Source organism: Taudactylus pleione, unplaced genomic scaffold (genome assembly GCF_031769625.1).
Source record: "Taudactylus pleione unplaced genomic scaffold, aTauple2 ptg000810l, whole genome shotgun sequence".
NCBI lineage: Eukaryota > Metazoa > Chordata > Amphibia > Anura > Myobatrachidae > Taudactylus > Taudactylus pleione.
In genome coordinates, this window is record NW_028285212.1 from 831,544 (window position 1) to 975,722 (window position 144,179).

The 144,179-nt window shown below is 45.5% G+C and overlaps 1 protein-coding gene across 2 annotated transcripts; it reads right to left on the bottom strand.

Annotated features, from left to right (window-relative positions):
- Nucleotides 1-40,434: 40,434 nt before the first annotated feature.
- ANO9 (anoctamin 9) lies at nucleotides 40,435-117,897 on the bottom strand. Of its 2 annotated transcripts, XM_088458127.1 has the most exons (25): nucleotides 117,349-117,897; nucleotides 91,580-91,651; nucleotides 89,263-89,376; nucleotides 84,914-85,050; nucleotides 81,035-81,084; nucleotides 78,631-78,689; nucleotides 76,956-77,041; nucleotides 76,510-76,644; nucleotides 74,000-74,096; nucleotides 73,211-73,271; nucleotides 67,697-67,779; nucleotides 67,465-67,569; nucleotides 67,206-67,370; nucleotides 62,663-62,699; nucleotides 61,637-61,748; nucleotides 59,834-59,891; nucleotides 59,663-59,760; nucleotides 57,383-57,537; nucleotides 57,122-57,274; nucleotides 56,829-56,973; nucleotides 45,549-45,656; nucleotides 44,358-44,451; nucleotides 42,013-42,125; nucleotides 40,768-40,845; nucleotides 40,435-40,617 (listed from the first exon to the last, which is right to left on the bottom strand). In XM_088458127.1, exons 1-25 carry the CDS (start codon nucleotides 117,352-117,354, stop codon nucleotides 40,590-40,592), a joined length of 2,349 nt encoding a protein of 782 aa, XP_088314253.1. In that variant the 5' UTR covers nucleotides 117,355-117,897; the 3' UTR covers nucleotides 40,435-40,589. The 2 variants fall into 2 exon arrangements, with proteins under 2 accessions (XP_088314253.1, XP_088314254.1); XM_088458128.1 differs by lacking the exon at nucleotides 40,768-40,845.
- Nucleotides 117,898-144,179: the final 26,282 nt, after the last annotated feature.

Consider the following 144,179-nt stretch of genomic DNA (forward strand, 5'->3'; position numbering starts at 1 on the left):
CATTTAAGGAGCTGTGTGGAGGCAGGGACAGCCGGTGTTCCCGGAAACGAGGGCGTCTACCCACTTTTCCGTGAGTGGCAAGATCAGGGGCTGAGTCCACAGATGCAGTTTCTTGGCCTTGCAAGCCAGCCAGCATGATTAAGCAGAGGCTTACTCAGCTGGACGGTGGCCCGGTGCCGTCCACCATTGTGACCGATAGTTGCGATGGTTATCCCAACCTACGACTTCAGTCGCAGTGCTGGGATAGAAAATGCAGTAGGGGGTGTCATCCCGCTGCATTTGTATGTTTGCAAGGATGGCAATGTGAGCCTGCTTGTGTGCAGCTTTGCAATTCCGTCCAGTACTGAATCACCCCCAGGTAACGGTTTGGTTCATATCTGGTGGTTACAGGAAAAGCAGATGCCGGCATCTTGGCCTCACCCCTGTCACCCCTCCATGATTTCATTAACATCTTCTACTTTATTCTTATTTAAAACATATGTAATTTCTCATCTACAGGATCTGTAGTTATCTAAACATTTAAAACCTCAGATAAGAAAATTGCTTAAAAATTTTAGAAACTGACTTAAAAAAATGATACTGTCACTTCTGTAATCAGTGTTTCTGTCTCTATAAATTATCAGTATCCCATTGTCACCTATCCAGGAGGGTCACATTTATAAGGGGATTGTTCCACATATGTTATACTCAAACAGGAAATAGCAGCATGCTTCTAGTAGAACATAATACCCATAATAAAGTCATACAACTTACTACTCCATAGCTGCCCCGGCCTATCTCACGTATGATGGTAAATCTCTCGATAGACTGAGAGGTGTCCTCGGGGCAGGCTGGTGAGACGCTGCTTGGTCCTTGTAAAGTAAAAAAAAGATCAGATTATTAATTTATTGTCTAACAAAACTGTGTAATAAGGATATTGGTGATTACTGACCTGGGATAATTGGGAACACTAAGTAACATACATTGTACAGATGTGTCCTCATACATGTATCCTCAGTACACCACAGTGTGAGATGATTGATGTGAGTGAGCCGCCAGCTCCTGTGCAGCTCTAATAGAGTCAGTGTTTGTTTTTTTCTGCCTGAGAATGTGTCTTAGAGCCGGTTTCTATTAGAGGTGAAAAGTTGTGTTTGGCGAAAAGCATTCGCCACATTCCAGCATATCGCGCTATTCAATTCTAGGATGTTTTCACTTGTGCGAAGATTTCATAGGCAAAACCAGGTGATAAAGTTTCCCCACCCAGAGGCAGGAGAAAAGATGTGTAAAATCCCTATTTTGAACTAAAAATGTGGGGACTTGGGGCCTGATTCAGACCTGCTCGCGAGCGCTGAGCGCTCGCAAGCGGGTCGATGTTGCCCAAGTGCGCATGCGCACGACGGAGGCGGCTATGTCGTGTGCATGCGCGAGACCCGAAGAACGACGGCCAAGCCATCGTTATGGGTCTCGCACCAAAGGGGGCATGCTGTCGGTGTTGATTGACAGCACGCCCCTTTGGTGGGCGGGCCGGAGGCATGGCTGCCCAGACGCAGGCGTTCCCATGGGAACGCCTACCGTCTGGGGCCGGCCCCACTGACATCACTAGTGATGTCAGTGGGAGTGCTTTTGGCTCTGATAGAGCCAAAAGCACTCCAGGGCTTACGGCAGCGAGACCCTACCACAGGGTCTCGTTGCAAGCCCGATGGTCGCGATGATCTTGACCATCATTTTGGCCGCTCGCTATAGCTGTGGGTGGTCACCCACAGCTATGCAAGTGGCCAGGAGGCCGCTCCACAAGGTAGGAGGGACGGCCCTAATTTAGAGCGAGCGCTCTGTCAGAGCATCCGGCTCTGAATCAGGGTCTTGGTTCAGAACCCATTCGACACTTCCCCTAATGACTAATTAGGCAAAAAAAATATCTTAATTCCTCCCCCATTTTTGGGGTGAAAATGTAAAAAGTGTTTGAAAATGGGTATAAAGTACTGGGGGGCCTATTCATCAACACTAAATAAAGGACATTTTCCTTAATTAACGTTATTTTAGTATTCATGAAGCTACTTAGCACAGGAGATAACACTGATATCTCCTTGCTAAGTCCCCTTGCATTAATTTCCACACTCCCCATACATTAGTATGGGGATATGGAAATTATGGTATTCATCAAATTCTGAAAATTATGTATTTTCGGAATTTGATGTAGTTACTATTCGCCACTGTGAGGTGGCGAATAGCAGGTAACACTTACCTGCTTACAGCTGTGCAGGTCCCCCGATGTCTCCCTCCGGCGCTCTGGTGCGTCCTCCGGCTCCGTCTGCTATGTGGTCATGTGTTCTACCAGCAGAACACAATAAAGTTTAGAAAAACAAACAAACATTTTTTTTTTCTAAACAGTACTGTGTGCTGCTGGGAGACCACATGACCACATAGCAGACGGAGCCGGACTGGTAAGTGATGAACGGGGGGAGGTGAGCGGGGGGGGGACACAAACTTACCGCATCTGTAGGCAGTGCTGCGCATGCGCAGGTTTTACAGATGTAACAGCACATGCTCAGCACTGATTCCAGCTGCGGTAAGTTAGTGCAGAGAGGGATAACTATCTATTTCCCGAAAAGCTGTCATCGCAAAAATGACAGCTTTTCAGAATAGATAGTTATAGGGAGGAGGAATGATGAATTCCTCCGGTAATTAGGTAGAACTACATGCAAGTTCTAAACCTAATTACCTCCAGGGACAGTTTAGTTATGATGAATAGGCCCCTGGGTCTGGTAGTTTGGGGTGCTGTATAGATGGGACAGGTGTTTTAGGATTGCAGGTGGCTGCAGCAGGTGTTTTTTTTAAGTTTTTTTAAAATGTGCTTTAATGACACAAAAATATACAAGTACCAATTTTACTGTACATCCAAAATACATCCAATGAATCATTTTACCATAAACAATTTTTCCCACACTTATACATATAACAGCCATTGGACTAAATTTAAAAACACAAAATACTTTTATTAGGGCTATTAATACACTTCTATATTGATTTCCAGGGTCAGTTAGGTTTCCACAAAATATACCGTCCTTTTTGCTAATTTCGACATTCGCCCATCTATGTTTTCACCTGTTTTGCAATTGAATAGGCCTAAAAGCGCGAGTGCGCGTTGTGAAAGTACGTAAAAACTTTGCGTCCAAACATGCGAATGAGGCAAAAAGATTGCCGCAGCGAATGTATGTCTCCGGCAGCAACTTTTTGCCTCTAATTGACTCCGGCCCTTAGACACAATGTGGTGCAACTTGGACGCTCCAGGAGAATGCAATGAGTAATGTGATATGTGACACCTGTATATCTGTGTGCGTCTGAGTCTGTACATGGAAAAAAGCTGTGGCTGCTGCATCGTAGCACTTTGTATGCTGATCACAGACTCAGTCACACACAGATATACAAGTGTCACATATCAGATTAATCAGCACAGTCTCATGGTACATCCTGGTCACATTACATCACATCACATTCTCTGCAAATAAAGATGTAATAAATACGCCTGGTGCTAGCAGATCTCACAGGGACCTGGAGCAATGATGTGTGAGGAGACACCTGTATGTCCCTTATAAAGCTGATTACAGACCTATAGTTACTCAGAAACACCAGGTGTCATTGTATAGTAACCTCCATCACATGCATGTACTATTCATGTACACACTGTTTCCAACCATCTCTTTATACTCCATATTCTATACATGTAGAATTGTCTCATTTCCATTCATCATCCATCATTTCATTAACATAACAGCAGCAACCTCAGCGCTTACTATGCTGACAGTGTTGTAACACAGAGACAAAATAATGTCACCACTTATTGTTATGTAATGGAGACCAGCTCATTATACTGTCCAGGTGATTACTAAGTGTGGCTATAAAGTGTCTTGGTCTGGATCAGTCTGGGGTCATAGTAATCCCCTGTGGGCCCCGATGCACAAGATCTTATGGCATAAGAAGACAGAATGGTCCCCGCTGCTACCTTGCCCTTTCTTGCATTTTTATAATGAGGTTTGTGCTGGTGCTAGGGATGGCCATCGTCCATCGATTATACTAAATCATAGATGGTTTATGGCCGATTTTGAATATTTTTACCATTGATGACTAAGAGCCAATGGTTCTTAGCCATCGATGAACGAGTGGGAGATATTTTTTTTTCCCACATGGGATAGAGCTTAGGCCCGTCACCTGAGGCTGCTAAGCCACGCCCCTGTTTTTTTTATTGGCCCGCCATTCTCCCTCTCAGCGGTGGCCAACAAAGGGTGCAAACCATCCATGGTTCACCATAGATGGTTTGTGTGCCATCAATGGTAACCAACGATGGCCATCCCTAGCTAGTGGCCTATTTTTGGTGCATCTCTTATAGAGGGTCAGGGGTCAGCTAGTGCAAGATCATTTGCTGCCAGTCCCCTGACTCCACCTCCCCTCCTCCTGTGTGCTGCAATGTTGTCCTTCCCCTGCACATAGAGAGTAGAATATACTGGAATGCAGACAAGTGTGTCATATCGTCCTATATCTTTTCTGTCACTGTCATTTATTTGTGTCTTCTCGTCTTACCTTCTCTTCTGTCTGTGGCATTTTCTTTTTCTCCCCAGTGTATACCAGCATCTTTACCTATCCAATATGTGCCAGCCTCTGTGCCTACCCATTGTCTGTGCCAGTCTATTTGCCCACCCTTTTTCCACATCCTGAGTCTATGCCAGCCTCTGCCCATTCCATAAGTTTGCCAACCTTTCTACCCATTCCTTGCCTTGCCTGCACCAGGTTCTCTGCCCATACTCTGTATATGCTAGCCTCCCTGCCAATTCCCAGTCTTCACCAGTATCTCTGCCCTTCCTCTGTGTATGGTAGCCTCCCTGCCAATCCCCAGTCTCCACCAGTATCTCTGCCCATCCTCTGTGTATGCTAGCCTCCCTGCCAATCCCCAGTCTCCACCAGTAACTCTGCCCATCCTCTGTGTATGCTAGCCTCCCTGCCAAACCCCAGTCTCCACCAGTAACTCTGCCCATCCTCTGTGTATGCTAGCCTCCCTGCCAATCCCCAGCCTCCACCAGTATCTCTGCCCATCCTCTGTGTATGGTAAACTCCCTGCCAATCCCCAGTCTCCACCAGTAACTCTGCCCATCCTGAGTCTGCCAGCCTCTCATCCTGTTACACCAGCAGTAAATATATCTAACAGCAATGAGCAATGTAAGGCGACTCGCTTTGAACCAAATGCCAATTTGCCTATATATTTTGGCCTGGCATATTTTTACATTGCATTTCCAAACACATGTTCCAAACTACAATGTAGCATAATGCCCATTCCTGCATTTCTTACTGCTGGCAGAACACCGTTACTTTGTATTGTCAGTAAGGGGAAGATCCCATATCTTTATGATGCCAAAAATCAGTACAGGACAGATCACTTATCTTCAGGCTGATAATGTTCTAGAGAGTCTGACAATGTAAATAAGCAAGAAATTAAATTATGAAACGCAGCAGCAAGTGACCTTCATCAGAACAGCTCCTATGATACAGATGTTTAAAAAATAGGCAATATTTCATGTAATTACCTAATACATTACCATGTAACTGGCACTGTTGCATGGGATACAACCGCAGCCAGGTGTGCTACAGCTGACACGGTCACATCCCATGTGACCGTGCCATCCCCTGGGTTTTAAGGAGGAATCCGTTCTACACACATGCAGAACAGATTTTCTCCTGCTTGTCCGTCGCTCCTGCAGTGATACGGACATCACTGCCGGAATCGCGCTCCAGAATGCCGTCCCCCCTCTGAGCACTATTTGGCTGATATCCGCAAGTTCAGAGAGAGCTGTAGCAAGGGGGACTGATAATCAGTTGATCAATCTCCACTGATCCTCGCTCTGCAAGATCGTAACGGGGATCTATTACTACTGGGGTGGGGAATGCCAGTGGGGTTCTATTGCCACTGGGTAATCTGTTAACGCTTGAGGCTGGGTGGTACAATTACAGAGGGGGCCGATGGAGATGGGGATGTATGTGCACCCCCAGTAATATTTAAAAAAAATAGTAAAATTGAAATAATTAAAAAAAAAAAAAAAAAAACACATTCTTACTATACAATATACAAAAAAAATGCAAAAGAAATACAGTTTCTGGGCAGTTGTGGGCAAAACAATTAGCTAGTTAAGTGGTTAAGAAACATAATAAGCACAAGTGGTGCCTTTAGTACTGTGGGGTCTATGTACTAAGCGTTGGGAGAGATAAAGTACCAACCAATCAGCTCCTAACTTTAATTTTTCAAACACAGCCTGTAAAGTCACAGTTAGGAGCTGATTGGTTGGTACTTTATCTCCATTCACTTTATCTCTCTCCAAGGCTTAGTACATAGACCCCTCTGATATTTAAGAAAGTTAATAAAGAATATTAGTCCCTATAATACTTCAAGCAGACAGGTAGTCCCTATAATACTTACATACCAAGTATTGTTTTTATAGTAACATCTTAAAGATAAAACTTTGTTAATGTTAAATAATTACCTCAAGTTAACAGACATCCAATTACATTTTGTGTCTCTCTCGTACTGCTGGGATCTACACCTGCCCCATACTAAGAAACATTTTGCCTGATAAAAACCACCTTCCCCTCTCTACCTGGTCTTGGCGAGGCTCCTTCTGATTCTTCAGCCTCGCTCGCTGCTCTCCTCCTCCTCTTCTTTAGCAGGAAATCCTCTTGTCTCCATCTTCTTTTCCTGCTCCTCTTCTCTCTCCTCTTCCCATGACGGTCTTTAGGGCATGGGCTCTTCTTTTTTGCCTCAGATGGTCTCTTCTTTGTTGGCTCCATTATCTCCTTATTGCTCCTCTTCCTGCTCCTCTTCCTGCTCCTCTTCCCATGACGATCTTCAGGGCATGGGCTCTTCTTTTTTGGCTCAGCTGGTCTCTTCTTTGCTGGCTCTGGTGCTGTCTCCTTATTGCAGGTCTTCCTGCTCCTCTTTCTCCCGGCCATCTTCTCTGTCTTCTGCGCTGGCTGCTGCATCTCCGCACTAGGCTTCATCTTCTGCAGATATGACAGTTGGATCTTGCAACTGCCGCTCACAACTTTGAAAGTAAACAAGTCTGTTGCCATGACTACAGGCGCATGCTCTCCGGCCATGGAGTCATGTGATGTCACCTGCTTGCTGCTCTCTCATATACACTGTAATGTATATATTATCCATGAGGATCTGTGTTTGACGGTAGAGAAATTTGTGGATGGATAGTCCTTTTATATTTAGTATTTGAAGGAGTCATTGTAATTTACACATTATTTATATCTTATTGGAAGTGGATCCCTTGTTCATATATCTGCTTTATTTTTATATCTTTATAACTGCATTAATGGAATATAGGTCTAAATGTTCATATGTATATAGTACTAGTCATATACTGCATGGGAGCACAATTTACTTCACTTTACTACATTTCTGAATTTCTCAATAACAAACTTTTGCCTTAGGGGTGCCATGATAACAATGGTTCAGTAACGTTTAGGAACCAGTGCCATATAGTATAGTGGTCATCCGCCCCTCTGTCCCTGCATCCCCATTTCACTTTACACATCTAACATGCTGCAATGCTGACACCTCACCATGTCCTATATTACTGGCCAGGGTGCAGGTTTGGCAGCTAGATTAATGACTGAGATGATTATGGGATAGACATATGGGATATTCTTACAAAGAACTAAGGATCATATATGATTTGAGGTTACCATAAGGTTAAAAATTGGGCAGACTAGATGGGGCAAGTGTTTCTTATCTGCCATTAAATTCTATGTTTCTATGTTTATACTGTAATAACACAGCAGCTCCCCTAGCCAAACAGTAATAGAATACCAACAACGGAAGCTGTGCATAGTAACCTCTGAGTGCTAAGTTACACACTCACAGTGCAATTTAACAATTCAATGTTATGCTACTTTGTGAGAGTATTTAAGTATTTGATGGGTTAAGTTGTCCATTTACCAGCAGAAGACCTAGTGGCCTGTTCTCTGTCAGATTTGCCCATAAACGTGTGTTCCATCAAATGACACTACCTTTTGGATGACAGGGCAGCATTTGGAGTAGACACAAAGGGGTATATTTAATAAATATTGTTTTTAGAAGTGGCGATGTTGCCCATAGCAACCAATCAGATTCTACTCATCATTTATCTAGCATCGCTAGAAGATAATAGCTAGAATCTGATTGGTTGCTATGTAAACTGGGTGGGACATGTGACCACGCACCCAAAACGGTAACATCAAAGGAGCGTGACCTAGTGGGAATCAGGCCACACCCCTTTTTGGGAATACGCACATTCGGCACACACATGGGTCCAACTTTGAAGATCTTAAAAGTTGGGAGGTATGTAGGTTATATACTGTACTGTGCACCAGAAGCAGCAGCAACAGAGGAATCCCCCTGCCCCCCAAAGGCTTAATTCAGCCTTGAGTAGGAGCAGGCATTGATCTGCTTCCTGAAACCTGGACCCTCACCAGAGAGCAGTCACCTTAATCCATGTGACCTGGGCTGATTTGTTCCTCTCCATCCAGCTTCTCACTTCCCTCTATGTCACTGCCTGCTTACTGCCGCCACAGTGTGTGCACTGCATAGTGGAGAGGTGTGGGAGGTATTGCTGTAATGTGGAAGGATGGTCAGTATTGCTGTAATGTGGAAGGATGGTCAGTATTGCTGTAATGTGGAAGGATGGTCAGTATTGCTGTAATGTGGGATTATTGCTTGTAAATTCCAAACCTGCCCCTGTACAGATTTATATTATTATAGAGTTTGGTACATCCTCTAGTGTCAATTAATTTGGATAAGATGCATATACTCACAATGACTCTGTCTGCTTAGACCTAGAGACTCCTAAACCTTTAAGCTGGCTACATGCTACAGCGATTTTTTTTTTGATCGGGCCGATAAACAGACGATTTTTCTGGCAGTGGAAGGTACCGATATCGGCGGCACACACTATACAATGTAAATACAAACAGCTGCTGATTTTCAGGCTCATAGATAGATAATTTGTATATGTCTGCCCACAAGGAAGATGAGGGAATCAGGAAAATTTGTAGAAAATATGGACAGATTATTGAGAATGCCCAGATACTGCACGATATCGGGACCTTTAGGCCGACATCTTCTGACAAGCCTGACTGATTCAATAATCGAAGCCGAGCGTTTCTTGATGTTTTTGGACCTTTTATCTGTGATTGGCCAAAACGCTCATGAGTGAGCTCCAGCCCGGCTCCTGCAGTGGGCACAGCAGCCAATGAGAGTCTGTCTGACTCTCATTGGCTGCCAAAACAAACACTGCCGTCGGGTAGTATGAGTGTACTAGCCAGCAGCGGTGTTTGCTACTATGTAGTGCACCCGTGTACTGGACCGCGGACGCAAATCCCCCCCCCCTCCCATGCCAGGTCGATGGCACTCAGGGCACGAGCCCTGCTGGTTTCCCCCTAGTAACGCCACTGCAAGCTTTGCCTCGCACCCCATAGAGGTATGCAGAAAACTTGCTTATCCAGGCATCGCAGCAATGCCCAGTACAGGGGTGCATCTATAGTGGGCGCAGAGTGTGCCCTGCACCTATTCTATCTAAAACTCACCTCTCCGCGGTCCCGCATCGGGTGTCTCACTGCAGCCATTTGTTCGTCGTTTTGCGCATGCACAGTGAGGAAATCGCTGGGAAATTGACGGCCGCACCATTTCCCCGGCGATCGGCGCATGCGTAGTAGAGTCTACTGATGCTGCGGTGGCCAGCCAGCCGCTTCAGCCGGCTGCCGGGGAGAAATGAAGGGGTCCCGGACGGGGAATGCACACGGGCCCCCACTCTCTTAAGACGCTCCTGGCCCAGAGGCACATCTCCAGAAATTGTATCCCCCAATACATCTTCTACCAAATTGTTATTGCTTTCTCATGTAAGATTGTACAATTACCGGTGATGTAACAGTGCTCAACTGTGCCCTGTACCGGCCCCGCTGTGATGTCACATGAATTACATCATTACATCATACAGAGGAAGCGGAGCCGCCATCACAGTAAGTGCAGCACTTACCAGAGTGTCCTGAGGACGCTCCCATCAGCTGTATAGACTGTATGGTGCCTGTCTATAGCGTCTAAAAGACACTCAGGGCGGCACTGCAGCAGCGATCCTGGCACCCTGCTAGCTAGAAGAAGGGTCGCGGGGCAGTGACGGTGCCGCTCACAGAGCTCTGCATACTGTGCAACAGCACCGCTCGCATACCCCTAGTTACTGCCCTGCAATTTACATGGTACTTGTACACTTACAGCTGCTCACCTAGATCCTGCAATTGTTACATACTGTAGTACACAGATCTTGCTTCTCAATAATTCTAATTAGATGACCAAAATTCACATTGATAGACAGCAATGGCGCACCATGTTTCCTTTGGAGTAAGCTGAGAGGCGCTTTTCAAAGCTGCTACGTCTTTGGCGGTTTGATCTGCTGGATTAAAAGGGTCAATATTAAATACATAACACGCCTGGCATTATATTTTGAAAATCAAATTGCAAAGCTTTTAAAATTCTAGAACCAATTCTAACCTTGCGTAAGAAACCTCATTTGGTCCTTTAGGTCTGAAGAGGAACAATATCATGGACAAGCTGTTTGTATTGTATGGAGTGGAAATCCTGAAGAAGATCCCAGGCCGTGTTTCCACAGAGGTGGATGCCAGGTGCCGTGTACCATGCATATGTTACTTGTCTCTGGCATAGCTTAGCCAGGGTATATGCTGACACTGGTGTACCACAGGTACAAGCTACAGTGCTTACCGTAGTTTAGGCTTTAAGGCCCAGCTGGTTTTTCTTGCCAGGTGTATTTACCCCATACTTGCCTACATCCTGGCTGCTTCCTCCGAGAGGAAGCAGCCAGGTCGGTGTAGCAGGGGGGCGGGGCCTGTATAGAGGGGCGTGGCCGGGCACTTTACAAGTGTTTAGGGCGGGACTGGGGGCGGAGCCACGCGATAGCGTCATTTAGGCTCCGCCCCCACAACAAAATGCCGATATTTCCGGCATTGCTATGCGGGGGGTGGGGTTATGATGACGCGATTCAGCGCAAATTGCGTCATCAGCCCCTCCGCAGCGGGGGTTTAGCATTACATTGCCGGGGGGACTGGAAAAGTCGGGAGGCCTGCCTACTTTTCCGGGGGGCCGGGAGCGGCACCCGATTTTCGGGAGGCTCCCGGCCAAATCGGGAGAGTAGGCATGTATGATTTACCCTGCATTTTTGATAGTTAACAGTTCATCCTGTAAACGCCTAACTGCAGTGTAGTTACTGATATACAGTCACTGAGACATTTGCTATAAATTTACCTCATCTCTTGTGCATAATGAAGACATTATCCTGCTAGTACATGGGCTTGACCACCCATTAGTACTTGTGACATTTATAGTAGCATGTGAAAAATATATATAAAGCAAACTATAGCTGTAACACAGGACATGTAAGCCTATGTTTAATGGGATGAAGTCATAGGGGCATATTCAATTTAGGGGTGTGCACCGGCCACTTTTCGTGTTTTGTGTTTTGGTTTTGGATCTGGATCTTTCTTCGTGTTTTGGATCTGGATTGGTTTTGCCAAAACCACCCTTCCGTGTTTTGGGTTCTGGGTTTTGTGTTTTGGATCTGTATTTTTTTTTTAAAAAGCATAAAAACAGCTAAAATCACAGAATTTGTTGGTTTCTCTGCTCCTATGCTATTATTAACCTCAATAACCTTAATTTCCACTCATTTCCAGTCTATTCTGAACACCTCACACCCCACAATAGTGTTTTCATGTCCAAAAGGTTGCACCGAGGTAGCTGAATGACTATGCTAAGCGACACGAGTGGGCGGCACAAACACGTGACCCATCTAGGAGTGACACTGCAGTGGCAGACAGGATGGCAGTTAGAAAAACTAGGCCCCAAACTGTACATAATGCAAAGAAAAAAAAGAAGTGCAAGATGGAATTGTCCTTGGGCCCTCCCACCCACCCTTATGTTGTATAAACAGGACATGCACACTTTAACAAATCAATCATTTCAGCGCCAGGGTCTGCCACACAACTGTGGCTGAAATGATTGGTTCGTTTGGGCCCCCACAAAACAAGCTGGCAATTAATGTGTCCCTGCACAAACTGGCTCTACGGAGGCAAGATGTCATCCTCATCCTCCTCATCCACCGATTCCTCACCCTCTTCAGTGTGTACATCCTCATCCTCACAAAGTATTAACTCGTCCCCACTTGAATCCACCACCACAGGTCCCTCTGTACCTTCTGGAGGCTGGTCTCCCTGGAAGAGCTGATAATTCATTTTGATGAACATCATCTTCTCCACATTCTGTGGAAGCAACCTCCTACGCCTTTCGCTGACAAGGTTCCTGGCTGCACTAAACACTCTTTCGGAGTACACACTGGAGGGGGGGCAACTCAGGTAAAATAGAGCCAGCTTGTACATGGGCCTCCAAATTGCCTCTTTTTCCTGCCAGTACAGGTATGGACTGTCTGACATGCCTACTTGGATGCTGTCACCGATGTAATCCTCCACCATTCTGTCAATGGTGACAGTATCATATGCAGTGACAGTAGACATGTCAGAAATTGTTGCCAGGTCCTTCAGTCCGGACCAGATGTCCAAACTTGGTCCTGCCTGCCCTGCATCACCGCCAGCGGGTTGCTTAGGATACCTAAGTTTTTTCCTGGCAGCCCCAGTTGCGGGAGAAAATGAAGAAGGAGCCGTTGACGTGTCACGTTCCGCTTCAGCTGACAGTGTGTTCACCAGCAGGTCTTTGCACCTCTGCAGGCTTGTGTCGGCCGGAAAGAGAGACACCACATAGGCTTTAAACCTAGGATCAAGCACGGTGGCCAAAATGTAGTGGTCTGATTTCAACAGATTGACCACCCTGGAATCCTGGCAAAGCGAATGAAGGGCTTCATCCACAAGTCCCACATGCCGAGCGGAATCGCTCCGTCTTAGCTCCTCCTTCACTTTCTCCAGCTGCTTCTGCAAAAGCCTGATGAGGGGAATGACCTGACTCAAGCTGGCTGTGTCTGAACTGACTTCACGTGTGGCAAGTTCGAAGGGCTGGAGAACCTTGCACAACACGGAAATCATTCTCCACTGCGCTTGAGTCAGGTGCATACCCCCTCCTTTGCCTATGTCATAGGTGGATGTATAGGCTTGTATGGCCTTTTGCTGCTCCTCCATCCTCTGAAGCATATAGAGGGTTGAGTTCCACCGCGTCACAACCTCTTGCTTCAGGTGATGGCGGGGCAGGTTCAAGAGTGTTTGCTGGCGCTCCAGTCTTCGGCACGCAGTCACTGAATGGCGAAAGTGGCCAGAAATTTTTCGGGCCACCCAAAGCGTCTCCTGCACGCCCCTGTCGCTCTTCAGAAAATTCTGCACCACCAAGTTTATTGTGTGAGCAAAACATGGGACGTGCTGGAATTTGCCCAGATGTAATGCCCGCACAATATTGGTGGCGTTGTCAGATATCACAAATCCCCAGGAGAGTCTAAGTGGGGTAAGCCACTGGGCGATGATTTCCCTCAGTTTCTCTAAGAGGTTGTCGACGGTGTGCCTCTTACTGAAACCGGTGAGACACAGCGTAGCCTGCCTTGTAACGAGCTGGCGTTTCTGAGATGCTGCTACTGGTGACGCTGCTGCTGTTGCTGCGTAAGGTGATACATCTACCCAGTGGGCTGTCACAGTCATATAGTCCTTAGTCTGCCCTGTTCCACTTGTCCACATGTCCGTGGTTAAGTGGACATTGTGTACAACGGCATTTTTCAGGACACTGAGGACACTTTTTCTGACGTTTCTGTACAGTCTCGGTATCGCCTGCCTAGTGAAGTGGAATCTAGACGGGATTTGGAACCGGGGACACACTACCTCCATCAATTGTCTAAATCCCACTGCACTAATGGCGGATACCGGACGCATGTCTAACACCAACATAGCAGTCAAGGCCTCAGTTATACGTTTTGCTTCAGGATGACTGCTGTCGTACTTCATCCTCCTCGCTAAGGACTGTTGGAGGGTCAATTGTTTAGTAAAAGTAGTGGTGTTCCTACTTCCTCTCTGGGATGATGAACGACTCCCAGCAGCAGCAACAGCAGTAGGCGTAGCAATGCAGGATCCTCCAGAGGAATCCCGGATAGGAGAGTCAGTCATGCCAGTGACATGGCCTGCAGGACTACTTCCGATCCTGACTAAGGAGGAAATTGACGAGGAGGGAGTTGACGGTGTGGTTTGCAGGCGCTTGGATACAACAGGACAACAGGATTTAGGTGTCCCTGGACTGCTTACGGTCTTAGCCAAAGTTTCTGAACTTGACAGTAACTTTTTATGAACGCGCTGCAGGTGCCGTATAAGGGAGGATGTTCCTAGGTGGTTGACGTCCCTACCCCTACTTATTTCACCTTTACATATGGTACATATGGCAAGACAGTTGTTGTCCGGATTTGGATAGAAATATTGCCAGACCAAAGAGGTGGAATGTTTGGTCTTCTGCCCAGGCATGACCGTGATGGGCTTTTTCATCCCACGGACAACAACTGTCTCCCCCGGAGCCTGATTTAAACAAACCACATCACCATCAGAATCCTCCTCGCCAACTTCCTCCTCAGCGCCAGCTACACCAGTATCCTCATCCTGTTGTACTTCAACAGTGACATCTTCAATTTGCATATCAGCAAGTGGACTGTGGGTGCTCCTTTCAGCACTTGCAGGGGGCGTGCAAATGGTGGAAAGAGCCACCTCTTCCCGTCCAGTGCTGGGAAGGTCAGGCATCGCAACCACCACCACACTTGGACTCTCCTTGGGGATTTGTGATATCTTCTTAGAAAGCACAGTTCTTCGCTGTGCTTTTGCCAGCTTAACTCTTTTGATTTTTTTAGTGGGAGGAGGGCTTCCATTGTCATGTGAAGCTGAACCACTAGTCATGAACATACTAGGGATCGACCTTAGCCGTTCCTTGCCACTCCGTGTCGTAAATGGCATATTGGCAAGTTTACGTTTCTCTTCAGCTGATTTAAATGTCTTTTTCAAGGTCATTTTCCTGAACTTTGCCATTTGGGATTGTATGTGCCCTCTACTATGACATTGGGCATCGGCCTTGGCAGACGACGTTGATGGCATGTTATCGTCTATGTCATGACTAGTGGCAGCAGCTTCAGCACTAGGAGGAAGTGGTTCTTGATCTTTCTCTATTTTATTTTTATCGGAGAAAGTTTGGTCCTCCATTTATGTTATATCGATTTGATATATACGTGTGGCTAAACACAGAAAATAATTTTTTTTTTGGTTTGGACTGGAGTGTACTTTGGGGGTTACAGCACCCTTTAACGGTCAAGCCAGCCGGCCCTTTACTTATGACACAGGCGCACTCTTGGCACTACTTTGTTGATGCACGTGCGGCTACTGCGCACACAATTCACAAACACAGAAAATAATTTTTTTTTTGGTTTGGACTGGAGTGTACTTTGGGGGTTACAGCACCCTTTAATGGTCAAGCCAGCCGGCCCTTTACTTATGACACAGGCGCACGCTTGGCACTACTTTGTTGATGCACGTGCGGCTACTGCGCACACAATTCACAAACACAGAAAATATTTTTTTTTTAGGTTTGGACTGGAGTGTACTCTCGGGGGTTACAGCACCCTTAACGGTCAAGCCAGCCGGCCCTTTAGTTATGACACAGGCGCACGCTTGGCACTGCTTTGTTGATGCACGTGCGGCTACTGCGCACACAATTCACAAACACAGAAAATAATTTTTTTTTTGGTTTGGACTGGAGTGTACTCTCGGGGGTTACAGCACCCTTAACGGTCAAGCCAGCCGGCCCTTTACTTATGACACAGGCGCACGCTTGGCACTACTTTGTTGATGCACGTGCGGCTTCTGCGCACACAATTCACAAACACAGAAAATAATTTTTTTTTGATTTGGACTGGAGTGTACTTTCGGGGGTTACAGCACCCTTTAACGGTCAAGCCAGCCGGCCCTTTACTTATGACACAGGCGCACGCTTGGCACTACTTTGTTGATGCACGTGCGGCTACTGCGCACACAATTCACAAACACAGAAAATAATTTTTTTTTTGGTTTGGACTGGAGTGTACTTTGGGGGTTACAGCACCCTTTAACGGTCAAGCCAGCCGGCCCTTTACTTATGACACAGGCGCACGCTTGGCACTACTTTGTTGATGCACGTGCGGCTACTGCGCACACAATTCACAAACACAGAAAATAATTTTTTTTTGGTTTGGACTGGAGTGTACTTTCGGGGGTTACAGCACCCTTTAACGGTCAAGCCAGCCGGCCCTTTACTTATGACACAGGCGCACGCTTGGCACTACTTTGTTGATGCACGTGCGGCTACTGCGCACACAATTCACAAACACAGAAAATAATTTTTTTTTTGGTGTGGACTGGAGTGTACTCTCGGGGGTTACAGCACCCTTAACGGTCAAGCCAGCCGGCCCTTTACTTATGACACAGGCGCACGCTTGGCACTACTTTGTTGATGCACGTGCGGCTACTGCGCACACAATTCACAAACACAGAAATAATTTTTTTTTGGTTTGGACTGGAGTGTACTTTCGGGGGTTACAGCACCCTTTAACGGTCAAGCCAGCCGGCCCTTTACTTATGACACAGGCGCACGCTTGGCACTTCTTTGTTGATGCACGTGCGGCTACTGCGCACACAATTCACAAACACAGAAAATAATTTTTTTTTGGTTTGGACTGGAGTGTACTTTGGGGGTTACAGCACCCTTTAACGGTCAAGCCAGCCGGCCCTTTACTTATGACACAGGCGCACGCTTGGCACTACTTTGTTGATGCATGTGCGGCTACTGCGCACACAATTCACAAACACAGAAAATAATTTTTTTTTGGTTTGGACTGGAGTGTACTTTGGGGGTTACAGCACCCTTTAACGGTCAAGCCAGCCGGCCCTTTACTTATGACACAGGCGCACGCTTGGCACTACTTTGTTGATGCACGTGCGGCTACTGCGCACACAATTCACAAACACAGAAAATAATTTTTTTTTGGTTTGGACTGGAGTGTACTTTCGGGGGTTACAGCACCCTTAACGGTCAAGCCAGCCGGCCCTTTACTTATGACACAGGTGCACGCTTGGCACTACTTTGTTGATGTACGTGCGGCTACTGCGCACACAATTCACAAACACAGAAAATAATTTTTTTTTTGGTTTGGACTGGAGTGTACTTTCGGGGGTTACAGCACCCTTAATGGTCAAGCCAGCCGGCCCTTTACTTATGACACAGGCGCACGCTTGGCACTACTTTGTTGATGCACGTGCGGCTACTGCGCACACAATTCACAAACACAGAAAATAATTTTTTTTTGGTTTGGACTGGAGTGTACTTTCGGGGGTTACAGCACCCTTAACGGTCAAGCCAGCCGGCCCTTTACTTATGACACAGGTGCACGCTTGGCACTACTTTGTTGATGTACGTGCGGCTACTGCGCACACAATTCACAAACACAGAAAATAATTTTTTTTTTGGTTTGGACTGGAGTGTACTTTCGGGGGTTACAGCACCCTTAATGGTCAAGCCAGCCGGCCCTTTACTTATGACACAGGCGCACGCTTGGCACTACTTTGTTGATGCACGTGCGGCTACTGCGCACACAATTCACAAACACAGAAAATAATTTTTTTTTTGGTTTGGACTGGAGTGTACTTTCGGGGGTTACAGCACCCTTAACGGTCAAGCCAGCCGGCCCTTTACTTATGACACAGGCGCACGTTTGGCACTACTTTGTTGATGCACGTGCGGCTACTGCGCACACAATTCACAAACACAGAAAATAATTTTTTTTTTGGTTTGGACTGGAGTGTACTTTGGGGGTTACAGCACCCTTTAACGGTCAAGCCAGCCGGCCCTTTACTTATGACACAGGCGCACGCTTGGCACTACTTTGTTGATGCACGTGCGGCTACTGCGCACACAATTCACAAACACAGAAAATAATTTTTTTTTTGGTTTGGACTGGAGTGTACTCTCGGGGGTTACAGCACCCTTAACGGTCAAGCCAGCCGGCCCTTTACTTATGACACAGGCACACGCTTGGCACTACTTTGTTGATGCACGTGCGGCTACTGCGCACACAATTCACAAACACAGAAAATAATTTTTTTTTTGGTTTGGACTGGAGTGTACTTTCGGGGGTTACAGCACCCTTAACGGTCAAGCCAGCCGGCCCTTTACTTATGACACAGGCGCACGCTTGGCACTACTTTGTTGATGCACGTGCGGCTACTGCGCACACAATTCACAAACACAGAAAATAATTTTTTTTTTGGTTTGGACTGGAGTGTACTTTCGGGGGTTACAGCACCCTTAACGGTCAAGCCAGCCGGCCCTTTACTTATGACACAGGCGCACGCTTGGCACTACTTTGTTGATGCACGTGCGGCTACTGCGCACACAATTCACAAACACAGAAAATAATTTTTTTTTTGTTTGGACTGGAGTGTACTTTCGGGGGTTACAGCACCCTTTAACGGTCAAGCCAGCCGGCCCTTTACTTATGACACAGGCGCACGCTTGGCACTACTTTGTTGATGCACGTGCGGCTACTGCGCACACAATTCACAAACACAGAAAATATATTATTTTTTTAGCACTTGGGGGGAGCACCCCTGATGGACAGAGCACCCCCTGGACAACACTACAGCACTCCTTTAGGACTGGGACACTGCACAGGACTTTGGAGTGGACACAGCCCCTATGGAGAACTGACTGCACAACACAGTCCAGCCAGCCCCTATGGACTTTGAAGTAGTGGACACAGCCCCTATTAACAACAGCAGCACAGCACAACACAGCCAGCCCCTATGGACTTTGAAGTAGTGGACAACAGCAGCACTACACTACACTACACTACACAGCCCTAACTCCCAGCCTCCCTCTTCACTGTCCACAGCCGAGTGAGAAAATGGCGCCGACGCGGGTACCTTATATAGGATCCAAAACCCGCGAGACTCGGAAGGCGGGATGATGACGTTTTGCCTCGATTTCAGATCCGAGTCAGGCGGGAAAAGTCGAGCCTGACTCGGATCGGCCTCGGATCGGGGCGGCTCGGGGGGGTTCGGATTTCAGAAATCCGAACCCGCTCACCCCTAATTCAATTAGGTGCGAGAATAGCAATAATCCCGCACCTGCTTGGTTTTTCCTACAGGTGTGGGATTTTGCTATCAGTTAGGTACAGGGTTTTTGCTATATTCAGCGCCGGGAGGTTTTTTTGCGCTCCTCCAGAGAAAGTCTGATTTTTCTAAAATTATTCATTTTAGGAAAAATCAGCGGGACTTGCTCTGGCGGCACCCCCCCTGAGGACTAATTAAGCAATTGGAAGTTTCCAATTAGCTTAATTAGTCCTCAATTACTCACCTTCAGAAGCAGTGTCTTCTTCCTCCAGCATCATGACCCGGACTCCTGCAACAGGGTGAGTATGTCAGTGTGTGTGAGTGCTTGTGAGTGTGTATAAGTGAGTGTGTGTGAGTAACCCCCGGTGTGTGTGTCTCCTCCCTGTACTGGGAGAACTACATCTCCCAGCAGCCCTTGCTTTTACCACCATCCCTTGGAGCCTCCCTGCATCCTCCGGGACTCCCAGCAGCCCCCTCCCAGTGACAAGATGGAGGGGAGGACACCGGAAGCCTCGTAGACCACCGGAGACCCCCTGACACGTAAGTATAATTTATTTTTTTTTATTTTTTTTCAACAATAAATTTTTATTGAATTCTTTGAAAAACAATTAGATACAGAGAATATTAAAGAAGAGGTACAAGGAAAAAAAACACAAACATAGGTACACGTTATCAAGACATATTTAAAATATATCATTACAAAATGCTCACACAGCAATATATTGTACAATAAAGTATCTAGAAAATACATAACATTGCATTGAGGGATCACAAGAATACAGGAGGCACAAAAGCTAGACCCTAAATTTTGACTCCCAATATTCAGACCATCTAAGCCATCTAATAGGAGGGCTGGAGGCAGAGAAGGAGTACAATATTCCCGCTGTCTCGAACTCGCAATGTGATTGCACCTCTTTCTCAATAGCATCTAGGCTGGGAATATAAGGTGTACGCCACTGTCGTGCCAACAACAGTTTAGTGGCCAGGAGGACATGACCCATAATTTAGCGATCATTGTTGGTCAAGCCACCATGATATAGATGGAATAGAGCTATTAATGGATTAGGTGGGATAGAGACATTAAGTATTTTAAAGATTAGGTCAAACACCGATGCCCATAACACTTTGATACGAAGGCATGACCAAAATATATGGATCACAGAGCCCACATTTCCACAATCACGCCAACACAAGTTGGATTGTGAGGGCCAAAAAGTATGCATTAGCACCGGGGTGAGATATGTACGATGGAGCAGTTTATAGAACTGTTCGATGTGGGTAATACACTTAGAGAGATTAAAACAAGTTCGAAAAATGATATGCCAATCTTCCTCAGGAATTATACATGAAAGATCTACTTCCCATTTCAGTAGGGATTTAAATTTGGTGAATTCGTGGGGATTAGTTAAATATAGATACCACCAGGAAATTTCTCCTCTGCCTCCAATCCCACACAATCGATCAATGATAAATTTGGGTGGTCTCTGCACTATGTATGGAGAGGGAATAATACTACCGAGCCAATGTCTTCATTGTAGATATTTGAAAAAATCTCTGGAAGGGAGTGAAAATAGTGTTTGTAGCTGGATATATGATAACAAAGAATCAGGGGCAGTTACATCCTCTAAAGTTAAGATTCCTCGGGCCTTCCACGTGTCAAAAGATAGATTTGGAATTAAGGTAGCCAATCCCTCAAGGGAAAAATTAGCAGAGGGAAGGACAATGTCCGATGTTATCATGGCTAGTTCAAGCCATGCTTTACGGGAGTTGGAAACTGACACTGACCGTCCCAAAGCCCGATGAAGGGAGCCATAAACAGTCTGTAAGGGGGAATGGGGAAACCATATCACGCTCCAATAGAGCCCACGATTTTGGATTACCCTGAGTAAACCAAGCGTTAAATTGGGAGATCATTGTAGCTAGTTGATAACATCGTAAGTCTGGATAAGATAATCCCCCTTCCGATTTTGGATAAGACAAAGTCTTCCTAGCTAATCTAGGTTCCTTGCCCTTCCATATATACGTAATAAATACTGCATGAAACTTATTAAGAGTTGTTTTTGGGACTAATATAGGAATTGTCCGAAATAAATATAGAATTTTCGGTAGAATCACCATTTTTATGGCCGACATGCGACCTAACCAGGATATGTTTTGCATCATCCAGTCCGTTGTTAATAATGTTACGCTTCGCAACAGGGGTAAATAATTAACCGATATTAAATTAATAGTAGTGGGAGTTAAATGAATACCAAGATACTTGATACTATTCTCTTGCCAGGAATACGAGTATTCTGATTTTAGGGATTGTATCATTGTCGAAGAGAAATTAATAGGCAAAGCTACGGTTTTGGAACTGTTTAATTTGTAATAAGATGCTCTAGAGAAGGATTCTAGTATTGAATGTAAGTAAGGTAGGGAGGTAGTAGGGTTCATGAAGGTCAGAAGGACATCATCCGCGAACAAACTGATTTTATATGTCTGATTAAATAAAACTGGTCCTTGAATAAATTGGTGCAATCGTATGGTTTCGGCAAGGGGTTCAATTGCTAATGCGAACATTAGTGGGGAGAGAGGACATCCTTGCCGCGTACCATTAGTAATTGGAAATACTGATGATAAAATACCATTAATAAAAATTCTAGCTGAATGGTTGGAATATAATGCCGCTATCAATGAAAGTGCTAAGCCCTTGAAGCCAAATTTGCGAAGGACAGCATGAAGGTACCCCCAGTGCAACCTATCAAATGCCTTCTCGGCATCTAATGCTAACAACAAAAGGGGCTGGTCTATTTTGGAGAAGGCATCCACTATAACAATCACTCGTCTCGTATTGTCAGAAGACTGACGTCCTTGAACATATCCAACCTGGTCCTGATGGATAAGCGTAGGAAGTAAAGGATTGATCCAATTTGCAATTAATTTAGCGTAAATTTTGACATCTGTATTAAGGAGTGCAATTGGGCGATAATTTGGTAGTAAGGTCTGATTTTTCCCAGGTTTAGGAAATGCTACGATCCTCGCTTCAAGCATTTCTTTTGGGAAAGATCCTACCCTAGAAGCCTCATTAAACAATTGAGCTAGAAGTGGGGATAAGGTATTTATGAAATGTTTGTAAAATGAATTGGTGTATCCATCTGGACCAGGGGCCTTCTCCAAAGGAAGGGATTTAATAACAGACTCAATTTCCTCACTGGACCATGGTTGCTCAAGTAGGATAAGCGAGTCGGGATCCAGCGTAGGGAGGTTAAGTTTTCCCAGGAAGTCTGCTATATCAACCTTCGTTGGTTGGTAGACCTCAGAGTCAGCCTGTAAATTGTATAGGGCGGTATAGTACTCAGCAAAGGCATCTGCTATAGAGAAAAGGTCTGATATTTTCTTGCCTCCTAAAGTGGATATCAATCTAATGCGGTCCCTCGTTCGTTTGCCCCTTAATTTCCTTTCAAGCATACGTCCTGCCCTGTTACCCTGAACATAAAATTTTTGCTTTAATTTGAATAGGGATTTGTGAACCTGCTGCGGCTATTTAAATCCCCGACTTTCAATTAAAGGCTAAATCGGGGGTACCCATAGTGTTCCCCCATGTTTTTACAACTTTAGGGGGGTCTTACAATTATTTTAAGGAAAAATTCGTAAGTTTACGCAAATCCAACTTCGGAGTTTCCCGTTTTCGTTAATTTCATATTGAATACAGGGATAAGCGGGGACTTTAACGCAGGAAAAAACTCCGATATGAAACGTTAACTTCGACAGTGAAGTTAACGTTTCATATTGAATACCCCTCTTAGTGTTCAGTGAGAGAATCTTAACCATTAGGCAAAAGCAATGACATGCTGAAAACCATTGCACATATGAACACAATGCAAACACATATATTATTATTTATTATTATTTATTTATTACCAGTTATTTATATAGCGCACACATATTCCGCAGCGCTTTACAGAGAATATCTTACCATTCACATCTGTCCCTGCCCCAGTGGAGCTTACAATCTATATTCCCTACCACATGCTCACACACATGCACACTATGGTCAATTTTGTGGGGAGCCAATTAACCTACTAGTATATTTTTGGAATGTGGGAGGAAACCGGAGTACCCGGAGGAAACCCACGCAAGCACAGGGAGAATATACAAACTCCGCACAGTTAGGGCCGTAGTGGGAATCGAACCCATGACCTCAGTGCTGTGAGGCAGTAATGCTAACCATTACACCATCTGTGCTGTGCTGTGCTTTATCTATCAGTGTACCAGGAAAAAAAAGAAAGAGAGAAAAAAAAGAAAAAGGAGATTTTGAGCATAATAGATAGTGAGGACATACATAGAGACAAGAAAAATAGTACCAAAAGAACTACTAAAGACCGCCACCCGTGGCGGCACATTGGTGGGAAAGTGGCGGAGGATAGGAACCTCCATCATTCAGTCATCCATGCATATAGATAGAAAAATAGTACAAACTACATTGCAAAAGGAAAAGAAAACTTATCAGTTATCAATTTGCATGTCAATGTTAATATGAACCTCAATATTAATAGGGGGATATAAAATGGGGGTCTCCATACGACCAAAAAAAGATCTACTCTGAATATAGTAATGTGCTAGATAACACATTAAACCAGTAAGAGAAACCATAATATAACTATCTTCTGTGGTAGAGAAGAACCAAAAACATTTTTAAACCTCATAGGATCAAGTTTAGGACATTTTATAATTAACATTTCCACAGGAGTTACGGGGGTAAAAACAATTAAATTCTGATTACAGTGGCTGAGAGCATTGGAAATACCACGTAGGAAGTTAGTATCCTTAACAATGATCGCAACCGACTACAAGGCACGATCGTTCATGTAAAAACATTAAGTGACATAGAAACCCCTTCTCCCAAAAGCAGAACACAGATTTAGGATAACAAGATTGTAGTAAAGGTAAACAGAGGCGAATATGAAAGGATATCATGTCGATGAGGCTGCATGCGACCATTCCCTTTCGATCCGCGGACTGCCTGGTAACCTCAAAGATATGTCCTGTATATTCCAGGATACCAACTGCTGTATGCCTTCCTCAGGGGATGATATAACGGTAATGGAGCCATTTCGTCTTATTAGCAACTTGGTAGGAAATCCCCAATGATAAGGGATATCCGCTTTCTGAAGGGCTCTGGTGACCGGTAGGAAGGATCTTCGGAGGGCCAAAGTAGCCGCAGAGAGGTCCCCGAATATTTGGAGGTCACCTAGAATCGGAGTAGAGAAATCTGATGTCCTGGCTGCACGTAATATACAGTCAGGTGCATAAATATTGGGACATTGACAGAATTCTCATATTTTGGCCTCTATTCACCACCACAATGACTTTGAAATGAAACAAACAAGATGTGCTTTAACTGCAGACTTTCAGATTTAATTTGAGGGTAATTACATCCAAATCAGGAGAACGGTGTAGGAATTACAACGGTTTCTATATGTGCCTCCCGCTTTTTAAGCGGCCAAAAGTAATGGGACTATCAACTCAAAAGTTATTTCATGGACAGGTGTGGGCTATTCCCTCGTTATTTCATTATCAATTAAGTAGGTAAAAGGTCTGGAGTTGATTCTAGGTGTGACATTTGCATTTGGAATCAGTTGCTGTCAACTCTCAATATGAGATCCAAAGAGCTGTCACTATCAGTGAAGCAAGCCATCATTAGGCTGAAAAATCAAAACAAACCCATCAGAGAGATATCAAAAACATTAGGTGTGGCCAAATCAACTGTTTGGAACATTCTTAAAAAGAGAGAACGCACCGGAGAGCTCAGCAACACCAAAAGACCCGGAAGACCACGGAAAACAACTGTGGTGGATGACAGAAGAATTATTCCCTGGTGAAGAAAAACCCCTTTACAACAGTTGGCCAAATCAAGAACACTCTCCAGGAGGTAGGTGTAAATGTGTCAAAGTCAACAATCAAGAGAAGACTTCACAAGAGTATGTAAACCATTGGTGAGCCACAAAAACAGGAAGACCAGATTAGAGTTTGGCAAACAACATCTAAAAAAGCCATTACAGTTCTGGAACAACATCCTATGGACAGATGAGACAAAGATCAACTTGTACCAGAGTGATGGGAAGAGAAGAGTATGGAGAAGGAAAGGAACTCATGATCTAAAACATACCACTTCATCAGTGAAACATGGTGGTGGTAGTGTCAAGGTGTGGGCATGTATGGCAGCCAATGGAACTGGTTCCCTTGTATTTATTGATGATGTGACTGCTGACAAAAGCAGCAGAATGAATTCTGAAGTGTTTCGGGCAATATTATATGCTCATATTCAGTCAAATGCTTCAGAACTCAGTGGACGGCGCTTCACAGTGCAGATGGACAATGAACCAAAGCATACTGCAAAAGCAACCAAAGAGTTTTTTAAGGCTAAAGAGTGGAATGTTATGCAATGGCCAAGTCAATCCCCTGACCTGAATCCGATTGAGCATGCATTTCACTTGATGAAGACAAAACTGAAGGGAAAATGCCCAAGAACAAGCAGGAACTGAAGACATTTGCAGTAGAGGCCTGGCAGAGCATCACCAGGGATGAAACCCAGCGTCTGGTGATGTCTATGCATTCCAGACTTCAGGCTGTAATTGCCTGCAAAGGATTTGCAACAAAGTATTAAAAAATGAAAGTTAGATTTAGGATTGTTTAGTTTGTCCCATTACTTTTGGCCCCTTAAAAAGTGGGAGGCACATATGGAAACCGATGTAATTCCAACACCGTTCACCTGATTTGGATGTAATTACCCTCAAATTAAATCTGAAAGTCTGCAGTTAAAGCACATCTTGTTTGTTTCATTTCAAAGCCAGTGTGGTGGTGAATAGAGGCCAAAATATGAAAATTCTGTCAATGTCCCAATATTTATGCACCTAACTGTAGATTCTTTAATGTGAAAATAATGGAGACGCATTAAGGTGTCTCTAGAGGCTCCAGGTGGAGCGGTACGCTCCTTGGGTAGGCGGTGTATGCGGTCCAGGAGGAAGTCGGTAATCGAGGTGGTCGGAAGCAGCTTCATGAATAAATCTGTTACATACTGCTTCAGGTCTGTATTGGAGATTGATTCCGGAATGCCGCGGATTTTAATATTATTGCGTCTGGACCTGTCTTCGAGGTCCCCCACTTTGCTCTTGAGTGAAATTACTTCTGCCTGAAATTCCTCGTGTTGGTTGATCAATTCGTTATGGGACTTAACTACTTCCTCTAATTTATTTTCGAGGTGATCAGTGCGGGTTCCTAAATCATCAACCGATCTTTGGCACGTTTGTAGAGCAGATTTAAAGTCGGCAGAAATATCAGCTTTAAAAGATGCTAATAGCAGCTTCATGGACCCCATTGTAAGGGGGGCATCGTCCGCACTGAGAGCAGACAGTTGTTTAGAACTCTTATCTTGTGCTGGGCCTGTTTTAGGTGGTTGAGACGATGGTGACGGCTTAAAGAAGCTTACTGGAGGGACTGCTGAGGGAGGTTTCTGACGCTTAGGACCCATAATGATACAGGCAGTAATCCAATGGGATGATGAGAGCTAGTGAAATCCGCAAAACATATATCGGGATCAATGCAGATTGAGGTGTAGTTTGTACTTCAAAAAAATATCATCATATCATAACAAGAATGATGGTTATCGAGGTTATCAGCCTGTTTAACGCAGGAACATTTCCCTGATATCTAGCTCCGGGAAAATAGTAGTAATAGTGATAATAATAATATGGAGGGCTTGTAGACTTGCTGATAAATGAGACCTCACCCTGCACAACACTTTATTTGGTCAAGGTAGCCACTGCAGGTAAACTAGCAGATTATTTCTCTGATTGCCCTTGTACTGAAATACTGTAAAGGAAGTCCAATTCCTACAAAGGCTTATGTATTAAATGAAGAGATGAAAAGAAAAGCTGCCCCTGATTGAATTGGGGATGTTGTGGGAGAGTACCTGTTTGCAGGAGATTGAGATCCCCTGTATGTGCCCTCTGTGTGGTGATATTAGAGGAAAAAGGCCTTCTGATGAGACTGGGTGCTGGGCTCAGCTGAGCTGGTAAACCCCCTTATACACAGTGGGGGACCTGGGGACTTGATGCTTGGCCACTGGTCTGGCAGCAGGGGTCCACACTCCAGGCAGTGCAGCAGCCGCCACCGATAGCACAGCAGCCGCTGTCTCCCGTCGGAAGTCCCGCAGCTAGCCGCCGTTCACGTGCGGCGCCGCTAAAGGTGAAGGAAGGCACACATGCGGCTCCCAGGTCGCGTCGCAGGCAGGAAGGCTGGCCGCTTCTCCCCTCCAGGTATGAGACCCAGCGGTGGAGAGTCTCGTCGGCGATACCACGGCGGTGTGAGCCCGGGGCAGACGGCGGGTATCTCACACAGGAAGGCCACCGGGTCCGGCTGTCCAGGTCAGACACAAGGCTCAGAGTCCTCTGACCCGGTCAAATATATAGCCGGGTGTTTCAGAGAGGCAGCAGGGGTATAAATTGTAGGTTTGCTGTGGGATGTCAGCGGGTATTATCGGTTAACTAGGGCTGATTGTGCAGCTCAGAAAAAAGTGTCCACCATCTTGGACTACCAAGCCACGCCCCCCAATTTATTTATTTTTGAATGCGCCGCAGGGTTTTCAACTCTTTTTTTTTTAAATTGGATACTGCTGATATCGGGAGCACGCATACCCGTGGTAATCCAAAAAGCTTTTTTACCTTGCTAAACCTCTCGTCCAATTGAATATGACCCATAATGTCGAAATGGTTATAATGTTGACAGTAATGTCTACTCATTAAATGTCAACAATAGAATTGTTGGATTTAGGCCGAAAATTGTGTGTCAACATTATGAAGCAGTCGACATTATGGTTGACATTCTGAACATGTTGCCATTTTGTCTTTCGATATGTGTGTGTTGACATAATGGTGTCTATATAATGACTGTGGACATAGTGATTGTCAACAAAACATGCTGAACACGTTTAAGAAGATCTGAATAGACAGCAAGACCTATGTGCAGGTAACGGGTACAGTACAGCAAGATATCTGAGCAGGACCGGTCTGAGCTTAATTGTTTTGGTAGGCAGAAAAAGATTTTGGTGGAATAAAACCTCTTATTTATATATTCTTATAACATTTTATTGAAATTTGGACCTGAAACTGAACTCTTGGCATGTATAACTAATATAAATAGTTGTAGTTGTGTATTTTATAATAATCTAGTTCTAGGTGGAATAGCAATATAAATTTGGGTTCTCTTTTCAAAAGTTTACCAATATGCATCAGACCATACAGGATCCTTAGTAATAAAATGCAGAGGCCCCCAACAGGGAACACATCAGCTTTGCATGAAAAAAAACTAATACATTGGCCCCGATAGGTAAAAAAGCAAACAAATTGGCCCCCACAGGACTTTAAAAATAAAACATATAGGATTCAAATGAAAAAAAAAAAAAAAACATACATGCAAACAGGGTTACATATAGAGACATACACACATAGACAGAGTTACATATAGAGACACAGAATGGTTATACACACATACAGGAAGGGTTACATATAGAGACACACAGAAGGGTTACATATAGAAACATACACACATAGACGGTTACATATAGTGACACATACAGACAGGGTAACATATAGAAACACATACAGACAGGGTAACATAGAGACACACAGAATGGTTACATATAGAAATATTCACACATAAAGGCAGGGTTACATATAGAGATATATACATACATACAGGCAGGGTTACATATAGAGAAATACACACAGGCAGGGTTACATGCAGAGACATATACACATACATACAGGCAGGGTTACATATAGAGAAATACACACAGGCAGGGTTACATGCAGAGACATATACACACATACAGGCAGGGTGAGATATACACACATACAGGCAGGGTTACATATAGAGAAATACACACAGGCAGGGTTACATGCAGAGACATATACACACATACAGGCAGGGTGAGATATACACACATACAGGCAGGGTTACATATAGAGACATATACACACACAGGAAGGGTTACATATAGAGACGTTACACATACCAGCAGGCCTGAGGGGGACCGTGTACAGCGGACCCCCTTCTTTCAGCAGTGGCTCCCCCATCCCCGCATCTTATCTTGCTCAGAACTGGCAAGCTGATCTCTTCCTCCATGGTGCCATCTTCTCACTGATATTCGGGAAGAGGGAGAATGCGCACTAGAGAGCAAAGGCTCTGGCACAGTTCTAGAGTCTTTGCTTTCACTGCACAGCACCAGTACCCGAAGATGTCCCTGAGAAGATGGAGCGGAGGAGGAAGAGACCTGCATGCCGGGGCAAGAACAGTATATTTTGGCTGCAGGGTGTGCGGTGAGGGGTTCCCCTGGACCCAGTGACCCTGCACCCATTATACATATGAGAGAGGGTTACATATAGAGGGGTATTCAAATTCCGCGGCTAATTGCCACGCCAGAGCTATTCAATTAGCGGGGATTACCTCACGTGCGAGTCCCCGCAGTTGGGTTGTCCGCAGAAAAAACACCAAATCAAGCTCATGCGCAGAGAAAAAAATCATTGATTCCGCAGTTTATGCAGACTCAGTGTGTTTCCGCATGCGAGTACCGATTTTTCGGCGCAGGAAAAAGGCTATTTAATTGAATAGCCTTTCCCCGTGATTTTGGACGGCAATTAGTCATAGGGTAAACTCCGCGGCTAATTGAATATCCCCAATAGAGACATATACATACACATACAGACAGGGTTACATAGAGAGACATGTACACATATATACAGACGGGTACATATAGAGACACACAGAAGAAGGGTTACTTATAGAGATATAATCACTGACAGACAGGGTCACACACAGACAGAGTGAGGGACACAAACAATGTGTTCCCCTGTAGTCTCACCCCCTCTCACCTTAATGTGGATCTTCCAGCAGTTTCCTAATGGTATCGGATAGATCAACTTCATTAGATGTACCTTGACATCATCAGTTACTATCCACATGGACATAGAGTGGGAATAGTAATGGAGCCCAAAGAGTGGCGAGCGAAGTGGTGGCTTTTATGGACATGGAACCGCACTTCCGCCCTAACTCCACATCACTTCCAGGTACATCTACTGAAGGGGATCTATGCACTACCGTTCCCATATCCTCCATGCTGCCTAAACTGAGGAGTCACAAGTTGGTGTAGCCCCACCCCCTTGCTCGGGTCAGAGGAACATGTGTGTTGGGCTCCTCCAATCAGGGCTCAGCACACGTTCCTCTGACCCTGGGTGTCTCACCATAGAAAAGCAGCAGACATAAGCTGCTGGGAGTATGTCCTGTCATTGCTCCTTCCCTGATGAAGCCCTAGAGGTGGCAGACAGGCCCCCTAGGACCACTAGGCACCCTCCTCAGTTGGCACTCTATGCAGCCGTGTACCTGGACTAATAGTTGGGCCGGCCCTATATCTGAGTATACGTTTATCAAATACATTCTGAACAAAGTGTTACCCGTGTGGTGCTACAGCTATTCCTGATGTATACAGACTATAAAAATGTCTCAGTAAGTAGTGCCTTTGTGTCAGAGCGTACACATAGTAGGAGGAAACCTTACGTGTCGGTCAGTCAGGATCTATACTCCATAAACAGGTTATGTGTGACTTTGCTTTACAATGTGTGGTCATTTATTTATTACCAGTGATTTATATAGTGCACACACACTTGTGTTATCCGCATCGCTTTACAGAGAATTATACAAATGTAAAGTACTAATCTAGTGAGTAATTACTCTAAAGTAGTCATCCAAAGAGTGCTTAACGAGGATTCAATATTTTTTATTAAAAGAAAACAAAACATGCACAACAATACAATGACACATTGATTAAAATATCTCATACTGACAAGACTGTAATAGAACACATCACTCAATTAAATGGCAAGAATACTGTAGTATATCATACCTCCCAATATTTGAATATCTCAAGGAGGGACAGGTCGCGCACCTTAAGCGTGCAAGGCCAAAAAGGGGGTGTAGCTTATGCAAAAGGGTGTGGCGCCTATGGAAAACGGGACAGCTTCCCACGCTTTCGTCACTTTGGGGGCGTACCCAGCACTCTCCGAGATACTCAGGCTGAGAACATATGCAGTGCGCATGTTCTTCTCCTGCATAGCAGAGCAGCGGTTTGTGCTGCCCACAAATGCCAGGCGTTCCTAAGGGAACGCCTGCGTTTGTACAGCCACCCCCCTCCCCGCCTACAAAACGGGGCAAGCTGTCACTCACCATCGACAGCCGCCCCGTTTGTAGCGAGACCTGTAGCGACGGAGCTGCCGTCGCTGGACGGATCTTGAGCAAGCACACGCCGAAGGCGGCGCATGCGCAGTGGGGGACCATCGACCCGCTTGCGAGTGCTGTGTACTTGCGAGCGGGTCTGAATCAGGCCCTGAATTCGCAAGTTTCCACTCGCACCTCCCTTACTGCTCTGTGTTTCTGAATGCAGCAGCACAGTCAGCGTTGCTTCATACAGCGCAGAGCTGCTTCCGAGTCCCATCATCAGCGTCACATGACGTACGTGACGCTGATCACTGATGTGGGGGCCTCAGGAGCCACTCTGTGCTGTATGCAGCAGTACTGACTGTACAGAACACAGAGCCAGAATCACGGGACTCGAGGTGAGTAATCAGGGGGAGGGGAGGGGAGCGGAAGGGACGGCTATGCTCCATGTGGCTTGGTGGGGTGGGGGATAGACTCCGTGTGGCTTGGAGAGGGTCCCCACAACTTAGTTTCCCCAGGGCCCCCCCCACAAGCTTTATTCTGGTCCTGTTTGTAGGTATCCATCACAATGATTACGCTGGTCCATTTATTACACGGGAGCAATTATACTCTGTAAACCAGGGGTGTTCAGTTGTTGTGGAACTACACATCCCAGCAAGCCCTGCCACAGTTTTGCTATTAGGGAATGCTAAAACTATGGCAGGGCATGCGGAGATGTATAGTTCCACAACGGCTGGAGGGCCGCATGTTGAATCCCCCTGCTGAATGTGTTGGCACAGAGGGGTTTGATCATTGAATGCCTGAACTTTTCCAGCTATAAAGAACCAAAGTGCCTTCCTGGTACAATCCTAACTGCTGGTGGTTGCCATAACAATCTGCTACAATAAAGAATCTGTAAGCCTCAGATATCCTTGTACTAGTATTTAAGGTGTTGTGTTTAGGGACATACCATAAAGCATAGCGAGTGTCTCATGTCCCATGTTATACTTCAGCTGTGATAGCATAAAAATAATGTAATGTAGAGTTCATAAGTGGCTTCCTAGGAACAATAAAACAATACATCTTATTCCCCTTTTACACCAGAGCTAAAACCCGGGTTATTGCATGGTTAACCCAGGTAGCTCCTTGGTGTAAAAGGGGACAGGGTTGGATTCCTGGGTCGAGTGACCCAGGAATCGTTCAATCATTCAATTTATCTGCTATGGATAGGCCCTGAATGATGACAGATGCGCACTCCCACGGCCGATAAATTGAATCTTTCATCTCTCCAACATGTTGGTCAATTATCGCATATCGCTGCCAGTTATTAGAAATATCTGTCAGTTTATATGCGGTAAACGACGAAAGATATTAGCAGCAGCTACAGAGCGCTGCAGAGAAAAAAAAACAATAATCCCTGAATGATGTCATGCGATATCGTTCATCGTTCGCCAAAGTCTGTCATGCAGGGCCGTAGCTAGGGTAGTGCGGCTGGTGCCATCGCACAGGGCACCACAGGTCAGGGGGCACTGTTTGGGCCTGTCAAATTTCGGTTTATTATCATTCTTGCTTGTAGCTTCCTCTTATTTCTCCTGGCCTCTCCTATCTCTTCCCTGGCCCTTCCCCATGAGGCCATGGCCCTTTTTTGGGTGCATTATGTCCCTTTGAAAAATGAGGGGGGCGCCAATGCTCTTTCTGGCACAGGGCACCAAAAAGTCTAGTTATGGCTCTGCTGTCATGTACATGATAGATATCGTTCAGAACAGCCACCGGATTTTTCAAGGGATATCTTTTGTCTTTCATCGCTCAGAAAAACTTCTGATAATGGATAGGCCCCTTTACCCTTCTGCAGTCTCCAGAGTGCTGCGCAGTAGCGATGTTCCCAGGAATAAGGTGCAGGTGCCATTTTTCTGGAGACCTGCACATGTGTAGCACCAAGCCAGATTCTACTGCGCTGCCAGAGAAGAGGGGCCCGCACTGAGGGCCTGATTCAGCAGGCGCCAGACCTGTTCTGCGCATGTGCAGAACGGGCCTGCGAGTACGCTTGCAAACTGGCAGCAGACTGTCAGTGATTGACAGTCTGCTGCCGTTTGGGGGCGGGGAGGGGCGGCGACAGCCTCCGATACCCGAAACGGAGGCGTGTCGCCGCCGTTAGGGGGGAGGGAAGAGGCTAGGATCTCAGTCGGGTGACGGAGATTTCCTGGCCTCCTCCTCTAAACTGCGGTGGCCGGTTGCAGGACCCTATAGGTCACCGCAGCCGGCCTATGGTACGCAGATTAACCGGTGCTGCGCTGAACCACGCAGCTCGGTTAAGTAATGCACAGGGGGTGTGATGCCTCCTGCTGTATTACCATATCTGCAAAGGATCACAATTGCAAAGCTGCCTGAGTGCATACATCATATATCTATAGCCTGAGTGCAGCTTTGCAAATGTGATCCTTGCTGAATCAGGCCCTGAGCCAGCACACGTGCCCTCTGCTCTGTTAAATCGCCCCTGCATCTGTCTGTATGGTTAGATCTTCTGTGAGGTGCAGTTGGGACTGAGGGCCTGATTCAGAGCCGCTCGTAAGCGGCCGCTCGCTCGCTCCGAGCGATGTTCGCACATCTACGCCTGCGTATGGGTCGTAATGCGCATGCGCCAACCAGTCATTGCAGTCGGAAATCGTGCGCTCGCAAAACAGCGAGGGCCTGCTAATTTGAGTGACAGAATGAGGCGTTTGTGGGTGGTAACAGGGGAAGGTGCTTGACAACGGGGAGTAGAGATCCGAACGCAGGCGTGCCAAACGGTCAAAACGGGCGTTTAATGGGAGGGCATAATTAACAAAGCAGCGTCATCGACCATGTCACTTGGTTGTCTTTTAGCCTGAACTGCTCGCAGTGATTGCGGGAAGTAAAACCTACCACAAGCACTGCGAGCAGTTCAGACGCCTTTCGATGTACTCGATTAATCTAATAAATAGCGGAGATGACGTATGATGCGAACGGCCAGGGGGCGTCCTTACAAAATAGCGAGCGCATGTTTTGTTCGCTCGCTCAGACATAGAGGCGTCAACAGACCGCAAAGAGCGAGCGCTCAATTTAAATAGCCGGCCCCTTTTTCTGAACGACCGTTCGCAAATAGCCTCTCTGAATCAGGTCCTGAAGTCGGTACCGCTTCCAATTGTTTTCATTCCCACCTCTTTCTTGAACTGTACCTGAATGGTTCCATTTTCTAACCCCACAGAGGACCTGATTCAGAGCCGGACGCTATTTGAGAGTGATCGCTCTGAATCAGGGCGTCCCTTTTTTTTTTTTTAAAGATGGCCTCCTGGCCGCTCGCATAGCTGTGGGTGACCACCCACAGCTTATGCGAGCGGCCAGGTGATGGTCGCGATGGTCAAGACCATTGGGCTTGCGACAAGATCCTTGTGGTAGGGTCTCGTGGCCGCAAGCCCCAGTGGACTTCCTTCTCTAATAAAGCAGGAAGTCCACCTACTGACATCACGAGTGATGTCAGTAGGGCCGCCCACAAACGGCAGGAACGCCTCCGTTTGTCCAGCCACCCCCAATGCCTGCCCCCAAAACGGGGCAAGCTGTCAATCACCATCGACAGCTGCCCCGCTTTGGTGCGAGACCCGTAGCGACGGAGCGCCCGTCGCTGGCCGGAGCCAGCGTGTGCAGTGGGGGACCATCGACCCACTTGCGAGTGCTGTGCGCTCGCGAGCGGGTCTGAAGCGGGCCCAGAGTGCTGGAAGAGCTGTATGGCATACACTGCAACATATGACCCTGCTTTCCTCATTTGCTCAAGCTGTGGCCTGCATAGCAGAGGCTGGTCTTACACTCATATCCCCATTTGTGGGGAGGATTTTCGATTGGCCTATGGTAAACTCAGGCAAGAAGAGTTATGAGCCATCAGAGGACCCAGGTACAATGTGAACAAGATAAACTGGTCTAGTTCAATAAAGCAATGGCAAAGTCCAGCATAAATGTGCAAATATGTGAATAGCAGTTGGCACAATTGGGTAACAGCAGTGTTTGTAGCTTTGGAGCTCATTCAGACCCACTCGCTAGATGCTCATGCTCACTCCCAGCGTATGCAAATTCGGCTAAGTGACGGCATGGCAGGCGATCGCACGGCAAGGCATAAGCACAACCACTATGTCTTGGCGTGTGATCGCTTTGTGTATGTAGACGCCCACCAGCCACTCAGAAGACGCCCACTTGCGTATGTCATCTCCTGGAAGTGCTTGTAACCACATCAAGCACCATCCGATTTTGATCGCAGCGCTCAAGGTTGCCTTTACCCTGCCGCAAGCACCTGGATCACTTCAGAGGGAAATCCCAACAAGTGACTATGTGTACTATGACGCTGCCTTTTAATTATGCATGCCTCTGAAACGGCGTTGAGGCACTCAGGCACGCCTGCGTTCGCACCTCCACTCCCCCTGTTTCCATTGGTCAGCCCCTGTCACCACCCACAAACGGCCTCTCCTGTCAATCACTCTACTGGGCAGTCTGTACACAGCGAGCGAACGCATCCCGATCTCTCGCATTGTTTTGTGCACACGCATTGCGATGCATGCGCAGTTAGCGACTATCGGCCAGCTACGAGCGTTCGCATCATAGCGAACGGGTCTGAATCAGCCCCTTTGTACATAAAACATCCAGCCAGATTGAATTCCCTGACCTTTCAGTGACTTGATCATGAGACTTTGTGGCAAAATACATTTTCTATATGGAGTTGTGAGTAATGGGATGGGGAAGGTGTGTTTATGCAAACGCAGCTCGTGCTGACTGACCGCAGGAAACGTGTAGATGCCTGTTAGGAGGTGAATATATTGCACCTACTATAAAAGTAGGGGTAAATATACACTGACAGAAGCAGACAGAGATCTGCAATATGCATTGCAGCTATTGTGCGGTTACTATTTTCCCATTCACCCCTGTATTTATTTTCTATCTCTTAATATTTTATTTTTTTTTCGTTATTTTAATACTTTTATTTTAATGGAAATTATTTTATGCTTTAAGGTTGAAGTATATTCACCTTTGAATAAATAGTAATGTTTTTATATATTGATTGTGTATCCTTAAATTGGGGGACCATCCCTTAAGCTGGGTACACACTGACAGATACATTGGCCAATCAATTGATCTGCTACCCGTCGGCCAGTGTGTACCCACGATATGTCGGTAAACATCGGCATTCACCGACATATCGCATTGGCTGTTCTGCACAGCCGATGGACAGATAGGTATGTAGACAAATCTGTCAATTGGCAAGTGTGTACGGGCGGTCTGCAGACCGCCCGTACACACACAGTGACAGTCGTGAGGACGGGGGCGGCTGTAATCTCGGGTGTGTTTTGCCATTTTTTTTTCAACTCGCAAATTTACTAAAGACAAACTTGGGAGAGATTTCTCTATTTACACTGAAAAACTCGGGTGAGATTGCAAACACATCAGCCAAACTCGCAAGTACTTTTCATGGAAAAAATACAAATCAGGAATTTACCAAGAATCGTGATTATAATCATGGGTGTAATTGCAGCAAACTCGGTCCTACATAGAATTTTTAAATACTCTACCCCCTGAGCTGCGAGTTTGCCAGAAACATACACAGATCAGTGTGATCTGTATATGTTTCCGGCAGTAAATACTTTCTAAAGGGTTAAATGTAAAAAGTCTTTTATTTAGTTCTCACCGGGCTCTAAGATCTCTTTCCTCTCCTCATGGGTGGCAAGCCATCTACACTGCACAGCAGATCCTGGGCTGCTCTCCAAGTGAATGTGTCTCCTCCTCAAGAAAGCAGCAGCTGCTGGTGTTCTTGGGGGAGCTACGTCTGCTCTGTTGCATGCTATAATCACAGTCCTGCATCTCGACCAACACGGGGCTGCTAGGATCTGTAGTTTATGTTTACATCCCACACGTCACTGAGCATAGGCACCAAGGAGCCCCATTTGGGAGTGTACGTAAACCATTTGTTCTGCTGAGATCTGAGGGCCTGATTCAGACCCGCTCGCAAGCGGGTCGATGTTGCCCAAGTGCGCATGCGCACGACTGAGGCGGCTCCATCGTGCACATGCTCGAGACCCGAATAACGACGGTCAAGCCGTCATTATGGGTCTCGCACAAAATGGGGCGTGCTGTCGATGGTGATTGACAGCACGCCCCCTTTGGTGGGCGTGCCAGGGCGTGGCTGCCCAGACGGAGATGTTCCCATGGGAACGCTTACCGTCTGGGGCCGGCCCCACTGACATCACTAGTGATGTCAGTGGGAGTGCTTTTGGCTCTGATAGAGCCAAAAGCACTCCAGGGCTTGCGGCAGAGAGACCCTATCGCAAGGGTCTCGTCGCAAGCCCGATGGTCTTGACCATCGCGACCATCATTTTGGCCACTCGCTATAGCTGTGGGTGGTCATCCACAGCTATGCGAGCGGCCAGGAGGCCGCTCCAAAAAGTAAGAGGGACGGCCCTGAATCAGAGCGAGCATTCTGTCAGAGCGTCCGGCTCTGAATCAGGGCCTGAATTTGTTGTCTAGAATGAGTACTTGTAGTGCTACTTGCAGGTTAGGTAGGTCCTGCACACCCAATTTACAGACGGACATCCTAGACTGCAGGACTCCCCTATCAAATTCTTGCTAACTCTGGGTCTCTGTTATTTACTATTACCTGTTGAGTTAGTTTCATAAGAATGACATGCTCCATCTTAAAAGCAGTTGAGAGGGTGATTTTGGGCCACTACAAGGTAACAATGGTGGGGGAGGCCTTCTGTAGTCCTTGGGACTCTACCACCATAGTTAGATTCCAGAAGATTAACTTTTTTATTTTGCATAGGACATATCTCACCTCTGATTGTCTTTGAAAATTTGGAGGGAGTTCTAATTATAATTGCCCTAAACGTCTGGCTCCAGGGTGCACATTCTGGCATCTTCCATGGTCATGTCCCAGATTTGTCATTTTGGGGCTAATGTCATGAGAGTGTTCAAGGCTACCTGTGTCTCTCCCCTGTCTTGTTCCACGGGTCTGTATTCTTGGCATGTTGGATAAGAACATGATAGACAAGTGTAATAGGAAATATATATTAACACTTTAACATTAGTCAAGGTGCATATAGCATGGGCTAAGATGGTGCATTTGGGCCCTCGCTTTGCAGACTTGGTGACCCTGGGTAACATAACTGCAAGTCATGAGATGGTAGAGATACTATTCTTAAGTTTCACCGTATTGGAAAAGGTGTATGGAACCCCCCTATGCCAGAGGTTCCCAAACTCCGCCATTATAGTCCCGGTTTAACATGCTTGAGTACAGGTGACTTAATTAGTAACTCAGTCAATTCGATTTAAACATCTGGACTCCAGAATGGATATCCTTAAAACCAGGACTTTAATGGCAGAGTTTGGAGAATACTACCCTATGCTATAGGAACCCACAATGATGCTCAAGATAATGTTGACGGACCTCAGAAGCTCGGCCGACACTGTGATTGCATACTCCTGCTATACATAGGTTACATATGCTGTATGTGATCTGTAACTGTTGTGCGTTTATAATGTCATGCTTTATCCATGCAACTGATGTCATCTACAATGCTGTGACTGCGAATGGCGGATACTTTGCATATGTTTAGTTGCCTGTTGATGGTTTTTCTTGTGTATAAAATGTGAAGACTTTCAACACAAACTCAATTTAAAAAAAAGCAAAGGTCAGGTTACAGGTAAGTCTGGGTTTCCAGATTCAAAATCTTGTGACCCCTACATATGATTGTGAGAGATGAGATGCAGACATATCATGGGTGTCTTCTACATATTCTGCAACTGTTCAATAAACATTCTTCCTCATTGTGTGGTCAATTCATGCTGCCAGTTCCCAATGCCCTGTGATGCACCGGCCGGCTCATTGTTAGGCTATAATCCCAAGAGCTCCTACATGAAGGGATTTACCATCACTGAATGCATGCATCTATGCAACTGCACAGCCACTGTCCATCAGTCTGTGCAAATGTCCCTCATCATAAGCAGCAGCACTAGCACCAGCCCTATACCTGCTGTAGAGATCTGTCTGCGTCCATACAACCCTGCATAGCCCAGAATTCAGACTACACACCCTCATTGACCTTAGCCTATGTGCCAAAGCCCTGTCGCCGCAGGTGGAGCTGTGACTGAGATGTATAATACTCTGAATAGCTGGTAGGTGTGTCTGCACTCTGCTACGGAACATGCGCAATTGTTCTGCATCAGCCCTTTTATGTACAACTTGGGCCAGATCAGAGGTGGGCGCTAATACAGCAGCGACTGGTCTTTGTATGAATCCCGTCGGTTGCGGCATTAGCATAGACACCCTCCTGCTGTGGCGCTAATTGGCCGCTTTGCGTAATAAGATGCACCATCTAACAATACAGCAGCCCTAAGGAGGCGCAGAGTGTCCATGTGAACACGGGCGCAGAAATCAGTGCAAATGCAGATAAAGATGGTCGCTGACAAACCTCCATCTGGCTAGCCCCCCTGTTACCAACCAGGAACGCCCACTAAAATTGCGTCTCTACGCATCCGAATTCGTTCTGCGCCCCCTGCAGGCACGCTGAGAGCCAGGCCCTGGTAAAGGGGGAGTGGTCTAATCGCAGGAGGCGTAGCCACGACCCCCTTAGGATTTAAAAAAAAAAACGTTTTGCAGCGTGCAAGCTGGGGAGGGGGGTGCTCCCCCACCGCACACCCCCCCCCCACGGGAACAGGAGACTGCTGCGGCAGTCTCCCACTGCAGCCCAGCACGGAGCAGCGTGTGCTGGGCTGCTTTGAGTTAAGAAGGAGGGGGGGAGGCAGCACCTCCAGCAGGCCTGGGTAATTAGTACTCCCACCCCCCTCCTTTCTGTGCCCCTGGTCCCCCGGCAGTAACCATCGGGATGCATGTGCAGCGGGGCTCGGGCACACCAGCAGACTGAATAAATCGCCCACTTGCCTCTGACAGCGACACTGAATCACCCTCTGAATCAGTCCCATGTTTCACCACAACCAATAACACTGACTAATTTCTTCTCCTTAACAATAACAGGCATGACATTAAAGAAAAGTAATTTTATTAAAAAAAAAAACCACAATATTTACAATTAAGGACATTTGGTGGATGTTCTGCATAATATTGCTCCAGGTCAGCGTATGGTCCGTGCACCTCCTGGTCACACAGCATCGTCATTACCAAGGCGCTCTTGTGGAATCTAAACCTCCGTCGATCGCTCTATCAAACTAAAAAACAAAGAGTGAAACCCTGAATACCTCAGGAGCGCTGTCAGTCATGTCACTATCTTGAAGTGAATTAGGCAAATCAGAGGCATTTTGGGGACGTTGCTGTAATGGCTCTATGTAAGATAGGGCAGTTCTATGACAGACGGTTACCTGAGATCCGCTAGTAGGTTTCTGTAAGGGTGGGGGGAGCTGTCATGGGGTAACTCATCAGTTTCCTCTGGCATCTCTCTGTGGGATGGAGTAGGGGAGAGTTAGTGCCCCTGATTAAAGCTATACAATGACTTCTGTGCTGTGGAAAGAGTGAGGGGGATGAAAAGATGGCGGCTAAAACATATATGCTTGATAGGGACCCACATCGTTAAATAGGAATTCCATGGGACTAATGATTCATCCTCCTGTTAGTAACTATTTGAAGCTTTTATCTCAGGGTCTAATTTGAGCTCAGCAAACGGAGTGGCACAAGTTGCCAAAAGATGTTCACAGAAATCCTGCGGGTACACTGCCAACTGCAAAGCTGGATCTCCGGTCATAGGCCGGCTGGTGCCAATAGCTAAAAGGATGGTTCTGCATGCCCCTCCCTATCTGTTGTGGTTACTTATTAATGGGCTATATCACCTAATTAATATAGGTAAACTGATTATTGACTACTATAATTAGTACGTGGTTTTTAAGCTCGTCAACATCACTGTTTGAAATTGCTTGAGCTAAGCTTCAAAAGGTTGTTTTAACTTAATTTGTTAATATTTTAGCCATTAATAAATACCATGGGCAAGTATTTGCTCAGTAAATAGGTACTAATAAGTACAGATATGTTATTTTAGGGATGCAGTTATTACACCTACAGTCGGCATCCCGGCTGATGAAATCCTGGTGCCGGATTACAAACAGTAGTGGAGATGCCAACACCGGAATCCTGACAGCCGGGATGACGATAGGAAGTATAGCGGGGCTGGTTAGGTCTTAGCCGCGGGGGGGGGGGGGGGGGGGGGGTTGGATAGGTTTAGGCGTTGGGGGGTTGGATAGGTTTAGGCGTTGGGGGGTTAAGGTCCCCTGGGGGAGGGTTAGGCACTACTGGGGGTGCAGTTAGGGTCAGGCAACAAGGGGGGAAGGTTAGGTTTAGGCACTAACGGGGAGGATTGGGGAGGGTTCAGTGTTAAGATGCAGGAACAGAGGGTTAGGGGGAGAAAGGGGGAAGGTTACCATACTTAATGGGCCCTTGTTGGGATCCTGAGCATCGGGATGCCGCTGTTGGTATACTGACAGCAGGCATCCCGACTGCCGGGATTTCATACAGATTCCGTTATTTTAATATCAGACATTGTGGGATAAGCATGTATTTCAGGTGTGGGGCATGCTGGTGTAAATACGTGTGTGTGTGTTACAAGGAATAATTACCGTAGCTCATTGACTAGTTGTTCATACTTCTGTTGTAGACTTTTATTCTGTACAGATTGAGGGACATCTGGCACAAACCAGGCGGCAACAAACTTTATGCATACAGCCACGTGCTGACATAACGAGACAAACACACAAGAGCATAAGAGGACACACAACAGCAATGGGCCTTATTCTGAGTCACACGCTATGCAGATATTCACATAATGAGGTGGCCGATTACATCGAGTTGCACTGCGCATGTGTCCTGATTGTTACAGCACTGAGGTGCAGAACTAATTTGGGCGCAGGGAGTGTGATTTTCAGTGGGCTTTCCTGGGAGGTAGTGTGTGGGGGGGGGGGGGGACAGGGCTGACACGGGCATGTCGCTGTAATTGGTTGCATCTAAAGACGCATGGCCACACAAAGCCATAGGACCGGTTCTAGACAGACAGATGTGCACGGCCGCACAACACTGCAAGTGGACGTCTCAGTATTCACAAGATCGATTGAGGCACTAGTATAAAGACCGCATCTGCATGTGACTCGGAATCAGGCCCAATGTGTTACAATAATAGAATATAGAAAGAATATAGTATATAATAACGTGTAAGCTAATGTACTTGCACCTGATAAAATGTTTCCTCATCCTCACACTTCTTAGAGCCACTTCCAGCTCTCTTCAGCCTCATCTCATCTCCCCTTGTGTCTCTCCAGCCTCATTCTGTGTTTCTGAAGCTTCAGCCCCGAAGTGTCTCCCCCCCCCAAGTGCCTCTACAGCCAGCCTCCCATTAACTCGACAGCTCCAGCCAACCCCTTCTGTCTTTCCTGACATCCAGTGTCTCCTCAGCTCCAGCCAGACCCCCCATTGTCACTCCAGCCAACCTCCTTCTGTCTCTCCCTTGTGTCGCTCCAGCCAGTCCCCCAGTGTTTCTCCAGCACCAGCCACAGACACCTTCTTTTGTATCTTTGGATGCTCCTCTTCCTGCACTGGAGGCACACACAATTATCACCTCCTTTCACCAGAGGCACGCGTTTCTTCAGTCTTCTCCTGCTAGTCAGCAAGCTACACATTTGCTAGATCCTACGGCACTTGTAGCCAGTCCTTCCCCTAGCAGGGAGGGCCAGGCACAAAAGAGAGTTACTCTAAGTGGTTGAATAGGTAGACGTGTGGGGGGTGGGGAGTGATCAGTAAGAATGTGTTAGGAGAGGGGTTGGTAGAGTTTGATGAACAGATGAGTTTTTAGGCCACACTTGTAGCCTTGGATCCTATGGATAGTCTGATTCAGTGTGGGAGTGAGTTCCAAAGGTGGGGAGCAGCATGGGAGGTCTTGGAAAGAGAAGTAGTAGTCGGTGAGGAAACAAGACAGCAGTTGTTGCTAGAGTGCGTAAGAGTGAGGGAGTTTGGATGGAGAGGATGTTTTAGATGTAGGACAGGGAGTGGCTGAAGGCTGTATGGATGATAAGGCCCTCAGGCAGAGAGGGGAAGCAAAGGCAGCAACAAGAGTAGAAAATAAGACAGGATTGATTGAACTGGTAAGAAGTAGGTGAGAAGGAGGCCAGACAGGCGAGAGTATAGATGAGAGTTTTGGTAACATCTAAGGGTCTGATCCTGCAGATATTGTGAATGTGGAAATGGTAGGATTGGGAGAGGAATGTGTGGATTAAAGGACAATTTGTGGATGGCACCCAGTCCACAAATTTGAGTAATGGAGGAAAGGGCAATGTTGTCAATGGATAGGAAGTGGCTGGTGAATTACATAAAATGTCCACAGTGGAATTCATTGTAAGTTTGTGAGAGCACTGGCTCAGCTGATAAGAAATGTACACCTGGAGACATTATAAGGGAGGGAAGAGGGGAGGTAAATTTGGATATCTTAAGTGTAAAGGTAGTATTAGAGGATGAATGAGTTGATAAGATCACCCAGAGAGAGAAAAGAGAGGCTGAGAGCAAACCCTTTGGTGGATATAGACAGGTAGAGAAGAGCCGGATAGGTGGAATAAGGGTAGAGACAGGTAATGGTTGGTAAGGTAAGAGGTAAATCAGACAGGATGGTGTAGAGGGTTTGCAGTAGAAGAGGATGAATCATAGTGTCGAAAGCAGAAAAGGGTTCCAGAAGTATGAGTGAGGAGAAGTGACCCTTCATGGATAGAGTTACAGTTCACTTTCTCCAACACTCTTAGAGCCTGCCATCTTCTGGGCCCCATAAGCGCAAGAAGAGCTGCTATGCCTAAGGATAAACCATTACTTCCCAAACAAATTTAAATTTATTATACAACTAAGCATTTTAGTCCTTATGGTACTTTTAAAGACTAATATATAGAATAATATACATACAATGAAAACTGTGATATGTACCACTCACCTCAAATACAATGACAAATCCAAGCCTTACAGCAAATATATGCCAGAATTGCACAGAGTGACTGTAATCATCAGCTGTACGGTAGTCCCGATATCTACATAAAGGAGAACACAAGTGTGAATTGGCAGATCCAAGTATGCTGGAAGGAGTGTGCTGGGGGGAATAGAGTGGGTGTGAGAGATGTGTATGGGTAGGTAAGCACAGAGAAGAGGGACCATATTAGAGGAGATAATGCATAAGGAGTGTGTGCTACTAAGTAGCTAGAGTTAGGGAGAATATACACTAAAGTGCCAAAAGTCATGGGATAGATAGATGCCTAGTATGGTGTAGTATCTCCTCTGGCCCGGCGAAGTGCAGCAACTCAATGTGGCATCGATTCCACAAGTGGACAGAGGACCTCTGGAGAGATGTTGACCCATGCCATCTGGATAGCTTCCCACAGTTCCCCGATATTTGTAGATTCAGGATTTTGGGTGCGAATGGACCTCTCCACCACGTCTCATAAATGCTCAATTGGGTTAGTGTCAGGCGAACGTGGTGGCCACACCATGCATCTAAACTCTTCAGAATGCTCAAACCAATTCTGAACAACTTGGGATCAATGACACTGTAAATTATTCTGCTGGAATATTCCATCAATGTGGGGTACATGAAGTCCATGAAGGGCTGCAAATGGTTGCAACATAGCAGTTACCAGTCAATGACATGTTCAGGTGGACCAGAAAACCCAACACACATGTAGGTGTGTAATCTGGAGAGGGTGTTTGTTGGTAGGTGTATATATATTTTATATATATATATATATATATATATATATATGAGCAGGTGTGTAATCTGGAGAGGGTGTATTCTGGTAGATATGCACAGGGAGAATATGAGTAGGTGTGTAATCTGGAGAGGGTGTATAGGTATATACATGAGTAGGTGTGTAATCTGGAGGGGGTGTATTCTGGTAGGTATATACTGTATATATATGAGTAGGTGGGTAATCTGGAGGGGGTGTATTCTGGTAGGTATACACAGGGAGAATATGAGCAGGTGTATAATATGGAGATGGTGTATTCTGGTAGATGTGCACAGGCTGAGAGTAGGAAGTGTTGGTAAGATGACTGGCAATAAAAGGACAGTGAGAAGAAAGGACGTGGTATTAGAGTAATAACCAAGTGGGGTACAGCATGCTGGTGTAAGTACCTGCATTCTGTTGCGTTTGGATATATTGATTGTGAGACTTGTGTCAGCCTCTCAAAGTCCTGAGTGCGGAATATGGACAGACTCTGATTAATGTAACCTGTGAGACAGCTGGGAGAAAGAGAGACACTTTATAACTATTACCATTATAATTGGTGGTAATGATAATAATAATTCCTCCCTCTTGAATGTCCACATTGCTAGGATCCACTTCTATCTATCTAAGTGAATCATGCAGTCCAACCTTTATACTTTTTTTCACAAGCTATTTCCCTCCTGCTATTCCTGTACCTGCTCTTTTATTGTACTGACAGCCAAGGATTAGATTAGATTAGACAAAAGAACGGAGAACATTTCTGCTGCGATTATAGACGGTGAGCCCACCAAACCGCTGCATAGAGGAATCAACACTATTGTATTTGAAAAAATTCTTTAGAAATTCCAAGTAAGAAACATTTAGAACTTCTTCACCAAGCTTTACAAAAAATGTATATGGAGCGTTAAACACTCTAGAATCTAATTGTTTAAATTACAACAAATGCAATTAGATGATTAGATGCCAATGTATAGTGTCTAAGATTTAGACACTATACATTGGCATCTAAATTATAGGATAGCAATGGATTGGATTAGGGGCACTAATACATATACTACATATTCTGTGGAACAAGCTTTCGGTCCAAATTGTAATCTAATATCTCTTTTACATGCACATCCATTATCTTTCCCTTCCGAAATTAAACATAATATTTTAATATACAGTATACATCATGTTTAGCATGGCGTAAAATTAGAACCTATCTAAATTATCAATATTTTTGCCACTATGGGGGTAATCCTTTGTTTTCACCTGGCAGGTTTTGTATTGGTATTTATAGATGGCATACTAATGGTTTATGTTATGCTAGGGAGCAATTTCATCTGGCCAAAGCCCCCTGCATCTCATAACAATTGACGCCATGTCACCACAGTCCCCTGCATCTCACCAGTGTCACCACAACCCCCCACTGCTGCTGCCCTGCAGCTGGCTGGAGCTTGGCCCCTGGGAGATGCTGGGAAGGACAGGAGGGTCATGGATGAGAGATTTGTATTGCAGCTACTGTACCGTATCAGCAGCATGTCCCTAGAGCTGGGGCACCTGTGCATATTTCCGCAGCCTCCATGCACAGGCCTCCCCAGCTGCTGAACATGGCGATGAGCAATGCCCTCTTTGCACAATGTACCCTGTATTTCCTGGGCTTCCTGTTGAGCTTCCTTATTGTGGTGCCCCTGTCCGAGAACAGTACTGACTTCCATGGTAGGTGCCTCCTGATCAAAGAGGGTGTGTGACTGAACAGGAACATCACGATGTAGAGGAAGCACTTCACGGTGGGAGAGTGGTGGCTGGAGACCGTCTGCAGGTTCAACATAGGAATGGACATTGGAATCTGATGGTAACTAAACAATATTTTTGTTCCGATGGTAGTGTTTTTACCATTTGATGATGGCAGCCGATGTTTGCCACCATCAATGGTTGATTTTATTGTTTTTGCAATTATTGATAGCTATGGCTCCTCTGGCTCCTTCCTGGCTGTGTCTACATCAGGGCATCTTCATGGGTTTGTTGGAAGCTGTCTTTCACTCTCTTTGCCTCAGATGTGACCCTGCTCAGTCTCTGACTCCCTCCCCTCTCTAAGCAGTTGCTAAGCAACATTTTACATTGCTATCTCTGATTGGCTCTCACTGTCTCAGACAGGCAATCAGAGCGCAGCCCTGGGTCTTGCAACAGTCACTCAGCAAAACTATTTTTTTCGTGAACTTGATTCATTCCAAGCTTCAGTGTCAGATGCTGTCTTGCTGTTTCAGCACCATGGCCGACTCCTATACAGCAGCTTGGTGTGGCTAAAACAGTCACTGCTCAGCTCCCTTTTGTCACAAGTGAATGGATCCTACACCTAAACCTTCCTCGACCAATCCTGTATAGCAGGCCTGGCCAACCTGTGGCTCTCCAGCTGTTGTGAAACTACAAGTCCCAGCATGCCCTCCCCCTGAGCAGCTGGTAAAGCATTCTGGGACTTGTAGTTTCTCAACAGCTGGAGAGCCACAGGTTGGCCAGGCGTGCTGTATAGAATAGTGAAAACCCCATCAAAATCTGTCCAGTGGTTCAAGAGATTAGCCCGAATGAAGAGGTAGACCCCTAAACACGGGAACTTTATTTTATATATAGAGAGATTTATCAAATTTTGCAAGAGAGTAATTTACAACCACTCACAATATCTCAGTTACAGGAGAAATTTCCTTCAATATCTATTCCATTAGGTATGTAGTCAGCATCCCAGCAGACAGGATGCAGACGTTCTAAATACCGGCACCGGAATCCCGACAGCAGTACGGGTCCCGGCTCCAGAATCCCGACAGTAGTCCGGGTCCCGGCTCCAGAAACCCGACAGCAGTCCGGGTCCCGGCTCCAGAAACCCGACAGCAGTCCGGGTCCCGGCTCCAGAAACCCGACAGCAGTCCGGGTCCCGGCTCCAGAAACCCGACAGCAGTCCGGGTCCCGGCTCCAGAATCCCGACAGCAGTCCGGGTCCCGGCTCCAGAATCCCGACAGCAGTCCGGGTCCCGGCTCCAGAATCCCGACAGCAGTCCGGGTCCCGGCTCCAGAATCCCGACAGCAGTCCGGGTCCCGGCTCCAGAATCCCGACAGCAGTCCGGGTCCCGGCTCCAGAATCCCGACTGCCGGCATCCCAAAGGTAAGTATCGGGGGTTAGGTTCAGGGATAGGGGTTAGGCACTAGGGGGAGGGTTAGGGTAAGGCACTAAGAGGGAGGGTTAGGTTTACGGTGCTGGGAGGTTAGGTTTAGGTACTAGGGTGGAGGTTAGGGTCAGACACTGGGGAGGCAGGGTTAGCGTTAGGGATTTTAGTGTTAATAACGGGATTGTGACTGTCGGGATGCCACTGTCGGTATTCTCACAGCCGGCATCACGACATAGTATGTATGCAGGGTCTTTCAAAAGAGGATTTGAGTTGGGGGTCTAGATGGTACGTTACGTCGGGGAATACAGGGCTTTTTTCCACATCTTTTATATATTCCTATTCTTGTTTGATTATCAACTTGGAGACTTGTACGACTGGGTTAATAAAGTGGCGGGAAGATTTTCCAGAGTTATCAGTGGACAATATCACTAGGTTCTGTATTGAGATGAACAATTAGTCTCTATATCATATGCAGAGATGCATCTTAAAATATTACATGGAGAATCGCCACTGACGTAATAACTTGTGCTTTGTTGGCATTCCAGAGCAGGTTAAGGGGTCCACACTGTTTGATTACCTAGGTAAGACTCTGGTCTCTGCTCTTAATTTGCAAAACTAGCTGGGAGCTCCACAGATTGAAAGGGCACATAGACTGGGCCCAGAAAGGCAGGGACCTAGTGGAAGAGCATTTCCAGTGATAACTAAGACTACCGTGCTAAAGAAAAGATTTTGTCAACTTATTTTGCCAAAGAGAACTGATAATTGATGATCACCGGATTCTTATTTATCAGGCCTTTTCAGTAGCGGTGGCGCAGAAATGTAAGGAGTTTTCCCCAATCTGTAAATTTTTGGTCAACAAAGAACAAGAGATTATATCCAGCCAAACTGAAAGTCACTGAGAATGGGCAAACTCTTGTCTTTGATAATCCAGAGGTAGCACGTAAATCACTTTTTTTTATTTTTTTCATTTTTACAAACAGTCCCTCTAGAGGTTCATCGCACCGCACACGTTCAAGTCCCTCGCCTAAGTCATGAGCCAATCAGGCTATGTTAATCTAAACTATCTACTCTTCTGGTTCCAATGGTTCACTATTTTGAAATGTTCCAATACAGACATAGAAGGTTTCAAGATATCTTTGTGTTTTTACTGCTTCTTTTTCTGTTATGTGATTTCATGATTCTGCCAATTTCTGGGAAATATACCCAGACTTGGTACTATGTTTTTTGGATGGGAAAATATTTGAAAATTCATTCAAGCATGCTTTGTTCTTGTTATATTACGTAGGCACATCAATATTATGTGGGGCGAGCCCGGGTCCCTATATATTGGGATGGGGGGAGTCTTGTTTTTTACAGAAATTGTATCTTTACAACATTTTTGTTAATTAAGATGGGAGGACAGCACTTATATCGATGCCACATCAACCCATTACGCAGATGCCCTATATTATTAACATTACCTCCTGGAATGTTGGGGGCCTGAATACTCCAATTAAACGTAAGCGAGTTCTCTCATCCCTTTACTAATTAAAACCAGACATAGATTACATACAAGAAACCCATTGGAAGGCGGGAGAGAACTCCACTTTGCGCAAATGTTTTTCTGCATCTTACCATTCCAAGTCTCGTAGGGTTGCAATTGTGTTCGCAATTGTGTTCGCTAGCCAGAGAGTCGCTATATTTTATTGGATGTCCAAATTTATGATGCTAAATATACGTTACTTAATATATATGCACCTAATAATGAGCTACAAGCTTTTTGCCAGTCTATATCCCAACTTTTACATAGTAGAGTTAATTACAATTTAATATTGGGTGGAGATTTCAATACGGTCGCAGACCCTTATGTAGATAAGTTCCCAGTGCCTGCTAATCCCTCAGCTCCCCAGTGGAACCATATCTCACAGTTATTGGCCGATCACTCTTTAGCGGACCCCTGGAGGCTTTTTAACATTACTGACAGGTCATATACATTTCATTTGGCTGTCCATGGGTCTCTTTCGTGTATTGATTATGTTCTCCTCGCCACAACACTCCTCTCAGAAACTGTATCAACGTCCCTAGGCGATATAGTGGTATCCAATCATGCCCCAGTATCAGTGACCCTCAGCATACTCATGCCCCTCTTTTTGGCGCTTTCCTTCATATCTTTACCATTCCGAACAATTTAGGAAATTCCTCAAATTAAAATGGGAGGAGTTTATGGATGACAATTTAGAGCATTGGGACAACCCTGTCTTGTTTTGGGAAACATACAAAGTGGTTATGAGGGGGATTATTCTATCATATGTTGCTAAAAGAAATAAAGATATTAGGACTCAATATACTGAATTACAACAAGCTATGCAATCCAGTCTGGGGGATTACAGTCTGAACCCTAATGATGATACTCATGCCAAATATATGGACTCAAAAAAATAGCTGGACAGTTTTTTATTAGCCCAGGCTGAGTTAAAATTGGATTACACCAAACAAAACTATTTTCGATGGGGTAACAAAACAGGTACCTTACTTGCAAATATGACAAGAAGTTTTAAAGAAACAACACCACATAGTTGCCCTGTAAGACACTCACTCAAACTCTGCTGACCAAAACCTCAGACTTAGCTCAGAAATTTCAGGAATATTTTATACAGCTTTATACGGCTGCTTCACACGACCCTATCTTAATGTCCAAATTACTAGACAAAGCAGCACTTCCATGTCTTACCCCATTACAACAGGAAGCATTAGAAAATACCATACCATACTGAAGAAGAAATTGCTAATGATATAGTCTCTATTAATCTTAACAAATCACCGGGGCCCGATGGCTACTCAGCAGAATATAACAACATTTTGCAACATGAAATGATACCGACACTCTGTGCTCTCTTCTGTAAAATACAAACAGACACTCCTCACTTTCCTAGCATTACCCAAGCACTCCCCTCCCTAATTCCAAAACCAAACAAAGATCCGACTCTTCCTTCTTCGTATCGCCCAAATACCCTGCTAAATGTTGATTTTAAAATATTGGCGAAGATATTAGCAGATAGTCTACAGATTTTCTTTGCCTCCTTGCTTACGAGCCATCATTTGGCCTTTGCTAAAGGTAGGCAGTCAGTGAAAGGCATCCGCACAGCCATTGCGGCTGGAATGGCGGCTAATCTTCACCCTGATTTTTCAAATATGCTATTAAGTCTGGACGCCACCAAAGCATTTGACATGGTTTCAGGGCCTTATCGTTATGAGATACTAGATAGACAGGCATTTGGACCGATCTTTCGATCCTTGATTACATTTTTTTTTATACCCTTCCAACTACTTCATTATTGGTCAATGGGACTGTGGGAGAGGGCCTTACACTAGCCAGGGGGACAAGACAGGGTTGTCCACTCTCCCCTTTGCTCTTCAATCTGGCTCTAGACCCCATGCTTAGAATTCTGCAAAATTGGTCACAATTTGGGGGAATCGGGGTTGGCCCGGAGATTGTAAAGATATCTACCTTTGCAGACAATGCTTTCTTTTTTATTTTGGACATGAGGAGAACCCTTGGACCGCTGTTTTCACGTATCAAAGAAATAGGATCGGCATTAGGTTTTGATGTTAGCTTTGAAAAATCGGCGGCACTTTACTTGAAAAGAGGTTTTGCACGGCCGCTTGCTTTAGGGAGACTCCCATTGAGTGGACGACTAAATCAATTTCGTATCTAGGGATACAACTACCAAAAAATCTAAATAATCTATATACCCTCAATATGAACAGGATTTTGTGCAGTATTAAAGATGATGCAGAAAGATGGCGACACCTTAATCTTCCATATTTAGGTCGAGCAAACCTGTTTAAAATTATTTTATTCCCAATACTTCTCTATACTCTCCAATCTCTTCCTATTTTATTGTCTAAACGTGACACAATGGAGGTTGAGAGGATAATACGCACGTTCATTTGGAATTGCAGGAGGGCAAGAATTGGCCTTGTAAAGCTCCAGCAGAGTAGATCTAATGGTGGCATTATGTGGTAGATCTAATGGTAGCCAACATTAGTGCTTACAATCACGCTGCCCACCTACGCTATTTGAGGGACTGGATACACCGCAAAAATATATATGCTAACACTGCTTTCCTAGATAGCATTGGTCTAATTCCCTTCTTGCACTTACATGATGATGAGATACCTTTGTCAATTTGAGCTAATCCATTATTAATGTCCACTTGAAAAACATGGCATATATTACATCATAAACAATCCTTGAACCCATATGTGTCCCTAGATCTCCCACTAAAACTCAACCTGAATTTTGAACGGGGCTGCAGGTCAACCTTTTACTGCATGGCATAGGCAAGGAATCACTAGGATCCGACAACTTAAAAATTGGGAATCAAGAAAACCACAGACGTCTGTACAGGCAGTGGAACAATATCAAATACTTGGCTCCTCGCCTTTAGCTTACTTACAAGCCCAACACTATGTAGCCAATCTTTCCAGGGTGCTGTCGCCAGATGATCAAAATAACCAACTAGATGACTTATTGATGAGAGAAAATCCCCCTTATAAGGCCATATCGGTACATTACTCATTCATACATACCCCTATACAATATGATACACTAGTCTGGCACAGTGGGGGGGGGGGACTATTTTCCATCTTTAAATACAAAAAGATTATTACGAATATTTGAATTATCTGTTAAACTGGTACCTGCAGCATCCTATACAGAACTATTCCTGAACATAGTACACAGGACATATTTATCTCCCCACCGCAGGCGTATTATAAGGATGTTAGTGGATCCCTCGTGCCTTAGATGTGGAGCACATAGGGCTGAATTAATGCACTGCCTATGGGGATGCCCAATAATACGGAGGTTTTTGGACCCTGATAGGGAACATAGTTAACCGAAATTTGGTAAATTGCCTGCCCTTAACGCCTGAATGGGCAATATTTGGCATAACACCTGAAGGTACTAGAATGGCACAGGGGGTTCAGAAATTGTTAATAATTTTATCATCTATAGCCAAAAAATTTATCCTTCAAGTGTGGATACAACCTACAGCTCCCACACTTTCCCTTTTCTTAGGAAAACTTTTCAATGTATTTCGAATGGAATGGTTTGAAGCCTCGCTACAAAAAGAAAGATTTACACAGAGATTTTTCGAGACATGGGAAAGCTACATATACACATTGTCTCAGTCACTCAAAGAGCAGATTTGGAAATGTTTCCGAAATACGCTGTGGTACGAAACACGAGTTTGTGAGCAAGACCCCCGATATCCCTTAGCACTGCCTAGCTTATGGTTGGGAGATGATAGTTGCAGACCCGCGCTCACACCACTGTATTTGTATTCTCTCTTGGATACACCATTGTGAAACATGCTGTTAACTTATTTTATTTGTATACTGATCAATTGTTAAATGAGGTGTATTCTACTATACCCACAAATGAGTGTGCTTGTTTCAATTTTTTTTTTTTGTATACCAGTCATGCTTCAATAAAGAAAACTTTGTTGAAAAAAAATATATACAGTGTATTACATGGAGCATATTATACTCAGTGCTCGAAGTGGGAATTTAGAGGTGGGGGTATGGAGATTGAATCCCCCCCCCCCCCGGCCCCTGCTTCCATATCACCCCACTGTACTTCTCACCCCCACTGTACTTCTCCCTGCCTGCTCCCCTCTCTCACACCCTGCCCTTCTCACTAAATGATTCCCTTGCTCTTACAACCCCTACAATACTAACTACCTGCTTCCCTCTGTCTGCCCCCTATGCCCTCTTTCAACCATCCTCTCTCTCTAATTGCTACTGACCTGCATTGCTGGAAAGGAGCCACCGGGAGCATCGGGTTCTTGGTTGCTGTAGTTTAATCCAGCGACACTTCTTAGCCAATGAGAAGCTGCCACTTGGCTGCTTCTCATTGGCTAGCCACCAGCGAGCCCCCCGATAGGCTGGCCACCAGTGAGCCCCCCGATTGGCTGGCCGCCAGCGAGCCCCGCAATTGGCTGGCGGCCAGTAAGCCCTGCTATTGGCTAGCCACCAGCGAGCCGGCCGATGCGTGCTGCGCCTGTTACTTTACAATGCAGCCGGGACCTAATGCTCTGTCCCGGCTGCTACATGCCAGCGCCTCCGTTGATCGAGATGTGTCCCCTGCGGGACACATCTCTACACATTGCCGCCGCTGTTCCAGCGCTGGGATCCCATTCTGGATCCCAGCGCTGGTACATTCTCTTCTGTGGCTAAAATGAAGTGGGGCTGGGAAGTGGCGGTATGTCATACCGCCGTATACCGCCCCACTTCGACCACTGATTATACTTCTAAATTAAAATATATTATTGGTGATAACAATCAATTCAAATTGCTAGAAGTGTAAAGTCCTGGAGGCAGACATCCTTTATTGGTTATTGGAGTGTCCACAGAATCAGGCTTTTTTGGGGGGAATTAAATTGTTATATAAGAGATGTTTAAAAAAAAAAATCTCAATTACTAAAGAATGGGCTTTTTGAAACAAATATTTGGATATTTCCACTTCAAGATTAACGAAGGGAATCAGACTACTACTTACTAAATTGGCCGCAGTTGTAAAAAAAAAGATTTTATGTTATTTACATATATTTATGATGGATTGGACGGAGGCATCCATAAATAAACGCAGACATAACAAATTGTGTTTAGTATCTGGTTACCTTATGTTCATACATTATCTTTAACAGTTAAAAATACTCTTAGAAGTATCTCATGGTATAACTTGGAGACGGAGAGGGGTACTCCATTTTGAATTTCTAATCATGGTAAATTTTTCATATTCTACTTTTATGCACTTGACGATCATTATAGGTTGGATATTCAATAGTTAAAGATCTTTTTTTGTAGATATTGTAATTTCTTAGTGTTAATTTCAAGTAGATACTATAATAACAATAAAAGTTATTAGATTATCATTGAAATTATGTCACCCAATTGTATTGTATTTTAATAAACTTACTAATAAAAATATTAATAATAAAAAAAAAAAGAAGAAATGACAGTAACGAATGACTTGATCTCAAATTTACTAAACTATGGTGGAATATACACAATATTTAGCATTACAATACCAACATACATTCAGGATTTCCTTTCTTGTGAACCAGACTGTGCTCTGTGCAGCAACAACTGATTTTATCTTACAGCATGATTGCTCAGCAATGCTTCTGTTATAGCAAAGGATTACTAAAAAGTAACAACAGAACATTAATTCATTTACAGCTGGGAGCAATCCCTGCTACAGGATGCACCTTGGTACCGTGACAAATACATGTTACTGTACAGGGGCAGCAAATGAAAAAACCTGTCTTTATCTTTATCACATGTACTGTAATTCAGAGATGAGCTAGGATGTGCCGTCACTCCCCCATCCCAGACCAAATATAACATTTGCCCCGCACCCCATGTGAGGCATTTCAGAGAGAGTGAAGGAAGCCTCCTTACAAAAATAAAATAAAAAAAGTTGGTGATCAAAAACATCTGACTATGGGCACGCCCCAATCTTGAAACAATGCAACAGCAAATGTAATACATTAGTGACTAATGTGCTGGAGAGGATCCTTGTATGCTGTCAGGTACAAGTAAGGAGATACTGGGGGGTGACTTAGAGGTGAACATTATTGTAGTAGAGGCGGAGTCTTCTGTATCCGCCTCTACTGAGTTTTTATACTAATACCGTGGCCGATGGGCGTCCTATTGAGAGGCCCAACGGCTGCTGTGCGAATCCGCTGATGTGCGCAGATGTACTAATGGTGCAACACTGGCCGCACCTGCACCATCAACCACCTAAGAGCACAAATGTAACATCTGTCCTCAGATTTAGCAGACATCCATGCCAAGCACATATGGGATGCCGCTGTTCAGAATACCGACAGCGGTATCTGACAGCCAGAATACCGAAACCCATAGGAAGGCATTTAAGTATTTTCCCTACCCTAACCCTCCCCGGTGCCTAAACCTACCCCCCCCCCTTCCTAGTGCCTCAACCTATCCTCCCCCTAAACCTAACCTCCCCCCCAGTGCCTAAACCTAACTTCCCCCTCCCCACACCTAACACTCCCTCCGCGGTGCCTAACCCTCCCCCTAATGCCTAACACTGCTAGCTAGAATTCCACCTAACACCCCAATACTTACCTTCGGAATGCAGACGGTCAGGGTACTGGTGCCGGGATCCCGACCTGTCAGGATTTCGGCACCGGTATTTGGACCGTCGGCATCCCGCACGCCGAGATGCCGACTACATCCCATCCTGCCAATTATATCATGAACAACAACTACATCGGAACTAATAACCTGCAGCAATATAGTAATCAAAGTTCTATAAAGGAGGAAACCTGTGACCATGGCCTGTCACCCCCGTCAACAGAAGAAACACAGTTAAACCAGTGCTTAATAACATGACTGCCTGCTTTCTGATCTCATAATAGACTTCAAAGAGCAACCAGATGGGACTTTAACTATGGCCTAAACATGTCTCACGTCTGTCTGTTACGTAGGCTAGAGAATGGCTCTTTCCCATTGTTTTATAAGCTCCATATCTTACTCTGTGTCCTTCTCCCCCTGTGCGCAGGGTCCATAGCCATATTTGTATATAAGCCTAGGGATGAAGTCAGACGTGATGGCAATGACTAGGCCATTAGTAATGACAGCGAGGACTCCCACAGCTTCTAGGACCTGCAGCCAGATACCTGAAGAATAAACACATGCAGCAGTAATCAGAATTAACCCATAGAGATCAATATTAACATTGCATGGTAGGTCTTTACGTTTAAGTAATGTGAACAAGCACTTAGGTGCTATAATAGATATACTGTACTTAGAACATGACCATCCTACCTATGTCATTTGCTTTTCTCGGCACCAGGCGGCGCTGCAGACGGGTCATTTTGATGGCATCCAGACGGATTTCCAGGACATTGTTGAGGAAGGCAAGGAGTGGGGCCAGGGGGAAGGCAGCCACGAAGATTGTAGTGAAACTGTACTGGATGACTTAGGAGAATGAGAAAAAAATGGACCAATCAGATTAATTGTGCTAAGAGAGACGTTTTAATTAAACCAAATATCAGGATTCCTGAAAAATATATGTTTGAGACTCACCCATTTCCAGAAATTCATCAAACAGACTGAATATATGAACTTTGCCCAGCCTATAGTTGGCTTTCCATGACTCCATGGCATAGTCCTCTGAGCCCTGCTCACTGTGCACCCTGCTCAGCCGGTCCTTCAGGGCGTGCAGCTTGAAGCCTAAGTATCTGCAGACAGGATTGGTTTTTAGCTATTGGATTAGATAAAGGGCCCGATAATGAGTCACACAAAGCTGTCTCTACTGGTGGTCACCAGTCAGCGAGTTTATGCAAATGGCGCTATATACTGCTTCCCCGGTGTACATCCGTGCGGCTGACTGTGCAAGGACTGAGGCGCCCACTATTAGTATTTGTGCACGCTGTAATACCGATTGGTGCCTGCTTATACGTCACCATGGGTCAAACCAAGCTCTATGGCAGATGCAGTTACTCCGTCTGCCCATGGCCTCCTATGCCTGCGTCTGTACACGCCTGTGACACTCCCATAACTGCCCACTGAATGGACCATTTTTTGCGTGCACTACTAGCTGCCACCCATCACTTGTCTGACACATTTCTGATACCGTCTGACCCCTTGTCGGGCACTCTGTGTAACACATGCGCTGTACAAGTTTTTAGACATTTTTGCGCATGTGCAGTTGCAAGAAATCACTCAGCTACGAGATCAGCAGCATTGTATGCAGCTCAGTATCACACCCAATTGTCATGTACAAAGAGCCTGGCCGTTTTCTCTGATGTTAGGAACACTATGGGCCGGAGTCAGAGATGGATAGTACTGCACAACCACAAGGAAGCGGCTGTGTAATACTGTCTAACAAAATGTAAATGCAGCACAAGGTGTCTATACGTGTCTATGCATTGCCTTTGCAATCCCAGTGCAGCATCCATAGACTCTGTCTCGGATGGTCGCGATGGATGCTGCTTCAGTGGCTGGCCAAGCTGCGTAAGCCGAGAACCGGCCGGCCGTGGCATTAGCATAAAAACACAGGAGCGGCTGTGACATTTGTTGGAGGACCCTATCGGTCGTGGCATTAGCATAAAGACACAGTAGCGGCTGTGACATTTGTTGCAGGAACCCATCGGCCGTGGCATTGGCATAAAGACACAGGAGCGGCTGTGACATTTGTTGCAGGAACCCATCGGCCGTGGCATTAGCATAAAGACGTAGGAGCGGCTGTGACATTTGTTGCAGGAACCCATCGGCCGTGGCATTAGCATAAAGACACAGTAGCGGCTGTGATATTTGTTACAGGAACCCATCGGCCGTGGCATTAGTGTAAAGACACAGTAGCAGCTGTGATATTTGTTACAGGAACCCATCGGCCATGGCATTAGCATAGAGACACAGTAGCGGCTGTGATATTTGTTACAGGAACCCATCGGCCGTGGCATTAGCGTACAGACACAGTAGCGGCTGTGACATTTGTTGCAGGAACCCATCAGCCATGGCATTAGCATAAAGACGTAGGAGCGGCTGTGATATTTGTTACAGGAACCCATCGGCCGTGGCATTAGCATAAAGACACAGTAGCGGCTGTGACATTTGTTACAGGAACCCATCGGCCATGGCATTAGTGTAAAGACACAGTAGCAGCTGTGATATTTGTTACAGGAACCCATCGGCCATGGCATTAGCATAAAGACGTAGGAGCGGCTGTGATATTTGTTGCAGGAACCCATCAGCCATGGCATTAGCATAAAGACGTAGGAGCGGCTGTGATATTTGTTACAGGAACCCATCGGCCGTGGCATTAGTGTAAAGACACAGTAGCGGCTGTGATATTTGCTACAGGAACCCATCGGCCATGGCATTAGCATAGAGACACAGTAGCGGCTGTGATATTTGTTACAGGAACCCATCGGCCGTGGCATTAGCGTACAGACACAGTAGCGGCTGTGACATTTGTTGCAGGAACCCATCAGCCATGGCATTAGCATAAAGACGTAGGAGCGTCTGTGACATTTGTTGCAGGAACCCATCGGCCGTGGCATTAGCATAAAGACACAGGGGCGGCCGTGACATTTGTTATAGGAACCCATCAGCCATGGCATTAGCATAAAGACACAGGAGCGGCTGTGATATTTGTTACAGGAACCCATCGGCCGTGGCATTAGCATAAACACGCAGTAGCGGCTGTAACAAATGTCACAGCCACTACTGCAACTGCGTCCGCCTCTGAATTACCCCCAGTGTAAGAAAGGAGTTACCGATTTACATTCATATAGCAAAAGTCTTGACAGATACGAGAAGTGGTATTATAGAATAATAGCACAGCGGCCGGATCATACTCACGGGGATAGAAACTCCACACAGTTACTGAGCGTCTGTTTTAGGATCATGATGATACACATCTGTATAAACAGGTCTGTGATGCAGCCACTGGGGTGACACTGTGGTGAGAGGGTGACATTAGATCAGACTAGAGTTTCTTACCCACCTGACATTACAGCAGTACACACTTACTTCTTCCAGCCTCCAGTGCCCCGCAATGCGCACATAATTTCCTGGATAACCGTTAATCCTATAATTGAGGAGAGAAATACGTTCATTCAGTTTTGTACATATAGAGAGAATTATAGAGACGTGCGCTTTATACTATGTCACAAGGAGTATATTTGTTTTATTTTTGGGGGGATGGGAGGTTTTCCAGGCAGCTACCAACAGGAATTTTGTGTGTATGAAAGTTTCTTGATTCAGGGCTGTGGTCCTCATTCAGAGTCGGTCGTAAGCGGTCGCTCGGTCGTACCCAGCAATGTTCGCTAAACTGCGCATGCGTAAGATTCGCAATGCGCCTGCGCAAACTAGCTGTTGCGATCGGAAATTGCTCTCTCCTTGAACACAACCAGGTCGTTAGTTTGAGTGACAGGATGAGGCATTTGTGGGTGGTAACAGGGGAAGGTGCTTGTGTGTGGAGATCCGAAAACAGGCGTGCCTGACTATGTGAGGGGAGTTTAATGGGAGTGCATAATTAACAAAGTAGTGTCATGGCACACGTGACATTGGTGGTTTTTACACTGACTAGATTGTAGTGCTTGAGAGAGGGTATGGTCAACCTTTAGCTCTGCGATCAGCTCCGATGGTCTCAATTAATCCTTATAACCCCGCAGATGACGTGTATTACGATCGAGAAGGGGGCGTGTTTTTAGTCTTACGGCCGCATCCTCCCCTCGCTCGTCCAGCTAACGATCCCATCTTAGCGACGCAACTTGCGATCGCTTCATTTGCATATCCGGCCCCTTTCCCGAACGGCCGCTTACGACCGACTCTGAATGAGGTCCTGAGTCCTTTCTTTTAAAGAGAGCTATATATTTCCTGGGAGCAGCACATGTATGGACTTGATATGGCACCCCCCCAAGGACTGGCACCTGTCATAAAGGGCTGTCCCTTCCCAAAACCACGTACCACATGCCCCCGTACTGTTAAGATTTCGGGTTGTCTAGCTGATTACAGCTCAGAACAATAGGCTGTTACTCAAGTTAACTAATACTGTTTTACCACCTAAGTTCCGGATTTGTAACACAGTTCCAAAACGGGTCAGACTCTTATTTAACTGTGGCGCCGATCCGGGTTATTCCCGGATCGGCCCCCTTCACACAAGTGCGGTGGAACACTTCTCCCTGCACTTGGAGATAATATCATCTCCAAGTGCAGAGAAACCCAGAATTCCCCATGCTGTAAACGGGACCTGGGTCGGACGAACCCGGTTACCAGTTTACACTGCAGGGCATCACAGATCATTCTCGTATTAAACCCTGGAAGTTACCTTGGTTTGATTGCCGGGTCACACAACCCAGGAATCCAACCCTTGCCCCTTTTACACCTAGCAACAACCCGGGTTTTAGCTGTGGTGTAAAAGGGGCATAAGTGGCTGTGTCCTGATGAGGGTTAGGTAATTATCAGTTTTACCCCTGACATGCTTTTCCCCAGAGATATAGCTTGCAGTTGATCGTGGCTTCCTGTTTCAGTGATGGGGACAGGATACTGCAGTCTTTTCAGATCACGTGACTGGGACCCTCACAACAATTACCCATAAGCCTCCTGGCAACATTATAACAATGTAAATGCCCACAACATTTCCTACAAGTTATATTTTCCACAATACACCACATGGGAAACAAGGTGCAGGATGACAAAGGTGAAATATTGAAGGCTGTGATATTGTAGGAAGAGTGGCATAGTATTCTGTAACTGTACAGTGTAACATTCTATAATGGTGGATAGAAATAAAAAGAAATCATGGCAAGGTTCCGATTTACAGCCTGTTACCTTCCCAGGAAGAACGCCACGTAGAAAAGAGATGAGAAGTGTGTGACGAACTGAAATGTGAACACTTTAGTTGTGAAGCTGTTTTCTCGCTCTGTGAAAGTCCGAGGGTTCTCTGAGGAGAGGCAAAAAGGGAAGAGCTTTATTATACCGCTAAGAAGTCCCTGGTGTCATCAGTTTATAATGCCACTGCCTGCATTCTCCAATATCTAGCTCAGCTGCCATGCTTAGCTGTAGGTCATCGGCACAATACTATTGGTAATAGCTATTATTAGGCACTGGAGTGAAATCTCTTCTACTCAAGCTATTCAGCCTCCAATTACTTATGTCATGCCCAGCGCATGCAGCAATGCACGAGTAAGGCTCCTGTGTGTTATTGTGGGCTCCTGTGTGTTATTGTGGGCTCCTGTGTGTTATTGTGAGCTTCTGTGCGATACTGTGGGCTCCTGTGCGATACTGTGGGCTCCTGTGCGATACTGTGGGCTCCTGTGCGATACTGTGGGCTCCTGTGCGATACTGTGGGCTCCTGTGTGTTATTGTGGCACAGACTTTCTTCATAGCGGAATTGTTAACATAGACGCTTTTTCATAATCCAGGCTATTATTGCACCCAACCCGATGTGGAAATTCCTATAAATGGGGTGACCTTATTTGCTAATAAAAAGGAGGTAGAGTAGATTATATGGTTTGTTCAAACTTCAGATCACAAAGGTATCCCAGTTTTGATTTCATAATGATGGGCCCCCTATACATGAGCCTATTGTCAGTCTGACCAATATAACAGTTATGGATCTGCTTTGGTGAATGGGCAATGTCTGAGAAAGCCAACTGCCCAAGATACAGGATAAGAGAGAGGTTCTTTCTGACATAGGCTTGTAGAACTCATGCTTGGGTGCTGGGCCAAATAAAGACGCTCTAACCCTTCTCAATATCCCAAATTCCATTTGAGAAGTCACAATGTTTTTCCATAAATATGAATGGATTTACCCTTATCTATTGCTCCTAAATGAATAAAATAAAAATAACTCACCCAAGTTACATAAATAAGTGGAGACGACGCGATTCACCTGCAAAACAAAGAATGTAACAATAAGTTAAACACTCCGTATCCTTAAGCAGATCAGCATTTACATGAGACGGCTGCTCAATGGTACGGACACCTATGGCATAGGTCATAAGAGTGAGACCTAATATGTAGAATGAAGAAATACTGGGAGAATGAAACAAAGAGATACAAGGTGGAAAACTGGAACACGTAATAGATTCAAAAAATATGGTAAGAACTTACCCTTGTTATCTCTATTTCTACGAAGTCCATAGGGTTCCACAGGATACCTTGGGGTATATAGGCGATGGCGGTCATCGGGCACCACAGAGTTAATTTTCATCTCCCAGGATGCACTGGGGTACCTCTCCTATACCCCGCCCCCAGGCACCTTCAGTTACGGAATAAGCCATAGGCTGGAGGAGGAGAGAAAAGAGAGAGAGAAGAAAGTCTGGAACACTCAAGAATCACATTCTCACAAGAAAGGAGAAGGAAACCCAGTGACCAGAACAAAGCCCATCTGAAGCACAGGTGCAACAGGGTGGGAGTTCTGTGGAGTCCTGCTGGCTGAGGAAATTGCCTTCCACCCATGTCAGATGCGTGACACCTCTGTCATTGCTGCCTGACTTCAAGTTCCTCCTTGACGGTTGATGTAAGCCACCGTCGTGGCGTAGACTGACCGAACCTGTATGGGCTTTCCGTGAAATAAGAGCCTGGCTTGCTAGAGGGCCCTGAAGACCATCCGAAGTTCCATATGTTAATAGGTAGGGCAGACTCCACTGCTGTCCACCGACCCTGAAAGAGTGTGGACCTGTCCTTGCGACCAAACCCGGAGACTGGCGTCCGCCGTCAACTGGACCCAGTATGGAATCCAAAAGGGGCGCCCTACAGTGAGGCGACATGTCTGTAGCCATCAGGCAAGAGACAGACGCACCTCTGGAGAGAGCACCATCGTTTACTTTTATCCGATGGGGTAATACGTTCCACCTGGAGAGGAGCAATTGTTGCAGAGGCCTGGAATTAAACCGGGCATATTCCACCATTTGGAATGTCAATACCACGGATCCCAGCATCTGCAGACCTGAGTGGATTAATACTCGGCGACTGTGTAGGCATATGCGCACTTGCGTCTGCAAAGTGGAGATCTTTTCTGTGGTCAGAAAGACCTACTGCTGTTGTGAATCCAACAGAGCTCCCAGATGGAGCATGTCTGAAGCACAGACATAGGTAGCTGCAGATGGAGGTGAAGTACTTCTAGAACCCTGCCAAGAGCAAGAGGTTGTCCAGGTAAGGCAACAGGCGGACACTCTGCATCCGCAGATTGACCGCCAGGACAGCCATAACTTTGGGAAACACACGAGGTGCAGTAGAGTGGTCAAGCAGCAGAGTACTAAACTGGAAATGTTGCTTATAGCAAACCTGAGAAAAAACTGGAGACGAAGCAATTGGAATATGCAGGTATGCATCCCGAATATCCAGCGACACCATAAAATCCCCAGGTTCCATAGCCAGTATAATGGAGCGTAGGGTTCCCCATCCAGGACCGAGGTACCCTGAGAAATTTGTTCAGGGACTTGAGATTGAGGATATGCTGATAAACTCAGTTCTTATCTGAACCAGAAAGAGATTGGAGTAATAACCCATTCCTCCCCAAGGAAACGGGGTACCGCGACTCCTGCTAGAAGCAAGGATTGTATGGCTTTCTGGATTTGTAGGGTCTTGGCATAGTCTGGCAGAGGGCCTGTGCAGAAAAACTGATAGGGGGGCCTTCTGCGTAAGAAGAGGACGAACCCCTGAGAGACCAGTTTACCTACCCAAGTGTCTGTGGTGATCTGACACCAGGACCGGGCGAACTGAAGAAGTCGGCCCCCCATCCTGGGATCCCTCAAAGGGAGCCCGTCCCGTCAGGCTGAGGACGTGTCCTCGGACTTGTACTCCAGGCCTGCTTCTTGGTCTTGGCAGTCTGTCTGCCTAGGAGAGGGCTGACCCGTAGGATTACTCTGGGGCTGAAAGGACGAGGTCCAGGACCCAGAAGTAGTATATGCCGAAGGCAGACACGCATACTTAGCTGCTGCCAACGTATTCACAATCTTGTCCCAGTCTAGACCAAACACGATCTCACCATTATCAGCATTAATTCTATCTTAAACTGGGCATCCACTATACAATTTTCTGTCAGATATCTGTCTGGTTGGAATGAAAACCTGGTAATGTATGGCAGCAAATAACAGTCGATCATATGGTATTAAACACTGAAAAAAGGACAAAAAAAATAGTTTAAATTGGTTAAGTTTGTGTTTTTTAACCAGTTTGACTGAACAACCATTTTTGGCTATTTTCCAGTGTTTGTGATTGTCATTTGGTCCCATACACTACCAGGTTTTCATTCCAACCAGCCAATTTGGACAGATATCTGACAGAAAATTGTATAGTGGATGCCCAGCTTTAGAGTCCGCATCCGCTCAAGAGCGCAGCCATAATGAACGGCGAGCTGACACAGCAGCAGCCGGTAAGTTAAGAGAATGACATCTAAAGCAGCCTCAGTAATATGTATATGCGGCTGAATCACGGAGCTTACCCACCAGAGTGACCTGATCTCTGGTAGTATCTGAAGGAAGGACTCCACTAGCGAGTCTGCCCAGAACTCTAAAGTCTAGGCCACCCAGGAGATAGCCGTGGCCAGCCTGGAGGCAGCCCCTGAAAGAGAATACATCGACCTTAGTATCTTCTAGGGAAGATATGGATGGCATAAGTAAAGCAGCACTTTTAAGTAAGTGCAGCACATGAGAATCCACCGCATTTGGAGGAAATTCCTAGTTGGTACAATGTTCCTCAAAAAAAGGGGTAAGCATAATCCAGGCGCCTTTGAGGCTGGTATTGACCATGTGCTCCACTAGCAGATAAAAGGAAATTCCGCAGAAGTAACCTTTATTACCCTGAACAGAGCATGTGTGGACCGAGTAGCTGGCGTTCGGCCTCCTCTAAAACCAAGGCAGAACGTTAACTTAAACTTAGGGCCTGATTCAGAGCCGCTCGTAAGCGGCAGTACGCTCATTCCGAACGATGTTCGCCCATCTGCGCATGCGTAGGGTTTGTAATACGCATGCGCGAACCAGTCAGTGCGGCCGAAAATTGTTTGTTCGCTATATAGCAAATGCCTGCTATTTTGAGTGACATGAGGAGGCGTATGTGGGTGGTAACAGGGGAAGGTGCTTGAAAACAGGGGAGTGGAATTCAGAACGCAGGCGTGCTTAAAATGTCAAAACGGGCGTTTTAAGGGTGTGCATAATTAAAACAGCAGCGTCATTGACCACGTCACCTGGTTGTTTTATAGTCATAACTGCTCACAATATAGTGGTAGCAAAAACCAGCCACAAGAATAGCGAGCAGTTCATACGCTGTTCGATGTACTCGATTAATCTAATAAATAGCGGACATGACGTATGATGCGAGCGGCCAGGGGGCGTATTTTTCAAATAAACGTCCGCATGTTTTGTTCGCTCGTTCAGACATGGAGGCGGCAACAGACCGCAAAGAGCGAATGGTTCATTTGAATAGCCACCCCCTTTTTCTGAACGAGCGAGGGCTAATTGCGTCCGGCTCTGAATCAGGCCCTTAGTCTCTGTATCTCTTGGAGAGGACTCGAGTCAGAGACATCTAGAATCTCCCAGATGTCATGTCATCAGTTATTGTAGACTAAGACGACGGCATAGGCCTCAAGGCCGGTCCAAGGGGTGTATCCCCCGGCATCAGAACCTGGAGGACAATCCGCCAGGGTATGCCCTATAGTAGACACAGTATTTACCCATGTAGGAAGTGCAGAGGGAACCTGCATGGTTGTAACTTGTTGAGGCAGGCCCTGTGAGGGCAAAACAGACTACTGTGGGAACCCCATCGGGGAAAACACAGGTGGTACACCCAAACGTCTTACCAGGAACGTCAATGCCGGAGCAAAGGACGTCCAGGGAGGCCTCTGCGAGGTGACTGAGAAAAAAGGGGCCTGGAGGATAATAACCCCTCTTGCACCATGTCTCCCATCCCTATGTGGAGGAGCGGTAGAAAGGACGTCCTATTGGACTGTCCGTGCTATCCGCTCGAAGTGTCAGCAAGAAAAAATCTTCAGGGGCGGTGTTAAACAGCCCCCCTCTAAATAGTGACCTGCTCCGTGCCGGGCACCTACGAAACTGAAGGTGCCTTGGCCTGGGGGCGAGGTATAGGAGAGGGACCCCAGTGCATCCTGGGAGATGAAAATTAACTCTGTGGTGCCCGATGACTACCGCCATCGCCTATACCCCAAGGTATCCTGTGGATACCCTATGGACCCTGAAGTAGAAATGTAATTGTAACCCATAGTTACTACCGATATTAACTCACTTTTTCACAATTGGTCTCCGATTGGCTGTTAGAGGTTGTAACTTTTTCACATTTGTACCAGTTACTTATATACCCCAATTTGTTCCTATACCTACACCAACACACAGTAACATAGACCTTTAGGAATATACACCTTGCTAAAGTCACGTCTTACCTTGGTCATGATGACAATGGTGATGTAATGCAGTACGGCTCCAGACATGACTGCGGCTGTGGTGGCATGTTCACGTAATAAGTCCCAAGACGAACGCATGAAGGACACCGTCGCAACCACTCGGTATACGACTAGAGCTTGCGCTATGCCAATTAAAATGGCAATCTGTAAGAGGAAGATGGAGAAGAGTGTAGTGATAAGGCATAAGTAATGCACGCTTAATGACTAGTATAGTAGTTTAGCAATTGGAAGCTCGTACCATAAGCGCAACGCCCAGAAGAACCCCAATGGAGCGCAGATAAGAATGTTGGTGTGTCTGGTAGTCACAACCTGGATTGTTAATCTGCTCCAGAGCCAGCTCCTCCTGCGATAAACAGATTGCATTATGTGTACAGTGAGCACTAACACAAAGTAAGGACATACTATATTCTATATTAGATACTTGCATATGCTATAAACCGCTTATGTTGCACATAAATACACAGTGTTACCTCATCCTCGTCCCAGCTGTACAGATTCCACAAGAAGACAACTTTCGCTCTCTGCCTCTTCCAAAGCTCCAAGAACAATGTAGCTGAAGGAACACAATAGAAGGTTTTAGGTCTAAAAAGTGACTCTAACCTCTAAATTGTTCTTTTATTTATTGTGAGTCCATGAAAATAAATATAAAAAAACTGTGGTTTTATTTCGATCTTTAGATAAATAGTTTTCTGTGGGAGATAATGAGCTTCACTGCCATAAGTGACTCTCAGTGAACCGTTCGGCTTCTCCCTTTAAACAAATATCTGACTAACTACAGTATTAAAGGGGATATGTGCAAATAGAGGCTGGGGCAGAAGGACGGTGATGGTGCTTTCAATGGACTGCTTAACTGAGGACATAAAATGTCCTGGTGATCCTGTCCTTATACACAGCCCTTTTGGACTGAAGTCCATGATTTAGTTAGCACAATAACAGGGGTCTTGATACATGATACACCTTAGTATTCGGAAATTGTCTCGTCCTATACCTCATTCTCCCTCACTCCACTCAAAAACTCATTAAACATCTACTGAACTCGGCTAAATGCCATTTTGCCACATATTGGAGGTCTACAACTCCCCCATCTGTAGCAGCTATCGTTAATGCTATATGGGATACATTTTGTATGGAGGGAATCACATCCATATTGCACGATACGTCAGCCAACTTTATCAAGCCCTGGACAGACCACTTTGAGGCCGAACCTCTGTTAACCACATTTAGCTTCATCATCTCTTGACATTGAATTGTTTACATCGGCAGCGCACACCGACTGGCACCCTTTCATCCTCCCTTCTGTTCCCCCTTCCTCCCCCTCTTTCACTTCTGCTTCCTCCTTTTTAAGCTATTATTATATGTTAAGTAGGATAATTTGTGTAATTTAGCCTTCGAAGGTTGGTACTTCAGGATCGATTACTCTTATGGTGCATACACACGGTCAGATTTTCTGGAAGATATGAACAATAACGATTGTAAAAATCGTTATATCGTTGACATGCATCGACGAACGATGCGTGTGCCCGCATGTCAGATAACGATATCTGAAATCTACTATGTTTACAGTCAGATTTGAACGATTTCATTCATTTAAATACTTTCAGAAATCGATCATTCATCGTTCATGAGATCGTTGGTAAAATCGTTCATCGTTGATCTAGCAAGTCTGACGGTGTTTATGTACCATAAGATTGACGTTGGGATGCTCAATGTCAATTCATTCATCTGTCCTAAAATGTTTTGACAGTTGTCTGTGGAAACTGCTCACTTATTATCCCTGTTAAGATGTTTTCAACTTCTTCTGCATTTGCAACCATTTTTTCATGATGTAAATCTTTGAAAACAGCAAAAACTAAAAAACAAAGCGCTATCGATACAATCCAGAGTATTAAATATGCACCAAAAATACGTGATTCTAGCGCTGCAAGGCCAATGGAAACCTACTGTGAAGGTATCATAACAAACAGCTAGAACTAACAAACAATAGTCTTGCGCAGCTAGAAATATAAATCAATAACTTACTTTATGATAATAATATAAAAATACAGATGAGTTTATACATGGATACAAGCTATGATATCGATATCATCATAATATAAAAACATATACAAAAAATTTATAATAATAGCATAAAAAACAGATATCTATTCCAAATGTGGTGTATGGAAAAAAATAGAAACAATATAGCTCCTCATATGACACTTAATAACTTTGTAGCAAGTCAATCGGATGTCTCCTGTGAGTGGAAACAAAATGTGTCTATTTGAGATATACTAGAATTCCTAATATGGAGCAAATAATTCAGTTAACATACTGAGTGATCCTGCTAATTAGATGGTACCAGCTGGTATGATGCACTCACGGTTCAGTAGACAGGCCCGGTGTTCTGATATAGGCTGTGGAAACCTGGATAAACTACGGGCAGGGAAGTTCCTTGCCGATTAAATAGCGTGTGCACACAAAATAAAATCCAGGTGAATATGGGCTGACCAACCCCTGATATCCATCTGAGTCGGATTTACACAGCTACTCGTGCCGCTCCTGTTGACGGCAGTTGCTGTCTCTGCCCACAGTCACCGCTTATTGCGGGCGTTCAGTGCTGCATGGAGACGGAGTGAAAGGTTATTACCCTATCGAGAGGACCTTTGATGCCGGCTTGCATTGCCACTTGTGCTGTTTTCACTGACAGCGGTTGCTGTCCCTGCTCATACTGTTGGCTTGGTGGCGTTCTGTGTTACACATAGACAGAGAGCAACTGATCATTCAGTCGAGAGGACATTCAAACACCGGCGGATCTAATCCGGATCATTGTCTTACAGCTCCGGAGAGCTACTATACACCATGATACATTTGTAAGTGGAATCCCAGTCCCTGTCTTAAGGCCCCCATACATCAGAGATTGATTGCAGCAATCGTGCAATTTGCAATCGATTGTGTTTAAAAATCTTTCCCTTTTTCAATCGATTGCAGAATTGCCACAATCGATTGAAAAAGGGTAAGATTTTTATACACAATCGATTGCAAATTGCACGATTGCTGCAATCAATCTCTGATGTATGGGGCCTTTAGTCCGAGGACGCTCGGACGGAATAGATATCCTTTTTGGACATATTCACCTGGATTTTATTTTGTGTGCACACGTTATTTAATCGGCAAGGAACTTCCCTGCCCGTAGTTTATCCAGGTTTCCACAGCCTATATCAGAACACCGGGCCTGTCTACTGAACCGTGAGTGCATCATACCAGCTGGTACCATCTAATTAGCAGGATCACTCAGTATGTTAACTGAATTGTTTGCTCCATATTAGGAATTCTAGTATATCTCAAATAGACACATTTTGTTTCCACTCACAGGAGACATCCGATTGACTTGCTACAAAGTTATTAAGTGTCATATGAGGAGCTATATTGTTTCTATCTTTTTCAATACACCACATTTGGAATAGATATCTGTTTTTTATGCTGTTATTATTATTAATTTTTTGTATATGTTTTTATATTATGATGATATCGATATCATAGCTTGTATCCATGTATAAACTCATCTGTATTTTTATATTATTATCATAAAGTAAGTTATTGATTTATATTTCTAGCTGCGCAAGACTATTGTTTGTTAGTTCTAGTTGTAAATCTTTGAAAACCTTTAATAAAAAGATTTTCTCCAAAAAAAAAGACGTAGAATCAGATCAACTGCGTGAGCAACTCAAGATGTCTGGGAAAATCGCGGTGCCGGAGCCAGTGAACTGCGTCCAAGGCTTACTACAGGGAGCATAACTGGGAGCTTACTACAGGGGGCATTACGGGGGCTTATTATTTTGGGCTTTCTACAGGGGACATTACTGGGGGCACTACAGGGAGTTTACTACTCTGGGGGCACTACAGGGACCCTTACTACTGGGGCACTGCAAAGGGGGACCACTACTGGAGGTACTGCATAGGGGTTCCATTACTGGGGGGTACTACATAGGCGGCACTGCATAGGGGGACATCTACAGAGAGCACTGCACAGGGGGACCACTACTGGGGGAACTGCATAGGGGGGTGGCAGCTGGGGCTGGGATAGGTGCTGGGGGGGTGGTACATTTTAATTTGGGGGGGGCACCAACATTTATCTTACCTCCGGGCACCTGGGATGAAGTTACGCCACTGCTACTAACAGGTCACGTTTTCCAGACCACCTAGCAAGTGCACAGGTGTAGTCATTACTCACTGACACATTTGAAAAGATCCACAGGTGGAGCTAATTATTTCACTTGTGATTCTGTGAGGAGACCTGGAAAATATGCACTGTTGGTAGCTCTCGAGGACCAGGGTTGGCTACCACTGCTCTAAGTGATACCATAAATGGGGTCAATGATTGTTACTGCAGTTGATGTCATAATTACATATGTTTGTCATGGAGATTACTATGCACACTCCCTTCACCTAATCTTTAAAAACGCTTGTTCCACCTGTATAATACATCCAGTTAGACTGGACAAGCAACTGGATCTTAATTGGACATTCTGGTTAGGTAGATAGCACAATGATCTACCTCTGTAATTCCCGGAGAGTATGCCATGTGCAAGACCAAAGCAAGACTCTAGAACTACCAACAGCATGATTTCTACAGGTCCTCCGTGAAGGATATAAGTACAATTCTATGGCTTATCATTTCATATAGAGCTGTGAACAGAACAATCTATGGACAGCAGTCAGATATGTGTCTCAGTCTTCTTGGTGGTGAATCTAGTAAAACGGACACAATAGTGGAAATTTATTGAAGCTGCTTAACTGCTGTAGGTAGCAGACACTGTGGAACGAAATATTATATAGCATCAACATACCAAGCAGTGTTGTAGATAGATTATGTAATCATAATCCTCAGCCCCTGACCCATTGGGCTATTACAGTGTACACTCCTTACCAAGCACACTTATGATACAGTCCATTTTGCAGCAGCCAATAACCTACCAGTATGTTTTGGACTGTGGAGGAAAACTGGAGCACATGGAGGAAACCCACGCAATCACTGTGATCATACAAACTCCATGCAGCTGCCCAGAATCTAACCCCAGCACTGAGACAGCAATGCTAACCACCTTGTCATCATGCTGCTACATTTATATGAATTCATTAATTTATAACTTTATTATACATATTGTAAAGATTTAAAATCTAATATATCTTTAAAGATATTAGATTAAACATATAATGCCTGATTCAGAGCCGCACACAAGGGTGATGTTCATGTAGTGGAGGAATAATTTCTATAACCTACAGTGCATGCATTACACGGAGCGCACACAAGTTGGCGCTGTTGCGACCTATGGAAAAGTGATGGGTGTTCCTGGGCAGTGACAGGGAAGTGGCAAGTAATGCACGCAAGAACGGTCTGTTCAGTGGGCGTTCTATGGCAGTGTCATGGGCGTATCAATGCAAGGGACTGCGCTCACCATCACAGAGAGATGCAGGCATAGGAGGCCATAGTCAGATGGAGAAACTGGTCCAAGTTTCGACGGTGCGACCGATGGTGGCGTAGAAGGCCGTACCTATCGATATTACAGGGTATAAGGATGCTAAAAGTGGGCGTCTCAGTCCTTACACATTCGGATGTATGTATATACACAGTGGCGTCCCTCCCCGTGGTGATACCCAGTGCAGGGAGGGATGTAGTGCACGCTGCGTGCTGGCAAAAATGGGTGTGACATCATGGGTAGGGGTGTGGCCTCAATGTTAGGGGCGTGGCCTTGTGCAGCACCCGGCTCCTGTCACTGAGGAGTCAGCACTTTGGTGTCACCAGAGTGCGGCCTGCACCCCCCTTGTGACGCCACTGTATATACACAAGGGAAGGGCGACCGCCAATAGATGTTGCTGCGTGCGCCTCTATGTGCAACTCAGAATTAGGCCCAGACACTACTAAAAGTGCAGCCGTGTATTTTATTATGTATTGAAGAAGATTTGCACAATTCCTACGTACACTAATGTATACTCATTATACCTACCCCAGAGTGCCATGAACATCGCAAAGAATACTGTGCCCTCATTGTCAAACAAATGTGTAACCTATTGAAAAGATAATAGAGTACATGAAAATCTGTTAATAACTGAAGTGTATACAGACCCTGGCTATATCTCCAGCCATTAGATACTAGCAGATATATACGTTTGCCCATTTCCACACCTCAGGAAAACACAGGAGTCTGAGACAGCCGATGACTTGATGGTAGAAAGAAGGGATTTACCAAATACTTTTATTATTCATATCTAACTATTGGTGATAAAATTATCATTATTAATTACAATTTGCATACCATTTTATCATCATCATTAATATGAATAATAAACATTTATCAGGCTCTCTGCCACTGTTAACGGTTTATCATCTTCTAGAAAGTGTAAACTTTATTTCAACAATTTCAACGAGTGGCCGGGGATGTCCTGATATCACTGAGAGATGCTATGAAACCTCACAAGATAGCTGAATTCACCTTTATACAGCCCAGAGCTGCGGACTCCTTGTGGCAAATAAATGATGATACGATACTATAGCTTTAGTATGTTCTTTATTTCCACCAGATGGCAGTAGAAATAATAAGGTTATGTAATCAATTTTAATGCACAACTGTGTATTTGAAGAACAAACGTGTGGATTACTGGTGTAATTACAAAGATTAAGAAAAGCTCAATAAGAAGAAACCCAGTAAGGCTTGGGATAAAAGACTTTATCTATGTTGAGAAAGTTGTAAATTTACAGTGACCACGAACTCTGTGTTATGTGAAGAGTTACTCACCTTTGCATATGTACAAGTGTCTGACAAGGGCCAGTAGGGGCAGTTCTGGTCACAGAGAGGGCACATCAGTGTTGTGTTGGCTGTGCAGATCTCCTGGCTAAGGAGAAAAGAGGACATGGCTAGCTAGTATTACAGTACAGATGATTAATGTGTGCAGAATGATAAATTATATTGTTGGAGTGTTGCTGTAATGGCATGTAGCCAGCAAATTGTCTTATACAGAGATGCAAGTCATGAAATAACTCAGTGATTCCAACCAGTGTGTCAGCAGTCTAAGGTGTGACGGAGCATGTCTTGCATGTTTGTGCACTGTGCATGTTCTGGAACCAAGCGTACACAGGTAAGGGCTATGCACAGGTATATGCAGGTCACTCTCATACTACTGAAGAGTAGTAATTGTGTATTCTCACATAGGGCGTCTCATCGGTACAGTAGGCTATATATAGAGTCAGACATATCTTTTGCACCTAGTCAGAAGACCAACGGCAGGCATCTTGGTAAAGTGGAATGCTTCATATAAAGGGCATTCATGGAGGTAGCGCATTAGTGCCCTCCATATTTCAATAGGGGCCTGGGTGCAATGTCCATCTGGGCCCCCTCGTCTCTAGCCAGCGGCACAAGCGAGTAGACTCTGGCGCTGTGCCAGAGTTTTTTCCGCATGTGCAGATCTCTGGGAAAGCGGCAGAGCGGCCATTTTCCTAGTAAATGTTTCTATTGTGCATGCGCAGATCACAGTGAAAATGGCTTCCTCACCATTTCCCCAGTGATTTGTGAAGTGCTGCTGCTGCGGGACAGCAGTGAAGTAAAAATATATGCAAAATCCTGCACCTATTATAGATAGACTACTGCACCTACATTAGTGTAGGACTGGTGCAAGTGCATACTGATGAGGAAGAAGAGTAGCTAACCAAACGTACATATATAGGGAGCATAACAGCAAAATGTGAGCAACTCTGCACACAGGGAATAGAAGAACGTTTTTGTGCTACACTTGCAATGAGGAGAAAGGGCACATGGGCATTGTCACTCCAAAAATTCATTTTACACCAGCTCACAGCTGCCAGTCTTTAGGTCTCATCCTATACTTAGCAGCCTCCATGTTGCAATTATAGTGCACTCCAAGCAATAGAGTAACAAGCTTCACAGACACAAAGGGACAGACGCATCCTCACTCAGGATTTATTTACACCATTAATGAGGCTAGAACCAGGGGCGGATCTATAATGGGTGCAGGGAGTGCGGTCCAGGGGGGTCCACACCGCACACATATAGTTTTATACTTACTCATCAATGGGCCGGCGCTGCAGAGCAGCAAAAATCACTGGGAAACTGGCGGCGGCCATTTTCCTGGTGACACTGCGCATGCGCAGTACTGCTGTCCCGGAATACAGAGAATGCGTCATTTCCCGGAGACCTGCGCATGCGCAGTAGATTCTGGCACTGCTGCACCACTCACCGCGGCACCACCCGAGAGAGGAGGGGGCCTGCATTGAGTCTGCACATGGGCCCCCTCCTCTCTTAAAACGCCCCTGGCTTTAACACTATTTTAGAAGTTTAATTCAGTTAAAGGTGTGGTTTTATAACGTGAGGAGGTTGGTCCCTGATGCAATGGCTGCACAATTGTGCAGTGTGCCACTAGGCAGGTTCTGTACTGCAGAGGTCCCCTGAGAGTGGACGGTAGGTGAGCATGCTGATTTGTGTTGGGCAGACCATGCAGACACAGTGGTGCAACACCACGGGGTTTTGTGGAGCACACTGAATACAGGGCCTGATTCACTACGGTACGCAACTGTGAATGCAATAGCGATTATGCTCGTAGTTCAACTGCGATAGTATGCTGATCCATTGCAATCGCAGTACCCTTGCAGCATAACATAAGGACGCCCACTTTACTTACCATGTAATGTTAAGCAAGACTGCAAAACCATCGGTGCAATCGAGTACAATCGCAGCCTCACACACACTTGCACAAGCCCTGACCTTGCTCAGAAATTGCTAACTTCCACGCACGCTATCAGGTCTCAGGCTGCGTAGGCCTTCGCAGTGAATAATTTATGCACACCCCTGCAACGGCATTGAAACACACCGGCACGCCTGCGTTCACCTGACCAACCCGCCCGTTACCAACCACAAACGGCACTTCCTGTCAATCACTCTGCAATGGGTCTGTGTAGTCACTGGCTAGTTCGCACACTACGATTCATACGCATGCGCAGCACGCAACAATCAGATGATTGCGCACGTAATCGCAGTTGTGTACTGAAGTGAATCAGGCCCACAGTTCATAAAGGACGATCACTGCAACCAAATCTCCAACCCTACATAACATAACTGGTCTGTGAAACACAACGCTCAACACACAGCATAGATTACACAACAGCATAACATAAACCAGATGCAACACTCACTCACTCCACTGTGATAGAGGTCTTGGACTGGTCAATTCTGGAGACTTTAATCATTATCTTGTAAGACAGAAAAGATCTCAAGTTAGAGGGAACAGAACTCACCTGATTTTGCTGGAGTTGAAATGCATAAACCCGTAAAAGAAGACCCCAATTCCAACCAGGGCGGCAGGAAACAAGGTGATGGTGTACCACCCAAGCCATGCAAAGTATAGCGCCACCTTCTCTCCAAAGTACTCTCTGTAAAAACAGCAAGTATGTACATAACCAACCAGGGCCCAGGAAATACATACAATAAAGACCCCTTAAATGAAGTAAATATGTGTAATGGAGTTTATATAGTAAGCTGGTTTCCAAAAAGAATACATGAAGACTGGGAACCACATCACAGTGTTGTTTCCTCCTACAGGCAGCATGGTAATGATTGAACATGGCAGCGTGTCCATTTAAACATACATCCAATCTGCTAATGCAGAGCTAGATGGCAGTAACCACATTAACCATAGAGGCGCTGAGATCTCCCATATAATTACATAACACCCCTGTATCACCTGATCTCCTCCACAGGCTGCGTGTAAATGACATCCCGCCATCTTGCCCACTTATGCTTTAGGTTTTTGCCGAGAGGTTCATCCAACTACGAGACAGGAGTAAAATAATAATATTAGGAGTGGTCAGGCTACATAGCAGAACACTAGTATCAGCCAACATCTTTAGTACACTACGAATAGAAATAAAAATAGATATACAGTATAAGGCAGTGGTTCCCAAACTGGGTGCCTCGGCACAATTGCAGGGGTGCCTCAGGTTGGTGATCTAGCACAAAATCAAATTATTTATGGTGACTGTAATGTAAATATGTGGGCAAACAGAAGCGCAAACCTGTCCGCCACTATATAACTGACCCTCAAGATGAAAGGTAAACACAATTTACTTTTCTACATTTTTTTCTGAATTTCTCAATAACAAACATTTGGCTTAGGGGTGCCGTGAAAACAATGTTGATACTCTAGGGCACTGTGATTCAAAAAAGTTTGGGAACCAGTGGTATAAGGGTTTGTCTATCCATGTGAAAGTTGTAATGTACTAAATGACTAGTGTGTCGTCCTATGAGCATTGTAATATATTAATGGGTGTATAATTTGGACCTAGAAAGTCTCAATCTAAATAGCCGCAAAGGGGGTGAGTTGCCTGTTGCATCGGCATAGAAACGCTGGTGTCGGCACCTCGACAAGCCCCGCACGGCTCATTACACTTCCTCCTCCGTGCGGTGCAGGGGCTGTGCAGCCTGGTACTATAAAGCACAGCCCCTGACAGTCCGCGACCGCTGCGGAGGGGAGGTGAGGGGGGGCGGTGCCAGAACAATTTTATGTCCCCCCCCCCCTCATAAAATCGTTTCGATGTCCCTGCCTGTGAATGTACTACAGCACTAACTGGCTGCATGTTTGGTCTACTGGCTGCCAGTGAGACTTTTTTCCCCAAAAAACTTTATTGACAAGTGGCCAAAGTGACAGAGCGCTCACTTCCTTCTTCACTGAGATGCCACAGATACCGGCAGCTAGAGATGAGGAAGCCGGCGCTGGAGAAGACAGCTTGCGGTAAGTGACAGCTCTCCTTGGTAACACCTGGGACACTTAGCGTTGCTATAGGTGCCGATGGCAGCCCGATATTCTGGTCTGCTCTTAGCGCTAGCAGGCTGAAGGCTGAGAAATCCCTTTAGTACATATAGAGAAGCGATATGTGCAGGGGAATTGGAAACTCCAATTGTCTGGTACTAGTACAGAATACTAGTATAAGGAATTTCAGACCCAGGTCTTCCAATTAGTCTACATGCCATTTAAAACCAAAATGAGCAATGACCACTGGGTAACAAACTTTGCAGCACTCTTACATAAATGAATATAAATCAAAATGTATATTGTTAACAGTGATGTTATCAGCAGCAAGAAGGGGCTTTGCCCCATAGTGGCTTTAATCTGGAGCTCTGGGTCCATGGTGTCTACCATACAAGACAAGGATAACCAAACAGCCATAAATTGGGAACCCCAAAATTCTTACTGACAATGTTGCAATCCTGATGACCTAGAAACCTGCAGGGTAGGCTTGGCGAGTGCACCTCTTCATCCTATTGTTACCATGTTTAAGGGTTTTCTTTTTTGTTTTAAGTGGTGAATATTTAGAAAAATAGTAAGTAAATAAATGACTGAAATATAATCATAGACTTACGGCATGTAATGGGAAAGCAGTCTCAAAAATTCCTTTTTTTATTAAATCATCTAAAGTTTCTGAAAGAAGAAAATACAGACACCATGATCAGAAATGCAAATTGTTATAACACATTATAGTAAATACAACACTTACACAAAAAACATCCTATATAACACTACCGCTAATCTACAAAAAGCAAATAATCCAACAGAAATCATAATAGGAGGGAATGTATTTGGAAGCACATTTCAATTTAAAACAATAAAGCTGGTAGAACCTCCTTCCTTCTAATCTCAGATTATGTCCTACGACATTTGTGACCGGATGACCTCGTCTCACCAAGCGATCACAGATTACTTTTAATCTCACTGGATCTTGGGGTGTAAGGGGATTCCCTTTTACCGTCAGTAATCGTCTGTTACTGACTCCGCCCAATGCGCTGTAGACGGGTAACTTGCTGTCACCACCAGGTTCCTTCAAATGGCACCTGGAACTGCTTGTTCCACCCAGGCTCCTACACTGGAACCACTTCTCCCAGGCTCCCAAGGATCCAATGAACTTCCAGGGAAAAGAGGTAAGTGCAATTTTACTTTTAAATATACATTTAAACCTTTTGACCTATATACAAGTAAACACATTTCTGCAATATATATAGATTTGGTGCCTCATGCTCAGCACTAGGCTGTTACACACTGCAGATTAGGACCTGCTTTCCTGGTTCAGTGCTGCACATACAATTTATAACATTTATACATTTTTGGTTTACTATACAGAATGTGTGTGTTTGTGCTTTTATATGATATTCAGCGCTCAGCACTGGGCATTGTTAGCAGAGATCTGCAGTGCTGGGCCGCTCCCATGGTGCAGCGCACTGGGGGGAGGGTTAAGTCTTCTGATTACCTGCCCACAAAGAGTCTGGATTGCCTGACTTTCCCTGTCCCCCAGCAGGCAGCCAGACTCCAGCGCCTCTTTACGCACTCTCCCCCCCCTGATGCAGTGCACTGGGGGTTAACATTGTATTTTGCCTCCTTAGCGCTGCAGCCACTGGAGTCAGTCCGGCTGCAGGTACACTTTATTGCTCTCTAATTGCTGGCGGGACAGGGAGCGGCTAATCTACCTTGTAGTGCTGGGGTCTTGGGAGCTAAGCTTCTGCCCCCAGCGGTCAGCGCACAGTCCTGTAGCCCCGGGACTGTGTCCTGACTGCAGCGGCTCGATCACATAGTATGTCAGTGCAGAGCACCGGGGGTTAACACACACAGCATTGACGCGGCCGCTGGAGAGGGTCCCGGCTACAGCAGATCAAGCACTTCTTCAAGATACATTTTTATTTTACCACCAGACGCCCTAAATCTGCATGGTCCATTTAAAGATATGATAAACTGGTGTAAATCTGCATTAAAGCTCCCGTTTATATATTTTCACATATATGGCTCGTATGGATTTGTAACGTTTTTTGATTTCCTTTTAGTTCAGTTTCCTTAATCTGCAGGTGATTTACAGTACACAGCAATTAAAACTAAGTTAGTCCCAAGGAGGAGATATATTTTTATTGATGACAAACAAGGGTTTTGTACATTATTTTGTTGTCACTAGGTGGCGCTGTTCTATTGTATGCAAATTATATTTTATTTTTCATAGTGAGAACAGTCTGTATAGCAGGGTACTTGTCGTATGGGAGAACAGGATATTCTCCTACACTGTGCTGGGCATTTATAGCACAGTTAGGCAAAATAGCTTTTAGCGGGATGCGATCAATATCCTGACCGTGGGGATTCCGGCGCACTAAAGGGGGAAGGATAGGTTTAGGGTGCAGAGAGGGGTGGTTGGCTTTTGGCACTAGAAAGGGAGGCTAGGGTCAGGCACCATGGAGGGAGGGACATGGGCACCGAGAGGAGGGGGGGGGAGCGGGTACAGTTTACCCGGGCCTGGGCTTGCTAGAGGGGCCCGGGTCCGGCATCATCCCCCCTCCCTCACAGCAGTTCAGCACACAGCTTGTGCTGGGCTGCTTTGTGAGACTGCTCGCGGCTGCTGCAGCAGCTGGAGCAGTCTCCTATGGATGTGGGGGGGAGCGATCACACTGATCGCGCCCCTCCCCCCGCTTAGAACTGGGCTGGGGGGCCCACAGCACCCCCCTCCCCGGCACGCAGCGCCGCTGAAGAAGTGATTATTATTGGGTGTTTTTTTCAAGGGGACGTGGCCACACCTCCCGCGATTAGGCCCCTCCTTTACCCGGGCCCGGTCAGGCTCTCAACGGCCCTGGGGAGGGATAGAGTAGGGAGAGAGGGGAGAGTTACAATACTGACCGACAAGTGTTGGTAGTCTAACCCTGTCGGGATTCTGACCGTCAGAATCCCGAGCGCCGGCATCCCGTACCCATTCCCTTTTAGCATAGCGGCTGAGTGATGCATGTAAGTTCTCTTACCTCCAGAGATAATGTTGGTTTTGTGCAGAATAAAATGAACAATACGAATCCTAAAAAGAAACAATAGGAATTAATGACATCTGTACATATAGGGGCCGATTCAGAGTTACCAGTAAAGTATATAATAGGAGTAACTTTGCACCTGGACAAACCATGTTACAGTGCAAGGGCTGCAAATACATGTATTGTTTTGCATGTGGGGTAAATACCGGCTGCGTTTGCATGTAGCCCACAAATACTGATAATATTTTTACACTGCAGCTTTGATTTGAGATAGGAAATGCGCCTCCCAAATCACAATATCTGCACATTGTATAACTGCCCCACCTGCAGGGCAGCCTGGTTTTCCCAAGGTGTAAAGTTACTCTTTGCTCCCAATTCTGAATCATCCTCTGGAGAAAAGAACCTCTAGCACAAGTGCTACTATACTGCCACCAAGTGTTCCATCCATGTCCTACACGTCTACAATAAACTAAAATAAGTGACTTATAATGATGCTTTAAATGTTATAAATGTAGTTTATCCTACTCGTGGTGAATAAAACATGGATGCACAGAGATGCTTTGATCAGACATTATAGCATAGTAAATGCAGGAAGCTAACACATCATAGGGCCTGATCAGAGATGTACTCTAATACCATTGCAGCTGTGTACAGAATCCAATATATGCAAATGTCACAGGTGCTGAGGAATATATTGAGACACCCACGTGCGGCTTTACTAATCCAAACATCTGCGCACACAGACGCAGCATTGGTCGCAGATCCTTCAATAACTGGACGTATGAGTAGCCCCGTGGTCGCGCCGAATAGCTGTGTGTACTGAAACGCCAAAGCCAATCACACTGCGAGTAAAGAGTAACTGCGAGTGACTGTGGTAATGTACCTTGATGCATGCGCAGATTGGCGATTACTATACATCTCTGCATCAGGCCCATAGTACATAACCTGAATATATACTATAATTATATATTTTTTCTACCTTAGAGAAGTAGGGGCTTCCCCTTGTTAGAAATGCATGTTATATGCAGGTATAGAATAATAAAGATAACACATATGCCCGATGTGAAGCCATCACGTCAGTTCAATTCATACGCCATATGAAAGTCCAAGGGCGCAGAGAGGAAGTAGGGTGGGTACAGATTACTCAGTCCCCTGCCTGACTGGGGGCCTGGTGAGGTCCAGATCAATTTGGAAGGCGGCACACATTCTTCATGGGGCACTTTCTGCAAAGCAATCCGTGGCCACACCCCACACATTTGTCCATGCCCTCTCGAGCATCAGAGCCCATCAGAAGTTTTGGCGACCCTCTAAGACAGACGTTCCCAAACTACGTCTTCAAGGCACTCTTACAGTCCAGGTTTTAAGAATATCCATGGCTGAGCACAGATGGTTAAATCAAATTGACTGAGGTACTATTTAAGTCACCTGTACCCAAGCATGGTTCTGCCTAAAACCAGGACTGCTAGGGTGCCTTGAGGACTGCGTTTGGGAACCTCTGCTTACCAGACTATCAGAAATGATATTTGCTTTTATAGTGCGGATTACTGTATGTAACTTACCTTGAGCCTAATACTTCAATTACAGAGGCCTCTAACATCAGACAACCTTAAATTACTGCTGCAGATGTTGTTTCTCTTTCTGGATTTTTCACCAAAGCCTTTATCATATCTACTATATGCAGTATTATTTATGTTTACTGACCTTGGATACAACACTGTTTAGCTCTGTACAGTCCACAATGCAAATATGTAAAAAATCTACGAAATAATCAAAATATACAATTTTTCTAGTAAATATAAATATTTTGGTGAAAAATTATAGAAACCCAAAACAAAAAAAACAAAAAAATGGAGAGCTGCAGGTAAGTATGTAGAAGCTTAAAGTTTCTTGAAGGTATAAACTTAAGCACCGTGGTGTTGCAGATATGATGTCCAGTATAACACTTTGATACATGGCTTTTCAGTTGCTTTACTGATATGCAAAGTTGGTGCAAGCTCTGGGGGCAGTCTCACCCACTCGGAGATGGCATGCCCCTCCCCACACTTGGATATAGTGGAACTCTCCTACCTCCATCTCAAATCAGAGGTGGACTGCCCTCTCACCCTATTCACTAAAAGTGGCAGTGAAATCATAACTAAACGACGTCCTGCCAGCTTACCACTAACACTGAGGAGCAGCAGCTGGCAGCTTCTCCTTCACACCTGCGGTCATTGCTCAATGTGGGGGCATTAAAACCATCAGTGCCCAAGGTAACGCATAAGTGTGCCTATTGTCAGTGCTAGCCCTGGTGACATGACATTACATATCATACTGATAAACATGTGCTCTACAATGGATACAGTCACTTTCTACTCCATAGAGAAAGGGCAGTACAATCCATGGTCAGCCCTGATATTGTACAGATGTGCCCTCCCTACATCTAGCCTCAATATGCCAAGCAGCGAGACATGCCTGGCGTGAGTGAGCTGCCAGATCTCGTGCAACTCTGCTAGCGTAATTTTTTGCATAAAATGCTAGTTAGATGCAATGTGATCCAGGCGACTCTGCTGATTAATTTGATATGTGACACAGTATATCGCGTGCGACTGAGGCCCAAATTCAATTTGAGGCGAAAAGTTCAGACCTTCCGCCTGCTGGACTTTCCGCCTCCTTCGCCTGTTTTCCAAGCAGAAAAGTATCACACGTGTGCCCGATATATTCCCCGTACTCAATTTCAAAGGACGCGAAAATTGGACCCGGCGAAACTTGGAGCGGGGAAAAAGAAACGGGAGTTTTCGGGAAATCATCCTTGGACCCCCTAAAGATGTCCAGACAGGGGGGTTCACTATGGGTACCCCCGTTTTTGCATGCCGAAGGGAAGTTGGGTGATTTTAAATAGCCATGGCAGGTGCATAAATGCGGCCTTGAAGAAGGTGATGCAGAAGAGCATTTAGCAATTTTTTTGGGGAAAAATAACTATACTCATCAAATTTGGGGTACATGAAAATGGGTGCAAGCATATTTTTAAGTCCCTAAAATTATTTTTTAAAATTCTTCAAAAATGCACCTGCCGCTACTACCCGCAATGAAGAAAACACCTGCCGCATATAAGGGAACCCCTCTGGATTTATTTTAGCTATTTTAGAAGTGTGTTCCCTATTTTTTTTTTTTTTTTTTTAACCTCAAAATTTAAATAATTTTTTTTCGGGTGTCCCGATTTTTTGTTAAAATTTTTTTGGACATACATTAATTTTAGCAGGCATTCCCAGGGGTGCAGGCTATTTTTTTTTAAACTGCACACTAAACCCCAATTCTGCACTTTTTTTCGCCAGCTAAAGGCTGTAGAAAGGTTATCTCCGTTTTTTTACATTGACTTTTCGCACCGGCGAAAAGTGTTTGCAATTGATTACAGGGATAATGACAATAGGCGAAAATGATGTCATTGGCGATAAATTATCGCCGATAATGGGTTTTCGCCCCAAATTGAATATGGCCGTATGTCTGTAAACGGAACTTGGCGTGGAAAAAAGCTGCGCCCGCTGCTTTGTAGCACTTTAGATGTTGATTCCGAGACAGTTGCACACAGATATACAAGTGTTGCATATTGAATTTATCAGCAGAGTCTCCCGCCCACGCTAGCAGAGCCCTGGGACCTGCACTCTAAGAGGGGCTGTTTGGCGCGACTGAAGCAAAGATGTGCGAGGACACATCTGTAGGTCTAATGAGTCTATCTTGAGCTTAACTTTCATGTTTCCATCAAAGTAATGAAAAAAAAAATAAAAAATGAAAACACTAATGGAATATAAAATATATAAGAAGAATGTATGTAGATGTCAAACGTGATATATACACGGATAAGAAGAGAAGCAGCTGTTTTATAGGAAGAAGTTATGTCACCTGCTTGTTTCAGACACATGTTCATTGGTTGGAACGGACGTGCCTTCATCTGGGTTCTTGAGCAGTCGGACATATTTATGGAAGATACCCGGAGGTGCCCGGATTCCATAGAAGGTCTTCTTACCATCTCTAGCTTTCTGTGAGACAGAACATCCATCTGGGGTTATGGAGAGGCTGAAGGACCCTAAAAAGTTGCTTCCCATATATCGTACCACATAAAACTAAGTAAATAAAAGGTATTTATATGCTGGAAGCTAGTGTAACCCATAGGAGAATGAAGGCCCGAGTCTTCGCTGCGGGGGAGGATGTCAAACAAAATTAGAGTTATGGTATAACATACCTCAGTTAACTCTTTTTCTTTCGAGGTCCATAGGGTCCACAGGATCTACTTTGGTGTATGTAGTGGAAAAGATTCATTGCACCAAACAGCTTACAGCTTTGAAGCTCCCAGAATGCACTGGTCGTCCTCCCTATATACCCCGCCCTCAGCCACAGACATTCAGTTTGTAAACAAGCCTAACGGCAAGAGACAGAAAGTGGAGAAGGAATTACATCGCACACAAGAAACACTCAACATACGAAGAGTGAATCAGTGATACGAAAGAACAAAAGAACAGATCCCAACTGAGGCCAGGTGCGTCAGGGTGGGTGCCCTGTGGACCTCGAAGAAAAGAGTTAACTGAGGTATGTTATACCATAACTGCACTAATCTTCTTAAGGGTCCACAGGATCTACCTTGGGGATGTCCTAAAGCAGTTCCCTTAAGGGTGGGGACGCTCCTGCGCAGAGAGGAGAATCTGCCACCCAAAAGAAGAATCCTGGGAGGCAAAAGTAACAAATGCATAGAATTTGATAAAAGCATTTACAGAAGACCAAGTGGCCGCCTTGCACAGCTGTTCAGCTGAGGCGCCGTGTCCAACCGCCCACGGTGGTCCCACAGACCGAATAGAATGTCCTGTCACCTTGTTTGGGACAGGGAGACCAGCCTGTGTATAGACCTCTGAAATAGTCGTACGTAGCCAGCGAGCCAAAGTCTGCTGGTTTGCTGGCCAGCCTCGTTTGTGAAACCCATATAACACAAAGAGCAAATCTGATTTCCTGATGGAGCTGGTATGATCCACGTAAATACTAAGGGCTCGAACCACAACCAAGGAGGCTTTACATCTAGACAGGTCTGAAGACTGAAAGGCCAGAACTACAAATGCCTCATTTATATGGAAACAGAAAACCACCTTAGGAAGGTAACCCGCCTTAGTACGGAAGACAGCTCTATTTTGATCAAAAATCAAATATGGAGAGCGACATGACAGAGCTGCCAAGTCAGAAACTCTACGAGCCGAGGCAATAGAGAGGAGAAAGAGTGTCTTCACTGTCAACCATCTTAAGTCCACCGTATCCAAAGGTTCAAAGGGAGCCGTCTGCAATGCCCTGAGAACCAGTCAAATCCAACGGTGCCACCGGAGGGACAAATAGAAGTTGCAACTGGAGAACCCCCTGCGGGAATGCTCTAACACCCGGCAGAGGGGTAATTCTGTATTGGAACAAAACTGACAATGCAGAAACCTGAACTCTCAAGGTAGCCAGGCAAAGACCAAAGTCTAATCCCGCATGAAGAAAAGCAAGTATCTTGCGACCTTGAAAATCTTAGGGTCATATTTTCTGTGAGAACACCAAAGAAAAATTGAATGCCAAATTTTGTGATAGATGCGGGCGGAAGCAGGCTTCCTTGTCCTCAGCATCGTCTGAATCACAGAGGCCGAAAAACCTTTGGCCTTGAGGACGGTAGACTCAACAGCCATGCCATCAAAGCCAGCCGAGGTAAATCCCGATATAGGCAGGGACCCTGCACTAGCAGATCCGGTCGTAGAGGCAGTGGAAGTTGACTGTCTATGGATAGACATGTCAGGTCGGAGAACCAATGCCTATTGGGCTATTATTATCCTGCCGCCTTCCTGCTTGAACTTTCTGACAACCCTTGGGAGGAGGGAGATTGGGGGAAACAGGTATGCCAACCTGAATTTCCATCCCATGGAAGACATCTGGATGAAGAGCCCATTCTCTGGCATGTATGTCCTGGCGACTTAGGAAGTCCTCTTTCCCAGTTATCAACATCTGGGATGAATATTGCCGCGATTGCCGGAAGATGGCATTCTGCCCACAGCAGAATTTCCGCCACTTCCTTCATGGCTGCCAGACTTTGTGTGCCTCCCTAATGGTTGATGTAGGCCACTGCTGTCGCGTTGTCAGACTAAACCTGGACAGGCCAACCTTGTAGGAGATTCTGCACCAGTATGAGCATTCTGTTCATTGCACGAAGCCCCAAGATATTTATTGGTAGGAGACTTTCCTGAATCGTCCATCTTCCCTGAAAGGTGTGATGGCCTGTCACTGCTCCCCATCCTCGCATTCTTGAATCTGTGGTGACAAATACCCAATCCGGGACCCATAACGCATGACCCCTGTTTAAATGAGTCATCTCCAGCCACCAAGCGAGGAAGAGCCGAACCTCTGTCGAGATGCGGATCATCTGAGACTTTATCCGATGATACTGACCATCCCAATGAACCAGAATCCAATTCTGCAGGGACCTGCAGTGGAACTGGGTATAAGCCACCAAGTCCAATGTGGATACCATGGAGCCCAGCACCTGCATTGCCAAGTGGACTGACACTCTTTGCTTGCAGAGAAGACTGCGCACACGAGACTGTAGTGCCACAATCTTGTCTTCTGGTAGAAGAATCCTCTGTCCCAGAGAATCCAGCAGCACCCTCAAGTGCACCATTTGCTGAGTTGGAGATAGAAATGACTTTTTCCAATTTATTACCCAGTCGTGCTCTTGTAGGCAGACAATGGTCATCTGGAGATGACATTGTAACATCTTCTGAGATTGTGCTAATATCAGGAGGTTATCCAAATATAGCAGTATTCTGACTCCTTGTCATCTGAGATGAGCCATCATGACATTATCTTGGTAAATACCCGAGGGCTGTGGCCAGACCGAAGGGTAGAGCCTGCAATTGGTAATGTTGCTGATCTACCGCCAATCTCAAAAATCATTGGTGGGATCGTGCAATCGGAATATGCAGATATGCATCCTGTATGTCCATGAAGACCATAAAATCCCTAGGCTCCATCGCCAGCATAATAGACCGTAGGGTTTCCATATGGAATTTTAGCACATGGATGAATCTGTCGAAAGACTTCAGATTCAGGATAGGGCGATGCGACCCATTTGGTTTTCAAATCAAAAATAAATTTGAATAATAACCCCTTCCCTGTTGCGTCACAGGAACGGGGGCTATGACTCCTGACTTGAGGAGGGCCCCAATAGACTCCCTATCGTAGGGGGCGGGGCTTAGCAACGGGAGTGGGGCTTGGCGACAGGGGGATAGCAGCGGAGGCCAGTCGGCGAATGCGCGAGGCACTTGTCACTGTATTTTTAAAAATAACATGATAAGGCTCCGGAGGGGATTCGCAGGGACAGAGCTTTATCGCAACAGCCACAGCAGTACACAAACAAATGCGATCTGCGAGCGTCGCACCACGAGGTGGTCAAATATAGCAAACCAGACGCTGAAATCCATACCGGAAGTTATGTCTAAGTTGGGGAGGAGCGGCCGGGGGAGCGCCTTATCTCCCCTAAGCTGTAATTTTGACGACACGGGTACGCTGGCCTCACAGTAGTAGACGCTTACTAGTGTGCTCTAGTGCGTCTACTACCCGTCTCCGGCGACAGACGATAAGGACCCAGCCGCCATAGTAAGGACACATCACACGAGGCCTTCAGCCGCAGCTGCATCTGATGCGTCTCCTACACCGGATGCCAGGACTGCCGCGCACTTACCTGTCATCTCCGTGCCTGACTGCAGTCCGGACCTCGGCACAGGCCCTACTTAAGCCACGCTGAGGCCTGCTGAAAACCTAAAGTGATACTGCTGTTTTGACGTCGGCGGAGGTAGTAGGAGTCGCAGTACCTGCGCCTTAACGGCGCCTGGTCCTGCTAAACTCAGTAGAAAAAAGCCTGGGACTCCCTAAGCAGTCCTGCTGTATAACTTGTGCGTCTTGTTGCACACCAAACAAATAAACTGAATGCCTGTGACTAAGGGCGGGGTATATAGGGAGGAGGACCAGTGCATGCTGGGAGCTTCAAAGCTGTAAGCTGTTTGGTGCAATGGATCGTTTCCACTACATACCCAAAGGTAGATCCTGTGGACCCTATGTACCCTGAAGAAGAAATAATAATACCAGCTTAACTGCAACAATTGACCAAATAGGTCATTATATAAAACCCAATATAACATTTCTCACAACTATGTAACTTCTGTTCCAAATCATCATGAAGTCCTAACCTTTATCTTGAAGTGCTTCATTTCCAGCTCAGAGACGAACTTCCGCCTCTTCTCCTCCTCCTTACTGTCAATAGAGCTGCTCTTACACACCAGCACATAGTCCCATTTCATTTCCTAGCCATGAATAGAACATGGTTATAACCACATAAATTCACCTGAAGAAGGCATTTGGGGGAGGTAACGGAGTGTCGGCAAAGAACGCAGGTGTGTCGCAACCATTTCAGGGGGCAGGTTACACCCTGCGACTGTGATCCGGTCCGCAAGAAATAAGTCTCATTTCCCACGGCCATTCTGCGGAACCAGTGACTTATTCAGGACCATGGGCATAGCTACAGTGGGGGGAAGCAGTGCCATTGCTATGGAGCCTGACTGAAATGCGCCCTGGTCAAAAAGTTGTCTACCAGAATCCCGGAAATACCCACTAAGTACGGTGTAGCATAATGTGAACTGAGGACACTGTGTGGCATGGGTAATGGCAGCAGTACAATGTGGCATATTGTTAATATGAGGCACAACAATGTGACATAATATGAACTGGGGGCACTATGTGGTATAATGTGAACTGTGGAGCTTAACATTAACTAGGGCACCACTATAGTTCATAAAATGAACTAGGACACTATTACAGGGCATACAATGAACAACTGCTGTGGAAAAAAAGTGTCTCTCTAGAAGGGGCTCTTTCAACATGTTGCTTTGGAGCCCTCAAAGTTCTGGCTATGCCCCTGTTTAGGACTGCAATAATTGAATGACCTGCAACCAATGCTGCATCTTTGTAAGCAGATGCCTGGATATGCATAGCTGCAAGCTGCAGGTGGGCGAGTCAATACATCTCTCCCGGCGGCTGTGACATCTGCATTTTTCGCATCACAGCTGCATACAAAGATGCTGCTGGGCATTAGTATACAACTTTGAATCAGGCTCACCAAACACACACTCTTCCCCCCTTCATTCACTGCCAACACTACAGCAGCACCCAGACACACGTTCCCAACCCCCTGCATTCACAACTATCACAACACCCCCCTGCATTCACTATCAGCACCCCAGCAGCACCCAGACACACTTTCCCGACCCCCTGCATTCACAACTATCACAACACCCCAGCAGCACCCAGACACACTTTCCCGACCCCCTGCATTCACAACTATCACAACACCCCAGCAGCACCCAGACACAAACCCTCCCACCAACGCATTCAGTACTAACACCCTAGAAGCACACAAACACACACTCTCCCCTCCCCCTGCATTCACTAAAACCCCACAAGCACCCTGACACGCACACCCCATTGCATTCACTACTAACACCATAGCAGCACCCAGACACACACTCCTTCCCCAATTAACTACCAACACCCCAGCACACAAACACTACCTGTATCTAATCAGGGTCTTTTGCACTATTTGCTGCTCCCACAGCAATAGCAGGGAAACAGGTCCTGTGTGTGAGGGGGAAGAACCAACAATGGAGGGAGGGACCATGTTTATTGGTGCAGTTTCCTTGCTGGAGATCCATCCCTAGAGAGCTGACTCCAGGTTGTGGACCCTGGTAGAGGGAGAACCACAGCACATGCCCCATGAGCTATCTGCTTATTCCTGCTATGGGGGCGCATACAGCAGAACCTGGAGCAATGGAGGTCAGTGTGCCATATAGAGCATGACCTACAGGGCTATATTTGTGCCGAAACGCACCAGAATGCCGTTCCAGAAGGTCAGGTAAAAAAATGACGTAATCCAGAACCGCATAATACGTTTTATTTTTAATATATAATTTCCTGTTTGCAGCACACTACAGCGCACTGGGGGAACTAATACATTTGGCCGCCTCTTACATGTCCCTGACTGCAGAGTGCCTGATTGGAAATCCGGTCAGGCTGCTGATGTCCACCTAGGGGTGGGGCTCCTACTCTGGGAAGTAGGGCACAGCCCGGAGCTTCCTAAGGATGCTCCAGGCAGCTCCACACTCTGCAGGCTCTGCAGTAGCACTACTGGCTGCAGGAGGCCCTCCCAGACAGCCTGTAAGTCACATTCAGGTGCCGCTGCCAGGGGCTGTGTGTCGGCACAGGTTGCACACCCCTTGATATGGCCCTGGTAACACCGGTTTCTTATTAGACTTGCTTTAATACAACTAGTATTGCAATGAGATTAAACTACACTAATGTAAGTGTACAACATGTTCACAAAATGTAAGGGTGTATAAATGACCTGTTCCAGGGAATATATAAATACATAAAACATCCTCTTTTCCAAATATTAACTATTTAGGTGTAAGAAGATACAGTTTCAAGGTAAGTCTAATCAAACTAAACCATTACCATCATACTTGCTGCATTTATCATAGGGTCCAGCTGTAGCAAACTTTCCCACCATGGTGTTCTCAAAGGTTCCTGGAAGAAATAGGGGTGACAGATCAGTCGACTTCACTATAAACGTACAGGATACCTGTGTAAGTGTGTGTATAACTATAAATAAATAAAAATATATATATATTATATTTATATTAAATACACACATACATATTACATACACTCACACAGCAGTATGTGAGGTGTGCATACATCAGGAACTCAGACCTGAACTAAAAGGCACAAAACAGACCATGCTATAGATCATGTATTTCTGCACTAAAATATAATAAAATTATTATTATAAAGTTTTGGGGTTTTTTTTGCAAAATATTTGTGGGTTTTTTCCCCTCTCTTCAACATAAAATACAAAACATGGAAGACAGGCTGGCGCATCTCTCCTAGTTATGTCAAATTTTATTTTATAACAAATATTTACTATAAGAAATAAATGCTTAAGTTTAACCATAGTTGCTGATATTTCAGAGCAGACATGGCACAGCCAGGAAGGAAGTGCTGGGGTGTGGCGTCGCACTAATGTCATAGTGGCCTCGCCACCATACAGTAGACTTGCCTACTCTTCCCGGAGTCTGGGAGAGACACCAGAGATTCAGGAGTTTCATGGACGTCCTGGGAGAGTAGGTAAGTAGGAGCTTAAACATATCTGAGTTTAGTTAATATGGAGGAATATCTCCTATAGGACTCGTACACAATGCACCTGATTATTTTCTTTATTTATTACCAGTTATTTATATAGCGCACACATATTCCGCAGCGCTTTACAGAGAATATTCGGCCACTCACATATATCCCTGCCCCAGTGGAGCTTACAACCTATATTCCCCATCACATGCTCACAAACATACACACAAGGGTTAAGTTTTGTTGGGAGCCAATTAACCTACCAGTATATATTTTTGGAGTGTGGGAGGAAACCAGAGTACCCGGAGGAAACCCACGCAAGCACAGGGAGAATATACAAACTCCACACAGTTAGGGCCGTGGTGGGAATCGAACCCACGACCTCAGTGCTGTGAGGCAGTAACGCTAACCATTACACCATCTGTGCTGCTTGATGCAGATTTGGGTGGAAGTCAGGAATGTGTTGATCCTAAATTGCGTGCATGTAAAACGTGTATGTTACACTGTAATGTGACTGCATTCTCTCGATGCACAACTTACTGCAGCACCAATATCTGAGAATACTTTCAGTACTTAGAATTAAATCACAGTGAGTATAATGCTTTAGGTTTGTTAGGGTGGGCTATATCATTGGTGAAAATGAGGTAAACAAAGCTGACATTTTGAGGCTTAGTGTAATACATATGGCTCGCCATACGTAGTGAAAAGGTCTGCTGCGTCACGCAGCACAACAAGCCCCATAATATTCTATGGAGCTGCGTTGTGCCCATATCCACCAATCTCCGGAAAGTGTAACTTATCGAAGCTTGTGCCCAATAGGCAACACCATCCACCAAGCTCTACAACAGAATATCCTTACATAAGAATATCCTTACAAAGAACTGAGGATCACATAGGGCTGAGGTTACCAAAAGGTAAAAGAGAGCATACTAGATGGGCCAAGTGGTTCTTATCGGCCGTCAAATTCTATGTTTCTAACAGGAGAACTGTCCCGGGAGGTAAGTAATCATGCATACCAGCGTACCGGTACAATATGCATGCGATAGAGGGTGAGCTGTAACGCAAAGTCTATGTAAGGCTTGATACATCAAACACTTAGTGTGCGGCAAACAGAGTCATCAAGAAAAATATTGACCTGCGAGATCTAGGGTGGCATGGCTGAGGCGCACAAGGCCGTGTGCCCCTTGAGAATATGTACATCCTGCACTGCTGGAGGGGGATGTGACCACAGCAACATGGACATCTGTTTATACTTCCCTGGCAGGTCCAGCTACTTTGTAAAGTTCCCCTTCCCCCTATCAAGTGTTCTTATAGACAATACAGACACGTTGACACACAGGCATCATTCTGATCAATTTTATTCACAATTTATGATGCTCTGACTCTCTAAAAGGTATATGTCACGCAGTGTTTGCATAGCGAGGAGGCAATCACATGCAGAAATGTCCATCTCTGGGAGTTAGCAAAGTAAGGAACCACTTTAAATAGAGTACGTTTTTTATTGTCTTTAAGGAATGGCCATCAGCAGTCAGGAGGTTGTAATGGCTACATCAGCATAACAACAAGGGTTCCAGTAAGTGCCCAGTCATTGTATTAGACAGGTGCAATATGGCGGGGGTCACTCTCCTCACAAAAGTTAAAATTATTTTAATAGCTGTTATAGACAAACTGACTGGTCCTGTACCTGGGTGCACCCGATCCTTACAGTGTCCCTGTATCTCAGTGTACCCCATCCCTCCAATGTTCCTGTATCTCAGTGTATCCCACCTCTCCAATGTCCATGTATCTCAGTGTACCCCATCCCTCCAATGTTCCTGTATCTCAGTGTACCCCATCCCTCCAATGTCTCTGAATCTCAGTTTACCCCATCCCTCCAATGTCCCTGTATCTCAGTGTACCCCATCCCTCCAATGTCCCTGTATCTCAGTGTACCCCATCCCTCCAATGTCCCTGTATCTCAGTGTACCCCATCCCTCCAATGTCCCTGTATCTCAGTGTACCCCATCCCTCCAATGTCCCTGTATCTCAGTGTACCCCATCCCTCCAATGTCCCTGTATCTCAGTGTACCCCATCCCTCCAATGTCCCTGTACCTCAGTGTACTCCATCCCTCCAATGTCCCTGTATCTCAGTGTACCCCATCCCTCCAATGTCCCTGTATCTCAGTGTACTCCATCCCTCCAATGTCCCTGTATCTCAGTGTACCCCATCCCTCCAATGTTCCTGTATCTCGGTGTACTCCATCCCTCCAATGTCTCTGTATCTCAGTGTACCCCATCCCTCTAATGTCTCTGTATCCCAGTGTACCCCATCCCTCCAATGTCCCTGTATCTCAGTGTACCCCATCCCTCCAATGTCCCTGTATCTCAGTGTACTCCATCCCTGCAGAATCCATCTCAGTGTACTCCATCCCTCCAATGTCCCTGTATCTCAGTGTACCCCATCCCTCCAATGTCCCTGTATCTCAGTGTACTCCATCCCTGCAGAATCCCTGTATCTCAGTGTACTCCATCCCTCCAATGTCTCTGTATCGCAGTGTACCCCATCCCTCCAATGTCCCTGTATCGCAGTGTACCCCATCCCTCCAATGTCTCTGTATCTCAGTGTACTCCATCCCTGCATCTCAGTACCCCCTACTAGGAGTGTCCCTCCTGCAGTATCTCTGTACACAATCCCTGCAGTGACTCTTTCATACTTACCTACTCTCACACAAAATGGTCCGTTCAGTGGGAGTGTTATGGGAGTGTCACGGGCGTCAATGCAAGTGGCAGCGTTTCCAGACACACAGCCACAAACATAGGAGACCACGGTCAGATGGAGAAACTGCACCTGCCATAGGCATATAAGGACGCACCAATCGGTATTACAGCGTGCACGGGTGGTAAAAGTGGGCATCTCAGTCCTTGCACAATAGACCATACGGATGTACACAAGGGAAAGACTTTGTAGGCCATTTGTATATACTCGTAAATGGAGGCCTCCAATAGATGCTGCTGTGTGCGCTTTTGCCTGCGACTCAGACAAGTGATGTATATAGGAGTGACTTTTTGTGCATGTACAAGTGCAGCTTTTTCCAATTTCCATGCCTCATATTGTGTCTCCAGCGGTCAGTATAATTTCATGTGCAGACAATACTAGCAATGTGTATGCTTATTGGTTAACATACTAAATGGAAAACTGGAGCACTGTGGTGTGATTCAGATTTGGGAATAGAGTAAAGGTGCCTACACACTAGACGACTCGCAAACCATGCGATGTTGTCAACAATTTCCCTTGATCTCCCCGGCACTCACGGACATACGATATGATGCTTAAACTGTGCAATCTGACCAACGACCTATTGTGCGTCCTTAACGATTTCCAATGCATCATTACTGAGATTGCCAGATCTTACTGCATGTAGGATACGACAAACGACCCGCGAGAGCGCGCATCGGCATGGTGATAGTGGGTACACACTGCACGATTTGTCATTCCACTGCGTCAGAATCGTCCAAATCATGCAAAAATCATCTAGTGTTTACCCAACTTAGGATAGAACAAGTAACTCTGTACCTGGACAAACCATGTTGCAATGCAAGGGGTGCAACTCATTCATACGGAATGTGTATGAAGCCCTGGCAGCTGAATATCCCAACGCTGGCAGTCCGAAGGGAGAAGATCCCAACAGGGCAAGGTAAGTACCTACCCCTCTCCAGACACCCCCCCCCCTCCCCCGCAGCTAACGCTAAGGACGCCCCAGAGTTACCTCGTGCGGTCCGGCGTTGGGATTAAGATAGGCGCCGGAAATTTGACGCCTATCTTAAGTCCCTTGTCAGGATTCGGGTGTCAGGATTGAAACCTACATCCCATTCATACATTTTGATTTTGCATGTGAGGTAAATACTGACTGCTTTTGCATTTTGCCCACAAATACTGACAGCTTTATGTTTATACTGTGGTTTAGATGTCAGTTTGGACACACCGCTCCCAAATCTCTCTGCACATTTAAAATTTTCTTCACCACCTGCAGTGCAGGTTTTACCAAGATACATAAAGTATTATTAAATTTTCCGAAGAAACATTAACATATACAAATATAAATACAAAGGAGTCAGACATAAAGCATTGAATCAGCAAGTACAGATCAGACATAGGACCTGATTCAGAGCCACTCGCTAGAGGCGAACGCTCGCCCCCAGCGTATGCAAATTCAGCAAAGTGACGGCATGGCAGGCGCTCGCACGGAAAGGCACAAGCGCGCCCACTTTGTCTTGGCGAGCGAACACTTTGTGATTGCAGACGCCCATTAGAGTGTGTTGAGACGCCCACTAGCGCACGTCATCTCCAGGAAGTGTATTAAAACATTGGTAAATCGAGGACCTTCGGAAGAGATCGCAGCGCTTGTGGTTGCCTATCCTTACCGCAACCACTGCGAGGACTTCAGTGTAAAAAACAGGCTGGTGACGTGTACTATGACGCTGGCTGATAATTATGCATGCCTCTGAAATGGCGTTGAAACACTCAGGCACACCTGCGTTCGCATCTCCACTCCCCTGTTATTAGTGTCCTGCTCCTGTTACCACCCACAAACGGCCTCTCCTGTCACTCATTTCACTGGGCTGTCTTTCCTTGGCGAGCAAGCGGAATCCGATCACTCTGAGTAGATTGCGCACACGCAAAACGAAGCGTGCGCATGTGCGGTCGCTTCACATCAGCCGCGTACAAGCGAGCGGCCGCTGGCGAATGGGTCTGAATGAGCTCCAGTGCAATAATGAGAAATTATAGTAGTAATAGAATGAGAAATACTATAATTCTTTGGGCCAGCCGAGGCTTGTAGAAAAGACTACATAAATTCCTCACACATTGAGCTAGCTTTGAATAAACCGACTGTGAACCCCTAGCTAAATAAGTCTTGTCTATGAGTATAAACATTGAGATCATAACCAATAGACTGAGAACTCTATGAAAGCCCCTAGACATACAACTGAACACATATTGAGTGACATACAAAAGGGTATTAGCACGATAAGAATATATGAAGATTAGACGATAAGACAAAAAGGAAAACACAATGGGAAGGGAAGGGTGATATAAAAGAAAAAAAGAGTGGTAAACAGAGTCAATAATTTAACTACTTAATGGTGGATACAAACTGCAAAGATATATCTGTAGATGATGGTCGTTGATATACACCAGGGTTGGGGAACCTTTTTTCTGCCGAGGGCAATTTTGATACATATAAACATTTTGCGGGCCCGGTTCACACCCCCTCCATCTGGTGTCACACGGGTGGTGTCACAATTGCTGGTGATTGCAGCAATACCTGGAGCATCCTCAGGATGCTCCAGGGAGCTGTAAGGGCAACGATGAGACCGTCTGACGTGTCCCAAGAATGCTCCAGGTGGCATTGCTGCATAGATTCTGGCTGCAGGGTGTCATTCTAGGCACCCTGCTAGCCAGCTGAGGCTAGCAGAAAAAAGCTCAGAGGGCCAGACCACATGATCCCGGCGGCCTTATATGGCCGCCGGGCCTGAGGTCCCCCATCCCTGATATACACTGAACGACCATCATCTTCTATGCAGCCGCGGGTCGCGTCGCGATCCCCTCCCCGCGGCTGCAGCTGCATACGTACGAACAATGAGCTGATCGCCCGTACACACTGGCCGATGGACAGATATATCTGCACGGCTGTGTAGCAGAGCCGACGCGATATATCTATGAACGACGTCGTTCACAGACATATCGCTGGTACACACTGGCCGACCGGCACCAGATATATTGGCCGATCACATGATGGTATAATATATCTGTCAGTGTGTACCCAGCTTAAGTCACTAAGTATTGTTGTCTCTCTGTAGCTTAATCTTACTCTGATTAGGTTTAGAGTGTAATTAAGGGGTTAAATCTTCTCTTTTTATTAGAGCCCAGAACCCTTATGAAGCCAATGTTATCTGTCGAAGGAGAAACCATTATGTGGAACTGAACATTTGAAGTATTCCTGTTTGTTCAGTTGGATTTAGTGAATCCACATATGGCCCCCATGTCTTATATAATCTGATCACACCTTTCCCAATGTCCGGCAAGGTGGACTGTCTGTCATAATACATTATAAGTGTCAATTTATGAGTGACTTCCCTTACAGTAGGATGGCTACAATCTAACCAGTGCCTTAGTATCACTTTTTTGGCCACCACAACCACTACAGTTAGATTAATTTAAAAATAAATTCACACCTTATCTAACTGCCAAGCCGAGTAATTTGCACAAAGAAGTGCTAGAGGCAGGGCCGGTTCTATGCATACGCATGGCACGCAGAAGTGAAGAGCGCCTGGGCTGCGACCATGCTAATTTATTATTGTGTAAAAGCATAAGGCAGCGGGCGCCGGGCAGTCTGTGTCTCTGTGACACAGCTGCACCGTGCGTGTAGTGCTGACCGGACGGTGGTCGGTCAACACTAAACAGTGACAAACACACAGCCGCCTGCGCCTGTGTGTGTGTTTTAATTAACAGCCAATGAGAGTCAGACAGACTCTCACTGACTGCTGCAACCACTGCCGGAGCCGGGCTGGAGCTCACTCATGAGCTCCATCTTCCAGCTCCAGCAGTTGGTAATGGGAGAGACGTTATCACGTCTCTCCCATAAAGCAGAGCGGGCCGGGCCGGCCCGGGAGGACGGAGGAGCGGATGGCGGCGGGAGCAGGAGCCGGAATTCAGGTAAGTGGGGTTTTTTTTGTACACGTGCCTCTACTGGGGGTGGGGGGACACCACTACTGGGGGCACTGCTTTCGGGGACACACACCACTACTGGGGGCACTGCATCGGGGGGGGGGACCACTACTGCGGAAGGGACTACTACTGGGGGAGGGGGGACTACTACTGGGAGCACTGCATCAGGGGGGCACTACTGGGGTAGACTACTACTGGGGGGTGGAGACTAGTAGTGGGGCACTACTTGGTGGGGACTACCACTGGAGCACTGCATTTTTCAGTGACCACGCCCATTTTTCTATGCGCGCCTAAGGAGCAACATGACGTCACGTCGCAAAAAAAAACAAGGCTGGGGATGAACTACGCGGTGGGAGGAGAGTGGGAGCTGCAGTAGTGTAGAAGTAGAGACATTAACGTTTCTAGAGACTGAGGGGCCTATTCATCAACACTAAAATAATGTTTTTAAAGGACATTTTCCTTAATTAACATTATTGTAGTATTTATGAAGAGACTTCACACAGGAGATAGCACTGTGTTAATTTCCACACTCCCCATACATTAGTATGGGGATGTGGAAATTATGGTATTCATCAAATTCTGAAAATTATGTATTTTCGGAATTTGATGGAGTTACTATCTGCCACTGTGAGGTGGCGAATAGCAGGTAACACTTACCAGCTGTGCAGGTCCTCCGGCGTCCCCCTCCAGCACTTTGATCTGTCCTCCAGTAGCTGTTCAGAACACAAAGTTTACAAAAAAAAAACAAAAAACCTTTCTTTATTTTTTTTTTTTTTTAAATACTGTACTGTGTGCTGCTGGGAGACCACGTGTCAGCACAGCCACCGGGGCCAGAGGTACTGCAGCGGGAAGGTAAGTGCGGGGAAGGAATGCGGAGAGGGGACGGACACAAAATTACCACAGCTGTAGGTAGTGCTGCACATGCGCTGGTTTTACAGATGTAACAGTGATTGACAAGCACAGATTCCAGCTGCGGTAAGTTAGTGCAGAGAGGGAAAACTATTTCCCGAAAAGCTGTCATCGCAAAAATTACAGCTTTTCGAAATAGATGGTTATGAGAGGAGGAATGATGAATTCCTCCTGTAATTAGGTAGAACTCCATGAGAGTTCTAAACCTAATTACCTCCAGAGAAAGTTTAGGTATGATGAATAGGCCCCTGAGACTCATTTGTGGGTTGGATTGGATATAATGCCTTATTTGGAGATAGAGGTAAAAAAAAGAATTTGTAGGAAGGTCAAATTTTTCTTTCAACTCTGAGAAAGACATTAACTGACCCCCTTAATCGAATACATCAGCTGTAGAGCGGATACCCAAAGATCTCCAATGGAAATAGGCCCTATTTTCCACAGCTGGTGTAAACAGGGGATTCCCCCAAAAATTTATGTAATTTGAATGTCTGGGATCTCTGTCTAATCTCTTATTGGCCTATTCATCAACACTAAAATAACGTTTTTAAGGACATTTTCCTTAATGACCGATATTTTAGTATTCATGAAGAGACTTCACACAGGAGATAAGTCCCCCTGCGTTAATTTCAACACTCCCCATACATTAGTATGGGGATATGGAAATTATGGTATTCATCAAATTCCGAAAATTATGTATTTTCGGAATTTGATGGTGTTACTATTCGCCACTGTGAGGTTGCGAATAGCAGGTAGAACTTACCTGTGTCAGCGTGGGCAGGTCCCCCCGCATCTTCCTCCGTCGCTCTGGTCCTTCCTCTGGCTTCGGTGGCTGTTCTGAGATGTGTTCTCCCAGGAGAACACAATAAAGTTTAGAAAAAAAACCCAAACTTTTTCTATTTATTTATTTTCTAAACTGTACAGTGTGCTGCTGGGAGACCACATGCCAGCACAGCCACCAGGGGCACTGCAGCGGGCAGGTAAGTGCGAGGAATGGGGGGACACAAAATTACCGCAGCTGTAGGTAGTGCTGCGCATGCGCTGGTTTTACAGATGTAACAGCGCATGCGCAGCACGGATTCCAGCTGCGGTAAGGTAGTGTAGAGAGGGATAACCATCTATTTCCCGAAAAGCTGTCATCGGAAAAATAACAGCTTTTAGGAATAGATAGTTATGGAGAGGAGGAATGATGAATTCTACCAGTAGTTAGGTAGAACTCCATGCGAGTTCTAAACCTAATTACCTCCATTGAATTTTTAGGTATGATGAATAGGCCCCTTAGTGTCCACCAAATAAAATGTGTCTTTAACACCACATGGGTAATATGTCTGCAGGTAGTACAGATTTTAGAGCATAGAGTATTGCCCCCGGAGAGTACGGTGTAACTGTGCACAATCAAGCTCATAATTAGTATAAATACTTCTAAAGAGTAGCCAATCCGCTATATAACAGAAATGCATCGCCTGAGTAAAACACGATAAATCAGGTAAACCAAGACCCCCATCTTTTCTTAAAGCTTTCAGTTTGGCCTGAGTAATTCTGGGTTTCTTGTTTTTCCAAATAATTTTAGAGAATCCTCGAGATAAAGCTTCAACATCTGAAACGGACAATTTAATTGGCAACATTTGGAGAGCATACGAATCTTATGAACAAATACAGATTTAACCACTGCTATCCGTTTTAACAAACTCAACAGGAGGAGCATCCATCTCTCTAACATAATTTTTACTTGTTCTGAAACAACAAACCTAGACATAGTATCATAAAGGTGAGGCCATAAAACCACGTCAAAGGCTTTTGCCGCGTCTAACAACAAAATGACCCTACTCGTTGCATTTCAGCCTGTGTGGAGGAGTGGATAGCCGATAGTACCCTACGTTTATTCAGAGCAGAATGTCTGCCGGATATAAAGCCCATCGGGTAATGGCAGATAATAGACGGTAAAACCTGCTTTAAACGATCTGCCAAGATTTTTGTTAAAATTTTATAGTCAATACTTAAGAAATAGGCCTGTAAGACCCAGGATCACTAAGATCCAGTCCTGGCTTAGGTAAAATATACAATGTAGCTGTATTAAAATACAAAGGCATATAATTGTTCCCTACACCTTAGGCAAAAATTGGCCATATCCTGTTAGTTAAGATCATATAGAATTCTCCAGATAACCGATCAGGTTCTGGGGCAATGCCATTATGTAAGTGAGCTATGACTTTCTTCACCTCTAAATACCCCTTTTACACCAGAGCAAAAACCTGGGTTTTTGCTGGGTCTACCCAGGTTGCAGCTCAGTGTAAAAGGGTCCCTGAAAAATAACCCAGGTCAAGTGACCCAGCAATCCAACCCAGGTAGCTACCAGCGTTGGAAACAGGATGGACCCGGGTAATGGTGCAGTGTAAACGGTGCAACCCAGGTTATCTGACCTGGGTCATGCCTAAAATGAGCTGATTGGTGGTTGTGGGGCATTCACCTCCCACTTTTTATGATCTCACAGGTTTAGCAGGGCAGACCTGAGTTCAGTGTGAACAGGGCTGACCTGGGAGTAACCCAGATCGAAGGTGCAGTGTAAATGGGTCTGACCAGAGTTGGAACTATGTCCAAAAACCCAGGTCGGACCTGGATTTTTGGTGGAAAAGAGGTATTACTCAGAAATGGGGGCACCTAGTATATAATTAAAATATGAGGATACTTGGGGGACTGAGATTATCCCAAAACTTTTGGGTATTGCAGGAATGTGGAGAAGAGGAATCAGTAGCATCATATAGTTTCCTCACAAAAATATTAAGGGCAATCAATACTTTTGCGCAAAACTGGATAGAAGCAGCCTCCTAAAACACCTTATTGAAGGAAACACCAACTTCACAGACTAGTAAAGAAAAGAAAGTTATGTAGGTGAAAAGGAATGGCGCTAATGCCTCATGTCGATGAAGAATTGTGATCAATTCTTCTTCAGATGTGGAAGAATTGATCACAATTCGAAACGCGTTATGGACTACATGCTACAAGGGAACCTCTGACTACCAGCAAGCCAGGACAATTTACATTCTCTGCGGTGGTGCCAAGCTTCATTGCCTGGGACCTCTTGGATTTTGCTTTGTTTGCATCAAGCCCACCTCAGCCCTGTCTAATGGTGAGAAGTTGTGTTCTGGTTACCCCATTATTTATGTCATTTTGATTTTATGGAATATATTTATACATGTTTTAAATAAATGTTGTTCTCTGCTTTATCCTTGATTGGGATACATACTGTATATATTCTTCATCCACCTGAGGCATTAGCGCCATTCCTTTTCACCTACATAATTTTATCATATAGTTTCCTGTCAAATTAACGCATAACCTCCAATACCTGTGTGCCTGATGTTGTGAATGAACCATCTGCAAGGCATAAAGAGTGTAGCACCGTTGGCGGTTGTGTGCCTCCTTAAAAATTTGTGAGCAGTTTTCCTTACTTGTTGCCAAACCTGTCAAATCAATAATCTTTCTTAAAGGAATAGTGCTCTTCCAGTTTTATAAACAGACCATCAAATTTATATTTGGAAGCACGGTACTTCATCAAGGTATCCATCACAGTTTGCGTGCACGAACTAGCCATTGTGATCGGGACTGCGACCGCAGTGACTACGCAGACCCATCGCAGAGTGATTGACAGGAAGTGCCATTTGGGGGTGGCAACGGGGGGGGGGGGTGGTCGGGCGAACTCAGGCGTGCCAGTGCGTTTCAATGCCATTGCAGGGGCATGCTGAAATTATCCACTGTAATGGCCTATGCAGCCTGAGGCCTGATGGCGTGTGTGGTTGTTAGCAATTTCTGAGTAAGGTCAGAGCTCATGCAAGTGTGCGTGAGGCTGCGATGGTACTCAATCGTACCAATGGTTTTGCAGTCTTGCTAAACATTACGGATGTGTGGTAAGTAAAGGGGGCGTCCTTGTGTAGTTATGCGAGGGAATAGCGATCGCAATGAATTAACATACTATCGCAGTTGAACTGCATGCGTAATCGCTATTGTACACAGTTGCGTACGATAGTGAATCAGGCCCTTAGCCTTGTTAAGTCTATTTCCCGAAGCTATATAGGCATGATAGTCAGCTACCATTTGTTTATTATGGGCTATAGTATAAAAAATAATGACCCCTTTCAGCAACGCTTTGGATGCTTGCCAAAATAAACTCGGGTTCTCCTCTAAATGTTCTAAATTATTAAGACGATATTCCTCCCATGCAGCTTCTATTTTATTCCGAAATTTGAGCAAATGGACCAAATGTGTTGGAAATCTCCACAATTTAGATGAACCCTTATTAGACTCTATATGCAGTTCCAACTATAAAGGAGTGCATGGTCGGATAGACAAAGTGGTTCTATTTTGAACTTGGATATATTAGCCAATAATCCCGAGGAGGATAACAGATAGTCTATTCTAGACCAGCGTGCTGTGCGCTGCTGAGAGACTAGTATATTCTCTGGACACCAGGTGGAAAGTACTCCACACATCTATTAATTAAGACTGGCAGACCAAGCAGGAACACCTAATTTAGGTGGTTTAGTTAGTCTTTCAGCTAAAACTTGTTTATCTAAACGTGACAAAGATATTAAATTAAAATTTCCAAATATTAATAGGTACTCAGACAGGTAGGGAGTCAACAAGGCTATTAGCTTCTGCAAAAAAGCTTTTGAATAATTATTTGGAGCATAAACATTAAATGTAAATTTTGTGCCGGCCAGTAAAATTTCATAAACAACAAATCGTCCTTTGGGGTCATGGTGCATACACACGGTCAGATTTTTCTTCAGATCTGAACGATAACGATTTCAAAAATCGTTCAATCGTTCATATCTGAAGAAAATCTGACATATCTGACATGTTTGAACGATGAACGATGCGCATTCCCGATGGTCAGATAACGATATCTGACATCTGATGTGTTTGCAGTCAGTTTTGGACAATTTAAATAATTTTAATGCAGTCAAAAATCGTTCGTAGTTCAAATCGTTTGCAAAATCGTTCAAATCGTTGGTCAAATCGTTCAATTGTTCATCTGACACATCTGACTGTGTGTATATGCTCCATCAATCTGAGAAGGAGCAGAATCACCACACCTTGTGCCGTTGAAGTGTATGGTGCTGAAACCAATACCGATCATTTGCAAGGCATTTAATTTGGCAACTTCTGATGGAATTAGGTGTGTTACTGAAGACAGATAAGATCAAGGTTAAGATCAAGGTTAAGCTTGTTTAAGTACAGTAACTGTTTAAGTACAGTAACACTTTCTTCCGTTTTTGTGGGGAGTTAAATCTCCCCACATTCCAAGATCCAGTTTTTATACTAAGCATGTATGTTCCAAGGTATGCAACATCTTAAAATAGAGCAACAACACGATGACATAAAATCAACATCAACACAAAAACTGCAAAAAAAAAAAAAAAAAGGAGGATCACACATGAGGAAAGGTAAGCACCCCCCCAGTAATGCCCCCTGTAGTAAGCCCCTGTAGTGAGCATTCCCATAGTGCACTGCGGGACCTGGAGCTCAGGTGTGAGATCCGCCAGCCGCTGGCGCCGGGGGAGAGAAGGAGCCGGGCGCCCGCTGGTAACACACTCAGCGGTCGCACCCCCTGCAACCCCCGTAGTTACGCCACTGGAGGTGGAGCGCTGATCAGCGGTGCTCCTTCTCCATGTAGTTCCTCAGCAGTGGCCGTCCCAGATGACAATGGAGCCAGGTGCCCCCTTCGGGGCTGGCGCCTGGCGGCAAATGATTCCATTGTCTCCGGGAGTTCCGCCACTGCGGAAGGATCTGAAAGGATCCCTTCTCACAACCTGGACCTACTTCCCCATAGGGAAGAGCGGGTTGCCAACCCCAAGCGGGGGTATTCGCCATCTGAAGATGGTGAATGCCCCCGCAGTCAAGCTCCGAAAATTACTGGGGGGGCTGCTACTACTGGGGACACTATTACTGGGGGGGCTGCTACTACTGGGGACACTATTAATGGGAGGGGGCTGCTACTACTGGGGACACTATTAATGGGGGGGGCTGCTACTACTGGGGACACTTTTAGTGGCGGGGGCTGCTACTACTGGGGACACTATTACTGGGGGGGGCTGCTACTACTGGGGACACTTTTAGTGGCGGGAGCGGCTACTACTGGGGACACTATTACTGGGGGGGGGGACTACTACTACTGGGGACACCATTACTGGGGGGGAGCTACTACTATGGAGATGGGAGCATTATGGAGATGGGAGCATCTAGTGGCACCTGGCAGTACTGCACTCAGCAGCGACACTGACAGCAGCTCTCTATTCTGCTCCCAACTGGCTCATAAGAACCATCCTCTGATTGGAGCTGTAGATAGAGTGTCTGCCGGCCAATACTGATCAGAAACCCCTCTACATGCACTACTGTAGAGCATATTCTAAGGTCAATATTAAGTACTTCAAACCATTCGCTTATGATTCAATCCCAAATACAACCTTATTTTAATAAAAAAAAACTCCATTGATTTTGTTGAAAAATGTACTCATTAAAAAAGTTTTGCTTCAGGGCCCCTCCGGGGTTAGGAGCCCTGAAGCATAAGCTTCATTAGTTTTACAGTAGATCCGCCACTGCCCCACGGCATCCCTATCTTGCACTTGGCTTTCATCAAAGAGTTCTTGGAGAAATGCTTCAGCATCTGCTACAGTGGTAAAATCATGGAATGACAAACCATTAAAAAGCCTAAGTCATGTCGGCTATAACAAAGCAAATTTCTTGCCTTCCTTGATTAGGCGAGAGTCCCACAATATGCAGATTATTGCGTCTATCGCTTATTTCAAGATCATCGATCTTATTCCATATCTGATATGATGCCATTTCTATTTTTATGGAAGATTTCTTTAAAAGAGCCACATATCCAAATAATTCTCCCATCCTGTGCTCAGTAGCCGACACTCTCTTAGTAAGTTGTGACATATTATGTCAGCTGTCAGCACTAACAGCAGAGGACCCATAGGTGACTGGTATATCCGCAGTGTGAGGTACCTGTGGAGTTGTGAAGACTGCTTGGGAGCTCTCCTCTGCTATTCCTGAAGTAGAGGCTGCAGCCGTGGGTACAGAAGATGCTGACAGCAGAGTTGGAGTGCTGGCGTCTGGCGCCATATTGGATTCAGCCTGTCTTCTATCTGCTCTCTGTCTCTGCACTTTGCCGGGAAGTTGGAGTCATCAGAAATTTCTCCATGCAACCCCACCAGGGTCACCGGAGCTTGGGGCAGACCTCTCTGGGTCTTGGAAGCTGGTTACCGGCTTTGTAATTGCGGTGATGCGGGGGGTATATCAGAGCCTCCCTAAGCAGCGGGCATGCATGCCGGAGCCATAACTGGAAGCTACTTGCTTCTTTCTTACTCAATCAGGCCCTGTGGGTGTCGCAGCGCCCAGTGGTCCCACAGCTCACTAGCAGGGGCACTGCTTCTGTGTGATCAGGTCCCAAATATATTATATTGGCCAGTATCTTTGTAGTCGGGGCCATGCAAACTTTGTACCCTTAGAGAGGCAGCGTACAGCAATTTACACAGACGGCATTGCTTGGTGCGCTACCCCGCCTCCTCTACCACGTGGCTTCCTACATATAAAGTCACGGCTCCCAACATATGGGTCCCCTTTCCTCCCCTTCCCATACCTGACTCCATTTATCCCCTCACTATGATGGTTAATTGATCCTTGGAGTTTCAGTTGCCGTCATTTCCAGCTTGTGTGGACATAGCAAGGATTCGGCTGTCATTGTCATTTTAGACATTCTGGATATTGCCTCACAGTTCCAGAACTCTTAATTCCCTCCAGAGTCAACTTATGAATCAGTCTGAGGGCCCTATTCATCATGTGGCTCCTGATGATTAAGTATCCACCTCGCAGCAGAGGATACTTAACACCGGAGCAATTCATCATTGCTCCGGTGCAGGGACAGCTGCTCCGAAAAGCAGCTGTCCTTGTGATTAGTAGCGCAGCTACATTACTTACCTCTCCCCCCATCGCCGTTTCTACGCAGGCGTGACCTGATATGGAAATATCACCAGCCTAATGGCTTGAACTGGACTTTGCCATCTTTATCTGAAGGACTATGCTTCTCTTATTGCTTGTTGTACTTAGCACTCTGGTTAAGGTATTGTTATACTATCCAATTTCAGAGACCTTCCTGACTACTTGTTCCATTCATGTGTGATAGTTATTATTAAATTATATGCTGTTGGAACTATACACACACAGTAATAAAAATATTGTTGTGTCTTTTCTATGCCTCTTTGCCTGTGTGCCCAATAACGCCCTGCATACCAGGACAGGCCTGTAAGTCTAACATTGTGGTAGCCTCACAGTCCCATCCTCTTTCTGTTTCTATTCTCCCCCTCTTTGGGCACGATTCTATTCAGCGCGATGTAAATAGCTCTGGGAGATAGCTCCCGGAGCTATTCAATTCATCGCGATGTTCGGTCGGGGAACGCTCGTTATCGCGCCTTAAACAGGGTGTTTAGGCGCGATAACGGGCATTCCCCGACCTAACTTCCCGGCGCGAGGCTGTTTTTCCAGCGCGAAAGGCAGAAAACAGCCTCGCACCGGGACTTTTGTCGGATTTCTTCTCTCATCCCCGGAGGGATGAGAGAAGAAATCATTAGTCGGACTTGGCAGCGCGGTGTATTGAATAGCTCCGGGAGCTCACTCCCGGAGCTATTTACATCGCGCTGAATAGAATCGTGCCCTTTGTATTAGTCTCTGTCTCCAAGCTATATGTGTAGCTCATATTCTGTCTCCACATGTGTCTTTCTGTCTGACCATTTGTGTGTATGCCTCCCGCTGCCCCCATCACATTTGTTCCCCGATTTTTTTTTTACCCATTTGCTCAGATGAGTAAAAAAAAGCCAACATCCCCCTGCAGCAAAATCCACCATTCCCCTGTGAGCATCCAGTCCTCCACTACGTACAGCGGTGGTTCCTACCTTCCTTCTGTGGCTGCTATAAAAGCAGAAGTGGCTTTCCATTGGAAACACTTTCTGGTAATCACACTACAGATAGGCAGTCCCAGGGGGAGGAGTTTTCCCTCCCTGGGACTGCTAGCCCAGACTTCCATTAGCAGAAAGAGCACTTCCAATGGGAAGCCTCATCTGCTTTTATTATAGCCTTGCCGTAATAGGTCTTCAATGTGCCATGCCAGCCCCGCCCCCTTTGCACATGACATCATGCATAGGGAACGAGGCCAGCCAGCACCCGGAAGCATGGCAGTGAGGGTGGCACTGGTCGCACACCCCTAGTTATGGCCCTGATTATAGCAGCCCTATTAGGCTTCTAGTGACTGCAGCTGATGCAGCCCTGAGCCGATGCTGTTTTTACTGGGCATGCGCAAGGCTTGATTGTGTTGTTTTCCCCCTGTTCTTTCTTCGCGCATGTGCAATGGATATGGGCCAGACCACAGCAGACGCGAGGTGATGCTGCAGTCAGGGCAGCCCCTCCACAAGTATGAAGTGCCGCTGGTTGTGACTATAGGGATAAAGGGGCCTATTCATCAGAACTTAAAATTCTCTGGAGGTAATTAGGTTTAGAACTTGCATCGAGTTCTACCTAATTACCGGAGGAATTCATCATTCCTCCTCTCCATGAGTATCTATTCTGAAAAGCTGTCATGTTTGCGATGACAGCTTTTCAGAAAATAGCTAGTTTTCCCTCTCTGCACTGACTTATCGCAGCTGGAATCAGTGCTGCACATGCGATGTCACATCTGTAAAACCAGCGCATTCGCAGCACTGCCTACAGCTGCGGTAATTTTGTGTGGAGGGGTTAGGGTTAGGCTGCGGGAGGGGAGGGCGGTTAGGCTAGTGAGAATCCGACATCAGACGGCCGCCGTTCGGCCTCGAACGGGGATCCGAGTCAGGCGGGGAACACCCGAAGAGGGTTCGGGTGGACTCGGAACCCCTATGTTCAGAGCTCATCTCTAATATACAGCCCTTATTGCAGCAATGCAGACTGTAGTTGTGTCCCAATTTACCATGCTGGGGCTAGTACAGTATGTGCCAGACAGACAAACACGCTTACATTGCTTTTGCTGTTTATGTCTAGAGACCAATGGGCATATTTATTAATTATTATTATCGGGCGGTACCCAAAATATTAAGGACCCCACAAATGTAACATGGTGGGAGCGCAGCGGTTATCTCCTGTATCTGCTGCTGTCCCTCCATTTCCAACAGCATCCGCCGCCCCCATAGGTTTCTATGTGGACTGCAAAGCTCCAGAATAGGCAGCAGTCCAGAGCTTGGCCCCAGCAGCTAGCGCCATCTTCAGGTTGTGCAGTTGCTGTAGCCTATGGGCTACACTTCATGGAAATTACCAGGAGAGGGTTCCTCCAAAACCATCCCCGACAATGGCTGCCGCAATGCATAGGAAGTAGACCACGCATGCGCAGTACCAGAGTCCCGAAAGATGTTAATTTGTTATTGCTGTGATTAGCAGAGATAAGAAATTACAATTAATCGGGTCTAAGGGGTCTATTCATTACCACTTAATTTCTAAATTAAATGTTAGTTTCTACAACAGCAAATGAAAGAAAAGTAAGTTTTGGGGCCATTCATCAAAAAAGTAAAGCAGGAGATATCACATATCTCCTGCTTACCTTTCACTTCCGATGTGGCCCGCTGAATTCATCAAGCTCCGAAAATACTATGGGCCCATTTATTAATGATCGCATTTTGCAATGCGATCAGGGCATGCAGTACCGCCCATGATCGCATTGCAAAATGCGATCATAGCGGCCGAATGTATGACCCGGCACATGCAGGGTGACGGGCTCCGATGTGGATGGAGGCTGCTACACATGCGCAGTCCCGCGGCCTGCACATGAGCGGTGCCCATTGCCGGCGGAGGGATCTGGGAGATCCCTCCGCCGGCTGACATGCGGTAAGTCCCCATAGGCTACAGCGGCTAACGCTATCCTCAGATACCTGCTGCGGTCCCTACTTCATACATCCGGGGGGTTACTTAGTATTTGAGGTAAACCCCCCAAAACAGGTTTTTTCGGGGAATTTACCTCAAATTCCCTTTGATAAATGGGCCCCTATATTTTTGGAGCTTGACTGCGGGAGCATTGACCATCTTCCGCTCGTTCCCTCGGGATGGAGCACGGAGTTGCGGAGAGGCATCCTTTTGGATCCCTCTGCCCCTGTCCGGCTCCTTCCACTGGCAGTCTGGACTCGGCAGTGCTAAGTTTCGCTGCTTTGAAATTTAGCAGCAGTGACTGAGTACCTGTGTGTCCGTTTGTGTGTACTCAGCCTCTAAAGGCTCATACACACTAGACCACAGGTTCTCAAACTCAGTCCTCAGGACCCCAAACAGTGCATGTTTTGCAGCTGTCCTCGCAGAATCACAAGTGAAATAATTAGCTCCACCTGTGGATCTTTTAAAATGTGTCAGTGAGTAATGAGCACACCTGTGCACCTGCTGGGTGACCTGGAAAAGGTGACCTGTGTGGGGTCCTGAGGACCGAGTTTGAGAACCTCTGCACTAGACGATGTGCTGTATGAACGATATTGGTGAAAGAAATTCCCTTGAACTTTCTGTAGTGCAGGACAAGTGATATTGGGTGTACACACTGAAAGATGGATGTGGATTGAAAGATCTAAGAGGTAAAAAGGTAGACAATGTCTAGATAGACACCAGATGTTAGACAGTCAATAGGTCGACAAAGACAAAAGGTCGTCACTAAAGGTCGGCATGTAAGAAGGTCGACAGATACAAATGGACAATAGGTCGACATGTAAATGGTCAACACAAAAATGACCTTCATTTTTTTTTTCTAACCCTAATCTTCACCCTAACCCTCCCCTTGGTGCCTAACCCTAACCATCAGGGTAGGTGCCTGACCCTAACCTTCCCTTCTAGTGCCTAACCCTAACAGTCAGGGTAAGTGCCTAACCCTCCGGTAACTGCCTAACCCTTAAAAATCAGTGTCAACCATTTCCACGTCAACATTTCAAACCCGTCGACCTTCTTACATGCCGACATTTAGTGTGTCGACCTTTTGTCCCCGTCGACCTATTGATTGTCTAACATCTGGTGTCTATCTAGACATTGTCTACCTTTTTACTGTAGATCTTTAGACCGGATATCTTTGAAGATATCTTTCAGTGAAGTCATACTGCCTCTGAACAGGCAATAACGACAATATCGTCAGATTGGCCTGCATGTACGGACGACAAAAGACCTTGTTAATGATCCGCGGGAGCGCGCATCGTTGGTCGTTTACTGCATACTCAACGATATATTGTTGAACGATATCATTATCGTCCATAAAAATCGTCTAGTGTGTATGCGGCTTAAGGTATACTAGAAATGTGCCGCTTTGATTGATAGCTGCAAAAAAGATCCAAGTAGGATGGTAGGGTGGCCCAAAGGGGGTCCCAGTTGAATAAATGGGTATAGAGAGTCCAAAGTTGAAAGTGAGTCACGGGGATGGGTAACATGTATAAATCTGAATCTGGGCGAGATGAATAGTGTGCAGCAGACTGAGACCGGCCGCCACGCTAATCTGACAGCCGCTGCACATATGATGACCTGTCAGCGCAGCGCTGTGAACCCCACGCTGTTAAACTCTGTCAGCTGTTCCCAGACAACTGCTTCTGTGTGCAACCGCTCCGGCGGTAGATGATCCGGATTAAGGGACCTCCTGGGCCAACCACTGTTCTACCGCAGTACCACTGATAGAAAGTGGTGTGGTATCACTACCAGCTGAGGCAGCACTTGTGACAAATGTCCTAGTGAGGCAATGGAGGTGGCAGGCAGGTCAGACCGCAGATAGGAACAGCACCAGTCCTAACATGTTTCCCTGCCGCAGCAGGTTCATCAGAGAATTGCCAAGGAAGAATTCTGTCACGGTGGAAGATAGTTTATGTGCAGACACATACATTCTTATGTCTTTGTAAGGTGACAAAGGCATTCCTTGAACATTATGATCTGTTAAAATAGCCATATATATTTTTTCACATTCCTCGTATGCCTTCAAAGTCGTGGAACATGTAAAAGAATTGATACGCTACAGGGATGTGTAGAGGCAGAGCCTCCCCATTATAATCCTGAGATTCGCTATGAAAATGATTAGAATAATACAAAGATATTTATAACTTATAAACATCTTCTTTGTTTATTGTATTCATTTTTATAGTTTACACTCACCAGCTTTCAGAGTTCCACCACGTCTCCTGGACCACATTAAGCAATGGTGCAAACTGACTACACACAAGATGGTACGACAACAAAAGTGTGAAAACAATAGGTGATAAGGATGTGGAGCATTGCAGTCATTCAAATTGGTTATGTATCTGCTAATCACAGCTGGCAATGTGAGGAATGCCTATACTTTTTTTTTTATACGGTTCAATTTATCTAGAAATACTTTAGATAAATCATATGGGAAAGCTTTACATTGGGTGTATCTTACACAAGAAAGCTTTGCATGGCCTATTTGTATAATGTACTGCGACAAGGTCTATAGGGATTCTCCTGGTGTCTGTATATAATAGGAGACGTGAAGCATGAGGGCCTGATTCAGAGATGGACGCTAACGCGATCGCAGCTGTGAAAATATGCTGATGGTTGCAAAGCTTACTCGAGCATAAGGACGTCCACTGCTGCCTTATTTGCGTACAACGTCGCTTACGTGCGTAAAGATCGGTAACATCGACGCACATCGAGCAGCCATCTTGCCCGTGCGGTGGGTCTGACCAGCCGCTTCCTTGGGAGCTCTCCTGACACACAGACCTGAGTAGGAGATCGCAGTGGCCCATGTAACGGCATTCAAACAGACAGACGCACCTGCATTATTCTCACCACTCTCAAATGCCGACAGCCTGTCACTCACTTTGTGATAGATTCCTCTGTGTATCCGCAAACGCAATGTGATCGCAGTGCGACTTATACGCATGGGAGATGACAAACAATTGCTTGATCTGCGTCCGTCTCTGAATGAGGCCCTGAGTTTGTGTAAACTAGATCTCAACTTATTGGAACATGAATGAAGGCAAAATCTTTTATTGATGGCTACAATATTATGTCACTGTGGGGTCTATTCATCATACCTAAAATAAAAAAAAATAAAAAAATAAAAATCGATGGAGGTAATTAGGTTTAGAACTCGCATGGAGTTCTACCTAATTACAAGAGGAATTAATCATTCCTCCTCTCCCATCAGTATCTATTCCGAAAAAAGCTGTCATTTTTGCGATGACAGCTTTTCAGGAAATAGATAGTTTTCCCTCTCTACACTAATTTACCGCAGCTGTAATCTGTGCTGCGCATGCGCTGTTACATCTGTAAAACCAGCATATGCGCAGCACTGCCTACAGCTGCGGTAATTTTGTGCCCTCCTCCAGGGCCAGATTGAGGGCCACATGGGCCTGGAGCTGAAAATTATCAAGGGCCTATTATGAGAAGCAGATGAGGTGTGACCAGCGCTGTGTGATGTGGCCAGAGCCACATGGGCATATACACCCTCTATAATCTCAATACCAATATCTCCATAAATATGTGAATTAAAAAAATGCTTTATTTGTGAGGTAAATAGAAATACAATTTTACGACTTATAATTTATGGCTGACCAGCATATGGTCAGTCAACATCATGCTGTCATGATGATGGGCCTATTTTTATTTGGAGGCCTGGAGCTGGAGCTCCATCCACCTAATTGTTAATCTGGCCCTGCCCCCCTCCCTCCACATACCTCCCCCCCGTCCCCGACTTACCTGCCAGCTGCAGCTCTGACACGTGGTCTCCGAGCAGACCACAGTACAGTTTAGGGAAAAAAAAAAACGTTTTCTTTTTTTTTTCTAAACTGTACTGTGGTATGCTGGGAGAACACAGTGTCCGAGCAGACACTGGAGCCAGAGCGCCAGAGGAAGACGCCGGGGTACCTATCCACACTGACACAGGTAAGTTCTACCTGCTATTTACCACCTCACAGTGGCGAATAGTGACTCCATCAAATTCCGAAAATACATAATTTTCGGAATTTGATGAATACCATCATTGCCATATCCCTATACTAATGTACTAATGTATGGGGAGTGTGGAAAATAACACAGGGGGACTTAACACAGGAGATATCAGTGATACCTCCTGTGTTAAGTGTCATCATGAATACTAAAATAACGTTAATTAAGGAAAATGAACGTTATTTTAGTGTTGATGAATAGGCCCCTGAATCTGTATTATGCACAGCAATTAGTTACTGCGTATGAACAATGCTAATGGGAGCGTTTATTATGTGCAGTATACATTACATAAAGGAATGCAAATATATGAATAAAAATTATTGTCTGTAATTAGTTTATTGCTTAAATGGTCAATACTGTCTGCCACACAGACTGGTAGTCAGGGGCGTATCTATAATGGGTGCAGGGTGTGCGGGGAACACGGGCCCCTGGGTCCAGGGGGGCCCCGCACCGCACACCCTGCACCGCACACCCTGCACCCATAGAATTACTTACATCTCCGGAGTCCCACAGCGGTGCGGGGGTCCGGCGTTGTAAAAACGACTGGAAAATGGCCGCCACGGCCATTTTCCCGTTGTTTGTGCATGTGCAGTACAGGGAAAATGGCAGCCACGGCCATTTTCTCGGTGACCAGCGCTCTCTAGTGCTCAGAGTCTATAACTCCGGCGCTGGCCGCGCACAGCTCAGTGCGCTGCCGGCCCCGGTCAGAGAGGAGGGGGCCCGTGTTGGAGACTACACACGGGTCCCCTCCTCTCTAGAAACGCCCCTGCTGGTAGTCACTGATATTTAAAGTAGCACTAGGGTCGGAAACGCTCCTTACCATGGGTGCCACTGCAATTGACTAGAGCCATACAGCCATTTTTCCCAGGCCCCCATAGTCCTAGCCAAAAACCGTGGCTGCAGGGCGCTGCGGAGTGGGATTTGTGGCTAGTCTCTGGGTGCCTGTTATCGTAATACTGAACTTACAAACCTTTCAAGATCTCCACTTTAAAATTGCTGTGGGGGTACACTTGCATACTCTCCTGAATTATGTAGACCAGCCTTGTGAATCTCACCCACTTCCCCAATGAAGTGGGTGGTCTGGGGGCACAATTAAGCAATTTGCAGCAAACTGTCACCATAGCTCCATTTCTCAGGGATCTCCAGGGGGGCACCAGAAATAAAGTTGACAAGTATGGTGGAGAGGGTTGTGAGAGAGGAAGTAAGGTGCAATCTCTGTGAGCACAGGGAAAGAGAATGAGCTGCGATTTTGCACAGAACCCCAGCTGCGAAAATATGCTAATAGTTCCAAAGCTTACCGAGCATAGGGATGCCCACCACTGCCTTCTCCGTCGTCACGTACCAGCAAATATCGGTAACATCGACCAGACATGCAGCCCTTGTGGTAAGTCTGACCTGTCTCAGTTACAGCAGCTGTCCTGTCATGCAGAGAGCTCTCATGCTGTCAGGAGATCACAATGGCTAATTTATACACGCCCATATAACGGCGTTTAAACGGTAAGCTACACCGCGTTTTTCTATCTACCCCCCATTACCTCCCCCAAACGCTGACTACCTGTCACTCATTTTGCAAATGGTTTCTCTGTGCGTGAAGAATCGCAAGACTATGAGGCATGCGCACTAGCAAAAAAAAAAATTGCTCGTTCTGCATTGCGTACATCTCTGAGTCATGCCCTGAATGGAACAGTACCCAGCAGGGCTGTAACTAGGGTGGTGTGACCAGTGCCATGGCAAAGGGCACCGAAGGGCAGGGGGCTCGGTTTCTATTTATTATCATTCTCACTTGTAGCTTCCTCTTATTTTATCCCCAGCATCTCCTGGCCTCCCCTATCTCTTCCCCATGATTACATGGCCCTTATTTGGGTGTGTTATGTCCCTATTTGAAATATAGGGGGGGCGCCAATGCTCTTTCTGGCACAGGGCAACAATAAAAGTCTTACGGCTCTGGGGGGAGGGGATGGAAGAGATGAGAAAATAAATGTAGCTACTAGGTGATAATGCAGCCTTATGGTGCGTACACACGTAGCGTTTTAAATGAGCGATTTGAATGATAACGTTATCGTTCAAATCAGTCATTTAAATGGTCTCTACCAACTCACCATCGACCAGCGATGCGCGGGCACGTATGGACGATAGCGATATCATCCATCGGCCGTGCATGCCGGTCAACTTGTTCGATATCGAGCAGGTTACTATAGGGACCCATGATTGTTGATCGCAGGTTGCTATAGTTGACGGTCAGTTGGCAGTGTGCTGGATGATCGTTATCGAACATCCAACACACCAGGGTGGGTGCAGGTCGATAAGCCAGCGATATCGTATCGCTGGATGATCGCTACGTGTGTACGCACCATTAGAGTTATAAAGTATTCTACTTTGCCATTGAACCAGTGATTCATAATAATAAATTGCAACTTCCCTTATTAGGAAGTATAAAGTCCAGTTTCAACACTGGGTTGTCATGACAAATATAAATGTTGCATTAGCACTTACCTGCATCTTGCTGTGTCACCTTCCCCAGGTGTCCTGTATGTCCTGCAGATCTTGAGGAAAGTCCCTTTCTCTCCTTGGTATCAGTATAAAGTCCTGCACCCTCTCTGCTATGTGTGTGTGTTACCTGCCTCCTCCTGCATGCCTGGGGTGTGGAGGGTCCTTGATTTCACAAATGCTGTTAAAATCCTATTTACCTTCCATAGCCATGGGAATTTGGAGCCTCGTGTGAACACTGTTGCCAGATCCTTGTGTGGGTCACTGGTGGCAGGTCTTTGTGGCAGAGTGTGGGCACAGGTGGCAGATCCTAGTATGAGCAGAGTCTGGACTGAGGATCCAGCCTTGGGTTCGAATCAAACTTTAAAAAAATAAAAGTTACTTTGGCAGTGTCCAGTGTGTGGAGTGTAAGAGATCTCCCCCCAGTCCTGCGAGAGTCCAGCTTCCCTGCTCCGGTGAGTGACTTCCGTGATTGCTGCCTCTCCTCCCAGTGTGCCTGGGGCAGAGAGTGGAGGTGGAAGCGTTGTCTGATGCAGATCAGCAGGTGACAGGAGGACTCTCCCAGATCCATAGTGCAAACAAATGGGCGTCCCCTCCCAGCAGCTCACCTGTATCCCGTCACCAGCTACAGTGTATGTATGTATGTATACGCCTATACACTAGAGCCTGTACAGCTCTCTCAGCAGCACACATACATACATACATACATACATACATACATACATACACACACACACACTGATACATTGTCACGCTACTGCTGCTGAACTACACTGTGAGTGGAAGGGGAAGAGGTCTGATACTTTAGCTAGATTTACCACCACCAACATATATAACAAAATTACTACTGTATGCATTAAAATGGGATTTGTTTTTTAATCTCTCATTGTGATTTTTTATTTATATAATGATATGTAAGTAAATAGCTTTTGACACCACACGAGTCATGTAGAATGGAACAAAAAACTGACATATATATATAGAGTAGCACAGGCCCGGCACTCAAATTCCAAATATAAAGAAGGTGCCCTCCGCAATGGTATCAAAATAAAGTCATGAAGGAGCGGCGGCACTCAGCAATAACAAGCACAATAAAGAAGGGTTACATAAACCTCTGTATTCACTTCAACGTTTCAATCGTCAAGATTTTCATCAGGAAGTACAGAAACCACATACAACACTTACCTATATGCACAATACACACCACGAGTGCAGCTGATCGCGTCCATCAGGATCACCATCTGACGTCATCACCCCGCACTATGCAGCGGGCGCGACGTCTGACGTGTCCGTCACTATGGAGACCAGAATAAACACATAAGACAAACCGTGCCTTCACCAACATAGAAAATAAATACATAGCCAAAACAATAAGGTAATCTACTGTGGGTGAAGACCGTAAAAGTAGAATGTGAGCATCATTAAAACACAGTAATAAAGAGACAGAAATAGCTCTTTTTAGAGATACGGCCGCCCTCATTCAGAACGAGCGCTCGCATTCAACTAGCAAGCGGCTCTGAATGAGGTCCTGAGTGTTTCATTCACAGGTATAGCTGAAGGTATAGTAGTATATAAAAGTCGCTGCTTTAGAAGTTGGAACTGTAAATTCCCCACAAGACTAGGCAAGAGCTTTTGCTATACATTCATAAAGCATGTATAACTTAAGTCTAAGGACATTTTCCTTAAATAACGTTATTTTGGTATTCATGTAGCCACTTAGGACAGGAGATATCACAGATATCTCCTTACTAAGTTCCCCTGCGTTCATTTCCACACTCCCCATACATTAGTACATTAGTATGGGGATGTGGAAATTGTGGTATTCATCAAATTCCGAAAATTATCAATTTTTGGAATTTGATGCAGTTACTATTCGCCACTGTGAGGTGGTGAATAGCAGGTGAAACTTACCTGTATCCGCGTGTGCAGGTCCCCCGACGAGTCTCTCCGGCGCTCTGCTCCGTCCTCAGGTTCCGGAGGCTGGTCGGACATGTGTGCTCCCCAGCAGAGCACAAGAAAGTTTTTTTTTTCTTCTAATCTGTCATGTGGACTGCTGGGAAACCACATGACAGACCAGCAGGACAGAGCCGGTGGCCGCTGCGCGGACAGGTAAGTCGGGGGGGGGGGAGGTGAGCGGAGGGGGGTGGGGGGGTACACAAACTTAACGCATCTGTAGGCAGTGCTGCGCATGCGCTGGTTTTACAGATGTAACAGCGCATGCGCAGCACTGTTTCCAGATGCGATAAGGTAGTGTAGGCAGGGAAAAGTATCTATTTCCCGAAAAGCTGTAATCGCAAAAATGACAGCTTTTCGGAATAGATACTTATGGAGAGGTGGAATGATGAATTCCACCTATAATTAGCTAGAACTCCATGAGAGTTCTAAAGCTAATTATCTCCAGAGAATTTTTAGGTTTAATGAATAGGCCCCCCTAGCTAGTGTACACACCTATACAATCCTCAGCCCGATCACCTGATATCAGGACTAACCATCGAGTCGGTTACGAGCACATCGGCGCTTGCGACCGACTCTGAATGAGGTCCTGAGTTATTTCTAGCACAGTGTCTGCTGGGCTGCAGGCGGCTGACGGGGTGACGCTGGGGACACACTGCTCGGCTAAACGGGAGCGTTTAACCCGATCAGCCACGGATAAAAGCAGGTGTGTACCCAGCTTTAATCATATCAAAGCTATGTAACCATAGTGTACCCAGCGTCTGGTCAACCCTTAGGCCAATTAGGCTGCAGCCTAGAGCACTAGAACTTGGGAGGCTGCTATTGAAGTGGCAGACTGGGAATAAAATAGAGATCTAATTCATTCCATACTACAGAACTTCCAAAGCCACTGGCTGCCATACAGCTTGTTATATGTCCGGTCACCCCAAGGCTGTGTTTAGGGAAACACCTGTAGTTCCTAGAGGGCTAATGTGATCGTGCAACTAACTGCTAAAACCTTTACTTTATGCACATTGGACCTGAATTAGGGGGATGATTCAGCAAGGATAGCAATTGCAAAGCTGCATGCAGACAACTTTGCAATTACGTCCTTGCTGTTATGCAAATTCAGCAGGAGGTGTATGACACCCCCTGCTGCATTTGCAATCCCAGCACTGTGACGGAGGTTACTGGCTGGTATCAGAATTGCAACCATCGGTGGTCGAGGGTCGCGATGGTGGATGACACCGGGCTGCCAGCCAGCTGAGTAAGCTGGCTTGTGAGCCCAGGACACTGGGTCGGTCGACACAGTCCCTGGGCTTGCCACTCCCGAAAAACGGGAACGCCGGCCGCCCCTGCACTGTCCCTTAAATGCCTCTGTCTGTCAGGCAGAGGCATAGAAGAGTCTGTCTGCGACTACACATTCTGCACACTCGCAGAATGGGTCCTGCGCAATCGCAGATTCCCGATAATCGGGAATCTGCGATCAGCAGTACACTTGCGTCTGGACACTACTGTGTAGCTTAACTCAGTTTTCCGAATATCGTAAAACTGTGCAGGACCCATTCATCGCATGTGCAGAAAGGGTCCTGCGATCTTGCTCACAGAACCCCCAAGCCACAGCATGATTGACATTCAATGGCGTTTGGGGGGTGGAGCAGGGCTGTGCCTGGCCAGCGTTTCTGGAAATGGAGCATGTCGCCCCAGCTTTCCGGGAGTGCCGGTGAATGCAGATTTCCTGATCCGAGGCAGTGTCTACGGTCGCTGCACTCGGATCGCTATTGCTGTCAGGAGGTATCTGCTTCCTATAGATGCTGGATGGTATTGCACAGTCGCTTCCTTACGACTGCACAATACCGTCCGGACCTGAATCAGACCCTTTGTGCTACATCACCATCTGGGCTGGCAGGAGAGCGATTGTCTTCAGAGTCTTCCCCGCATTCCTCAGAATGGTTTTATATGGCAGACCTGGTATCCATAACTGGGTGAAATAAATGTATTATTGTTGGCACACTGTACTTGTTAGACCTGGTGGAAAGCAGCCAGGTGAACAAAACCATAGGTGCCTGATCCAAACACATATGTCAAAGCAAAATGTCCTGTGTGCATGGGCTACAGGTCTTCAGGTGCTCTCATACAGAAACAGGACACTTTCATCTCCAATTGCTGACGTAACAATGATCCAAGCTGTGCAAAGCTTGGGAGGCCTCCTGCTGCTGGGATATGCTAAAACTATTCCCAATAACTAGATATTCCAGAATCTGTATGTGTATTGGATTTACAGTAGATGGCCACATTCCCTACCTGGAGTGAAGACCCCATACCCCTTATTCGAGATGAAAATATAACAGGATACTGTACAAGAAAAAGATTAAATGTTACAAAATAAAACTGTTACACTAGAAAGTGTGTGTGTTCTGTCTGCTGCTGCACGTGGTTAGTCTAGAAGCCTTTATCAGGCATTCGCTAATAATCTCGAAATCAAACAGCACTTAAATTGTGTGATAAGTGCTGAACCCATACCAGAGTCAGATTCATAGTGCATAGTTTTTATGTGTTAAGCTATTTATTATTTTTACGCTCCGTTACCCATACGAGTAGTATCACAACAGTGCCAGTCTGTGAGTAAAGCTGGTTACACACCTATACAATCATTGGCCCGTTCTTGTGATTCCCGATCCATTCATGCGATATCCTAAGAGTGTCTACGCACCTTCCATTATGTTTTCTCCGGAGAAAACTAGTCATATTGAAAGCTCAGGTTTTATGTGCAGTTTAATTTTCATCCCATTCAATGGTACAATATCGGACAAAAAGTGCCGTGTGTACACACTGCCGGCCGTTCTGCCCGACGCTTCTGCCCGTACACCACCAGCAGCAGCACCGCCTTTCTGTCTTTTCAGCAGATGTTTTAGATATATGAGCTTCCTGGATCGCAAGTTAGATTGTACAGGCGTGTACACAAAAATTGGCACTTTGAACCGGATTTCTGAACGTAAGTGTAATCGAAAGTAAACTCGCAATGAAAGTGTGATTGTACAAGTGTGTACCTAGCTTTAAGGCAGTAAGAACTGTCAGCTGTTTCTGATAACTGATTAAATGCATAACGTTCAACAAATCCCATTGACTATCAGACCAATAACCCGCCCTCTGTGTTTCTCATTTGAATTCCAAATGCAGTAACCTGAGCTTCATGAAATAATGATAGATTTGGCAGTAAAACAGTTAATCTTTCTCCACGTCAGATTTCTGCTGGATTATATATTGATAAACCGTTTGTCTTGTCACTTTCCATCTACAGTAAATAGAGTTCTCTATCTCATGATACCTGGAGACAAGCACCAGCAATCTATTCATAGCACATTTATGGCTGGACAAGGCTGTAACACAAAACATTGTTATTTAGTAAGGAAATACAAATGTTGATCTATGACAGTTCTCAGGATGCTAATGCTGGGTACACCCTGGCAGATATATTCACCGATGAATTGATCAGCTAATATATCTTGTGTGCGTCGGTCAGTGTGTACCAGCGATATGTCTGTGAATGACGTAGTTCACAGACCTATTGCGTCGGCTGTACTGCACAGCCGATGCCCAATATATCTGCAGATCGTGCTGTGTATACGGGCGGTTGTCCAACCACCCGTACACTTGCTGCAGAGGCCGCGGGGAGGGGGGTGTGACACGCCCCCCGGATAGCGGGACCCACAGCCAGATGACAGATGATGGTTGTTCAGTGTTTATGAACATCCATCATCTGCAGATATATCTGCAGATCACTCGATTTGCAGATATATCTGTTAGGTGTGTACAAAGCTTCAGGGCCGTAGCTAGGGTAGTGCGGCCGGTGCCATCGCACAGGGCACCACAGGTCAGGGGGCGCTGTTTGGGCCTCTCAGATTTCTTTTTATTATCGTTCTTGCTTGTAGCTTCCTCTTATTTCATCCCCAGCATCTCCTGGCCTCTCCTATCTCTTCCCTGGCCCTCCCCATGAAGCCATGGCCCTTTATTGGGTGCATTATGTCCCTTTGAAAAATGAAGGGGGCGCCAATGCTCTTTCTGGCACAGGGCACCAAAAAGTCTAGTTACAGCTCTGCAAAGCTTTAATGACTAATGCTGGGAATACAATTATCTGTCAGATATCTGTCCCATCTGGCTGGTTGGAATGAAAACCTGGTAATGTATGGGAGCAAATGCCAATCAACAATTTCTTCACAAACACTGTAAAACAGACACAAATGGTCGTTCAGACAAATTGGTTAAATTAAACACATTTAACCAATTTGATCAATCGTTTTTTGTCCATTTTCCAGTGTTTGGGACCATATGGTCGAATGTCATTTGCTCCCATACATTACCAGGTTTTCATTCCAACCAGCCAGATTGAACAGATGTCAGACAGATAAATGTACAGCATATGTCCAGCATTACTTGTATTATATATTGAATACACCTTGCAGGTATGTATTTACATTCCCAAATGAACATGTTTATATAGCATGTGTAATGGAGCATAGTCCGATAAAAATACCATTTCGCAGTATGCTCTTACACATCGTAGTATTAACCTGTTTTATGAGGATACAGTAGAAGAGCAGTAACTTAGCCATAAACAGCTGTCAGTCAGAGGAGGTTATTTGCTAGAATGTACACAGTAGTTCATGCAGGTTGAAAAAACAGCATTTACAATAGTCTGTGTCCGACAAAGAGGTTTGCAGTAAAGGTATAGTTATTACTATCTCGTCACAGCCAATTCAGCAGGAGGAGCTTCAAGTCTGCCATGGGAAAGCTGTTGGAGCTTGATAAATTGGGCCAGACTATTTTCATTGAGAATAATAGGGACAAAGGCGGATTCTTTTGCGGCATCCAGGCATGTGCCCCCCTGACGTTTAGGATATAAATTTTTTAACTTTTAATTATATTGCAGCTGCCACTAGGATGAATCTGCTGGCTATATGTCTGTCAGCCCTCCTCTGTGCAGCTATGATTGATTAGCCCAGCTCCGCCCTCAGCTTTCAGCTTTGTGGGCTAGGCGTGAGCTTTGATTGGCTCCCTGCATGCACATGACATTATGCAGTGTAGAGGAGACCAGCAGCCACCATGCATCCATCAGGACAGCCAGGGAGGTAGATGTCAGCGAGCCACCACGAGGAGCGATGTGGTCTGGACGCCCAACCATGAAGTCGCCATGGTCTAAACAGCAGAAAGCTATGTCACCTGGAAGGAATCGCGCCGGTCCCAACAGGCTTGAGAGAGACAACACCCAACACCTGACCGGAGAGGAGATTGAGTTGAGGAGCCAAGAGAGAGGAATCAGGAGAGGGAGGAGAGGAATCTGAGGCAGGATCCTGGGGAGAGGAGCCTAGCTGCTGAGGGGAACGGGTGAGGTGGCAAAGGCTGCCATGACCCTGGGAGTGGGTCAGGAGGATGGTTGGCAGATTAGGGGAGAGGAGGAGGCTGGCTTGAGGGAGAGGGTGTATGCTGCTGGGAAATCGGTATGAAATAACGTCAGAATATTAACGCCGGGATCCCGACAGGGTTAACATACCAACACTTGTTGGTCAGTATGCTAACCCTCCCCCTCTCCCTACCCTAACCCTCCCTCTTTAGTGCCTAACCCTAACCTCCCCCCATAGTGCCCGAACCTAACCTCCTCCTCACCGCACCCTAAACCTAACGCTCCCCCCTTAGTGCCTAACCCCAACCCTCCCCCTAGTGACTAACTCTAACCACTAAACCTATCCCTCCCTCCAAGCCTGTTTCTTATCTTTGGAATCCCGGCGGTTGAGGTGCTGGCACCGTGATTCTGACTGGCGCCAGTAATATAAGCGTCGACATCTCTACCGCCGTGATGCCGAACGCATACCGCTGCTGGAACAGGGTAGTGAATGAGGAGTCTGAGGCTGGCATAAGGGGAGTGGGTGAGGAGACTGAGGTTGACATGAGGGGAGAGGAGGATTCTGCAGGAATGAGGGGACTGGGTGAGGATGCTGAGGCTGGCATAGAGGAGTTGGTGTGGAGGCTGACATGAGGGTAGAGGAGGACCCTGCATACTGCTGGAATAGTGAAGTGGGTGAGGAGCCTGAGGCTGGCATAAGGGGAGTTTGTGAGGAGGCTGGCTTGAGGGGAGAGGAGGTGGCTGCTGGAATGAGGAGAGTGATTGAGGAGACTGAGGCTGGCATAAAGGTAGCGAGGAGACTGGCATGAGGGGAAAGGAGGAGGCTGCTAGAATGAGGGGAGTGAATGAGGAGGCTGGCATAAATAAGGAGAGTGGGCAAGGTGGTTGGCATGAGGGGAGAGGAGGAGTCTACATATTGCTGGAATAGGGGAGTGTGAGGAGGCTAAGACTGGTATAAGGTGAGTGGGTGAGGAGGCTGACATGAGGGGAGTGGGAGATGTGCTACGAGGTGGGAAGTATGTGATGCTGTGAAGTTGGCAGTATGTGCTGTGAGGAGGGAAGTGATGGGGGCAGTATGTTCTTTGAGGTGGGCAGTGAAGGGGGCAGTATGTTGTTATGTGAGGAGGGAGAGTGTGAGCTGCGGGGTGTGTCAGTGAGTGTTTTGAGAGGGAAGTGAGAGGGTCAGTGTGTACAGTGTAATAAAGTCAGTGTGATATGGAGTAAATGAGCAATGAGACAGCTGTAACCGGGGGCTGAGGGGCAATCAGGGGGATATTCAGGGAGGGCTCGACAAGACAGTCATGGAGGGGACAATCAAAAAGCTATGCAAGGGCACTGAGACAACAATGGAGGGGCAATCAGAGTGATATGGAGGGAGGGGGCAATGAGACAGCTATGTAGGGGTAGTAATATAGATATGGGTAGGGAGAGGGCAATGAGAGAGATCCATGCATTGTTGGCTGGCAGTTGCAGATTCAGGCAGAGAGATCTAAATTATTTGACACTTTTAAATGCAGGTATTTATTCTTTTCTAGACAGGTCCAAAGCTTTCCAAGAGTCCAAGAGTTTATTTTTGAAGGATTCTAGACTGGAGGCTTCTCGAACTGTGCGGGGAAGTGAGTTCCATATAGTAGGAGCCACAAAGCTGAAAGCTCGACCCCCAAATGAATTCCGGGAGATTCTAGGTACTGTTAATTGTCCTTCGTCAACAGATTGCAGTAATCGAGTGGGACAGTAAGGGATTAGAAGCTGCTTCAAGTACCTTGGGCCATGGTCATGTAGGGCTTTGTAAGTTAGTAAGACAATCTTGAAAACGATCCGCCACCTTACAGACAGCCAGTGAAGGGAGTAAAGAGTGGGTGTTATGTGGCTGGAAAGGGGCGGGTTGGTTAATAGCCTGGCAGCTGCATTTTGTACCATCTGCAATTCTTTTGCTGGGAGACCGAGGTAGAGGGTGTTGCAATAGTCTAGGCCTGATGATATAAATGCATGTATGACTTTAGACAGATGATCTGAGGGAATTAAGTGCTTGATTCTGGCAATGTTCCTCAGATGAAAGAATGAGGATTTGATGGTGGCTGATACCTTATGTTTAAGTGTCAAGCCACTATCCAGGACAACACCAAGATTCTGCACATGTTCAGTGTTTTTTTAGTTCTGAAAGGGTACCCCAAGGGTAAATCCTGTTGGTTGTCTATGCTGTAGTCTTGTCTTGTGACCTATCATAAGGACCTTTGTTTTATCAGTGTTCAGTAACAGTGTTCAGTAACAGCAACTGGCACTCAACCACTCCCCTGGAACTCAGCGAGGCAGCACTTTAGGGTTAGTATTGGGTTCTCAGTACATTAATTGGCATGCCATCTGTAAGTGGAACTGGTAGTTATTATTAATGGCAATGAGTTGTATTGCAACCACCTTTCCCTGACAGCAGCGTTCTGGATGTCCAGCCCCATAAAAATACATTCATGTTTTATAATGAGAACATGTAATGCTGGTATGGTACAGTGGTATATTTACTAAAGAGCAGGTTTTTAGAAGTGGAGATGTTGCCCATAGCAACCAATCAGATTCTAGCTATTATCTTCTAGAAGGTGCTAGATACATGATAAGTAGAATCTGATTGGTTGCTATGGGCAACAACTCCACTTCTAAAAACCCGCACTTTAGTAAATATACCCCACAATGTAACTTGTCTGTAGCTTCTGGAAATAGGTTATGCAGCTAAAATATCAGTGATTAAAACCGATGCTAAAGCGTTAATTCAGTTATCTCGCCTCCGCATGTGAAGTGGGCGAGTTGCCTTCTCAAACTCACCCTGATCTCTCGATGGTCTTGCTGATTTTTGTACGCAGCCCCAGAGCCGTAACTATACTTTTTGGTACCCTGTGCTAGAGAGAGCATTGCCCCCCCCCCCATTTTTAAATAGGGACACGAGATGGCCTCATGGGGAAGAGATAGGGGAGGCTAGGAGATGCTGGGGACAAAAGAAGAGGAGGCTACAAGTGAGAATGATAATAAACAGGAAAATTGTCAGGCCCAAACAGCGCCCCCTGCCCTGCGCCATGGCACTGGTCCCACCACCCTAGTTACAGCCCTGTGCAGCCCTATGTGGCTGCAAACACATATCCACAAGTCTGGAGCTACCGTAAGTGCAGCAGATGATTGTGTCTATTTGAAGCGTCTTAGTAGCGGCTCTGGTCAGACCTTGGGTGGACTGTGACTGTGTTTAATTGTCAAAAAGTATTTTAGAGATACAAATGAAGGCAACTTTGTCTCGTTAGCACTTTGGTAGCCCATATACAGGTAACAGATGAGGTTATTAAGCAAGAGCTAAAAACCAGGATCCATTTTTAATGACTACAGTCTCCAAACTGCTAAATTGCTTAAGGCTCTAAGGGCCGTATTCAATTAGAGGCGAAAAGTTAGAAACCGCAGAAAAGTATCGCTAGTGACATCATTTCGCCAGGCGGAAAGTTTCCGCCGTAGTCAATTCCAAAGACTTTTCGCATACGCAAAAAGTCAATGCAATGTAATCGGCAGATAAGTTTAGCAGCGGAAAAAAGTGCAGAATTGCGGTTTTGAGGTGCAAACTTCGGGAAACCCCCTGCACCCTTGGGACAGTCCCCTAAAGATAAAATGTGTCAAAAAAATTATAAAAAAAAGACTTTAGAACACCCTAAAAAAGTACTTTCACTTTGGGGGCGAAAAAATGCCAAGTTGGGGGACAAACTTGAAAACTAGCGAAACAGACTTCTGTGGGGTCCCCAAGTATGGGGCAGGTGTTTTTAAGATTGCAGGTGGTTGCGGCAGGTGTTTTTCTTCCGCGATTTAAAACTTCAGTTTAGCAACATAAAAATATGCTAGCACCCATTTTCATGTACCCCAAATTTGCTGGGAGTAGTTATTTCTTCAAAAAAATACTGCATAATGCTATTCTTCACCACTTGTGTTAAGGCGCTAATTGGCACCAATTGTCACAACTTCAGTACCCCAAATACCTTCATTAGGGCTATTCGGGGGCATCTATAAAGGTCCTCAATGTTAGTGCATTTTTTGGGGGCGTTAGGCTGATTTCCCCATCTTTGAAAGCACTTTTCGCCAGTTTGAGTTTCGCCGGGATGTGTTTTCGCATTCCTTGGAATTGAGTAGGGCGAAAAGCGGGGGTGCGCACAAAGTCATTTCGCCAAAAAACAGGCGGTGTAGGCGGAAAGTCGGACAGGCAAAACTTTTCCGAGTTTTCGCCTCTAATTGAATACGGCCTTAAGAGAGACATGTTGTTGAAAAAACTCTGGGCCTGACTTAGCATGGGCCCTCATTCAGACCCGGACGCAAGTGACCGTTCGTACGTTGGGCGAACGTAAAAAAATATTTAAATTCAGGCACACGCTCGTATTTTCGTTCGCATCAAAACATCCTCCCCAAACTCAGGCGACCCCTCCTCTAACTAACGAGCGTGCCAAATAGCGAGCGTACATCCCCGAAGTGGTTTGAAGGGAACGCACGCACTAGTACTACCCGGAAGTTGGACTGTCAGATTTCGATTAACTGCTCGTTTATTCTGCCTACCTCCCTCAATCGTAAGATGCCAATCAATATATCAATTAGCTTAATTGTTTTTTTTTTTTTTTACACAATGCAATAAACTTTTTATTTATGTCCGTGTTTGTGTTTACCCGCAGAATACATACGGATTAAACATTCGCTTTTAATTGTCAAAATACATGTTAGCCCCTATTAAATAATTGTTCTATTTGTTTTTCTACCCGCATATTTCCTGGAGTTCAATTCTTTATGTAATTTTGCTTACGCATGTCACTGCATCAAGCCTATCATAAGTCTCAACAGATTTCTGGCCCTGTCGAACACATGACTCATACACTAACCAATAGAATTGCTCCTGTTAATTTCCTAAATACATTAGCCAATCATAAAATTTGGGTGCACTTTATCAAAAATGATTTTTCTGAAAAACTCCATTGCCATCATGAGAGCCTCCGCATTCACCAGGCGCGAGCTGCTGGTGCTTACGGAGGTGATGGATAGGCGGATCACCAGCCAGCCTCCACCCATCACCAACCGCGAGAAGCGATCCGCATATGCGGAGGTTCGGGCCCGCCTGCGCTCCTTCGGCTCACGCCGCCATATCGGGCAGCTGGAGCGCAGGTGGTCGGACCTGCAACAGCGGACGCCCCGCTTGCTGGCATGCTTTCGCATGCAGATCGCTGAAAGTAAGTTTAATGGATTTTGTTTTTCATGTTTGTCTTTGTGGCCCTAACTGCATGGCCCTGTTTTCCCTGTATTTCATATTTATTCATTTTCCTCATATCTGCATGGCCATGTTTTCCCTGTATTTCATATTTATTAATTTTCCTCATATCTGCATGGCCATGTTTTCCCTGTATTTCATATTTATTCATTTTCCTCATATCTGCATGGCCATGTTTTCCCTGTATTTCATATTTATTCATTTTCCTCATATCTGCATGGCCATGTTTTCCCTGTATTTCATATTTATTCATTTTCCTCATATCTGCATGGCCATGTTTTCCCTGTATTTCATATTTATTCATTCTCCTCATATCTGTTTTTTTTTTGTTTTTTGGGGTGCATTTGAAATTGTTTTTGGGCACGGATTTGTGTTGAAAATAACCACAATTTGTTTCCCATCTTTTAGGGGCCCAGCGAAGACTACGCCGTCAGCGTCCGGCCAGACGACGATCACGGCCACTCTCCCCAACCCCCAGCCAACACTCCAACTCCACTCCTTCCCCTATTCCCCACTCCTCCCCAGCCTTCCTACACCCTCAGCCTGATTTTTCTGGCCTCCTTCCCCTCCGTCCCAATTCCCCCTCTCCTCCAACCACCCCTCTTAGAATGACCCCCTCCCCGGAGTCGGTCATTACCCCGCCCCGATCTTTGGGGAATGGACCCACCTCCGAGGAGGACGATGGAGGGCCTTCTGTAGCTGGCGTTGGGTCTTCCGGTAAGTTTTTGTTCGCGGTTTTTTATCGTCACAAACTGTTTGTATGTAATCATGGGTGTTTTTTTTGTTTTTGGTTTTTTTTGCTAAACTTTTGTGGTTTTTGGCGATTGCCGTAACCTGTTACTGCTGTTTTCAACATACACATAGCACACCTGTCGGAATTTGGACATAGGCCTTGTATTTTTGCCCTACACCACTTTAGTTTGATGAGTTTTAATGCTGTTTTTTTTTAAAAAAAAATTGTGGAGTTTGGTTTGGTTTTTTTTTTTAATGTGGTTTCACTATTGTTGTATTAATCCCCACACTTTTCTCACCCACAGAGGAACAGAGGCGTCGGGCAGATTTATCCGCCTGTGTGGCCCAGATGCACACCAATATCATCGGGGTGCTGGTGGTCCTTGACCGTATGTCGGTCCTCCTTAGGGAGTAGTTTTTTATTTTTGGCCCATTATGTAAATAAATTGTTATTTTTGAAGTTACGTTCTGGCTCATTCGTTTTTTCAAAAGCCCATATTGTTTACCCTGACATAAGTAGACTGTTCCTGCAAGGATTTCAATTTTTTGACAATAAGAGTGTGTGTTGTATTTTTATGTCAAACAGCCACAAGAAACACCTAACAGTAACAATCTGATTTCCCTTTTTTGGTGTAGTCACAATTAGATATTTCTACATTTTACAGGTTCCTAGTTGGTGTGCAAGCTGCTTAGGCCAATCTTACGAAGCAAAATGATTGTACAGGCTTCCTTTTGGTGTTGGTTTGGACCCTGCAAAAAAAATACATTTTAGCTCAACTGGCGTCAGTACTGGATTACCCCTTAGTCAAATGTAACGTGTGTGAACCTGGTTACACTTGCTGGTAACGTTCCAAAAAAGGGACAACATTTCACTCTCAAAACATTTATTATCAACATAACTGAAAAATCAAAGTGGTCACTCACAAACAAAACACACAGTGATAATCTCAAATACAACACATAACAAAAAAACCACATCACAAAACAAAAAATCAAGAACTGGTTGACGAAGGACCATGCCAACATGATTCCACAAATATGGCGTTGCAATAAGGGTTCCAGAATATATCCCCAAAATGTCCACATACAGGTTTTGTAAGGGTAGCAGGAAGTAGTCGTCGTTGGAGTGCCAAAGATTATGTTAAAAAACAGAAGATGGAGAAAAAAATTAACCAAAAATTAGATGTTCTCAAACAAACCCAACCACATTAGGTATCAACACTGTTTTTTTTCAAATAATTACCTAAAAAATCTGGCCACCACATCATCGTGTATGGCCCCCCCACATACTGACCTCCGACCAACCTCGGGGGGGCCATCCTCAGGTAAGGCATCCTCTGGCTGCATTGGGACACCACTCCTTATGGCGATGTTGTGAAATATCCCACACAGGACCACAATTTTCGAAAACATATCCGGCAAATACATGAGTTCGCCACCAGAGCGGTGGAGGCATCTGAATCGGCCTTTTAAAAGGCCGATACAGCGCTCCACCACTTGCCTGGTGGCTGTAAGTGTGGAATTATACTCACTTTGTGGCCCTGGTGTGGGAGCCAAATAAGGAGTGAGCAGCCAGGGCGTGCAAGGGTAGCCACTGTCTCCTGTGAAAAAGAATAGTCAACATCAGGCTCACTCTGTATGAAGCTTACCATTGTTATGTACTAAAGGTCTCCACTTACCCAGAAGCCACGCATCACCAGCTTGTAGGTTGGTTAATTTGTGCCATATCCCTGATTGCCGGATGACGAAGGAGTCATGTGCACTTCCTAGTAATTTTGCATTCAGGGACAGGATCTGGAGGGAGGCATCACATACCACCATTACATTGAGGGAGTGATAGTGTTTCCGGTTTCTAAATATTGCCTCCAGCCGTGCTGGAGGCTGAAGTGGTATGTGAGTACCATCCACAACCCCTATGATGTGTGGGAAGCCAGCTATTTGGTAAAAATTGGCCTTGGCCACACTAAGGGCACCCATATCCAAAGGCATTTGAATAAAATGATGGAGGTGCTTGAAAAGTGCCTCCATCACTGAACTCAGGATCCGGGAAAAGGAGGATTGTGAGATGCCCGCCACTATTCCCACCGTTGTTTGGAACGATCCTGAGGCACAGAAATGTAACACCGCCATAAATTGCGTAAGTGGTGGAATTGCTGTAGGACTGTCAATTTGCCGCTCAAGATCACTCTCTATTAATGAGAGAGTGTCTATGATGATTTTTGGAGGAAGACGGTATCGTCTTAAAACCTCATCATCTGGCATTCCAAAAAGGGTGACACGTGTTCGAAATATCTGGGGCCTTGCACGCCTACGATGCCTACGCCTGGGACGAGATTGAGGTTGGTCGGTTTCCGGGAGCAGGGCCAGAACAATCCGACCCATATCAACCTGAAATGACAACATTGGAATGTCAGGCTTTTTACCCCACCCATTAAAAATACATGTAACTTTGCTTGAAAATACCATCCATTGATGCTTACATGCCGGGGTATTGTCATGATATGTTGTAACTGCAAATAATCACATCAAAAATATACATCATTTTATGTTGGCCATGTCATTATCACAAATTTAAGCAAGACAAAACATAAAAGGGGACACACACATTTGGGCAAAGAGCAAAACGACGTTGCGCACACTACGTCAAATTGAGGCCAAATGTAAGCAACCAATGCTCCCGAAAAAAAAAAAAAAATTTTAAGGGATGAATAAACATTTCACAAAGCGCAAATTAGTTCGCAAATACAAGTCACAATAGGAAGTAGTAAAAATGCGCTAATTAGTTCGCAAATACAAGTCACAATAGGAAGTAGTAAAAATGCGCTAATTAGTTTGCAAATACAAGTCACAATAGGAAGTAGTAAAAATGAGCTAATTAGTTCGCAAATACAAGTCACAATAGGAAGTAGTAAAAATGCGCTAATTAGTTCGCAAATACAAGTCACAATAGGAAGTAGTAAAAATGCGCTAATTAGTTCGCAAATACAAGTCACAATAGGAAGTAGTAAAAATGCGCAATTTATTACGAAAATACAAGTTACAACAACGCCGCGTAAATAAAAATTAAAACAACACAGAGTTCGATTTTGCAGAAAAAAACGTTACATGTGTAAGGCCAACCAAAGTTGCGTAAAGACAAACAAGAACATTTCCAAAGCAGTTTAACAAATGAACTTACCAAGAGCTAATATGTAAGAATCCGGAACAAAATGTCTTTGGAGCAGAGCCAAAAGAAAACCTAAGAGAGATGAAATGAGGGGAAAAACTTATTAGAAAAATCCACACCAGAATGAGAGACAAATTGACCCAAAGTTAGACTTCCCCAAATGTACCAAAACTGGAAACGAACCAAAAAAAAAAAAGGGAAAATAAACGTACGGAAATCCTAAAAAGAAAGAATCCCCCCCAAAAAAGGCAAAACATGCAATCTCCTACACCAGCCAACAATCAACTCCAACCAACGTAACCTCCAACATTCAATAAACGCCACCTCGAATCGAGACGCACCAAGCCATAAATAGTGTTTCGTTTCCCACACAAATTAAGGAGGGATCATAGGAACGCACAATCAATGATGCGGTCGCAAAATAAGGACGCATGTATAAATACGTCACGAGACAAAAACACAATTCTGGTGTATTTCTTGTTTGAAGCTCACACATGGCTACAGACCAGGGAAACAATGGACAACAGTCAGGCGGTAAGTATTTCATGCATTTTGACTCAATGATTAATTAAAAACATAATATTGTGCAAGTTGTGAAGTTGAGAATTCTGCAAATTTACACAAATAGGTGAGGAGGATGACATGGAAGAGGCTGCTGGACCCAGTATTCCGGGCAAAGCTGCCAAAAAGAAAAGGCAGCCACAATTCACAAGAAAGGAGATGGAGGTTTTGATCAGAAATGTGTGGACATCCTGCCACAGGCAGACAGGAATATGAGTGCTAGCCAGAAGTGGAGAATGTGGGAAGAGGTAGCCGTGGATGTCAATAGGGTGGGTGATTATGTCCGTCTAGCCCGGGATGTCAAACGGCGGTAAGTAAACACTTGACCACCCTAAAACCAAAAACAAAATCAAATAAAACGTAATGGTTCCAATTTAACCCACAGATGGCAAGACTTCAAATATCGCCTGAAACAAAAAATGGCAGACAGGGCTAGGCATGCAAGGGGGACAGGTGGAGGTCCCACCCCTGTGTCATTGGAGTTTACTGATTTAGAAGAGCTGGCACAGGGGTGTGTGCAGCCTGTGGAGGTGTTTGGCGTGTCCAACATGGATACGGACATGCCAGACTTTGCGGCTCCTCATGTTGTCCCAGGTAAATGTTGTGATGTCACCAACTGTGAAATGTTATTGTGCCAATATGTAGATTCTAATGTGAGTCTTTTCTCATTTTTCCAACAGAGACACAGGCGGATGAGTCTGCTCCAGAGGGGAGCCTTGGCCGCAGAATTTCTGCTGGCTCTGCAGGGGAGGAACCAGTACATCCGGCTGAGGACCCTGCAGAAGCCAGTCCAGGGCAATCCCCCTCGCAGGCAGTGTTCCTCCTCACAGAACTCAATTTTAAATCGGATTTCCATACGGAGATTCTGCAGAGGATGGACGCCAGTCTGGTACGGGTGGCTGAGGCCCTGGAGCAAAATGCTGCGGCCAACATGACCATTGGTCAGGCCCTGGCGGAAAATACCAGGGCCAACATCCGCATCGCCACTGCCCTGGAGCAGCTCGTTCGCCAGCACATGGTGGAGCCGACCTCCCTTCCTGCCGGAACATCAGGATCCTCCACCTCTGGCACAACATCAGCCAATCCTCCAAATGTGCCTAGCCCTGTGCCTAGTCCAGAGGCCACAACATCTGCCTCTGGACAGGCCAGCCCGATGACATCCCGGACCCGGTCTGGCGCCCTCCCTCCCCCAGCGAAACGGGCGAAAAAACGGTGACACCATTGGCTACTTTTCCCACACTCCTTCTGTGCTTGCCTCATATTCCTTTCTGGCCAAAACTTCCCTCTCCTTTCTTGTGAATTGTTTTTAATTTTTGCATTTACGTTTACCCAAAAATTATTGTTTGCACAATTAATAAATATTGTGGAACACTGCCAAAAATGTTGGAGTTCAATATGTGTATTTTTTTTGGGTGGATACCAATAAATTTACCACAAATGTACGACTTTGTATTCTGACATTATTGTAAAAATGGGTTACATTTAATCCGAGCCCACAAGCCAACAACGTTCAAAATAAAAAATTCCACATTGAAAAAAAAGGGCTCGTTAAGGAACGTTTAAAACATTACCTAAGGAGGAAAAATCACCTTGCAAACACAAAATGAGGGACCAAACCTAAACATGATGACATTATTGTTACAATAGTCCAAAAACGAACACATTGCGGCCAAAATACACCCCCACAAATGTACGCTAATTGATTGTGTAATCCAGACATTAGCAGCTATGATTTCCACCTGCGTTCGGTTTTGTGTTTTCCAAAAAAACTGCTTTCCAAACACATACCAAGCCGTTTTTCAATCCAACACTAATTGAGTTTCTGACAAGCCGTGATTAATCGATGCAACATCGTGGAGTGCCGGGACGGAGGAGAAGGCCATCGCCACTGTGGTCGAGTTATCCAGCCCCTAAGCTGTGTGAGCAGTTTGAAGGGAAAGAGGATCATCCAGTGACGTATGAGTTGGTACGAACACATTTGACGTTTCGCATTTGTTAATGTATGTACGCCCAAAAAACGCCTCGCCACGCCTGCGTTTTTCCATCTCCACCCCCGTCAACGCCCAAAAACGGCCTGTTCTGTCAATCACATTTGACATGTCACTTCCTGTACGCTATTTGACGAACGAGACAAAAAAAACTTGCAATCTGCCGTACGCACATGCGCAGTGTAACACCGACGCATGCGCGGTTACTCAACATCGGAACGCAACGAGCGTACTGCTGTTAACGAACGGCTCTGAATCAGGGCCCATGGTTCACTATTGCAATAGCTTATGCAGACAGCCGATGGTTGCGTACTGCGCATGCATCGCAGTGCTCTTGCGCGAGTTCGCATTGCGATCGCTCTGCATTCACCTACACAGATACAAAGCCATCGCAGACAGAGGGACAGGACGTCAGCGTTTGGGGGTGGTGACGGGGAAGTGGTCGGAGAAACGCAGGTGTGCCTGTCTGTTTGAACGCCGTTACTTGGGTGTGCATAAATTAGTCATTGTGATGACATTGAGTACTCGCTGTGTGCGACGAGGTTAGCAATTTCTGAGTAAGGTCTGTTGTAATTGTGCATGAGGGGCCGATGTTACTCGATGTTCCCGATGTATACGCAGGATTACATAGTATTACGGATGTGCGAAAGCGGTAGTGGGGGCGTCTCTATGCTGGCTTTGAGTGTCTCTATAATAGTTTTGCGATTGCAGACATTAGCATATTTTTGCAGCAAACCTGCGTGCGTAATCGCAACAGCGATCTGTAGTGAATCAGGCCCTCTATTTGTTTTATTTGGAAGAGGGACAATTACCTTGTCAGTTTCATAACATAGAAAACAATGGCCCTGATTCAGAGCCGGACGCTCTGACCAGAGCGTTCGCTCTGAATCAGGGCCCACCTCCATTAATATGGAGCGTCCTCCTGGACGCTCGTATAGCTGTGGGTCACCACCCACAGCATATACGAGCGTGCAGGATGATGGTCGCGATGGTCTTGACCATCGCGACCATCGAAACCGCGAGGAAAAGCCTGCGGTTGAGTTTTTCAACCGCAAGGCCAGGAGTGATTTTGGCTCTATCAGAGCCAAAATCATTCCCACTGACATCACTAGTGATGTCAGTGGGGCCGGCTTGAGACGGTAGGCGTTCCCTTGGGAACGCCTCCGTCTGGCAGGCACGCCCCTGACACGCCCACCAAAGGGGGCATGCTGTCAGTCAACATCGACAGCACGCCCCCTTTGATGAGACACTCCGAGCGAAGGAAGGTCCTTCGCTCGTCGCGTCTCGCGCATGCGCATGACGGAGCTCCCTCCGTCGTGCGCATGCGCAGGGCAGACCATCGACCCACTTGCGAGCGGACAGCCGCTCGCGAGTGGGTCTGAATGAGGGCCAATGTCAATGTTTTTTTGTCACAGGCAGTTCTTTTTGTATCAAAAGATTTTTAACATTCTACAGTTTGATTTCCATCTGCTTGAGCAGGTTCATACAATACTTTTGAACTGCATTTACCTATGGTGAGTGGTCTCTTGATAATTTGAGTATTCATAAGAAACATATAGCAAAACGATTTATTCCTTCAGAAGGAGGCAGACACTGGGTCTGATTCAGAGAGGGACGCATTACCGATGTTTCAGCGATTATCTGCGATCTGCGCGTACGTGTGAGTCACATCGCGCATGCGTCAGGTTTCATTACTGTCGCAGGGAGGGATTGGCCACAGAGTGTTTGACAGTCAGGGAGTGTTTGGGGGAGGTGAGAATGCGGGTCACTAGTGTTTTGGGGGCGTGGAAATAATGGCTCCAGCGTCTCAGTATCGGTGGCCATTCTGAGTAACCATAGAGTTACTCAGAACTCCGATAATCAACTGATCTGCGAGTGATGCTGCATCTTTGTACACAGTGCCTGATTCAGCAAGGAACGCACGGATGCAGACGCACGCACCCATCTGCTGCGAGTATATGCTAATCAATGCACACGCACGGAGACCGCAGCACAAGATGCAGACGCCCAGTCCCATATTAAGTCACCCATCTCCCTTTACTCTGAGGCTGATCAGCACGCAAGATTGCGTAAACATCGGTAACATCGAGAACCATCGGACCCATTAGCATAAGTGGTTGACCTGACCTGCCGCAGGATTATGGCCGCTTCCTGTGTATAGCTTACGGCATGGCTGCGTATGCCACCTCACTGCCTTAATTATGCATGCCCCTATAACGGCGTTCTAACGCCTGCGTTTGCCTAAAATTTATTAAAAATGGATTGAAGAAATGCGCAGTGAACAGAGGGCCTGATTCAGAGCTGGACGCAATCAGCCGTTCGCTCGTGCGCATTCGATTGTTTTAAACCACGCATGCGTCCGGTGCTCATTGCGCATGTGCGGCCGGATCATTGCGGTCATTTTTCGTTCGCTCGTATACACAGCGAACAGGAAGTGACCTATGTAATTTGATTGACAGAATGTTCCGTTTATGGGTGGTAACGGGGGTGGAGATGAGAAAACACAGGCGTGGCAAGCCGTTTTTTGGGCGTACATGTATTGTGCGAACGTCCGATTTGGACGATATTTTGGATACGTCACTGTGTGATCCAGTTTCCATTATGACTGCTCGTTCAGCTTGTGGTAGGGTATTGGATCTCGCAAAGCTCCCTTAGCAAATCGATGTTTTGCTATTCTCCTTTACAAGGCACAAGACCAATCACCTAATACAGTGTTGGCTAACCTTAACACTCCAGATGTTATGGAACTACATAACCCAGCATGCACTGCTACAGTTTTGCTATTAGGGCATGCTAAAACTGTGGCAGGGCATGCTGGGATATGTAGTTCCACAACAGCTGGAGTGTCAAGGTTAGCCAACACTGACCTAATAATTGGATCACTGGCGAGAAGGTGATTTTCAATGGCCATGATTTATTAGCTAAATTTGGAACGCATGTTGTGTTCCTATTTGTTTGTGTTTTGTAATCACAGCAATCACAAAATAAATGTTTAAATAAAGGTAAGAATGCTTGATTTTTTTGCTATATTCTGTACGCATGTTGTTGTCAGATTTATTTTGTTTTTAAAAAGCCCAACACATTGTTTTTTTATGTATAATTTTTTTTTACATTTTGGTTACAATACAGAAAGACAATCAGCTACTAATTGCTTTGCTGGTGTTATTGTTTAGCTATCTGTTACCTTATGTTTTTTGGATTTAAATATTTTTGAAAGTATATGGCCTTTGTTATGTATTTAAGTATGTTTGTTGCAGTCCCTTTTAGCCATTTGCTAATGAATTTGACACACATTTTTTTTTTTAGGGATTTTTTTTTTTCAAAAATTAAATGTTCACATTTTGTTAGAAATGTTTTATTTTCAGCAAAATTTTTTTTTTTTTTTACATCCAAAAATGTAATGTTAAAAAAAAACAATTCACAACAAAGGAGAGGGAGGTTTGGTGTAGCAAAAATATGGGGCAAACACAGAGATGGAATTTGGGGAAATTAGCCAGTGCTATCAACGCCTTCTCCCCCGCTTGGCTTGATGTTGGAGGGAGCATGACTTTGTCTGTCTGGTTTTACGGCGTGCCTGGGCAGAGGTAGCTGGTGTTTCCTCTGGGCTAGGCATAGGGCTAGGCACATTTGGAGGGATGGCCGATGTTGCGCCAGAGGTGGAGGGCCCTGTTGTTCCAGCAGGAAGGGAGGCCGGCTCCAACATGCGCAGGCGGACGAGCTGCTCCAGGGCATTAGCTATTCTGACATTGGCCGCAGCGTTTGCCTCCAGGGCGTTCGCCACCCGTAGCAGATTGGCGTCCATCCTCATCAGAATCTCAGTGTTTTTATCCGTTTTATCATTGAGATCTGTGAGAAGGGCCACTGCCTGCGATGGGGAAGGCCCTGGACTGTCTGCCACAGGGTTCCCAGCCGGAAATACTGCTTCCTCCCCTGCGGAGCCAGCAGATCTACTGCGGCCAAACCTCAGTTCTGGAGCAGACTCGTCCTCTTCTGTGCCTGTGTGAAAAAGAGAGATCATAAAAATATTAGTACATTTGTATTTGTATTTAAACAAATTTTTCAATCATTTATAACTAAATTACCTGCAGCAACATGTGGAGCCGCAAAGTCTGGCATGTCTGTGTCCATGTTGGACACGCCAAACACCTCCTCTTCCTGCACACACCCCTGTGCCAGCTCCTCCAAATCTGTTAACTCCAATGACACAGGGGTTGGCCCACCACCTGTTCCCCCTGCATGCCTAGCCCTATCAGCCATTTTTTGTTTTAGCCGATATTTGAAGTTGCTCCATCTGTTGTTTAAAAATGTATGGTTAGTTTTTTTACTAAGTTTTTAGAAATTGTTACAGCATTTACGTACCGGCGTTTGACCTCTTTGGTTGAACGGACAAAATCACCAACCCCATTGACAGCACTGGCTATTTCCTCCCACAGTTTCCATCTCTGGGTTGCACCCATATTTCAGGGTGCCTGTGCCAGGTTATCAACGCACTTTTGCACCAAAGCCTCCATCTCCTTTCTTGTGAATTGCGGCTGTCTTTTTCGTTTGTCCATGGCCTGGGTACTAGGCCGCACAGCCTCCTCATTGTCAGTCTTACAAAAAAATGTATAAAAATATATATTTTTTTATTTTTTTATTTTTATTTGTGTGGTAACTTTCATTTTGGATCTACTTACTGTTAGGTCCTGGATTTTGGCTTTGCTGCTGTTCAGTGGACATGATTAAACCCTTGCATTCAGCAGACCCATTGTGGCCTCTCGTGACGTTTTTATAGATGCGTGTGCATTATACGGGTGCATCTATTGTGCGTCATTGATTTGAGCGGGAAAGTTCTGTCTATTTAAGGCTTTTTTGTGGCCTTTTTTCGGGGTGGGTTGTTTCAAGTGGTTGGAGTTTGTGATTGTTGCGGAGTAGTGGTTTGTTAAGGAGTTGGTTGCATTTGGTGCGAGTTTTCTATTTTTTTTTAATTTTCTTTCGCATTTTGTGTTTTTTTTCTTAGACTTTTTTTTGTGTTGAGGTAAGTTTTGTGGGTCGCTTTTTGGGTCGATTTAAACTTGCAATTTTTTAAAAATGTTTTAATGTTAATACGTGTTTCCTTTTTTTTATCTTAGTTTTTTTTTTTTCCTTTCGTGTTGTGGATTGCGTTTATTTTGTTGTGATCGTCTTTGAGCGGTAAGTGTTTCTTTACATACATTAGACCCTGTTATGTTTATTAATTTCTCAAGTTTTTTTAAGGGGTCACACTATGCAGATAGGTGTATTTTTTTTTTTTTTTGCCAAATGATTTTTTTGCAATAACAAATGCGAAATGTTTTGCGTATATTTTGCACATCTCCTATCTGTGGCTTTAGCGTACCATTTAGCGTTATTTTGTAACCTCTATTGCGTATATTTTGCACATCTCCTATCTGTGGCTTTAGCGTACCATTTAGCGTTATTTTGTAACCTCTATTGCGTATATTTTGCACATCTCCTGTCTGTGGCTTTAGTGTACCATTTAGCGTTATTTTGTAAAATCTATTGCATATATTTTGCACATCTCCTGCCTGTGGCTTTAGCGTACCATTTAGCGTTATTTTGTAACCTCTATTGCGTATCTTTTGCACATCTCCTGTCTGTGGTTTTAGCGTACCATTTAGCGTTATTTTGTAACCTCTATTGCGTATGTTTTGCACATCTCCTGTCTGTGGCTTTATCGTACCATTTAGCGTTATTTTGTAACCTCTATTGCGTATGTTTTGCACATCTCCTGTCTGTGGCTTAAGCGTACCATTTAGCGTTATTTTGTAACCTCTATTGCGTATATTTTGCACATCTCCTGTCTGTGGCTTTAGCGTACCATTTAGCGTTATTTTGTAACCTCTATTGCGTATATTTTGCTCATCTCCTGTCTGTGGCGTTAGCGTACCTTTTAATTTTCTATGAAAATCCTAGAATAACAACATCTGTGTAGTGCATGCATTCTTTATATTTTAGCCTTAGCCTGTCTTTATTTTGTGTTAATTTTTACATTATTTTTATGGTAAATCTAATTCGTAGGTTTACTTCAAGATGTCACTGCCTAACCCTGTAAGATTCTTCTTAATGTGTAAAAAAGATAAGTATATTTTCTCATTGTTAAATGTTGTAAAAATAACTACATTGTCTAACATTTCAGATTGATGTTGGGCGAATTATAGTGGCGATGGTCCATGACCCCGACCAACCTGAACATCCTCCTAGGCGTAGGCATTGTAGGCGTGCAAGGCCCCAGATATTTAGAACATGTGTCACCCTTTTTGGAATGCCTGATGATGTGGTTTTACGGCGTTATCGCCTACCACCCCAAATCATCCTAGACACTCTTTCATTAATAGAGAGTGATCTTGAAAGGCAAATTAACAATCCAACAGCAATACCACCACTTACGCAGTTAATGTCGGTGTTACATTTTTGCTCCTCAGGATCCTTCCAGACCACAGTTGGGATCATTGCTGGCATTTCCCAATCCTCCTTTTCAAGGATCCTGAGGGCAGTAATGGATGCACTCTTTAAGCATCTTCATCATTTTATTAATATGCCATTGGATATGGGGTCCCTTAATGTGGTGAAGCAGAAATTTTTCTAAATTGCAGGCTTTCCAGACATCATAGGGGTTGTGGACGGCACTCACATACCACTTCAGCCTCCAGCAGCGCTGGAGGCAATATTTAGGAACCGCAAACATTTCCATTCAATGAATGTAATGGTGGTATGTGATGCCTCCCTCCAGATCCTGTCCCTGAATGCCAAATTTCCAGGAAGTGCACATGATTCATTTGTCATCCGGCAATCAGGGCTTTGGCACAAATTAAACAACCTACAAGCTGGTGATGCATGGCTTCTGGGTAAGTGGTACCCCTAATTTTTAAATCAAACACTGTTGACTTAGAAATGGTACTGAATGTTTTTTTATTTTCACAGGAGACAGTGGTTACCCTTGCACGCTCTGGCTGCTCACTCCTTATTTGGTTCCTACACCAGGGCCACAAAGTCAATATAATTCCACACTTACTGCCACCAGGCAGGTGGTGGAGCGTTGTATTGGCCTTTTAAAAGGCTGATTTCGATCCCTCCACCGCTCTGGTGGCGACCTCATGTATTTGCCGGCTATGGTTTCCAAAATTGTGGTCCTGTGTGGGATATTTCACAACATCGCCATAAGGAGTGGTGTCCCAATGCAGCCAGAGGATGCCTTGCCTGAGGATGTCCCACCCGAGGTTGGTCAGAGGAGAGTGTCAGGGGGGGCTATACGTGATGAGGTAGTTACACGCTTTTTCAGGTATTTGATTTTCCTTTTTTTTTTATTTGTTGACATTGGGAATAATGAAAATTCTGTGTGTTTACTATCCTGTTTTGAATTTTAACCTTTTTTTTTTTTTTTTGCAAAATCCAAACAACAACCTGCTTACTTCCTGAAATTGATCGCCTGTGACAATAATGACTCACAAATGACCTTTACACCTGGACAAATGTGTTTCTTACCTGATTCGGGACAACATGTTGGCATGCACCATCTTCAACCAGTTCTTGATATTTTTTTCCAACTATTTGTGTGTATTTTTTTTGTATTGTGAGATAATGTGTAATAAACAATTTTGATATTTAATCCTTTTTTTTTACCATGAAAAACCAGCAAATGGACAGTACCTTTTAAATTAATTTCCAAGTGTTTTTATTTTGTTTTTATTTCGTTTTTTTGTTTTTTTGAACAAACTAACAATTAACAACATGTTTGCATAGTTTGCCCAACCTTTTTTCCTCTTTTTGTTT

What these genes read in the sequence shown, in the direction of transcription:
- ANO9 (XM_088458127.1), bottom strand. An exon ending in TAAATGCAGCAAGTATGATG is followed by an intron (nt 89,377 to 91,579) that starts GTAATGGTTTAG and finishes ATTCATGGCTAG; the next exon opens with GAAATGAAATGGGACTATGT. An exon ending in TGATGAATTTCTGGAAATGG is followed by an intron (nt 57,275 to 57,382) that starts GTGAGTCTCAAA and finishes CATTCTCCTAAG; the next exon opens with TCATCCAGTACAGTTTCACT.